General features: G+C 37.0%; 10 protein-coding genes and 4 non-coding genes across 21 annotated transcripts in view; 12 read left to right on the top strand and 2 right to left on the bottom strand.

The window, feature by feature from the left end:
* Positions 1-10,711, top strand: part of LOC103036410 (F-BAR and double SH3 domains protein 2) — a 153,044-nt gene extending 142,333 nt beyond the window's left edge. For all 3 annotated transcript variants that reach the window (XM_049483325.1, XM_049483324.1, XM_049483326.1), the window contains 6 exons: positions 999-1,082; positions 2,302-2,479; positions 3,263-3,480; positions 5,724-5,910; positions 6,029-6,120; positions 8,507-10,711. In XM_049483325.1, the coding sequence (XP_049339282.1) occupies positions 999-1,082; positions 2,302-2,479; positions 3,263-3,480; positions 5,724-5,910; positions 6,029-6,120; positions 8,507-8,590 (843 nt within the window). In that variant the 3' untranslated portion in view covers positions 8,591-10,711. The remainder of the gene's footprint in view (positions 1-998; positions 1,083-2,301; positions 2,480-3,262; positions 3,481-5,723; positions 5,911-6,028; positions 6,121-8,506) is intronic.
* Positions 10,712-17,679: 6,968 nt separating this feature from the next.
* Positions 17,680-29,492, top strand: LOC103036707 (NACHT and WD repeat domain-containing protein 2). The gene is made up of 7 exons (XM_022665982.2): positions 17,680-17,958; positions 18,582-18,670; positions 20,974-21,081; positions 21,873-22,046; positions 22,154-22,280; positions 23,020-23,543; positions 25,430-29,492. Exons 1-7 carry the CDS (start codon positions 17,901-17,903, stop codon positions 29,150-29,152), a joined length of 4,803 nt encoding a protein of 1,600 aa, XP_022521703.2. The 5' UTR covers positions 17,680-17,900; the 3' UTR covers positions 29,153-29,492.
* Positions 29,493-30,252: 760 nt separating this feature from the next.
* On the top strand, positions 30,253-38,421 carry rps3 (ribosomal protein S3). The gene is made up of 7 exons (XM_007257759.4): positions 30,253-30,365; positions 32,450-32,580; positions 32,705-32,798; positions 34,624-34,718; positions 35,699-35,886; positions 36,762-36,965; positions 38,356-38,421. Exons 1-6 carry the CDS (start codon positions 30,336-30,338, stop codon positions 36,959-36,961), a joined length of 738 nt encoding a protein of 245 aa, XP_007257821.1. The 5' UTR covers positions 30,253-30,335; the 3' UTR covers positions 36,962-36,965; positions 38,356-38,421.
* On the top strand, positions 33,807-33,958 carry LOC125804672 (small nucleolar RNA SNORD15). The gene has a single exon (XR_007440827.1). It is a non-coding gene; the product is annotated as a small nucleolar RNA SNORD15 (small nucleolar RNA).
* LOC125804674 (small nucleolar RNA SNORD15) lies at positions 35,470-35,619 on the top strand. Its single transcript, XR_007440829.1, has one exon. It is a non-coding gene; the product is annotated as a small nucleolar RNA SNORD15 (small nucleolar RNA).
* LOC125804673 (small nucleolar RNA SNORD15) lies at positions 36,411-36,562 on the top strand. The gene has a single exon (XR_007440828.1). It is a non-coding gene; the product is annotated as a small nucleolar RNA SNORD15 (small nucleolar RNA).
* LOC125804671 (small nucleolar RNA SNORD15) lies at positions 38,137-38,283 on the top strand. The gene has a single exon (XR_007440826.1). It is a non-coding gene; the product is annotated as a small nucleolar RNA SNORD15 (small nucleolar RNA).
* Positions 38,422-40,167: 1,746 nt separating the features above from the next.
* On the top strand, positions 40,168-42,872 carry kctd14 (potassium channel tetramerization domain containing 14). The gene is made up of 2 exons (XM_007257761.4): positions 40,168-40,339; positions 41,855-42,872. Exons 1-2 carry the CDS (start codon positions 40,286-40,288, stop codon positions 42,524-42,526), a joined length of 726 nt encoding a protein of 241 aa, XP_007257823.2. The 5' UTR covers positions 40,168-40,285; the 3' UTR covers positions 42,527-42,872.
* A 9,292-nt stretch (positions 42,873-52,164) lies between these two features.
* On the top strand, positions 52,165-74,581 carry ints4 (integrator complex subunit 4). Of its 2 annotated transcripts, none has more exons than XM_022665983.2 (23): positions 52,165-52,298; positions 53,782-53,979; positions 54,602-54,719; positions 55,607-55,713; positions 56,262-56,459; positions 57,900-57,950; positions 58,102-58,190; positions 58,302-58,422; positions 58,518-58,589; positions 60,519-60,693; positions 62,175-62,380; positions 63,208-63,350; positions 64,653-64,768; positions 65,014-65,147; positions 66,283-66,449; positions 66,540-66,633; positions 67,537-67,617; positions 67,789-67,919; positions 68,019-68,078; positions 69,242-69,401; positions 69,498-69,641; positions 70,965-71,085; positions 72,226-74,581. In XM_022665983.2, the coding sequence occupies exons 1-23, from the start codon at positions 52,245-52,247 to the stop codon at positions 72,411-72,413; spliced, it is 2,928 nt and encodes a 975-aa protein (XP_022521704.2). In that variant the 5' UTR covers positions 52,165-52,244; the 3' UTR covers positions 72,414-74,581. The 2 variants fall into 2 exon arrangements, with proteins under 2 accessions (XP_022521704.2, XP_022521705.2); XM_022665984.2 differs by having other exon boundaries at positions 52,169-52,298; positions 53,788-53,979.
* aamdc (adipogenesis associated, Mth938 domain containing) lies at positions 71,171-85,903 on the bottom strand. Of its 3 annotated transcripts, none has more exons than XM_022665986.2 (4): positions 85,843-85,903; positions 79,069-79,210; positions 76,434-76,529; positions 71,171-74,793 (listed from the first exon to the last, which is right to left on the bottom strand). In XM_022665986.2, exons 2-4 carry the CDS (start codon positions 79,198-79,200, stop codon positions 74,653-74,655), a joined length of 369 nt encoding a protein of 122 aa, XP_022521707.1. In that variant the 5' UTR covers positions 79,201-79,210; positions 85,843-85,903; the 3' UTR covers positions 71,171-74,652. The 3 variants fall into 3 exon arrangements, with proteins under 3 accessions (XP_022521707.1, XP_022521708.1, XP_022521706.1); XM_022665987.2 differs by lacking the exon at positions 85,843-85,903 and adding an exon at positions 83,906-84,048; XM_022665985.2 differs by lacking the exon at positions 85,843-85,903 and adding an exon at positions 80,962-81,065.
* A 3,002-nt stretch (positions 85,904-88,905) lies between these two features.
* rsf1a (remodeling and spacing factor 1a) lies at positions 88,906-109,888 on the top strand. The gene is made up of 16 exons (XM_022665967.2): positions 88,906-89,077; positions 91,021-91,112; positions 91,314-91,406; positions 92,313-92,518; positions 93,391-93,533; positions 94,776-96,469; positions 98,332-98,538; positions 99,691-99,795; positions 100,597-100,676; positions 100,944-100,998; positions 102,054-102,157; positions 102,240-102,307; positions 102,717-102,912; positions 103,592-103,836; positions 104,582-104,755; positions 105,349-109,888. The coding sequence occupies exons 1-16, from the start codon at positions 88,924-88,926 to the stop codon at positions 105,873-105,875; spliced, it is 4,143 nt and encodes a 1,380-aa protein (XP_022521688.2). The 5' UTR covers positions 88,906-88,923; the 3' UTR covers positions 105,876-109,888.
* Positions 109,889-113,000: 3,112 nt separating this feature from the next.
* On the top strand, positions 113,001-122,106 carry clns1a (chloride channel, nucleotide-sensitive, 1A). 2 transcript variants are annotated; one of them, XM_007257762.4, is made up of 7 exons: positions 113,003-113,510; positions 114,480-114,616; positions 114,827-114,952; positions 118,284-118,394; positions 118,487-118,660; positions 121,324-121,390; positions 121,872-122,106. In XM_007257762.4, coding segments are annotated over exons 1-7 (735 nt in total). In that variant the 5' UTR covers positions 113,003-113,391; the 3' UTR covers positions 121,873-122,106. The 2 variants fall into 2 exon arrangements, with proteins under 2 accessions (XP_015463483.2, XP_007257824.2); XM_015607997.3 differs by lacking the exon at positions 121,872-122,106 and having other exon boundaries at positions 113,001-113,510; positions 121,324-121,394.
* A 5,604-nt stretch (positions 122,107-127,710) lies between these two features.
* Positions 127,711-132,173, bottom strand: aqp11 (aquaporin 11). Its single transcript, XM_007257788.4, has 3 exons — positions 131,340-132,173; positions 129,855-129,971; positions 127,711-128,254 (listed from the first exon to the last, which is right to left on the bottom strand). The coding sequence occupies exons 1-3, from the start codon at positions 131,968-131,970 to the stop codon at positions 128,139-128,141; spliced, it is 864 nt and encodes a 287-aa protein (XP_007257850.3). The 5' UTR covers positions 131,971-132,173; the 3' UTR covers positions 127,711-128,138.
* A 3,575-nt stretch (positions 132,174-135,748) lies between these two features.
* pak1 (p21 protein (Cdc42/Rac)-activated kinase 1) overlaps positions 135,749-143,889 on the top strand; it is an 88,261-nt gene continuing 80,120 nt past the window's right edge. For both annotated transcript variants that reach the window (XM_049483725.1, XM_049483726.1), the window contains exon 1: positions 135,749-135,972. The gene's annotated coding sequence lies outside the window, so the exon portion shown is untranslated. The remainder of the gene's footprint in view (positions 135,973-143,889) is intronic.

Below are 143,889 nucleotides of genomic sequence, written 5' to 3'. Positions count from 1 at the left end.
GTGAGAGTGTGAGTTAACGCTTAAAGTGGTATGAAAAAGTTTGGGCAACCCTGAGCATTTTCATGATTTTCTTTTATAAATGATTGGTTGTTTGGATCAGCAATTTCAGTTAAATACTGTACATCATAACGCAGATGAACACAGTGATATCTGAGAAGTGAAATGACGTTTATAGGATTTACAGAAAGTGTGCAATAATTCTTTAAACTAAAATTAGGCAACTTTTCCTATAGCTTCCAATGAGAGTCTGTTTTTGCTTCTGGTTGAAGGTATTTCAGATCATTCTTCTTTACTGATCATCTCCAGTTCAGTCAGGTTTGATTCAGGTTTCTGATCATAAACAGCTTCTTTAAATCACACCACAGATTATATTTCAGTCATATTCAGGTCTGGGGACTGAGATGATCATCATTCCAGAACGGTGTACTTGCTCCTCTGCATGAATGCTTTAGTGCTTTTACTAGATTTAGAGCAGAGTTTAGTGTTTTGGGTCGTTGTCTTGTTGAAGGATCCAACTTGCAATTGGCCACATTAACCCTTTCTCATAATTGGAGTTATCTGTGTGAATGTAGGTCAAGGGTCAATGAGCTTACCAAACAAATTCTGTGTTTTAATAATTAGTGATAAAGGTATTCAAATCAATAAAACAATAAGGGTGCCCAAATTTATGCACCTGACTAATTTAGTTTAAAGAATTATTGCACACTTTCTGTAAATCCTATAAACTATATAATATCACTGTGTTTCGTCTGCTATATGATATTTAACTGAAATTGCTGATCTGAACAATTTATGATTTATAAGGGGAAATCATAAAAATTATCAGGGGTGCACAAACTTTTTTCACACCACTGTACAGACAAGGTTATGAGTGTTTGCACTCAAACACACCTACACACACCCAGATCTGTGTACACAGGGCTGCCAGATCCAGAACATTCCCACCCTAATCTCTCTCTCCCTCTCTGTCTCTGTCTCTCTCTCTCTCTTTTTCTCAGGCGTCTCAGCCTGATGAGCTGACAATTGATGAACATGAGATGCTGGAGGTCATTGAGGATGGAGACATGGAGGACTGGGTCAAGGTAAACTCACGTTTTGTTATTGTCACACAAAAAACTGTATATTTTTTTCCCTTTAGAAATTTTATTCTGGCTCTTTTTCTTTATATTGCATGAGAAGAAAACAATTAAAATCTTTCCACAACGACTTCCATAAAAATGTCCTGTAAAGTTGCCATTTTGGAGTTTCAATGTTTAATATCAATTAGAGTTTACCCTTTTTTGCTCCTCTATCTTATCTTTGGCCTCCTTTGGTCTCCTTTAGGCCCTGCCTAAAAAGTTTTTGCCTTTAGACTTAGACTGGGAATTCATGTTTTTACTTTACCAGTAAATTAACCCTTACTTATACACAGAAATAAAAGAAATCAGAGGAGAATCTCCCATTTTTAATGTAACAAAGGTCCAGATTTTTAGGTGTAAAAATGGCCTTAGTCAGTGACATTGATCATAAAAATATGTATGTTTACTTAAGAAAATATTCTAAAATGGCAAAATGATACATAAAGTCATTCGGACAAACTAAGGCCACGTTCACATTAAAAGCCACATTGCTCAAATCAAATTTTTTGCTCAAATCTGATTTTTTGCTCAGACCTGATTTGTCTATCTTGACGGTTCACAATCACAAATGTAAGTGATTTGTATCTGTGTGTAATGTGAACAAATCTGTTCCTGAAACGACTCACATGCTGCACATTGATACCTGTATAAACGTCTCCTTCTTCACCAACAACAAAAACCCTCATATTAGAGAGACGAGAGACTCGTAGCTTTATAAAGGGTTATAAATGGATGAGTTAGCAGCTCAGATGTGGAGCATCTTTTGCTGAAGTGCAGAAACAGTAAACAGCTGCTCTGAAGTTCATGCTGAGTTCGAGGAGGTGAAAAAAAAGGACAAGTGGTTTGCTTTTGCTGTTTTTTCAGCTATAGCTGCACAGCTGCACCAAGAGATGCAATGTGGGTACGAGAGAGAAGCACGTAGCGCTAATGCTAATGCGTAAAAGCAAAAACGATCTGTGAATTCTGTTTTGATTTGACCATTCACATTCATGTCAAATATCCATGGATCGGATACGTATCCTGTTTAGGACCACATATGAAAGTGACTCAAATTAAATTTGGCATGTTCACACAGCCATGAAAAAATCAGATCTAAGCGACATAGGGCAAAAAATCAGATTTGAGTCACTTCAGCCTGGTAATGTGAACATAGCCTAAAGTTGTGTGTGATTCCTGTTGACAGGCACGGAATAAAACAGGCCATGTTGGCTATGTGCCAGAGAAGTACCTGCAGTTCCCCACCTCCAACAGCCTGCTGAGCATGCTCCAGTCCCTGGCCGCTCTGGACACTCGCTCGCACACTTCCAGCAACTCCACGGAGCCTGAGCTGGCCTCAGGCAGCATCAACGGAGACGCCAGCAGTGAGTATCACTAAAATACAGAAACTGTCAAATGCATTTATTTGTTTTTCCTACATAGTAAATGAATAGTGAAGTGATCTATCAGACTATGAAGGAACACATAATTAATCATGTAGTAACTTAAAAGTGTTAAACAAACCAAAATACTCTGTGAAGAAGCATTTAGATGCTCTTATCTGGGGAGCTGTTAACTTGTGGTTTCTGAGGCTGGAAACTCTGATTAACTTATCCTGTACAACAGAGGGAACTCTTGCTCCTCCTTTTCTGGGGCGGTCCTGATGAGAGCCAGTTTCATCATAACATTTTTGATGGTCTTTGTGAAGACACTTGAGGATATTTCAAAGTATTTATTTCTTTACTTAGTTGAGTAGTTGTTGCTTCTCATAATCTGGATTCGAACATTACTCAAATATTCACTATTCACTGTATACCTGTAACTCTACCTCTTCACTACTTTACTTTAACTGATGCTCTCAAACACTTTATTAAGAGACAAGAAATTCAAGTAATTAACTCTTGATGAGTTCAGCACAGCTGTTAACTGAAAGCCTTAAATTCCAGGTGACTCTACCTCATAAACCTGACTGAGAAAATCCAGCAGAGATGTGCAAAACTGATCATTTAAACAAGAAGTGCTTCTTTGAAGAATGTAAAATATAGTCTGGGTTTATTTAACACTTTTTTATTTACTAAATAGTTCCATGTTTTTCCTTCATAGTTTGGATGAAGTTATTTTAATGTCACACACTGACTCCTCTCTCTCTCACATTTTCTCTCTCTCAGTGAACTTTGTGAAGGCGATATATGACTATGAGGGACAAACGGATGATGAGTTATCTTTCCCGGAGGGCGCGGTCATCCGGATCCTCAATAAGGACAATCAGGAGGACGATGGATTCTGGGAGGGGGAGTTCAATGGTCGTGTGGGCGTCTTTCCATCTGTACTGGTGGAGGATCTGACTGCAGAGAATGGTGACATACACTGGGTCCCCGATGCTCAGGTAGGAATGAGGGGGTTCCAGAACATTGTTATTCCCCATTGTTTAGAGTCCAAAGGTTGGTGGACACCATCTTCTTCATCTCATCTTCTAAAATTAAAGTTTTTACAAAGAAATTTGACACTGTTTGGTTGAACAAAGGACCTACATTTGGTACAACCAATTTCGTTATAGGGAGTTGTCAGTTCACTTGAGACCGGGTGCTCATTTCCAGTAATGAAAGACTAACTTTCTGTCTTTTTTAAACAGAAAGAGAGCAAAATACTGAAAAGCAAAGATTAGTTTACCATTTCAGAAACATTTTCTGATCAAATCTGATTAAAATCTAATTAAAACCTCTTAAACAGTTGATGGTGTTCGACTCTAAAATGCAAAAAAATATTTTTCAGCTTGTTATGGCTGCTGCGCCTGCGCAGATCTCCACAGCAAGGGTGCTTCCCCAGTAGTACACTGACACGCCTTCACTCTCTGCACTACCAGCATTTATTTAAACAGGTTTTGATTAGGGCTATTTTTAAGAGTAGTAGACACCTATCAAGCAGTGTAATAGTGTGTAATTTCTTAAATATTTACCTTGTTCCTGTTGGATCTTGGATCTCATGGGTGATATGGCCAAGAACTCATCAGGGAAGGCGTTGCTGCTTCCTTCCTGTAATTAACCTCAATACTGAGACTGTTTTTAACAAGCCTCTTCTAAACGAGAGAAGTCTGTCTGCTCTGTCCTCAGCACGGCTCTGATTAGCTCGGTTAGCCTGCAGATCTGAGTAAAAACAGCAGAGAAAAAGATGCTGCTGATAAAGAGCCTGAAATAAAAGGTGGCAAAGCTAGTAAAGCTATAAAAGGCTGTAAAAGCAAGTCTGTAAATACTCTGACAGCTACATCTGTAACTGTAGCTCTCCACTCCAGTGCTGAAGCACTTTCAGGATTTTATAATCGCCAGCTTAGTCTGATTAATTGACGCTTTAATGACAGCAAGGCGTTTTTCCAACAAGACCATTTGACGAGACGGCCAAGTATAATAAACTCTGAATGAGCATCTGTCACGGTGTAAATCTCAGATCTTACAAAGAGCCAATTATGATTCTTTATGAGTCAATTTCAGTGCAGTCTTAGTCAAGATTCAATTACTGCTGTAATAAAAGAAACAACACACACATTATACACTTTTAACCAGTGGTGTTAAACTCAATATTAAAAAAAAATCCAACAGAGCCAAGGGCCTGATTACGTCTATATTTTTGAATAATTTTAGAATAAAATATTGCTATATAAAAATTGTACATTGTATATTCACAATATGCCAAAAACTGTAACAGCTAAATACAGCCACTTGAAGCAAACCCTTAAATTATTCTACATAATTAAAAATGTCTATATTTGAGTTCTTACTGGATGATATGGAAAAATATTTGAGTTTGTTATTCTAATGTTATATAGAGTTAATTACAGGTAGACACTCTTACTGACCAATTCGTTTATGTTTATATGGGTTTATTCTAATATTATATAGAGTTAATTACAGGTAGACACTCTCTGTGTCCACTGACTATGTTTATTTGTGTTTATTCTAGTGTTATATAGAGTTAGTTACAGGTAGACACTCTCACTGACCACTGACTTTATGTATATTTGAGTGTATCCTAATGTTATATAAAGTTAATTAATTTATTTTCTAATATTATAAAGAGTTAATTACAGGTAGACACTCTCACTGATCACTCACTTTATATTTATTTGGGTTTAGAATTCTAATGTTATATAGAGTTAATTATAGGTAGATACTCTCACTGACCACTGACTTTATGTTAATTTGGGTTTATTCTAATGTTATATAAAGTTAATTAATTTATTCTTTAATGTTATATAGAGTTAATTATAGGTAGACACTATCTGTGTCCACTGACTATGTTTATTTGGGTTTATTTTAATGCTATATAGAGTTGATTACAGGTAAAGACTCTCACTGATCAGTGACTTTATATTTGTTTGGGTTTAGTATTTTAATCTTACATAGAGTTAATTATAGATACATACTCTCACTGTCCACTGACTTTATGTATATTTGGGTTTATTCTAATGTTATATAAAATTAATTAATTTATTAATTCTCTAATGTTATATAGAGTTAATTACAGGTAGATAATCTCTGTGTCCGCTGACTATGTTTATTCGGGATTATTCTAATGTTATATAGAGTTAATTACAGGTAGATACACTCTCTGATCACTGTGTCCATTGCTCTACAGGTATCATCGTGTCCCAGGTTAACATCATCTTTGCCCCCGTTACCCCTGTATGAACAGCCCCCCTGCAGCCCCTATACCAGCCCAGATGCCGTCTCCGCCCCCGCACTGCCCCGCTCGCCCTCCGCCCTCAACGGAGATCACAAACTGCCCGGCCTGCAGAAAGCACCTCCCCACAGTAAGAAACCAGGTAAAAATTAGCTCTATTCAAGCCTCACATCACTATGCGGATTTGTTTTGCAGTACATTGAATGTTTCGGTGCTTTGTATCAGTGACACTGCGTATCCTTGTTTGTCTTTTTGTAAAGATCACAGCTCCAGTCTGAGTCCAGAGAGTCCAGGCTTCTCCCAGCCGCCCAGATTCACTCCGGACGCATCCGGCCCAGGCAAACTACGACCTGTAAGCAACCTTATCTACAGCTACAGGGGTCGGACAATGAAACTGAAACACCTGTCATTTTAGTGTGGGAGGTTTCATGGCTAAACTGGAGCAGCCTGGTGGCCAATCTTCATTAATTGCACATTGCAATTAAGAGCAGAGTGTGAAGGTTCAATTAGCAGGGTAAGAGCACAGTTCTGCTCAAAATATTGCAACGCACACAACATTATGGGAGACATACCAGAGTTCAAAAGAGGACAAATTGTTGGTGCACATCTTGCTGGAGCATCTGTGACCAAGACAGCAAGTCTTTGTGATGCATCAAGAGCCTCGGTATCCAGGGTAATGTCAGTATACCGCCAAGAAGGACCAACCACATCCAACAGGATTAACTGTGGATGCTGTAAGAGGAAGCTGTCTGAAAGGGATGTTCGGGTGCTAACCCGGATTGTATCCAAAAAACATAAAACCACGGCTGATCAAATCATGGCAGAATTCAATGTGCACCTCAACTCTCCTGTTTCAACTAGAACTGTCCGTCACCACAATAAATTACTGTGCTCTAAAACCAGGTGTTTCAGTTTCATTGTCCAACCCCTTTATATTCATGTGTTGGACTCTGTGTGTGAAGATAAACTGCAACAGTTATTTGCTACAGAGTCGAAACAGTGATGAACGATGTTAGAGTCAGACATTACATCTTACAGATAAGTCTGTTGGAGAAAATTTAAGCTTTTTCTCAATTTAATATGCATTTACTAAAGCCTGGCTTACAGCCAAGCGATAACAAAGAAGGTTATTCTTACAGTTTGGGAACAGAAGGAAGCACCTGCAGCAAGAATTTGGATCAGTTCAAATGATAAGAGTAGGATTTAGAGAGGAGGACAAAAATGGATTTGAGAAACACTCACTTTATCATTTTGTTTCTTATCTTAAGGCACAATATTGAAAAAAACTTGACAGTACGACATTCTCTTGTTCTGCAATATTAAAAAAAAAAAAATCACTGCCCTTACATGTCATTACGTTGTTGCATGTTGTAGAGTGATTTGTAAGACAATTTACCTTAATTAACATTACTTAATGTTGCACATCCTGAAAAGGTCAGGAGATCGCTTGTTCGAATCCCAGACATGCAGCTTGCCATCAGCTGCCGGAGCCCTAAGAGTGCACAATTGGCCTTGCTCTCTCTGGGTGGGTACAGTATATGGCGCTTTTTCCCCTCATCACTCCTAGGGTGATGTGGATCAGCACAAGGCTGCATCTGTGAGCTGATGTATCAGAACCGAGTTGCTGCGCTTTCCTCCGGGCGCACATGTGTCGGAGGAGGCATGTGCTAGTCTACCCCTCTTCTTGTTTTGTGGCATCACCAGTAATGGTGGATATACAGCTGAGTAGCAGCTGAATGGGTGGGACAATTGGCCAGATAATTTGGAAGAAAATTAAGAAAAGTAGAAATAAAATTTAAAGAAAAGTTGAATTGCCATAGGTTTTTATTTTAAAGCTGCTATTTAAAGTAATAAAAATGTGTCAAGGGTAATATTGCGAGAAATTTACTAACTGATAACTGAACACACCTCATAACTGAACACACCACCAAACAAATCAGTGTAGATATAGCAGATTATAAGGAGCACTATCAATGAACATCTATTTTCTGATCTATTTTCATACATAAGGTGCACCGGATTTTAAGGCGCATTAATGTCTACATCGAAGTGAGCAAGGGTGTCGCCATGTTTTCCTTCTAATGGGGAAGCTGGGGGGAGCGCATATATAATCAAAACTGCAATTCTTAAAAAAACATTTGTGAGCGCTGGATGTTAGCTGCTAACCGCAGAGCTAGCGGGATGCGAGTACCACCCGTTAGCACTAGACAGGGGACGCTATCAGGGCACTATCAGCTAGCAGCTTAGCCCATGCAGACTACTCGCCCCTGAATAGGGAAAAAGAGCTTGCGCTGCGGTTAGTGGCTAATGCTAATGCTGCTGCACCCAGCCTTAGAGCTGGAGAAACTTCACTGAAAACTCACCCTCATAGTGGTGTACTTCAGCGGAGTGGCTTTACTGCTCCTTAATACCTGACTTTTAGAGTTCATACATAAAGCACACCAGATTATAACATGCACTGTCGATTTTTGAAAAAAATAACAGATTTTAAGTGCACCTTATAGTTCAAAAAATAGGGTATTCACAAGCACTGTTGCTTAATGTTGGGTGTAAGCTAGCAATGAGCATCGTGACATGCCTTGTGCAGGGTGTTAGATAGGGTCCTATGTCGGTTATTTGATGATTCTTTGGTGATATTTGTTGGACTACAAATTACGCTGTTCCATTAGTCTCTTAGCTTCAGTGGAAAAACTACAAAAATAATAGAAAATAAAACCTGGTTTGTCTTCCTCCATCAGGTTCGAGCAGCTCCGCCTCCCCCAAAGCAGCACCCTCGCCGGCAGGTGGAGAAGACGGAGGAAGTGGAGATCACGCTGGTGTAACGGCGCCGCCCTGCAGTCTGGAGGACTCATTTGCACCTGACCTCAAACTCCTCCCACTGGTATCAGAGGGTCGGGGTTATTGTAAACCACACCCCTGTTCACTCTGATAGGAGGAGGATTGCATCTCAAAGCCCTGCCCCTTACCTTCTTTTTTTTTCTTGTCTGGGGAAACACCTCTTCTGGCGTCATGGATTACTTGGTGCCTTTAACCCTTTTCATGCCAAATCCAACCCAGTCCTTGTATTTGTAACTGTTCGCTGCTTCAGACGCAGGTTTCGGTCTTGGTCATGAACCGTTACTGGGGTTACTGGGACGAGTCGAGTCTGCGCCCACAGAACGACCACAAGCAGCCAATCCCGAGGCTTCGACCTGTTACTGGAGGTTACCAGAGTGTTTCCTGTACAAATGCAAGACGGCGGACAAGGATGTGTAAAGCATTGTAAGGCTACGTTTACACAGCAGGAGAAAATGGCCTAAATCAGTTTATCTCTTCAAAATTAGGCTGTCCACACTATGTTTTAAATGCTCCTAAACTTCACATGAAGTTTCAGTTTCATCCTTACCAGAATCAGAGTAGCTATTAAGGAGACCTAGTGGCTGCAGCTCAGCTTATCACAAAGAATAATTGAAGCTCACTGTAAAAAAGGCATATAATTCAGCCACACCCACTTTTTATTTGTTGATTTAAAGTTTGTTAAGCTATGCATTTTATTTTCCTTTGTCGCTTGCTACAGCAGCGCCCCCTGTGGCCACATTTGACCATTACTTTAGGAACACAGTGGTTGTGACACACTGCTGTTATCCATTTTTACATCTCATACCTGCCTAGTGACGTACTTCCGATTTGGCTGTTCAAATTAGGGCTATATATTTGCAAGAACCTGGTGATACCATATATAGTGCGACACAGCAGTCAAAATTCAGTATTATTAATAAGTTAATAATTATAAATATGTCAATACTGTTAGCAAGGCAATATATTGACTTTTTTGCAGGGAGGCAAAAGTATAAAATATTAAAAAACACCCCATCATATACCTATAATGTGTGCTGAGTAAAAAAAAAAACCTTTTTATCAGAACAATCAGATTGAAAAAAAAAGAGAAAGTAATACAATACTGCCCTCTAGTGGTCAAGGTTTAAACACAACACAAAAGGAGCCACTGTCTACCACCAATCTTTGCATTTAATATAATAATTAAAAAATAGTAGATTAAAATAGTAGTAGCAATTGAAGTAGCCCACGTTCTAATTATAAAAACCTATTTAAATCAGTTTTATTGTGTTTTCGCTGTTCACACTGCCTTACGAATGACAAATTTCCGTCACATATGATGAAAAATATTGAATTTTGTCCACTTTTACCCGCTGTGTGAATGCAGCCTCAATGTAAAAGAGGCTTTACTTGCACATATACATATCAAGCAGGCTATACAATAGCAGAAATGCAATAGCAGGAGGTGTCAGGGGGCACGTTTTGTGTTTTGGGGTATTTGAATGGGGTATTGAGTGTACAGGGGGCTGATTGTAGTGGGTGTGGGTGAGCGAGATCGCCCTGGCTTCAGCCACGATGTAGTCCTACCGTACGTATTTAATGTGTATTAGTACAGTACATTACTGTTGTCATAGGAATGTTCAGAAATATGTGCAGCATTTCCTCATATAACGTGACTGAGTGGAGGCTTTTTTGGAATGTCATAGGATGCCACAGTGTTGACATGTTAAAGCAGCAGTCCCTAGATTTTCTCTTTTAAATTGAAAGCAGTAGTATTGCTGAGTTGGGAGGGGACAGAATATTATAACTAGTGGTATCAGTGTCCTGATCCGAAAAAAACACCCCTGGAAAGTCTAATATAATCATTCTAAAACAGTGGTCTGGTACCGGTGGTCTGGTAGGTTGGTTGGATATAATTGCTAAATAATTGATCTACATTTTGGACAGTATTTAATAATATAAAACCGATTAATAAACAATATAAACGGGAAAAAGGGAAATACAGAATTTCACACAGCAATTAATTTAACTCTTCCACTTGTGCAATTGCACATTCTCACCAGAGAGGTCTCTAAATCCACAACTGCCTCAAACTTACGGACTGTGGCTTTAATGAGAAAGGAAACCGGATCTATATGGTGAGCACTGGATTCTATGTGGTGAGTACAATACTGTATCTAGATACTGTACAGATATGTTCTAGTGAGCACCAGGTACTATTAAGTGAGAACCAGATATTATCAGATGAGCGCCAGATACTATCAGGTGGGCTCCACATATTTTTAGGTGAGCACCAGATACTGTGTGGTAGGCACTGGATTCTATGTGGTGATCACTAGATACTTTGTGGTGAGCACCAGATACTATTAAGTAAGAACCACATATTATCAGTTAACACCAGATATTATTAGATGAGCATCAAAAGGTGGGCTCCAGATTTTTGGGGTGAGCACTGGATTCTGTGTGGTGAGCATAATATTGTATCTAGATACTATCCAGATACTGTTAAGTGAGCACCAGATACTATGAAGTGAGCATTAGATACTGTGTGGTAAACATCGGATACTAAATGTTGAGCACCAGATACTATATGGTAAGCTCCAGATAGTATGTGGTGATCACCAGATACTATCAAGTGAGCACAGACATTACATAGTATCTGGTAGTAATGGGTGCCTACCACATAGTATTTGATTAGCATCAGACAGTAACTGATGAGCACCATATACTTTCAAGTGAGCACCAGATTTTGTCAGATAAGCATCAGATAGTCAGATATTACGTGATACTATATGATAATATCTACTATCTGGTATGGTGCTCCCCTTATAGAAATGGGTGCTCATTTCATAGTATCTGGTGCTTACCATATAGTATCTGGTGCTTACCATATAGTATAGTTTTACCAAAAATAAATACACCATGTCTCTTCAGAGGTTCAGTGAGAAGGAGAGAGGGAGGGAGTAGGAAAAGTATGTAAAGGGAATAAAGGCTGGATCCTTTATTTGCTTTTCTTATAAATTCCTACGGCCACGCCCTCTCTCGTACCTCCAGCCACGCCCTCTCTCGTACCTCTAGCCACGCCCTCTCTCGTACCTCTAGCCACGCCCTTTCTCGTACCTGCAGCCACGGCAGTTATTCCTCCGTATCGTGTTGACAGTACTAACTTACATAGATATTATCCTTTTCTCTGCTTTTCATTATGAAGACTGGCATTTGTACGTATTACTAATATTTAGTCCTTGAAAGGAAGCGTGAGTGGAGGATTTTTCAGTGTGTGTGTGTGTGTGTGTGTGTGTGAGAGAGTGTGCTGGCAGGCTAACGCTAGGCCTCAGCGCTGATATTTTGACTGAACCTGTTTGCATTATGCCAATCGAAACTCAAGCATCAGTTAAAGTGCTTTATTTTTATTCCTGTTTTAATTCATATCTTGCTCTCTCATCATTTGCTTGGGCTTAAACTGAAAGGATGTGCCACTTCCTGGTACTGTTCATCTGGAAATATAGTATATTTATGCAGCTCTGGGAAAAATGAAGAGATAACTTCAGTTTCTGAATCAGTTTCTCTGATTTTGCTATTTATAGGTTTATGTTTGAGTACAATGAACATTGTTGTTTTATTCTATAAACTACAGACAACATTACTCCCAAATTCCAAATAAAAATATTGTCATTTAGAGCATTTAAATAACTGAAATAACAAAAAAGATAACAAGTGCAAAGAAAACAAGTTCATATTCATAAAGTTTTAAGAGTTCAGAAATCAATATTTGGTGGAATAACTCTGGTTTTTAATCACAGTTTTTTCCATGCATCTTGGCATCATGTTCTCCTCCGCCAGTCTTACACACTGCTTTTGGATAACTTTATGCTGCTTTACTCCTGGTGTAAAAATTTAAGCAGTTCAGTTTGGTGGTTTGATGGCTTGTGATCATCCATCTTCCTCTTGATTATATTACAGAGGTTTTATATTTGGTATAATCAAAGAAACTCATCATTTTTAAGTGGTCTCTTCATTTGTTCCAGAGCGGTATATATGGTGCTGTTTGATTGTAATTAGTAGGAATGGGTATTTTGAACGATTTTCGCTATTCAGATATTAAACGCCATTTAAAATTTTCAAATTAAAATATATTATCACTGTACACTCAGTAACATGCATCTCTAATGTAAAATGTAAAATAACGGTTTATCCCTTGCCATTTTAGAGCAGTTCTATTGGTCTATTGATTCTATTGGTACAAATTATGGTAAAATAAAAATAACAAAATTTGAGATTAGTATTTAAAAAATATTTATAAAAAATTTATGTTGCCGATAACAAAATGTATAATCCATGCTTGAATAATATATATATATATACGTATATATATATACGTATATATATATATATATATATATAGTTTAGAATTGCAAAAAATGTAAAGCATATATATATATATATATATATATATATATATATATATATATGCTTTACATTTTTTGCAGTTCTAAACTATACATGCCTATTTAAAATAACGTCTATTTATTTATCTCATCCATTATTATGTTAATTTATGTTATATTAGGGCTGGTAAAATAATTAAAAGAACAAATTCATAAATATGTCACTTAATATGACTAATTGTCTATTTTTGTGTGTTTAAATGCCCTAAAGTAAAAAAAAACATTTTAAACACATGGCTAAAATGAACATAATCACTGTCATTCGTGTTTTCCTCATTGACTCTGGTGGTATATACTGTATAGATCATATATATGTATCTTCTATACAGCCAGTGGTTCAGCACCTCACAACCAATTGGCTGTATAGATATATAGATATATATTGACTGTATAGATATATGTTCTCTGTAGCCTCTCACACTCATTCATACAGTTCGTGGATTCTTGTTACAGTGGAGGATCAAAGCTCCACTCTGCTGCTGCTTTGGTTTGTTTGATGCTGATTGGTTCATCCACAGGGTCCTTAAGGTCTTTAAAGTATCACTTTAAAGTATCAGCAATTAAAAAAAAAGAATAAACCAGTGCATTAGCTTCAATATTTCATATTCACCACTAATTTTATAGCTATTTGGGTTTATTCTTATTTTTATATAAAGTTAAAAAGATAACATAATCACAGCTCAATCAAACTCCAAATGACCCCAAATACAAATGAAAAATGAATAAATAAATATGTATAAATACAATATATAATATATATCCCAATGCCCGTTCCTAGTAATTACAGCAGATGATGCGATGAGAGAGCAGACCCACTCTAGCCTTCTAAGTGCTTTTTTTCCTTTTTACAAGGGGCAGCTACTGTATTTTATATCATTAGTTTGAGTGTGAATCGAGTGTCATAGTTTATCGGTCAGTGTTTTTATAAAGTGTGAAAGTCTATAAAAACTCACAAATAGCAAATAAACCCACATGAAAACCACACGGTCCATTTTCCATTTCATTTTGACTGAGAAAATACTGAATACCTGATATTTATATTATATCTCAACCTGTATCTGCTTTTTTACCATTATTTTCACCAGTATATCATGTATCTGCACCTTTCAGATGTTTTACTGCTTTTATTTCTAATCAGTTTATTTTTTTATTTTTTATAGCCCCATCAGTTGCCCCTTGTCAGTAGCATAGCTGCCCAACTTCATTGCGTTTGCTTGTGTTTGTTGGATTTATTATTTTTTTTATTTTGTGCGTGTATGACTGATCATATTTCACTTTTTTGGAATTAAAATCACAGATTATTGCATTTATTCATCACGACAGAAAGAAAAATGACCTGTTTATCTGGAGTTTAGCATAGTGTTTGGTAAAGAAAGCAGGGTTGTATAGAGGATATCTCCTTAAAAATGGAGTTTTGTGTACAACTGGTCAGAATTTGGAGAAAAAAGAGCTGTTTTGAATTGTGTTTTTCGTGGGTTTCGTTTGTTTTTTTTTGTCGCAACCTATTTTGTTGTTGATCTCGTTGAGATCTTTTGAATGTTATCGAACTTGTTTTGAAGTTTACTATGCTTTACTGCACGGCCCATCCCGTCAGCAAGCTGTTCTCACCCACTTAACTCTGGCTTTTTTATTATTGTAATTATTGTTATAATTATTATTATTACCAGTATAACTCTCCCACGTTCCTTTGAACAGAGGAAACTGCAGCTTTTTCAAAAACTTCATCCACATTCATTTATATTTTATTTCGTTTTATTATCGTATTTGAAGACGACTCAAAGCTGCTAGATAAAGATGATGTAATAAGACGGGACTGTTGCTGCAGTGACGGTGTCGGAGAACAGGTGAAAACATTTCTTTCTGCATATTATTAGCTGTAAAATAATTTGTATTTATTGTGTACAAATGTTAAATAAAAAATGAGAAAAGTGAACCTGTGGTTTGTGTGTTTTTGTATGTTTTACTTATATACACAGGAGGGTGAGGAACACATGGGGAAGGGAACAAGGGGCGGAGTTACAAACAAGACACAAGGTAACAACACTAATGGCTAGAGCAGAGACAGTACAATAACACAGAGCCATGTGCTTGAAGAGCACATGGGGAGGAAAACAAAACAAGCTAAAAGGCAGGACAGAAACAGAAAGAACAAAAAAGAACACGCACAAGACATACAAAAGATAAAGTTGATCCCAAGAACTCCATCCCCACTGTCAAACATAGAGGTGGAAACACAATTCTTTGATAAGGGTACTGGAAGACTTCTCTGCATTGAGGCCATGAACCATAGCCAGCACACTAAAGATGGGTCGTTGATGGGTCTTCCAGCATGACAATGACCCAAAACATACAGTCAAGGCAACAAAGGATTGGCTTAAAAGAAGTACTTTACGATGCTACGATAAGAGGCCTAACCAGTCTTCAGACCTTAATCCTAAAAATATCTGTGGAGGAAGCTCGATTTTTGTGTTGCCAAGTGACATCTAGATTTTGTAGATTTTCTGTAAAGAGGACTGAAGCCATAATCCCCCTTGAGATGTGCACAAACCTGGTGACCAACTTCAAGAAACGTATGACGTTTTTCTTGAGGATCAAATACTTATTTTAACAAATCAAATACAAATTATATTATAACCTTTATTTAAAGTCTTTTTCAGATTTTTTTTGTTTCTGTGTTAAAATAAACGTACGCTAAAGATTATAAGGATCAAACACTAATGTCACCAATTATTTAATCACCTATATTAAATTTTTCCGTTTTTTTTTTTTTTTGCTGTTGATATTCTATCCCTCTCTGTTGAAATAAATGTGTTAATATTTATTGAGTGTATGGAGTGTAGAATGATTATTAACAGCGCATGGCTGCAGCATAACAAAATGTGAATAAAGTGAAAACTGTCTGTAAACATTACAATTCATTATGTGTACAATTCAACAGTGATGTACAGCAGGTCAGTGGAACAACTCTAAAAAGACTTTACCACTCTATAATGGTCCCTATGTACCGTAGACTCTTGAATGAGAACTTCCTGGCCAATTCCCAGCCAGAATGCTGAAGGTGGGTCGAGGACGGGTCTTCCAGCATGACAATGACCCTAATGTACAGCCAAGGCAACAAAGGAGTGGCTTTAAAAGAAGTACATTAGATCCTGAAATAGCTGATACTCTGTCTCTCTCTGTTAAAATACATGTACCTTGAAGATTATAGGTCTTTGTTAATGTCTTTGTATTTTCCCTACTGTATATATATTTAATTGTTTAAAATAATGTGAATTTATTTTTACATTTCTTTAAATATTAATGTTGTTTACTACTTGCCAAGTTAACATTTATTGAGTATATGGCATTTAGAATGATTATAAACAGCACATGGCTGCAATATAAAAAAGTGAAAACTGTCTGTAAACATTACAAATCATTATGTGTACAATTCAACAGTGATGTACAGCAGGTCAGTGGAACAACTCTATAAAGACTTTACCACATTGAGGTGAAGCTGAATAACAAGGTGATGTACCCAAGACTCTTGAATCAGAACCTCCTAACCTCAGCCAGAATGCTGAAGGTGGGTCATGGATGGGTCTTCCAGCATGACAATGACCCAAAACATACAGCCAAGGCAACAAAGGAAGTCCAAGAAACATCTAGATTTGGAGATTTTCTGTAAAGAGGACTGAAGCCATAATCCACCTTGAGATGTGCACAAACCTGGTGACCAAGTAAAGAAACATTTGACCTCTGTGTTTGCCAACAAGGGTTTCTCCACCAAGTAAGACCAAGAACTGGTAAGTCATGTTTTTCTTGAGGATTAGATACTTTTTTTAACAAATCAAATACACATTATATTATAACCTTTATTTTATTTTATTTTTTTTTTCAGATTTTTTGTTGATATTCTGTCTCTGTGTGTTAAAATAAACGTACCTTAAAGATTATATAGATCAAATACTTATGTCACCAATTATTTTATAACCTATATTATTTTTTTTTCTTTTCTTTTTCTTTCTCTCTGTTAAAATACATGTACCTTAAAGATTACAGGCATTTGTTTATGTCGTATATATATTTTTGTAGATATATTTTTGAAATGATGTGAATCTCGTTCATTTTTACATTCATTTTTACATTCCTTTAAATGTTAATGTTTTTTACTACTTATGTCAAGCTAATATTTATTGAGTGTATGGTGTTTAGAATGATTATTAACAGCGCATGGCTGCAGCATAACAAAATGTGAATAAAGTGAAAACTGTCTGTAAACATTACAATTCATTATGTGTACAATTCAACAGGGATGTACAGCAGGTCAGTGGAACAACTCTAAAAAGACTTTACCGCTCTATAATGTTCCCTATGTACTGTAGACTCTTGAATGAGAACTTCCTGGCTTCAGGAAAATGGTGGTTAATGGATGGGTCTTCCAGCACGACAATGACCCAAAACATACAGCTAAGGCAACAAAAGAGTGGCTTTAAAATAAGTACTTTATGATTCTGGAGTGGCCTAACCAGTCTCCAGATAATCCCATAGATAATCTGTGGAGGAAGCTCAGAACGCTTGTTTTTAGGTGGATCAAATTTCACACATTATTAATTAAAAGTGATCTACCCTCTGCTCTGTCAGGCTGGGTGGGTGGTACTGTTCACATTCCATGTAATGTAGCAGAAGAATAGACCTCTGCAGGAAGTAAAATACAATCAACAGTGAATGAGGAGTGGCAGTGTGTGTTTTCACCACAATAATACCCCTCCCCACACACACACCCTTTACCCAGACTTCCTGTTCAACACACAGCACTCACCATCAGGACGTGAACCCTCAGCCTGCTGGACCTGCTGCCCTGAGCTCCTGATGTGGACTGCTGGACGTGATGGTGGGTGAAGTTAGGATGGCGGGTGTGAAAGTTTACCTGTGTTCTAATCCAGAAGGTAGGTAGGACTGTTTCTGATTTATTACAGTTTAACAATGTAATGTGTAAAATATACAGCTCTAAAAAAAGAGACCACTTACAAATGACGAGTTTCTTTGATTTTACCAAACTGAAAACCTCTGGAATATAATCAAGAGGAAGATGGATGATCACAAGCAATCAAACCACCAAACTGAACTGCTTGATTTTTTACACCAGGAGTAAAGCAGCATAAAGTTATCCAAAAGCAGTGTGTAAGACTGGTGGAGGAGAACATGATGCCAAGATGTATAAAACTGTGATTAAAAATCAGGGTTATTCCACCAAATATTGATTTCTGAACTTTATGAATATGAACTTGTTTTCTTTGCATTAGTTGAGGTCTGAAAGCTCTGCATCTTTTTTTTTGTTATTTCAGCCATTTCTCATTTTCTGCTAATAAATGCTATAAATGACAATATTTTTATTTGTAATTTGGGAGAAATGTCCGTAGTTTACGCATACTGTTTATACATACTGTTATTTAGTGATGATCACAGATATGTATATGTTTTATATTGATTGTATTGTACAGGTATTGTTACTGATAACTCAGTATCATGATAATGATATTGATTGTTTTATACTGGTGGTGTGTTGTAGACTCTGTGGTGGAGAGGAAGTATCTGAGAGAGAATATATTCCCTAAACTGAGGGATCACTGCAGGAGGACGTATGGAGTCGATTTCAGGGTGATCAGAATTTTCCTTTATTTCTTTTTATTTCCGTCTTTTATTAACTCTCCCACTTTGCCAGCACCTTAAATTCTGTGGGTTTTTTTCATTATTGAAAAATGTGTTTCAATGTAAATTATACTAAAGCCACTCAAACTATGATGTGTTTGAGAGCATCAGTTGTAAAGTAGTGAAGAGGTAGAGTTACAGGTATACAGTGAATAGTGAATATTTGAGTAATGTTCTAATCCAGATTATGAGAAGCAAGAAATAGTCAACTAATAAAATAAAAACAATAGTTTAAGAAATGAAGGTCAGTCAATCCGAAACATTTCCAGATCTTTGAAAGTATCCTCAAGTGCAGTCTCAAAGACAATCAAAAAAATGTTATGATGGAACTGGCACTCATATGGACTGCTCCAGGAAAAGAAGAGCAAAAATTCATCAGAGTTACCAGCCTCAGAAACCGCAAGTTAACAGCTCCCCAGATAAGAGTATTTTGGTTTGTTTAATACTTTTAAGTTACTACATGATTCCTTATGTGTTCATTTACAATCTAGGAAAAAATGGCAAAAAATAAAAACATTAAATAAGAAGGTGTTTCCAAACTTTTGACTGTTACTGTATGATTCATGGTAAGCTCATGGTAAATTACAAAGAACTTTGTCTGTTTACTTTATTTTATTATTTATGAGTTGTTTATTTAGTTATGAATATGTGTTATGAAGCTGAGCTTATTTCTCTGGATCTCTTTGTGAGGATCTCTCTGTTCAAACACGAGTCCGCTTTAATTATTAAAGAAAAACAGGTTCTGAATGACACTACAATGAGCCCTTTAGGCATTATATGTTGTTGAATGTAAATAAATAAGGCTATACAGTACCAGTCAAAAGTTTGGACACACCTTCTCATTCAATGTTTTTCCATATATCTTTTTATTTGTGTTATTTTCTACATTGTATGTTAATATTAAAGACATAAAACAATTAAGGCACACATATGGAATTACATAGTAAACATAGTAAAAGTGTTATTTCTCCACATTAATCCCCTGATCTAAACCTATTGAACTGAGATGGTGATTTGAGGTGATTTAATTGGGATGAGCTGGAGCTTCACAGCGTGAAGGAAAAGCAGCAACTAGTGCTGGGCGATATGGGAGAAATCATACATCACGATATGGATTTTTTTATGTCACGATAACGATATATATCATGATATACCACATTTATATAAATAAATTATAAATAAATTAACAAACAAGAAAATGAGGGTATTCAATTTGTAATTTCAGTTCGTTTTAGTTTTTTATTAGTTTCAGTTAAGGAGAACTTTCACTTTCAGTTTTCTATATTTTGTTTTCGTTTTCCTTAACAATAATACTTGGTTACTTAGCTATATGGTGATTATCATACCATAGCTTTATATAAAATAAAAATAGTATTAAAAAACAGATGACTACTTCACAGACTATTTCCTGGAGCCTGACCCGGCATTTAAAGCTCCGCAGGTGGATAATGGGTGTGCTGCTCGCGGGGATCTGGCGCTTCTTCTACTGCTTACGGGCTGCCTGAAATGCAGTCTCTCAGCCTGCCAGTCAGACTAGAGTGTCAGCATATAAAACACATGCGTTCTCCTACAGGACAAACCATTCAAACATCAGATGTGCTCTCTGCACCCGAATAAAATAGGAAAATAACCATCTAAACTGAGCTCAAAATGCTAAAAGAAATATAATCTAACGAATCGAAAAGATCAAAACGAAATATTTAACACTCAAAGCAGTAGCTTAACGACAGAATATTAAGCTTTACCAGCGCTATGAGACGCAACACCTATAGAACGAAGGAGCAGGGGCAGCGTGACGGTTCTAGTGAAATAATTAAAATGTAAAAATACACAACAGAGCGCCATATACCACATAAAATCAGTTCAAGATCCTTACCAAAATAAAAAACCATGATCGAAACCCAACCCTAACGCCAATACATTTTATTGTAGCCTACTTTATATATTTGCATGAATAATTAATGAAATTACTGTAGAAACGATATTTATCGTCATATCGCAAAGCACTAGCAGCAACTATTGTTCAGCACCTCCAGAAACTCCTTCCTTCAAGACGCTGAGAAAACTATTCCACGTGACTCTCCCTCATAAAGATACCAGATAGAGTGTGCAGATCTGTCCTCAAAGATACATGTGATACTAAAAGAAGTATCTAAAGCAACATTTATGCCTTTTTTCAGCCCCAATGTTTTAATACTGTATGTCACGTATATGTCACTGTATATTTAATATGTGTGATCTACTCTCTGCAGGTTATTGACCCCTATGAAAGGGTGGACTCAGCCAACTGGCCTACACAGGAGGAGCGACGGCTGTTTATTGAAGAGTGCAGGGAGAATTCACTCGGGCCTTTCTTTGTGGTAATAATGTATTTACGGTTACATTTTATTAATATGTTCGTAATCTGTCTATATAATATGCATTCTGAATTTGTGTATATAATAACTCAATATGAAGCTAAAGTTTCATTCTCTTAATGGCTTAATAATAGTAACTACATTATCTTCATTATTATTATTATTATTATTAATAATATTCCTTAACATTTTAATTATTCTTCTTATGCATAAAATAAAACTAACTGCACAAAACAAATAGCATCTCTGAAATCATAGGTTTCTATGATCCGGATCAGTTGATGAGTTTATTTGGAGCGTTTCTCCCTCTGTTTGGTTTGGTTTCACACAGGCATAACCTAAACGCACCAAAATGCAAACCAATAAACCACGCGAGCACATCGTCTCCTCTGATATATCAGAGTAAACTGTGCCTTGTCAGCACTTTAGCTCAATTTAAAATAAGTATATTTGATCGCTGGGTCAGATTAAGACCAGATAATGTGGTCACCATAAGTGATGTGCTCCAGAAAAAATCTGTGCATTACTAATTCCAAAGGAATCGCATGCAATAAAGCTTTAACAGCCTTAGTACAAAAAAATACATTTACACCAAAATTTAATTAATTTTTTGTAATTTTATAAGTTTTTGCATGTAAATATGAGTAAATTATGATTTGTAAAAAAAAATGCAACATTTGATTACATAAAATATTTTTAATAATTAAAATTAAAATGTTAATGGATACAATATGGCTGCTCCTCACAGCTGTTTAAAGTGCTACTGTGTGTGTTTGTGTGTGTGTGTTTGCCAGGCTCTGGTGGGTGAGCAGTATGGGACGGTGGGTTTACCTGAGCAGGTGGATCTCTGTGAGTTCATGCTGTTACTGCAGATGTGCCAGAACCTGGGCTTCAGCTGTGTCACTCTGGAGAAATTATACCGCAGAGACGAGAACACCATACCTCCCAAATACTGTCTCATCAGACTGGTGAATACCATAAATTTGAAGAATTATACTGTATTTAACTGCATTTATCTGTAAATTATATAAATCCTTCTTTTAACCTGTGTTTTTCTTCTTCACTGTCACGAGAGGAAGTGGAAGACAGTGGCAGGCATGCTGATTTAGAAAAGGCGAGGATGATGATGCAGTACGCTGTGACTGAGTGTGTTCAGCAGGGAGATATTAAACCAGAAGAAGCTCAGAAATATTGCACATCGGGTAAGTTTGTTTACTAATTATCATTATGAACTGCCATTATGAACTATCAATCAATAGAAAATGTATTAATAGATCATATATCCATGGAAAAAAATCTACGTCTGCCAAAAATAAAATTCCTGAATACAATTTAATCTGGACATCCATCACTACCTACCTCCAACAGTAATCATCCCACAAAATCAACCAATCCTCCATGAAAACCGCTAAACTGAGGTCTAATACCCAACCCAACACTACTTTCTACCTAACAAATTATCTCCCTCCATTTGTGCACACAAACTTACACACACACACTTACCATCACCTACACATATACATAACAAAGCAACACTTGGGATTATTTTCGAATTTATTCATTTTTTCCATTCATTATTTATTTTTCCTTTTTTTCCCTTCTTTCCTATTAAATTTTAAATCACTCTCTACTGACATTTGATCTTCTTTTCTATCCCTACCTATTTCTGTTTGATTTTGGGTTTTTTTCCCTTACCATTCTCTTCCTCCTTTTTTGTCTCCTTCTTTTTTTTTTTGGTAAGTTCCTTGTTTGCTTATGTCCCTATCCTTCCTTAAAAAATAACCAAAAAAAGTAAGTTTGTTTATGATATTAATTTTCAATATTGGCTTTTTTGAAAAAATAAAAATTTAAATAAAAACAGTAATTGTCTGAATATTGTGCTTAAACCTTTAGTGATTGTTTAAAAATTTCCAGCTAAAACCTAAATTAACCCTCTTTCAGATCTTGAGAAGGACCTCTGCTTTGCACTGAAAGGCCGCTCTAGGGCAGATATTAAAAGATGTCTTTGTTACGTCAACAAGCCCTTTAAAACACCTGACCGGAGGAAGACAGACGATAAACCACCCACAGATTACCAGACAACATCAGTCGCTCTAAAGGAGCTACGGGAAGACTTCCTGCCAAACCTGGTCCAATCACACAAGGCCCTGGTGTACACCACCATTTCAACCACCACCATGGAGCTCAGCGGAGAACAGAGCTACGCTGAGGAGTTAAGCCATCAGCTCTATTCAGATCTGAAGCAGCTTATCGACCAATCTGTTGAGAAGAATGAAGATCAAACCCAGGGATTCTTCTCTCAGCAGAGAGAACTGTGTGATATCTTTTCTCGGCTCTATAAAATCGAACGAGACGAGGTCACGCATGTCAGAGCTTATCTGGAGCAGGACACTAATCGGCCTTTAGTTCTGGTTGGTGGGCCGTGCACAGGCAAAAGTGTGTTTCTGGCCCACTGTGCAAATCAGGTATAGTATGCGTTCAATCAATCTATTTATGCTCCACCTACTAATGTACTGTTGTAATATTTGTCTATACAATAATCGTTGCCAAGTTGGGCAAATCATGGGTATCAAAATGTACCCTCAGATTTGGTTAATTTACTTGGGTTTGTGAGAGAATAGCTTTTCTATTTCAACACTTTACAAAGACATTTTTTATTCATTTCTGATTTTACCTAATTTCCCACCTAGTTTGGATAGCCCCCATCACATGAAATCCCATTATCCCTTGTAATGTCCCCAACACTAGGAGGACTCTCTTTAAACTGCCGCCAACACTCTCGAAGTAGAGCGCTAGGAGATACGATAGGAGAGACATGGGGAAAAAGTGCCATCTAACAATCCAGAGAGAGCATGGCCAATTGAGCTCTCTCAGACTCCGGCTGCTGATGTCGGCACAAGATTTAAACCCGCTATCCTTGCACGATCCTTACATAACCAACCACATGACCAAGCTGGCTGTCAAGCTTACCATTGTGTTTGATTTATTTGGTTCATTGGAGCAAATTTGGAGGACTTTTGTGGTCACACTGATTAAAGACCACTGCAGTCGTGCACCATTCTGTAGTCCTCGTATGCCCATATATGGGGTTTAGTGTCTAAGACTATGGCAAAAGGAATGGGCTTTTCCAAAACATGCCTATATTACATTCTGTGTAATAAATATGTTCAGAACCCTTTACATTTTATTTTATGTACATTTTTCTCCTGAACAACCCTGGATCTTCTGAAGTATGAGCTCATTAATATAAGTAATGATAATAGTGCTAGCTTTAAGCTAATGCTACATTGCACTAAAATGCCATCACAGCACAGTGGCAGAGAATGCAAGTGGACTCAATTCGGCATAACACCAAGGAAAACTGCTTATATGTTTACAGCATAGTACACCCAGCTTATCCAACTAATAAACTAACTGCCCTCGCTGAGGTGAGCTGGGAGTATTACTGCAGGAAAACTCTAAATAGTAATGCTGACCAATCAGCATGGTTATGATAGTTATGCTGTCAATTACTGTAACTTGTACACACTGGATGGATTGCTTGTTGGTCTAGATCATCCTTAAAGTCCAGCTAAACCAGGATGCCAAACATAACAGCCCCTAGGCCAGAACCAGGAATGAGTTCAGCTGCTAAGTTAAAGAACTGCACTTTTTTAAACTGCAATGACACTAATGTGCAGGAAAATAGTGTCAATTGCAGAGTAGGAAGGAGAAGGACACCCATAGAGTTTTTCTACCAAAAGATCTCTGGTTCTTGAACCAATTCTGTTCGGGCTTATTAAAACCATGGTGCTTTTCACAGCAGTGGTGAACACAGTTTGTGCTGAAGAACTTATTATTCTTCACTTCCTGGTGCAAACGAATGTTCCTGGAATCTACTTTTAGGTTTGAGAACCAGAACTAATATTAATACACTCGGTCACAGTTTGTGATGTTCTCCAAAAATGTTAGCTAGCACCATAAAAGCACTGTGTCTAGTTTTCCAATAAAATTGGTCTGCCCCCCTTGACACTGGACTGCAAATGAGTTTGAAACCCCTGAGCTAAACCATTAAAACTCAAATTAAATCATACCCTAAGCTCAATTGTTGATGTGTCAAGTGTTTGTGTTTTCATATCCAGTGATGGGCATAAATTATGACATAAGACAAGAGAGATGAAAACTGTAAGAGAGATAAAATCTAAGAATACCTGAAACCTAGTACCTGTCAGAATAGACCAATCATTTTTTTCTAATACATTCTGTAAAGCTTGTTCAACATGGCAGCAGATGCTCTGAAATAATATACTGTTCTTGTGAGCTGACTCCATTAAAACATGTTATAAGTTATATGATATCTTTTCTTTTTCAGATCAAAACATGGATGAAGGATCAGGACCCTGTGGTCATCGTGCAGTTTACAGATTCGAACACCTCTTTGAAACAAAGTCTTCTCAGCATGTGCCATCAAATCGCTTCAAGCTACAATCTTCAATACAACACCCATCCCAAAAACATTTTCAAATTAAAAGAAACTTTTAGCGAACTCCTGTCTATAATTGCTGAGTCCTCAAAGCCTCTGATCCTGATTATAGATGGATTTGACCAAATGCCAAATGGACCAGTAGACATGACCTGGCTTCCCAAGACTTTACCTTCTAACGTAAAGCTAATAATGTCGTCCACACCTATGAAGTCTGGGTTTCTCTCTGCAATCAAGAGTCATTACTCAGAATCAACCTTGTTCTTTGACCTAGAGCCGTTAGATAGTAAGAGTTGTAACCAGATGCTGACAACTCTGCTCTTGGCAGCCAATAGGAGGATAACATCAGGTCAGCAAATGTATGTAAATCAAGCCTTTAAGGAATGTTCTCTCCCCTTGTATGTGGAGCTCTTGTTCAGACAAGTGAGGTGCTGGGGCTCAGAGTTGGAGATTACCCCTGATACATTGGTCCCAGGGGTCCATGCCAACATTGAGCTGTTCTTAGATCACCTTGAGGAAAAACATGGAAAAGTGTTGATCAGTAGAGCTCTGCAGTATCTCTCCTTGTCAAGGCATGGCTTGACCGAAGCTGAGCTGACTGATATACTCTCTTGTGATGATGAGGTTCTGTCTGATTTCCTCCCACTCGACAATGATGTTCCTTATAAATCAAGAGTTCCAGAAATTGCTGTGGAAGCAGTACTCCTAGACCTGAAGGGATTCATGATTCCTAGGAACACTTTAGGAACCTTGTTCTGGGCCAGCAGACACTTCAACTTGGTAATCAATAAAAGGTACTTGTCTTCAAATGAGCAACAGAGCATGTATTCATTGTTGGCAAACTACTTTAGTGGCCGATGGGCTGGCGGCACAGCTAAGCCATTAACCTTCACTGCAAGCCATGGCTCAAAAATGTCAGACTCCATCACTGTGCAAAAAGCCATGCCAAAGAAGATGTATAGCAATAGGCAAGTTCCTGGCCAACCCTGGATGTTTCAACCCTTGGCCGCCGCTCTGTGCAATTCAGGTTTGTCTAAAAGTGCTCATCCCAACTTAAGAAAATTGCAGGAGTTGCCTTTTCACCTGATGCAGAGTGGCAGTTTTGAGGAGCTTGGACGCATGATGCTCTCACAAGAGTTCCTTGATGCAATGTTCCAAGCAGGGTTGGAAGAGGAATTGGTGTTTTGGATTGAGGAGGCATCTCGGAACAGATTTCCTAGGGCACTTAGACTTCTTGCTACCTTCCTGAAAACCTCAGACTGTTGGATGAAAGACTGCACTGCAGACTTGGTATTGGTAATGCAGGCTCACCTATTCCCCTTTGTGAATGTGTTCCCTAAGCTAGGGCAGTTTGTCAACCAGACAATAAATGATGGTAAAACGAGACGCTCTGGGGTGTCTACGATATTATCCCCATCACCCTCTGTTCCTGCCACTCATTGGGAACTACCATCAGCCAAGGTCTCTCCATTTGTGAAGGTAGATCTAGCTCAGTCTGAGTCTGCTGTAGTGATTCAAGACAATGGTTCAGCTTGGGTATGGAATGGAAGCGATTCTGAAGGCTTCAATCTCTCGCAGTCATCCGAATTAAAGTTTGCAGATGTTAGATGTGCTGCAAATGTTTTCATGCTCTTGACGCAAAGTGGCAAACTCCTTTTGTGGGATGTTAATGCTCCAAGCTCATACTTTCAAGAAGTTCAGACCCATCAGGAGGAACAAGGCCAAGAGAGCACTCTTCAGAGCATTGACGGCATCTTAGTGTCCAATCGCAGGATCTTTGCATTTTCTAGGGGAAGAAGTTTTGTCCAGGTTTTTGAAGAGAGAAGGGAAGTTGCTCCACTCCAGTGTTCTTCTTTTGTAACATGCATGTCCTGTTCTGTGGATGGATACATGATTTGCTGTGGTCAGAATGATGGTACTCTAAGTATATTTGACTCCCAGAGTGGACTTCCATTGACCTCTTTCATTTGCTCTAAAGGAATGCCTTTGTTTGACCTTATCCTCAACGAGAACGAAGAGGCAATATCAGGTGTTGACTGTACAGGAAGTGTGTTCGTGTGGGACATTAGGATTCCAACCATTCCAGAACTCATTAAAGAGAGTCTCAGCTCTAGCAAAGAAGACATCTTAAATACAGATCACTCTGAGGAAGGTCTTCTTCTCATCTGTAAAAGACAACGGATCCAAATAGTTGACATACTTCTGTTGGACATTGAAGACCAATTCAATGCTCCAAGGGGCAAAACTTTCATTCAAGCCATTTTAGATCCAGAGACACACTTCATCATAGCTTTGGTGAAGGACTGCTCATTTCTTTTGGTCTGGAACTTGTTTTCAGGTCAGTGTGTGTTAAGCCTAGACTTTGGAAGCACTGAAGCTTTTAAACTGATGAAGCCCAAGGAATGTCCTAACCTTACGGTCGTCACAAGCACAGGCATTACTAATTGGGACATGGACCTAGTTTCAGTGGCAGCTTCCACACCAAAATCAGGCAGGGAAGTTTTAAAGGTCATTGTTGGACCAAAAGGAGGACTCTTCTATACATCAGATGGTTCTGAGCTGGTGTGGAGGTGGACAGTTTTTGATTGGGAAGTGAAGAGCCACTTGCTTCATCATGGTCCTGTTGAAGACATGGCTCTTTCAGTGGATGGAAATCTCCTTTTGACCATTGCCTCAGGTAACATCTACGTCTGGAACACCAGTACAAATGCAAACATTCACAGAATCCAAGATAGCCAAGCAGCTCGGCTCTTGTTACCCCCAAAAGGCAACTCTGCAGTGTCTCTTTCAGAAACTGGTCTATCAAGAGTATGGAACTTGTGCACTGGATTAGTCGTCTGCAGCATCCATCATCATCTCAGAGATGCCGTCATCTCACCAGAGAGGACCTTTCTCATGGGCATCAACAAAGGGGATCTTCTTGCTGTCAGTCTTTGGTCTGGTTACATCAGCAAGCAATTCTCCAGTTCTGAATGGTCTGAAGTTGTCGCCTTCTTCCCACTGATAGACCATCCAGACTGTGTGATGGTAATTACGAGTTCAGGAGCTTTGTACTCTTGGAGACTAACGGAAGACACTGTTTGCCAACGGTTCCAGTTCCCAGACTCTTTCCAGTATCCTCCACAGTTCTTTAATGTCTTGTCTGGTGAAAGTTATGGCATGATATCTGTAGATGATTCCAAAATAAGCATCTTAGATGTGAAGAACTGTAAACTATGCTCCTTGAAAGCTGAAGGACCGGTCTGCCAAAAGTTTGTAGGCATCAGTGGTAAATATGCAGTCTATATCTGTAGCCCTTCCATGATGTGTCGTAGTTACACTTGTGACCTTCATGCCAGGCATATCTTGGTTGCCATACGTGTAACTGATGGTAAGAAAGTGGGCAAGGTCTACCTATCTAAAACCCCCTCTGCTCTAACTCTTTCTGAGGAGTTGTGCGTGTATGTTGGGTTTGAGGATGGTTCTGTTGGGGTGTATGCCATCAATGACGGAGATGGGAATGCCGTTTCCACGCCTAAATGTGGGAGCACAGGACGGATGTGTCCATTTGATGAACCTGAGGTTTGGTCGCCTTTAGCAAGCCCTAACATTTCTTGGGAGGACTTCAAATAATAGTGAAAAGTGTAGATGTCTTTCAGTAACATTCTTTAAATTATGTATTTCAATTGCATGAACATTGCATATTTTTATTAGGGTTGTCCTAATCTGATCTATCAATTTTTTATTTTATTTGGATTTTTAATTTTTAATGTGCTCCATCTGCATTGAGTTTTTAGAAGATAAATAAAGAGTTGGGTTTAATTTTACAGTGGAGCATGAAAACATCCCATAATATCTAAAAATATATAAAACCTGAATATTATGTGTTAGCCTAAACATTTTCTTGCTTATGTTAATTTTATAACACTTTAAGTGGTGTATAGGTTTTAATTTATTGTTTATTGTACAAATGACTGTGACAAATGACAAATGAATTGTGATATTAATTTATACTAGTTTATTTGTTTTGATAATTTCTCTTTACTGGTTTTATTTTTATTTTGTCTCATTGTTTCTCTTGTTTGATTTTTGTGTTTTATAACCATCAATGTACATCACTTTTTTAAAAGTGCTCTATTAATAAAGCTGAGTTGAGTCCAACATTCCACATCTCATTTCATTACAGTAATCTCAGTCATTTAAAACTGCATGTGTTTATATATATTTTTCAGCTACTGACAACACACCACTGATTAATTTGATACATTACATAAAAAAATTAATCTCCAAAAACATAAACATTAAAGAATAAAAATTCCAGAAAACATGTAAAAATACAAAACTCAGTACACAGAACTAAAAATCTACAGTTAAAAGCTACAATAAGATAAATATAAAATAAATACATAATCAAAAACATAAAGACAAAAAATATATAGATCCCAAAACAAACAAGTGGAAATAGAAAACTACGTACACACAACTAAACATTTGCAATTAAAATAACATGCAAGAAATATATAAAATAAAATAAAATAAAAATAATCAAAAACACAAATAAATATAAAATGACATAAATAAATAAATCATAGTCAAAAACAAAGGTAAAAATACATGTATAAATTCCAAAAAAACAAGTAGACACAAAAAAAACTAAAATCTAATCTAAAGCATTAAAAGACAATCAAAAATCTAAAATAAAATCCAAAAACTACAATTACCATCAGCGCAAGGATGCCGTCCGGAAGTGCTAGGCCGGCTTAAATGGATTTCCGGCTTCCTGCGCGTTCCTTTCCTGTCTGCGGCCTACTGCAAGATGGCGGTGCAGATTTCTAAGAAGAGAAAGGTGAGTAAGTTTTATAACATTTTACACTTAAATCAGCGCGAATTAACGACAAATAAAGATCAGATAGTGTAGAGCTGGGGTTTAGCGGTGTGCCTGTGTCTTTCTGCGGGCGCTGCGCTGTAGATTTTAGGGCGGATTGGGGTGGATGGGTCTGGCGGGCGCTCCGCGGCGGATCTGAGCTCATGCTGCGGGGCAGAGTTAGGAGCTGGAACCGCCCGTGAAGACCGGCGCTCTTGCGTTACAGAGAGTTTAATTATAGTTTTTTTTATATATAACTTGAAGTGAGGAGTGAGTAGAGCTGCAGAACCAGCTCTTAACATGTTTCAGAGAAGCAAAAGAATCAGCCAGACTGAGGGAAATACATTATACACTGAAATGGGTACGTGATGGCTTTATGCCTGTAGCTGTAACTTAATTTAATTAGTTAAAGACCGTAATTGTGGTGTTTTTAGCTTGACCGGTTGATCTGCCACTAATGGGCTCTTAGTATAAACTGACGTTTATCCTGTGTAAAGCTGGTAACTAACTAGCTAGCACACTTGTAGTCTGTAGTCTTAAAATATTCTATTTAACAATATAAATAACTATAGCATTACACTAAGTTAGTGTATTGTGATAAATATAGTTATGGTAACTTACATGTGTTAAAGTATAAGTTAAATAACCTTCAGCAATTATGTATTTACTGGTTACAGTGTATTTAAATTGTATTAAAGAGACGTTTTTTGCAGTAAAACAGTAGCAGTATGTTTAGGCTGTTTAAAGTTAAATACAGAAGTACGATCACTTAATGGCAATAAATAAGTTAAACTATCTGAAACTTTATGTAACTGCATTTTAATAGTCCTACAATATCACTGTTTAAAATACTTTTATATATCAATGCTTTTGAGTAATAATTATTTTTACGACCATTTACAATCACCGATTTAAGAAATATGGTAATATTAAATTTGATATGTCATTGTCCAGTAAAAAATATCCATGTCCAAAACAGCAACTTAACAGAAGTGATAATATTGTAACTTACAGGGGTAACTAGTTTAATTTAAGAGTTTGTTTCAGGTAATTTTGCAACATTTTATATTGGCTCATTCGTCAATACATTTACTAAACTGAAGATTTGTTTGTTTGTTTTTTTTATTGGGCAGCATGTATTTAGTGGTGGGCAGTGTAGTAATTTTTATCATGTTGCAATAAATTAATTATGCACAAACTTCAGTGTTTGAGGGAACAGTAAACTACATGAAGTGTCAAATTTGTCATTTATTGGCATGAAGTGCATTAATTTACTGTACTGTAAGTTTTTAACATTGATTTAAATTAGGGGTGCACTGTCGAAATTATATTGGTATTGACAGAAAAGCTGTTATTTACTGATATAATTTGGATATCATTGCATCTGTGTGATTTTCAAACTGAAATTTCAAACTGGTTCTGTTATAATGTTAGGATGGTGTGTAGGCGCTCTCTGTAAGTTATAAATATGTATATCTGCATCAGCAAATGCTTACATGTGTATCGGCATCGGCCCAGAATTCCCACAATTTTTTACTGGTTTTCAAAATACTGTGTATAGGTAAACTTTGAATGTGAATCTACTGGCCTCCCCTGCTTATGATGGTTATTTATATTTAATATTTAGAGGTGTTGGGGGTGGTTTGCTGCACTCATGAGTGTAACAGATAGTTGTACAAAAACTAAAGTATCTTATGAAGTGCCTCAATTAGATAAGCATGATGAGGTGTAACTTAGCATACTGAGTTTATTTTTATTGTTATTATTATATTTTTTTTAGAACTAGTGCACCAACAACTATCTGCATAGGTGCATAATGTATGTTATTTTCTTTTATCTTTTTGGTCTAAATTAACATGCTAACCTCCAGTTGCAAGATCGTACCGAATTGGTCACAGATAATGTTCTTAAAAAATAATTGGTGATGACTAAGGGAGGTTTGTGTAATTTTTGATGTGGAAATATTTATTAAGTTTTTAAGTTATTAAGTTTGTCAAGTATGCTAGTCAATGTTATGTATATGAACCATGCAAGATTCACTAACCTTGTGGTGATTTTGTCTGCAGTTTGTCTCTGATGGCATCTTCAAAGCCGAGCTGAACGAGTTCCTGACTCGTGAGCTGGCTGAGGATGGATACTCCGGTGTGGAGGTCCGCGTCACACCAACCAGAACAGAAATCATCATCCTTGCCACCAGGTGGGCTTAAAATGGGAATTATCCATGATTTACTCACTTAAAAGCTGCAGGTGTGAAACATGTTAAAAGGCTGAATGAGACTTTTTAAACATGCAGGTGATGAGCAGTTGTGCTGTCTTTGCAGGACCCAGAACGTCCTGGGAGAGAAGGGCCGTCGCATTAGGGAACTGACTGCTGTCGTCCAGAAGAGGTTTGGGTTCCCAGAGGGCAGCGTGGAGGTAAGCCTGTGAGACAAAATACAGCTTTTATTCAATGCAACAGGCTCACAATGCTAGTCAGAGGGGCATAGAGTTGCCCATGCAAAGAAATGGCTATTTTTACACCGTTAACAAACTAAAAGTAGCTCCACAATTTTCTTGTTAGAATTCTGACGACCCTGATATTTAAAATAAGGCTCTAAGTGCACAGGTAGTATATTAAAATTTGATTCAATTGTTTAAGCACAAATGAATAAGTAGGAAAGGGAAACATATTGCAATATTAATTCCATGAAAATGTATGAATTCCAGTTGCCGCTAAAAATATATCTATAATCATGCATTTCCACAAAATTTATTTTCCAATCACCTGTTCTACCTATTGATTTGTGCTTTTCAGTAGGGCTGCAACCAGTGAGTATTTTAGTAGTTGGCTAATCTGCTGATTTGTTTAATTAGTCGTGATTTTTTTTTTTTTTTTTTGTGTGTTGGTACTGGTGAGGACAGCTGGTTTAACTCAAAATTACAAAGTATGTTATAGGAAACATTCACACAGGCTGGGTGTAATTTTCTGGAGTCCAGGATACTTGTTTTTTTTTTTTTTTTTTCTTCTACCCAAGGAGATTCCTCCCTGAAATTATTTTGTTAAAAAAAAATAAAGCTGTCAGTGGACTGCCTTGCACTATCAACCACCAGAAATAACTTACATGGTTAGAAATAAAAGGACTATTTGAAAAGATTCCACCAGCTCAAATACTGGAAGTCCTTCATTTGAAGAAACTGATCTAAGTCTGTGATGCTCAAGTTATGAACATTTGTTGATGCCATAAAATAGCCAACATGTTGCTGATATGGCACAAAACAAACTATAAAATGTAACTTAATTTTAATGGAGTGGACCGAGTACAGTATCTCCAACACTTAGCCTAACTTGAGGGGATGGAAGAAATACGTCAACTATGACTACATTGTAAGATTAGTCGACTACCAAAATGTATTCATTGTAGCCATTTTCTGTGATCCTGCTCCCTTCAGTGATGATACGATGACGAGTCGGAACGGGACAGTGTCTTGTCTCTGAGGGTTCTGGGTCATGGAACACGTTCTGTGCTTCTGGCTTTAGGTCCTCAGAGCAGATTGTTCTTTTCGGTTGAAGACATCGAGGCATTTGTCTGAGAAGGAAGAGCAATGTGCATTTTATAAAAAAATAAACTACATTTTGATAATAGAGTGAATGGTTCAGAAAGTTTAATTCGAAGCTGCATTAGCAATTGTCCTGATATTTTTTGTAAATATTTTATTATAATTTTTTATGAGACAGCCCTAAAGATATGACACATTGATACAGTGTAAAGTAGTCAGTGTCCAGCATTAATATAACAGTGTAAATTTACTGTGCCCTGAAAATAACACACAGCCATTAAGGTCTAAACCACTGGCAACAAAAGTGAGAATACAGCTAAGTGAAAATGGCCAAATTGTCTCAAAGTTGCCATTTTCCCTTCCTGGATTCATGTTCCAAGTTTTTATGTGTGAATGGGGAGCAGAGCTGTTAAACTTGGTATTTTGGCTTCAATTCTCTTATACTAGTCGCTGGAAGTTCAGTTTATTTTAAGGGCACAATAAGTTTATGCCCCATGAAAAGGTATAATCAGATATTTACAAAAATGTGAGTGGTGTACTCAGTTCTGTGATACTGTATGTGTCTCCTTTTTAAGTGAGCTTTATTTATTTATTTATTTTTTATTTTTTTGCATCATCTGCCTGGTTATTTAGCACATTTACATCAGATTTCTTGAGTCTAATTATGCTAATACTGACCTGCCTGTTCCTCCTATGATTTCAGCTCTATGCTGAGAAGGTTGCCACCAGAGGACTGTGCGCCATCGCCCAGGCAGAGTCTCTGCGCTACAAGCTGCTCGGAGGCTTGGCTGTCCGTAGGTGAGTCGCATTAAATGTTTTACTTATCTTTTTTTATTATTAAGTGTAGTTAAGCTTTATTGTGGACTTAATGCTGGAAAATGAAATCCGCACCTCCATAAAAGTTGTCAGCAGAAGGACGTATGAAGTGCTGTTTTACGGGAAAATGCTGCACCAGTACATTTTATTTTAGTGTAAAAGTCACTGAAATAAATTTCTGTCTGCTACAAATTTGCACGTGTATGTTGGGGGTGGGCAATATAGCCTTAACCACTGCAACAGAATTATAAGCAATGATACAAAAACGTATTATAAGAACATTATACATTTATTCACTTTAAATAAAAAACGTCAAGAATATATTACTGGTGCTATATAAATAAATCAACTTGGTGGTATTATTGCATAAGATATGACATTGTGCACCACTAATTGAGATTTTCATCAGATTGTAACAAAAGTCAATTATCTAACATATTAACAATGTACTCTATATATCCAGGACTGAAGTAGAATAAATTATACTGAACATATGTAATCAGTCTTTAGTAGATAGTATTTAATAGAAAATTAAATGTGAATGTTTTCTTTTTTGCTACAAACAGCAAAAGTTATGCTAGATGTCTCATATGGCATTAAAAAATCCGAGTATAATAAGGCATGTATGTGACGACAATTACATTTTTGGCGATATATTCTACAGTATGATACAATATGACACCCTTAGTGCTGACCAATAAGCCACCCACTCAGTTTAGGCTTAGATCTTATTCTTCAGTGATGATACGATGACGAGTCGGAACGGGACACCCTTTGTCTCTGAGGATTCTGGGTCGTGGATCACGTTCTGTGATTCTGATTCAGGTCCTCAGAGCAGATTGTTCCTTTCGGTTGAAGACATCGAGGCATTTGTCTGAGAAGAGTGAAAATGATTAGCATTATGACTGGGTCTTGAAAGCAGATGATTCACACAGGTTTCTGATTGTCTTGTCTTTTCTCAGGGCCTGCTATGGTGTCCTGCGCTTCATCATGGAGAGCGGGGCCAAGGGCTGTGAGGTGGTTGTCTCTGGTAAGCTGAGGGGTCAGAGGGCCAAGTCCATGAAGTTTGTGGATGGTCTGATGATCCACAGTGGAGACCCAGTCAACTACTACGTCGACACCGCTGTCCGTCACGTCCTGCTCCGACAGGGTGAGTGAGGGCTCTGTATGAGGCACTGTAAATAGTGTACGTCTTCCATGGGCACAATCGCTGACTTTTATTTGTTATTATTTAAAAATGTCTTGCATACTGTATTTTTTGCCCTATAAGACGCACTTAAAATAATGTATTTTTCCCAAAAATGGTCACTAACTTATAATCTGTTGCTTCTTATGTATGAATTCTACCAGTCAGGTATTGAGGAACAGTAAAGCCACTCCACTGAAGTACAGTCTTATACAGGAGTTTCAGCTTAGTTCTCCAGCACCGCAGCTGGCGCAGCATTAGCATTAGCCACTAACCGCTAGTTCCCCATTCAGAACGGAGTATTATCGGCCTGTAGCCTGTTGCTAACCCTGGCTAGCACTGCTGGAGCAGCATTAGCATTACACACTGTGTATTAAAATAGACCAGAAAACAGGCGTTCATTGATGGTGTGCCTTTATAATGCGTAAAAAAAAAAGTATAATTAAAATGATTGCTCCTATACGTGCCGTTGGCTGTGATCCTGCTCCCTTCAGTGATGATACGATGACGAGTCGGAACGGGACAGTGTCTTGTCTCTGAGGATTCTGGGTCGTGGATCACGTTCTGTGCTTCTGGCTTTAGGTCCTCAGAGCAGAATGTTCCTTTCGGTTGAAGACATCGAGGCATTTGTCTGAGAAGGAAGAACAATATGGAGCGCGTAATGAGTTTAATGTTAAAGATTGAATGATGTTCAGAGTGTGCAATTACATGGAACTTTTAACTTTTTAAAATAGCACCTAGAACTGAAGACCTAAGATTATTGCACAAGTCTGTTTTGTCTTTTATGATTCTGAGAGACTTGGCAGTGTTTCTAATATATTCTCATGGCATTTGTGCAGGTGTGCTTGGCATCAAGGTTAAGATCATGCTTCCCTGGGACCCCAGCGGCAAGATTGGCCCCAAGAAGCCTCTGCCTGACCACGTCAGCATCGTGGAACCCAAGGAGGAGATCCTCCCCACCACCCCAGTCTCTGAGCAGAAAGGAGCCAAGCCTGAAGTTCCAGTCATGCCACAAGGAACTCCTGTACCCACTGCATAAGAGGGTAAGACTAGGGCTGATTTAGTCACAACACCACAGATCACAATGTTTAAACATAAAAGTAAAATCTAGCAAAGATGTACAGCTTTGGAAAAAATTGAGACCACTTCAGTTTCTGAATCATTTTCTGATTTTGGTATTTATATGCATGTTTGAGTAAAATGAACATTGTTGTTTTATTCTATAAACTACGGACAACATTTCTCCCAAATTCCAAAAAGTCATTTAGAGCATTTATTTGCAGAAAATGAGAAATGGCTGAAATATCAAAGATGCAGAGCTTTCAGACCTCAAATAATGCAAAGAAAACAAGTTCATATTCATTTTTTTAAGAGTTCAGAAATCAATATTTGGTGGAATAAATCTGGTTTTTAATCACATTTTTCTTTATCCATCTTGGCATGTTCTCCACAAGTCTTACACACTGCTTTTTGGTAACTTTATGCCTTTACTTCTGGTGCAAAAAATCAAGCAGTTCAGCTTGGTTTAAATCAAAAACTCATTAAGTTGTTCCTTTTTCCCCCAGAGCTGTATATTTAAAATGCAATGAAATTAAGTACAAATAACTGTTTACTGGATATACAGTATTAACCCAGTGGTATTAGATATGTAAGGGTAGACAATATATCAGTATTTTATTGTTGATAAAAACTTATTAGCTGTAACCATATTGAGAATCAGTGCTTTTAGAGCACTGAGCCAAGTGTACATTACATTAGAGTTTAGAGTCCTGTTTAATTGCCCAATGTGAAGCACAAATTAAAGAATCACTCTACTATGCATAAAAGAGCATTTAAATAACAAAATCTGCCACTGATGCTGTATTTTCTTTGTGGGAAAAAAGAGTTTTTTCATAGATTTTTGCCATGTCACCTATTTCAATTAGTGCATGATTATATGCACTAAGGGTGTTGGCTTTTTATACTGTTTATATCTATCAGAATTGTATCGTATCTACTGCATTCCAATAAATTACATCAGGTAGAGTCACTTACATATAGCACAAACAAATCTATTGCAATATAGGAATGTGTAAAATTTTATTCCTGGTCATTTCTGACCCTTTTATTTATCAGTTTAACATGAAGCCTTCACTCCATTGAAATTAGCATCTTAATAATTTTAAAGTATGAGTATTTATACAGTATTCTGTAGAGTACTGTACTCTATCACCCCTTCAGTGATGATACGATGACGAGTCGGAACGGGATGCTCTCTCTCCGAGATCTCTGGGTCAGAGTCACGTTCTGTGATTCTGATTTCAGTCCTCGGAGCAGAACGTCCCTTTAACCTGAAGATTTTGAGGCATTTGTCTGAGAAGGGTGTTGTACTGATGAAAGGCTTTTGAAAATGGTAGGTTATTCTGGTGTTAATTATTTTCCTCTCTCTTCCAGGTGTTCGCTATTGGATGATGGAAGTCCAGTCATTTTCTGTACAAAAATAAAAGGACAAATACCATACCTGTTTGCTGTCTGGTCTCATTTATTCATCAGTATAATCTGATCGCCTGGACCTGAAACTAGCCTACACATTTTAGTAGACTTCCTGCTGATTTAACACTCCTTAAACTTATAAGTTGGATCAGGTGTGTTAAGGAAAGGAAAAGCAGATGCTGGGTTAATGAAAGGAGAAAGTAAGTCACTTGTGTCTTGAGGTTAATCCTCTATGGGCGACTGTAATATTGTGTGTAATCAGATGTATTCAGTTTTCCACCCAAGACCAACTATATATAAAAATAAACAGGTCATCACATCCAGAATTTTTCTTTAACTGACTAACACAAAGGAAAAAAGCACATAAGAGAACTACTTCATATCAGTATTGTAGATTTTAATTTAAATTATTTGTTCCAGTTTGACCAATTAAGAGTTAAACTAAATGTTCTACTCATTACAAAACATTAATAAAGCAAAGTTACTCAATTGGGTAGTGAAAAATACTTTATTTAAATTTTCCTGACCTGTGCTTCAGTATAACATTTTGGGTAATATTCTAGTATAATTTCAGTCCATTAAATACCTGATCATTCAATGGTAGTAAATGTGTTTTTTTTTTTTTTTTTTTTTTTTTTTTTTTTTTTTTTTTGTTAAAAAAGTTTGAATAATTAGATTGTAAACAAAAAACAATAAGCAATTCCATCAAAAATGGAAAGGGGCAATAGTGTCCTGTCATTTGCCAAATCGTGACCCTGCATTCATTTATACTGTTAAATCCTTAAGATCTTAAATAAGTAACTAACTAAAATGACTAACTGTAAATGAATGTGCAATCTTATTTAGAAATATTTTTAGAAGCAGCCTTATTTTAAAGTGGTACCACAATTTTCAATTTGTCCTTGAAATAATTTGAGAACTCTTTTTTTTTTTTTTTTTTTTTAAGACCATTAAATGTTATTGGTGTAATATTATAGCATAGTAGTTCAGTTATTCCCTTTTAAAGAGCAATAATCTCTTAATTGTGAAAGTGTACTTACACTTTTCGTTAGAGTATATTTTTTGAATAGGTAAAACAAAAAAAACTTCTTTTTGGTTAAAATGGAGCTTGTATTTTGTTTTATTAAATAAAAAAAATAGTATATTAAATAAGACCAATTGATACTTTTTGCAGTGTGCCAAGTCCTGCTAATAAATGAAATCTGCATCTCCATAATGTCAGCAGACGGAAGCATGAAGTGCTGTAAGATTTTTTGGGAAAACGAAACTGCACTGACTTTAGACTTGATAATAAAACACAGTGGATCAACACCAGCAGATGACCTGACCCTCTAAACCATCACTGATGGGTGGAAACTTCACACTAGACCTCGAGCAGTTTGGACTGTGTGTCTCTCCACTCTTCCTCCAAACTCTGCTCCCTTGATTTACAAATGAAATGTAAAATTTACTGATGATCAGTGATGGTTTGGAGAGACATGTCATCTGCTGGTGTTGATCCACTGTGTTAATGGAGAAGCAGATTTGACTTTGACTTTGACTTTGAGATTTAATTTTCCAGCAGGACTTGGCACACTGCCAAAAATATTAATCATTTAATATTCAAATTTTCTGAAAAACTGATTTTTGGCTTTTCATTATTTCATAATCATCATCAATAAAATAAATAAGTTATTTAAATAGATCACTCTGTAATTTTTAACTGAATTTTTAACTTTATAGTGGGTTAAAGTTTTAAAGAGCCTGGTTCAAAGCAGCGAAAGCCACGCCCCTTTTTCTTACGGCCCAGCCTACCTGCTGAAGCGTGTAGGCCACGCCCCCTCCAGCTCACCTGCCTCCTGCTGCTGCTTTGCTCGTGTATGAACGGAGTTGACAGTGGAACTCGGAGAAAATGAGTCTCCCGGACAGCAAATCCCCCCGGAAACAGTCCGCCGAGCCTCTGACTGTGAGTGTACTCAGTTTTTAAGTTATTTAAATGGTTTGTTTAGAAGTTTTAGGAGGTTTATAATAAAGTATCTGTCTCTTATTCTGGAGTAGCAGCTGTTGTGTAGAGTGAGCACCTGTCTGATAACCTGCATACCGATACTCAGCTACAGTTACTGTTAAGTTTCTGAGCTAAAACTGAAAATTATGGAAAAAAGAAGATAGAAAAACTACTTTTATTACTCAGGAACTATTTTAGTTGCAGTGGAATGTTGATTTCTGGACACTTTTGATGGCTAATTTAAAGGTTTGAGTAAATAGAAAACTGTTCAGAAGCTAAATCAACATACATTATCCCCCAAAAATAGAATTAGGAGCTAATTAGTTACTGATAAAGTGGTGTTGTGCTGTAAAACTGCTGCTATAAAACATACAGAAACGAACAAATTCAGCAAAAAAATGTGTAAATCTAGATAGTAGACAAATAAAAGATAAAAAGAGCCAAATAAAAAAAAATGAGACATATTTGAGAAATATTAGACTTTGTCATTAATTATTGTCATAAATAGTATTAAAGTAACCTTTGTTTCATTTTTATAACAGGATTAATAAACAGTCATTGTTCAAAAAGCCTTTAGTGTTGTATATTTTTTCCTTTCAAAATAGATCAAATCAAACAAAATGATGCAAAATATTACACTTGGTGATTATTTATTGACATAAACGCATATTAACTGTGCTCCATTTTAAATGTTGTTTTTCGATTGTCAAGATGTAATGCAACCAAAGAAAATACATTTAAACAAAAAATTATGTTATAATTAAATACATTAGTTCTCTGAGTTTTAAAACACTATGCCTAGGTCACACTACTTGATTTTAGCCCTTTTTTAATGGGCTAAAACAACAAATACCTCGCTTTTGCACAGTCACAGACATCCAGCAAATATCTAGCAGGTTTAATATCTAGACCAGTCTGCAGCTGGAAGTCAGGAGCAGTGGCTACCTACAGCCAGTAGGACTGCATAGAAAGAGAACCACAAGTCCAAAATTGATCTTTTTTGCATGGCCAGAGCTGTCCATGAAGAGTCTACACACTTTCGATTGCCCCTTTATAACAGAAAATGAAAGTTAAAAAGAGGGCTTTCGGAATACGTCCTCTATGAATGGGGTGAATGGAGCTTAATGGCTTAAAAATCTAATTAAAAATAGTAATTATCTACTTGTTCCTTTACTATTCCTTTAGTTTTAGAAGGGAAAATAATGTATTTTACTAAAAAAAAAAAAAAAAAAAAAAAGGTAAAGAAAACGTACATTTATATTTCGGTATTATTACACTGTAAATACACTAGCATTACTGCTACTGTGAGCTGATTGGTTGGTTGGTGAGCTGATGGTAAATACCTTTTCTGGCTAAAATAACTCATGAAAAGACAAACTTAAATGGTCCTTTTTCCACTAATGTGTGAACAGGTATTGTTTTAATATTTGTGTATTTTGTTTATTTTAATTTAGTCCATTTTAACTCTCTCCTCAGCACTTTTCCGTTGTGCAGCTGAACATCGGTGGGCAGTTATACTCCACCACTCTGGGCACTCTGTGCAAATACCCCAACTCCAAGCTGGCAGACATGTTCTCCGGGCCTCTGAAGCTTCATAAGGACAGAGAGGGACGTTATTTTATAGACCGAGACGGGACACATTTTGGGCTGATCCTGCAGTACCTCCGTACTGAAGAGCTCCCCAGCAAGAACCTGCTGGAGCTCCACAGGGAGGCATTGTTTTATGACCTGAAGCCCCTGGTGAAACTCCTGGAGGAAACCCCGCAGATGTTCGGAGAGATGGTGGGACGCCAGCAGTTTCTGTCTCGGGTGCGAAACTACCACGAGAACCTGGAGGTGATCGTCCGGGTCGCCAGGGCCGAGGCCATGGCCTCCAGGTCCTCCACCATAATCATATGCGTCCTGAGGACCGAGGAAGACCTGGCGAAGTACAACGATGCCCTGGACAGTCTGGACTCTAAGAAAGAGTCTGTAGTCAGCTTCGGGCCCTGGAACGCTCCGGCCACTGTGGAGGATCTGCTGGATTGTATAAAGATGGACATTGAGGCTAAAGGCTATAGAGTGAGCCTGAAACCACACAGCTCAGATAAAGGGTTTCTCTTTAAGAGCTACGGATTCTTCTATAAGCTCACCTTCACCTGGTGGTGACCAGTGACATATAGTATTGTATGTTGGCATGGTGAATGTACAGGGGTTGGACAATGAAACTGAAACACCTGTCATTTTAGTGTGGGAGGATTCATGGCTAAATTGGAGCAGCCTGGTGTTCAATCTTCATTAATTGCACATTGCACCAGTAAGAGCAGAGTGTGAAGGTTTAATTAGCAGGTTAAGAGCACAGTTCTGCTCAAAATATTGCCATGCACACAACATTATGGGTGACATACCAGAGTTCAAAAGTGTCTGTAAGCAAGACAGCAAGTCTTTGTGATGCATCAAGAGCCACGGTATCCAGGGTAATGTTAGCATATCACCAAGAAGGACCGACCACATCCAACAGTGGACGCTGTAAGAGGAAGCTGTCTGAAAGGGATGTTCGGGTGCTAACCCGGATTGTATCCAAAAAACATAAAACCACGGCTGCTCAAATCACGACAGAATTCAATGTGCACCTCAACTCTCCTGTTTCCACCAGAAATAATAGATTATTGTGGTCTAAAACCAGGTGTTTCAGTTTCATTCATTATCCAACCCCTGTACTTACCTTGTAGTTACTTACACTCAATGGTCACCCACACCCCCCCTACGCTTGATGCAAGTTTTAACAGCGGGCTGCAGCAGCAGCTGATGTTAAAACACACATGGACATACAGGGATTTTTCTAAAAGAAAGGTAACGGTAGGCTTACCATGTAAACTGTGATGACACTGTTTCTGATAGCTGGTTAAAAATATACACCTGAATCAAAACACACAGATCAAACCCACTGTGTGATTAATAAACTGCAGCTTGTGTCTAGTCAGTTAGCTTAACTTTGGAATTAGATAGATAAGTAGTCAAGGTTTGAAAAAACATATACAAATATATAAATGTAATGTTTAACTTGCCCTGATGTGCCTGATCAGCCAATAACTATTTCATTGTCATATTGTGTTCATTAATTTAGGATTGCAGGACTTACTGTAAGTTGTAACTAGTTTGCTAGAAGCTGGATGTTGAGGACAGCTAGAATTTATTACTGGGTAATGCTGGTAGTTTAAAGCAGTTTCTTAACCCTGGTCACTGCCCTAAAATTGTGTATTTTCCACCTGATCAAACTGATCAGCTAATAAACAGTCCTTTACTGAGTTTACCTGTTAAAATCCCTAATCATAAATCAATCATTATGTATATCCAGCTGTGTATTAGACACATCATACCACAACTTACTTTATTAAGTGCCTTTAAAGCAGAGAAAGCTCTAAAAATGTGGAACAGTGGGAATATGCAGGAACAGGGTTGAGAAACACTGATCTAACCTGACTTCTGTTCATTTGTAGTTTACAGTAACACCACAGTAAGACCATTAAACAACGAGTTATATTGTAAGGTATGTTTCTGTATAGTGCCCCCTTTTGACTTTGAGCACATGCCCCTCCAAAGGTCTCTGCACGGCCCTAAGTAACACCTACCATATAGGTGCACTTTGCTATTGACCCTACCTGAAATATGAATAGGAGTTCACATAAAGATCTACCAAGTAAAAAAACAGAGCCAATCATCTTGCTGGTTGTGCTGAGAGCAGAGTGGGGCAGTGTGCTAATGGGGAAGCTTCCCCTTGATGTGGAGATCGGTGCAAGCGCAGCAGCCAGAACATGCCTAAAAAAATCTTTTTTTTTTTGTGCATTTTTGAGTCAAACGCTACAAACTGTTCAGAATGTTTTTTTTTTTTAGATTTTTATCAGTGATGTAAATTATGTTTCAGAAACAGTAATCTGACCTTCAGTTTCCAGTATTTTGGTCGCTCCCCATCCAAAGAGACGTCTATATGGACTTTGATAACACTCCAACAGTGGAACCACAGCAACTAATGTAAAGAAACATACAGTATTTTAACACTAGGGATGATTGTTGGACAGATTGTTCTTGTGCTAGTTATCCGTTAGCCATTATAGCTATTTCGCCATTTTTGACTTCATAATAAAAGGGCACGCCAGGGCACATAATATATCAATTAAACTGTATTGACTAAAATAATATTTTTAAAGTTTGGGCTTCACTGAGTAAACTTTAGATCAAAATATGGTGTTCTACAGCAGTTTTTTTATGTTTAGGTGAATAAAGGTGCAGCTATAATAAATTGGTCTACTGTTGTAAGAGATATACAGTATTTACAGCATCTGTTACTGAATGATGTTCATTACAGGGAACGTTTAAGTATATTCCAGTTATTCATTCATTATTAAATTTATTTGCTCATCAGATAAAGTTCTATTGAATTCTACAGTTTAAAATTCTTTGATGAAGAATGCAATTAAATAAATATAACATAGTCTGTAAAAGGTCTCTAAATCCCCAAAACATACAGAGAGTGACTTTAATTAGGCAAACAAAAATGGTTCTTCTTTGGGTTTGGTTTAGTTATTTAGGTGTTTATGATAAAATGGCCAGTGAGTACCTGTACAGTATACAGTAGGAGTGTGTAATAAACGGCCAGTCTGGTGAATGTTCAGAGTGTACTGTGTTTAAATAAAATTTAAAATTTAAAATTTAAATTCGACCGTTTCTGTCTCAGGATGCCACTCAGGTGCTTGTGCAGTCTCTTGTCATCTCAAGACTTGACTACTGCAACTCTCTACTGGCTGGTCTTCCACTGCGAGCCACCAAACCACTACAGTTAGTTCAGAACGCGGCAGCACGACTCGTCTTCAATCTTCCGAAGTTCAGTCATGTGACTCCTTTGCTGCGTTCCCTCCTCTGGCTTCCTGTTGCCGCCCGCATCCGATTCAAAACCCTGACGCTGGCCTACAAGGCAAAAAACGGACCAGCACCTTCATACCTGATGCCGATGGTCAAAGCCAGATCTGCACCAAGAGCTCTTAGAGCTTCCAGTACGGCTCGGCTCGAACCTCCATCACTCAAAACACACAGAAAACAGACATCCAGACTCTTCTCTGTGCTGGCACCAAGGCGGTGGAATGAACTTCCACTGGATGTCAGAACAGCAGAGTCACTCACGGTCTTCAAACGTCGACTGAAGACACATCTTTTCAAAGAGTTCCTAAACTAATAATAATAAAAAAAAAATAAAAAAAAGGTTCCTAGGGTTCTTAACATGATTAAGCTCTATGTATCTCTTGATCCTAGTCTACAAACTAGCTTTGGATATCTTAAGTAACTTTGAAGCACTGTTGTAAGTCGCTCTGGATAAGGGCGTCTGCTAAATACCATAAATGTAAATGTAAATGTAAATACAGCTGCACTACAGGAATTTTTATAAGATAAATAATGAGCAGCTGAGTTAGGAGCGGTGTGTGTGTTATCCACTGTGTTATCTGTGAGTGTTCTGGACCCGCCTCTCTGTTCAGGATAGTTAGGTGGAAGCCGTGGCCTCCCTTGTTTAATATTGACTCTAGTTCACACCTCACCATTACATTCCCTCACTCACTAATCCTCACAGGATACGACCAGCTCATACCAGTCACTGTCATATCAGACTCATCGTTTATTATTCTACTACATCAATTAATACATGAACCTACTGTGTGAACAATTTCTAACGAATGATCGGCCAATAGAATATTTACACTGATATTTAAAAAATATTTCTTTTCTGTCTTTGTCATCTGTTATAGCAGACTAATAATTTCTGAATGTATCACACAACATTTATATCAGTTACGACATGTGTAATAAATAATATTATTTTATTTTGATCATAAATTAGTTTTTTGATAAACAACCGTCTGTTGCTCCATTATTGTTATATTTATTATATTTTAGGAGAGCTTAGATACATTTGTTTTCTATCTATCTATCTATCTATCTATCTATCTATCTATCTATCTATCTATCTATCTATCTATCTATCTATCTATCTATCATCTTTTTTCTCTGTCTGTCTGTCTGTCTGTCTGTCCAGCTAAAGATTTATCAATTCTTTTTATCAATGTATCTTTTGTCTGACTTCTGAACCTGGCCATGTGTTCAGTTCTGAAGTTTATAAATGTGGTATAAGTTTATATCATATATTTAAGAAGTAATTCATTAAATGTTTGAATGACTCTATCGTAAAATACAATGCAGTTGTAATTAATTATATTATTTGTATATAAATTTCACAGTTCATTTCCGCATATGTTAGTGCAAATGTGCATTCATAGTCAATTTCTTTATTATTATTGTTTTTTATTGTTTGTGGCTGTAGTTAACCCTGTAAGTGTCTCTGTGAAATTTATGTGAAGTTTATGATTTTATAATTTAAAAAAAAAAATCTAAGATTATATTATTTTAGAATAAAAAGAAACAGAAGAAACAATTTACACTTATTATTTCTTATAATACCTCTATATTATACTGTATTGCTATTATAAAAATTGCAAAAAGTTACAGTTTTAGTAGAGGTGGGTAACCCAGGTCCAGAAAGTGAAAATCCATCCCAGGGTTTTGTACCAACTGCCTTAGCCGCCCAGCCAGTTGGTACAAAACCCTGGGATGGATTTTTACTTTGTGGACCCGGGTTACCCACGTCTACTAATATTAGTGAAATATAGAATTTCTTGTTTCGTTTTTCAGCCACTAGGCAGCAGCACTACAAAGAGATAGGCGCTACGGAGCGCGAGCTGGGGGCGTCGGTGGGCGGACGCGGACACCATGGATTGGTCAGAGGTGCCGGAGGATGGTGCGGTGTTTGAGTCAGGAAGTGAACCTGAAAGTTTGAGTGGGAAAGCTGCGGCTGATTCTGAGTGGAAGAAAGTTGAAAATAGGACTGCTAAACGGAAGAAAAGTTGGGGATCAGCCTCAGATGGGAATAATGACCAGGAACTTAATCAGAGAGGTGACAAAGAGTTCAAAGTGGTGATCAAGGTTTTGTCTGAGAGTTGTACAAGTTTGAACCCTATTAAACTGACAAAGGATCTGAAGAAAGCACTAGGAGATGTAATCTGGGCAAAGCCGTTAAGGGATGGGAGGGTCCTGCTAATGTGTAAAGACAAAAGACAACAAGATTTAGCTTTAAAGATTAGGATGTTGGCGGGGCAGAAGGTAATGTGCTCTCTTTTTTCCACTAGAACATGGATTAGAGGAGTTATCAGTGGGGTTTCTACTGACCTGACAGAAGGCATGATTAAATCTGGAGTGCAAGGGGCCAAGGTGAGAGAGGTGAAACGTCTCAAGATAGGTAAAGCTGGGGAAAAGGTTGACAGTTTGTCTGTGATGATATTGTTTGATGAAGCTCAATTTCCTGCTCGTGTTTATTTGGGTTGTTTGAGTTATGCAGTGAGGGCGTATATTCCTCCACCCCTTAGATGTTATAAATGTCAAGCATATGGTCATGTTGCTGCAGTTTGCAAAGGGAAATTGAGATGTGCTAGATGTGGGGGAGAACACGAGTATGGGAACTGTGGAAAAGGAGTAAAACCCAAATGCTGTAACTGTGGAGGTGAGCATAGTGCAGGATTTGGAGGATGTGAGGTTTATCAATCTGCCCAAACCATCCAACGTGTAAGGATTACTAAGGGTTTGTCATATGCTGAGGCTGCAAAGGAGGTCAAGTTAGGTGAAGAGCACAAGTCATCACAGGAACAGTTGAAGAGGAGGGAACCTCAGGATGGGCAGAGCTTGGTCCGTAGGGATGTACTAGTCCTGGACAAAGTTAAATTTCTCGCGTTTATGGTGGAAGTAGTTAACTGTTCAGCGCAAACAGATAGCAGAACTGAAAGGATTAGGATTATTCTTAGGGCAGCCGAGAAACATCTGGCTATGGAAGGTGTAACAGTTGACCAACTAAATGAGTCCTTAATGTCGCAGTTTGCTACTTCACAGTCTGTAAGTGGCATGTGATGGTGGCCCTTACTCTCCTGCAATGGAATGCGAGAAGTTTGATTGCAAATGGTTTGGATTTTAAGCAATATATTAATAGTAGCAATGAACGACCTAGTGTTATATGTGTTCAGGAAACGTGGTTAAACCCACGTCTGGATTATAGGATACAAGGATATGAGGTTGTCAGATGGGACAGGGTGACGGGCTCTGGAGGGGGGGTTGCAATGTTTATTAAACAAGATTTGAGTTATAAAATAGTAGAGGTGAATGCAGACTTTGAAAGTGTGATGGTGGATGTATGGGTCGGTTCCTGTTTTGTGCGGATTGTTAATTTTTATAATCCTTGTGACAAACTGAGTTTGGATATTCTTGAAAAAGTGAGTGGCCAAGGGTATCATAGATTTATATGGTGTGGTGATTTTAATGCACACAGTACTTTGTGGGGTTGCAAGGAGTCTGATCATAATGGTAGGGTGGTGGAAGAAATGTTAGAATGTACTGGCCTGGTGTGTCTTAATACAGGTGAAGGGACGAGGTTTGATGTGGCACGGGGGCAATTTTCTGCATTAGATTTGACCTTGACGTCTGGTGATTTGGCTGGGATAGCTGATTGGATGGTTAGGCAGGATGTCCTGGTGGGTAGTGACCATTCTCCAATTTGGTGTAGAATAGGTCTGGACCTAGTCCATGATATAGAGAAGGTAAAACGTTGGAATTTTAGGAAAGCAAATTGGGGTATGTTTTTGGATTTATGTGAGGCTGGGGTTAATGAGATTTCTTTTGAGGATGATGTGGAGACTTTTAATAATAAGATTCAGAATCTTTTGTGTAAGTCTGCAGTCAAGGCTATTGGGAAAACGAACAGTGGGAAGGGAAAGAAAGTTGTTCCGTGGTGGACGTCTGAGTGCTCAGCGAGTGTTAAAAGTCGGCGTAAAGCGTTTCGAGCTCTGAAGTCCCTTCATACCTTTCAATTGTTAATTGAGTTTCAAAAGGCAAGAGCAGTAGCTCGGAATGTTATTCGGAAGGCTAAAAGAAAGTATTGGAGGGATTTTTGTTCTTCTTTAGGACGACAAACATCTGTTGCTGATGTGTGGAGTATGATTAAGAAAATGGGGGGTAAACGGGTTGACTGTAGTATCCCTGTTCTGAAGCATGGGGCTGAGATAGCAGTGTCGGACCGAGAAAAAGCTGAGATTTTAGCAAAGACTTTTATTGCGATTCATAGTAATAATAATTTAACTGAAGACGCAAGGTTGTACAGGGAACAGCAGAATAGGCTAAATCAGTGTATTATTACGAGATGTGAGGATGGTGGACACCCTTTGGACGTCGAATTTAGTCTACTGGAACTGAAACAGGCATTAGAGTCAGCTAGGCAGACTGCACCTGGGAAAGATGAGGTCTGCTACATTATGTTGAGGAATGTATCAGATAGAGTTCTTCAGTGTGTTTTAGCTTTATTTAACAAAGTATGGAAGGAAGGAAGCCTACCCAATTCTTGGAAGCATGGTGTGGTAGTTCCTATAGTAAAACCAGGGAAAGACAAATCACATGCATCTAGTTATAGGCCTATTGCTCTGACTTCAAATCTGTGCAAACTTATGGAGAAAATGATTGTTAGACGTTTGTTGTATGAACTAGAGAGGAGGGGATTATTGTCTCCTTACCAGAGTGGATTTCGGAAAGGTCGTAGCACTATAGATGCTGTATTATACCTGGAATCAGACATAAGGAAGGCTCAGGTATCCAAAGAGTTTGTCATGGCAGTATTCTTTGACATTGAAAAAGCGTATGACATGATTTGGAAAGAAGGTCTTTTAGTTAAGCTGTATAACATGGGAATTGGTGGTAGACTATTCAATTGGATTCGGGATTTTCTTTTTGGGAGGTCTATCCAAGTTAGAGTAGGTGCTAGTTACTCTGCAATTTATTCTGTGGACAATGGTACACCGCAAGGTAGTGTCTGTAGTCCTGTATTATTTAATATAATGATTAACGATATTTTTTCTATGGTTGATTCAGGAATTGGAAAGTCATTATATGCAGATGACGGGGCTTTGTGGAAAAGAGGCCGTAATGTAGGGCAGGTCCAGAAGAAAATGCAATTGGCCATCAATGCGGTAGAAAACTGGGCATTTAAATGGAGTTTCAAATTTTCAGTGAATAAAACTCAGGCAATTTGTTTCACTAAAATGAGAAATGTTCCGAATGTTCAGCTACAGATGTATGGTCAGACTTTGACACAGGTCTCAGAAGTTAAGTATTTGGGGGTATGGATGGATGGTAAACTAACTTTTCAGTCTCACATTAATAGATTGGTATCAAGATGTAAACATAGTATTAATGTAATGAGATGTCTAGCTGGACTGGACTGGGGTGCAAGTAGGAAGGCGCTACTGCAGATATATTTCTCTCTCATTCGTGCAGCAATAGACTATGGTAGTGTTGTTTATGGGTCTGCCTCAAAAACTGTGTTGCAGAAGGTAGATAAAGTTCAGTTACAAGCATTGAGGGTATGCTGTGGGGCTTTTAGATCTTCCTCAAACCCAGCGATTTTAGTGGAAACGGGTGAACCACCGCTGGACCTTAGACGTCAGCAGTTAGCCATGTCCTACTGGGTGGGAATAAAAGGGCATGATATAGATCATCCTGCTAATATAGTTTTAAGGGATTGCTGGGAACATGGTGATAGCAGAGGTAAAAGTTTTGGGTGGATAGCGGGTGAATTGGCTCGGCAAATGAATCTGGAAAGTCTCTGTTTATGTAAAACTGTGATTGCGGCACCAATTTCTCCTTGGCTATTTCCAATGCCGGAAGTTGACTTAAAATTGCAAAATGAGTTTAAGAAACATGGGAAGCAGGTGATGAAAGATCAGGTAACACTATCATATTTAGATCTCTATTATAAATATGACCTCAAAATTTATACAGACGCATCTGTGGATCCAGATTCAGGAAGAGCTGGAGTATCAGTGTATGTTCCAACCTTTAAGACGGAACTTATTAGGAGAGTGTCAGATTATGTGGCAGTGTATACAGCTGAATTGGTGGCCATTATGATGGCCTTGCTCTGGGTCGAGGATGTACGGCCCTTGAGAACAGTAATATGTTCTGACTCTCAGACTGTTTTGAAAAGCCTAACGAACGGTCAAAAGTCATCAAGGATAGACATTATTTATGACGTCCTCATGATCCTTCTCAGGTTACAGCATTTGGGTTTATCAGTTGGCTTTCTGTGGGTACCAGCTCATGTGGGGGTGGAGGGCAATGAATGTGCTGATATGTTGGCAAAGCGAGCCCTTACGCTGGACTTTATTAATGTTTCAGTGCCCTTAAGCAGGCAGGAGGCTAAGCTGCTCATTAAAAAATATGTAACTAGGACTTGGCAAGGTATGTGGGATGGGGAACAAAAAGGAAGGCATCTTTATAAGTTTCAAAGGTTAGTAGGACAGAGAATAATTAGAGGTAAAAATAGACAGGAAGAGTTGGTACTTACTAGGGTACGTATAGGACATTGTGGACTGAATCAGAGTCTGTTCAGAATTGGTAAACATCCGGATGGCAATTGTCTGTATTGCTCTCAACCAGAGACTATAGAACATGTCTTAATACAGTGTGTGGCATATGATATACAAAGGGAAGAGGTGTTTGGAGGAGTTCGGGCAGTAGGGAATCTATCTATACATAGTATGATTCACGACACATATAAGTTGATTAAATTTCTTAAATTATCTGGGCTGTTTAATAGGATTTAGAATTCAGCATTTCATGTTCTATCCAGTAAGTGGCAGTAATGCACCAATGACAGGAGTGCTGGCTGCCATTAATTCGACAAAGAAGAAGAAGCGCGAGCTGGGACAGACAGAGCGCGCTGAGGCGAACCCGGCGGTGGCTGTTTGTTAAAATGGCTGCTCACCTGAAGAAGAGGGTTTATGAGGAATTTTCTAAAGTAGTTCAGGTAAATAAAACTCAGTTTATCAGAAATACACTGTATTACTCAGAGTTACACCGAGATAAGCGCTGCTGCAGGCCGGCTGGAGCGATTAGCTAACGGGCTAATGCTGCTCCGCGCGCCGGTGTTTTTAATCAGCAGCTCATTAACTACAGTCTCCACTACTCTTTATTTTCTCTTTATTTAAGAGTTTTTACGCGTTTTTTAGTGTTTTTTACTCAGTAATGTATTGATATGTAACTAATATAACACGCCAGGAGTGCTTATAAACTTATACATTTATTAAAAAGACCAAACCAAGCTAATAATTACTCAAACACTGTGTTTGAGACTGTTTACATAACGTTAGACAGTTTATATTAAGTAGTTCAGCCATTAGTATAAATAAGTCTATGCAGCTACCAGGTATACCTTCAAATAAAGAAATAATATTTCTGTTTAAGGTTACAAAAAGAAGGAAATTACTTTTAAATAATGTCCTACATCTCTAATGAAAAAGACTTAACGTTACCTTGTAAAAGAAGTATATATTTTAAAATTATGCCTGCTAAGTTAAGTACATACTTTTAGCATTAAAATAAATACGTTCACGTATATAAAACGTTTATTTTAATTGTAATTAAGCTATATTTGAATATAACAAAAAGCATTAGGCTGTGCTTTAAGTGCCTTTTTTAATAACGTCTGCAAACTTAATTAGATTTAAGTATATTTGTGTCTCTAAAGCATACTTTTTGATACACTTAAAGTATGTTGTAAATGTTCTACTTTCTCGTATTGCTGCACATATGCTTTTGGGGGGGAAAAACTACACTAAAGTGCACTTTAAGCAGCATTTAATGCCACTACATATATTTGATTATATATACTTGTATAACGTATAATTTAATGCATGTTGCTTTAAACTAAATCTTATAGAAATACAGAAAGTATATTAAATAGAAAATGCACTTTTAACCTTATTTACCTAATCTGAACATACTTTTAATGCTCCTAAGTATACTTCTTTTTTTTTTTTTTTTTTACAAGGGATAATATGGGTCTGCCCTTTTGTACCTTTTGTGTGTTTATATGTATACATGAATTAGGGATGGGCAATACTGTAAAAAATAATAATCACTTTAGTTTTTACATAATTTCAGTTTTTATTTGGAAACAGACAGCAGCATTTCTTTTTCATTTAATAAAACAAATCTGAATAGTAAGCAGCCCTCTTCAACCTTTCATGCGGCTTTTATATTAAAAAAGTGTAAACACAATCTTATATTTTAGTGAAAGAAAAGTGTAAAATATGAAAATCGCTGACACATAAGAGTTACTTAAAGGTTTCTAACAGAGTCAAATGTCTCTCTTCCGCTTCTATATCTAAATATATATTATAATCATTATCTCATTTCGAAAATCATTGTATTAAAACAATAATTTTATTCCTAGGGTTAATATAACTTATGTCATTAAATTATTTGTATTATTATCAATTTTCCTTAAGCAACAGCTTCTTGAAGAAGTACCGGCGAAGAAGCTCCGGCTGACCAAACCCAGTAAATCTGCAGCTCTTCATATTGACCTGTGCAAAGCCACCAACCCCACAGATGCCCTGCAGTATCTCCTCAGCTTCGCCCGTAAGCCAGTGGAGGCAGAAAGTGTTGAGGGTGTAGTTCGTATCCTTCTGGAGCATTATTACAAAGTAAGTGTGTGTTGTGAGTCGGGTAGAATTGTGTAACAATAGAATTATAACGTGCAATGCTTAAATTGCAGATTTTTAAATAAAACTTTATCAAATTCAATTTTCCCAGCATCAGTATTGACTTCTTTTAAAAGTAAGACATTTTTGCATGGCCATGTTAAAATGCACAGCTGATTATAGAGAAATAAAGTGGAAACTGATCAGATTTAGGATTATGACATTGCGTATTATGGATGTGACAATTCATCGATGCATTATAAATACGCAACATACAATTTATTTTTTTATTGAAACAAAGGCGCTCTTTGTGCTGTAAACTTAGACTCGCTCCCTATTACTATTTTAGGAATATTCTAGCCTCTTCAGTGACACAGATGCTGTGAAGTATTGTAGAGAATTGTCTTGTGATATATTGAATATCACAGAATCACAGTATCGTGATACCATCTTTATTGTGTGCAGCTTATCGTAATATCATATCATGCAATCCCTTGTGATTCACATCCTATTATATATATACAACAGAGATGTTATGTACATATACATTGTGATGTTTTTTGGTTTTGATTTCTGGATTCTTGCTAATGTGATACTTTTATTTTATAAATATGTTTTTGAACAGGAAATAGATAACTCGGTCAGGCTGAAGATTGCTTCATTGCTTGGACTGCTCTCCAAAACACCTGGATTCTCCCCCGACTGCATTGTGGATGATGTTATAAGCACCCTTAATAATGACAGTAAGTTATTTCCGTAGATGGACTGATAATTATTCATGAAGGAAATGGACTGCTAGTCTCTTATGCAACATATTAAAAGGAACAAATGCAAAACTCAGCCCCTATAAACACTCCAAGCACCAAAAAAATCCATCCATCCATTTTCTGTGAATCAGCTGAGTTTGGTCTCAGGAATCATAAACGTCTATGAGCTATTTGGTTGCTTCTCCTATATTGTAACGTCACCTTAAGGAAACCACCTTTCACCCGTTGACCCCCACCAGAGCCCCACCCACTAGATCAGTTGAAGAAATGCCATTTCACCTCAGACAGTACACTGCAGAATTAGCCAGCAGACTTCGTCTGAGGGAGGGATCTGTATCTACTGTCCTTGGCAGTTCAGCAGATGAGGAAGCTGTAAGGACTTTAAAATAATGAGTTTGAAAGTATTTACATCTACCTCATAAACTAGCTTAAACAAGCTAACACTAACGTGGTAAACGCTTAGCATAAACGTGGTGTGACCAGCAACAGCTTATTTGCATAAAAGTGTCAGAGCCCTTAAACGGCTCATTCTGAAAGGGCTTGAAACTGGTATGTGTAGAACTGGTGAGATTTTCTTTTATGTGAGTGATTTTGTAGAAAAAAAAACTTGTAGAACATGTCTTGTATAGAACACAGGCCTATTGTAACTCATGTAAAAAGAGGTATAATATGTCCCCTTTAAGAATTTTTTTAAAGGATTATGAACAGTTTGCTGAATGCTTATTTCATGTCTGAAGCAAATGTTCCATAATCCATTTATTTAAACTATATATTTAATCACTTTGAGTATTCCCATTCTGATGCTTCTGTAACCATGTACCACTGATATTGTGTGAAATGAATGTGTGTGTTTTTCTGTATAGAGTCTAACCAGGTGCTGGCACAGCTGTTGGACACTCTGCTGGTTATTGGAACACATCTCCCAGAGAACGCAGCGGTCACTCAGAGGCTCATTGAGGTGGCATGCAAGGTATTCCTATCAGTTTTCTGGTGTAAAGTTGTTTTACTTTTTTACAGGTTTCTTAGGTCAGCACTACATTGTTAATGAGAACAGTAAAAAATATTTTTATCTAAAAAAAATTATCAGTAAGAATAATCATAGTACCATATTAAAATATGTTCAAAATGTTTTTTTTATTAAAACAGTCAAGCTCATATCTAAGAGAGCTTTTTGCAGTTTAATTTAAGAATGCACTTATGTACTTATGCACTGATGGTGCTGAAATGGAACAAAATAAAATAAATAAAACGTATACAACAGTTTTTTTTTCAGGTTTTCAATTATGTTGAGTAACCTAAATGTATTTTAGTCATTGTCACACATGTATGTAAGCAGCAGAATTTCATGCAGCTTCAAAGTTCATCACTACACACCTCCAAACTTCATGTAGCTTTACATTAGATCAGCAACAGTAGAGTGTAGAGAGACTCATAGGATGTGGAGAGTTTCCATTTGCCGTTTTTGGATAAATGTTTGGTGCATCCCTGGTCTAATAATCTGTTTCTATTTCTCACCAGCACCTCAGTAGCCCGTATTTTGGAGTGCGGAACAAATGCCTGCAGCTCCTGGGTTATTTAGGGACGGTTGATAAACCTCTAACCAAAGAGAGTGAAGCCAGCACCTCCACTGCACCCCTTCAGGACGTCCAGAGCCTGATCAGTGATTACTTCAGTGACCAGGACCCTCGCGTTCGCACGGCCTCCATTAAAGCTATGGTGTGGCCCATTATCCACTGCTACTGTATATCTCAAATACAGCTCTTGGAAAAAAAATAAGAGACCACTTAAGTTTCTTAATCAGTTTCTCTGATTTTGCTATGTATAGGTTTATGTTTGAGTAAAATGAACATTGTTGTTTTATTCTATAAACTACAGACAACATTTCTCCCAAATTCCAAATAAAAATATTGTCATTCAGAGCATTTATTTGCAAAAAATGAGAAATGGCTGAAATATCAAAAAAGTTGCAGAGCTTTCAGACCTCAAATAATGCAAAGAAAACAAGTTCATAGAGTTTTTTTTTAATGTATAATTTTTAAGTGGTCTCATATTTTTTATTTTTTTTACAGAGCTGTATATGCTTTATGAAGGCTTTTGGGCGTTCCATGATTCTTAATAGCCTCTCTTAGCCCTTTCAGACCTATAAATGTAAAAATTGTTTTTTTTTTTGTCGGTAATGCACAGAAAAAAAAGAATAAAATATTCTACTATAAAATCTATGTAGCAAATAAATTCCAGTTTACTAAAATATAAGATTTTTTTTATTTATTTCACAAACCGTACCTAAACAGTATAAAAACAAACAAACAAACAAAAAACATCATTAAAAACTGTTTTAAATCACATTAAATTAGTAAATTTAAATTAATAAACTTTTCCTCAATGGCTATGGTACTGTTACTGTTTTTCCGTTGTTTTTGCAGTAGATGGGGCGAAGCTAACTGTACTGTTTTATTGGTTTATAAACTTGTTTATTGGCTGGTTCATGGTCTATTCTGATGGACAACAGCTCTCCAATAGTGTTATGTCCAACAAAACATTTAAAAATAAAGAAAATACGGGCGCTGAGTGGTCCAGCGGTCTAAAGCGCTGCCACTATGAGCAGGAGGTCGCCGGTTCGAACCCCAGCTCATGCAGCTTTGCCATCAAGCTGCCGGCGCTCAGAGGGAGCACAATTGGCCCTGCTCCCTCTGGGTGGGTAGATGGCGCTCTTTCCCCACATCACTCCTGCGGTGATGTCTGCAGCTCAGGGCGTCTGTGAGCTGATGTACCAGAGCCGAGACGCTGTGCTTTCCTCCAAGCGCGCTGGCTGCTCGGCAATGCTGCATCGGCAGCGGCATTTCGAAAAGAAGCGGTGGCTGACTTCACATGTATCGGAGGAAGCATGTGTTAGTCTTCACCCTCCTGGTGTGTTGAGGTATCACTAGTGATAGGGGGAGTCCTAATGAATGGGTTGGGTAATTGGCCGTGTAAATTGGGGAGAAAATGGGAAAAATTATAAATAAAATAAAAATAAATAAATAAAATAAAATAAAGAAAAACATGATATCCATTGTAATGGACGCAGGTTCTGAAAGGGTTAAATCAGTACATTTTATTAAGCATGCAATTTAGCTGTTAATGATTGAACTCATCATGTGCTGTATCTGTCCTCAGCTGCAGCTCCATGAAAGAGGAATGAAACTCCAGCAGACTGCATACAGCCAGGTAATGTCTGTTATATTGATATAAAACTGTGATGATGCATATTAAAGGGATTATGTTGGGATTTTTACATTTATGCAGTTGTTCCTAAATCATTTTAGTTAAAAGAACAATTTATTTTATTTATTTAATTTGTTTATTATCTTCTGTCCAGGCCTGCAAACTCTTAAATGATGATTATGAACAAGTTCGCTCAGCAGCTGTGCAGATGGTGTGGGTCCTGAGCCAGCTTTATCCTGAAAGGTAGCATCATTTACAGTTGATTTAAGCTTAGTTATAGTGATTTTAGGGTCTGGACAGTGTTTAATATGTTTTAAATGGTCTTACATCCTTTTTATTCCCACTTCCACACAGTATTGTCCCCATCCCCTCATCCAACGAGGAGATCCGTCTGATAGACGACTCCTTTGGGAAGATCTGTCACATGGTCAGCGATGGCTCCTGGGTGGTCAGAGTGCAAGCCGCTAAGCTGCTGGTGAGTTTATTGGTTCTTCACTGTTTGATTTAAATGCAGTTCTCTGATTTCCTTACTGATCTTACACTCTCTTCTATCACATCTTACTGCTCTAGGGCTCCATGCAGCAGGTCAGTCCACACTTCCTGGAGCAGACGCTGGACAAGAAGCTGATGTCAGATCTCAGGGTATGATCTTCTCACAGCTCATTTTATTGCTCTTTTCAGAGGGTGTCTGCTGATTCTAAAATAAAATAATTTATTTATTTATAGAGCACATTTAACACAACAGTGCTGCGCAGATAAAACATTAAACTTAACAGTAATAGGACTAAAACATATCAGCATTTAAAGCCGTGGAGTAATGACCTTTGAAACTACATTTAATACTCAACAGAAGTACTAATCGATCCTGCAGCTGTAGTTCATTCCGAAGTTTCTGGGCAGCCACAGCAAATGCTCGGTTCTCTCATTCCTCTACTTCAGCCTCGATTTGGGAACAACCAACCAAAGCTGATCAGCAGATCTTAGGGACCTCACTGGAACATAAGGCACAAGCAGTTTAGCTAGATAAACTAGGAGCTAAACCATTTAGAGGCTTATGTAGGGCTGGGTATTGTTTAAAAATTGTACCAGGTACCAGAACAGCTTCTTTCCCACAGCTGTCATACTCCTGAACTCTGCCTTCTGGTATCTGAACAATAAAGAGGGACTGCATTCCAACACACACCAATAACGCACAACTTACAGCTCTTTCACCTGTATATTCTATATTATATATACTGTATAAATAATTTACTAATTTGTTCATAGTACATACTTATATTATTTATCTACTCTGTTTATGCCCCTTCATTTTTATAACCTTTTATAGGCTGTACATTCATAACCTGTATATACTTATACGTAGCTACAACATATTGAACAATTTACTGTACATTTGTAACATACATATTTATATTTTTACTAAGCAAAATGGATGGATGCAAACTGCATTTCGTTGCCCTGTACTTGTGACATGTGCAATGACAATAAACGATACTTTGAATTCGCTCAATACCTTTTTCTTAAATTCTAACCAAAAAAATACAAAAAGCTATAATTATTCTCACAAAACTTCATAATTTAACAGCTGTCATGAGTAATCTCATTCTCATACTGTCATCATGAGACATTACCATACTTTTGGATCTTGTTGGAACAAAAACAATGAGCATGTTTATTAAGAACAAAAACAACAACATTAATTTTTTACTTTTTATGTGTCTAAGAATTTCCTTTTTTTTCTTTTTGGCTATATATATATATATTTAACATCTGTATTAAATGTCAGTTTAAATTTGTATTTCTTTTATTTATTTTTTTACTATTTTGTTCCTTATTCTTTCTAATTTCTTATTAAATGTTTTCAATCCCTTTTAAACTGTAAATCCTCGGCAGAATTGTAAATGAGGTTCCCGAGAAAAAATAAAGGTTGATTGTTTGAAGAATATCAGCATAAAATAAATTATATGTATATTGTTGGTAGTGGTGTCAGTCACATACAAATTCAGAATTTTTGTAAGGGGAGAGTAATAATGGGGTATTGTGGGTTAGGTCTGGCGGACTAGATGCTTTTTACTGTATTATTTTATATATATATATATATATATATATATATATATATATATAGAGATAGAGATAGAGAGAGAGAGATACACAGCGCAAGTGTGCGAGAGAGAGACAGAGCAAGCGCCTATGAGGTTTTAGCAAAACGACGGTGTGTCAACCATGTGTCTGTGCGCTCCCTGTTTCTGTGTGTCAGGGCGCCGTCACGGTTGTTTTTACTGCGCTGCCTGCACTCTCTGCATTTATGTGCATTTCATGCAAAGTATTGAAAACAGCCGATACTGAAACATTTATTTATATATATATATATATATATATATATATATATATATATATATATATATATATATATATATTTTTTTTTTTTTTTGCTATTTCAAAACGTGGTCTTAATTTTGTTGTATTAAAATGTCTTCAATTGATTTTTAGTTAAATCCCCATACCTGCATATACTGTTTTTATCTAACTCTGCTAGCTTTGTTATCATTTTACTCTTTATTTGCCCTGTAGAGGAAACGCACGGCTCACGAGCGAGCTAAAGAGCTCTACGCTTCGGGAGAATTCTCCTCAGGCCGGAAGTGGGCAGACGATGCTCCTAAAGAGAAAGTGGACACGTCAGGTGTGAATCTGATTGATTCTGGAGCCTGTGGAGCTTTTGTTCACGGCCTCGAGGACGAGATGTATGGTGCGTATTTTAGGCTTAAAACAATACTTGCTTCAATTACATTTTGTACGATACATGGAGACTACATACCTCGATATTGCCCTTAATTTTTTTTTATAGTAAGGAGAACCCTTTATCATACATTTATTAAAAGTTCATTGCTTTTTAAAAAGGTGTACTTGCATAAGTATAAGTTGTGTTATGCTATTATATTATCATTGTTAGGCTGTACATTTTTTATATACTTACATTTATTAATTTATAATTTTCTTTTATTTTGACCAGGTAACAAATGTGCAAATTGAGGAAATTATTCTGATAACTATTGTTTAGATGATATATTGTCCCATAATTAATTAAGCAATAGAACACGGCTGTGATTCGGTCGGCTCGTGCCGTAGATCAACACAGCCGTGATGTTATTCGTGATGTTCGATTTGAGTGTTCTATTGCTTTTATACAACAGTTTCTTTTTTTACAAAATGAATAAAGAAAATAAATAAAAGAACTTTAAGAAATTCAGAATGAATATGCTTTAATATGGACTGTGCCTCCCGCCAAAAAGTAGTACGACCACAACTGTAACAGAACTGAAACTTCACTACAAAACAATGTATGGTTTACACAGACTAACACCACGAAAGTTAGCTTGAAAGCAAAATTGGGAATAAGTGAAGATGGTAATGTTAGGAGCGTGAAATAACGCTAATACTCTCCTCTCCTGCTCCGTGGAGTCGTCTTCAGGTGAACGCTGCGCATTTTTTTGAGCATTTCTGCTTGTTTTGCTGGGTGGTGTTGGTTTTAGCTAGCCGGCTGGACTGTGGTTAGGTTAGCGTAGCTTGCTTTAGCTCAGCATTAACTTAGCTTAGCCTAGCCTGGCTGTTTAGCGTTCTGGCTGTCAGACGGAATTAGCCGAGCGATTTTCTTTCCCTTTTTTCCACAAAAAACAGCCAGCGCTGCGGGCGAGCGTGCCGTGGTTGAGCGCTAGCCTGTGCTAAGCTAACGCTGCCGCTGATGCCGTTGATGATTCTAAGCTGTCCTGTGTATATACGTCGTTCCTCGGCAACACGTTGGCGGAGTGATAAAGGTTTAGTGTGAGAAGTGCGTGCTGTTATCACAAATATCATCACGGCTAGAACACTTCTCAACCAATCAGATTGTGAGGTCGGAACTAACTGTTGTATAAATTGCAATAACCAATATAATAATTGATCATAATTTTTTCCACTATAAAAATGAATGCAGTCGCATAATAAAGCAAATACAAGTTTTTAGACTTACTCATTCCTTTTTTACTCAGTACAGAGATTGATAATATTCGTGTCAGTACGTCCTTATGTGTAATTGTCAGGTCTACCGAACAAAGCCCTATTGTAGCTCTTCTAATTCCATATACAGAAGTCTACACCTTAAGTAGAAATACTAGTAGCAGCTTTGTGTTTGTTAAATAAGGTTTAAGTATGAGTTTTTGCTGATGTTTCTCTGTGGTTGCTTTCCTGCAGAAGTGAGGATAGCTGCTGTAGAGGCACTGTGCTGTCTGGCTCAGGCATCTCCCAGCTTTGCGGAGAAGTGTCTGGACTTCTTGGTCGACATGTTTAATGATGAAATCGAGGAGGTGAGGCTGCAGTCGATTCACGCACTGCGTCAGATCTCCACACACATCACCCTGAGAGAAGACCAGCTGGACACTGTGCTCGCTGTGCTGGAGGTACTGCTCCAGATTTTTCTGTTGTATTGGCTGTGTTTTGTATGAATATTATAGAAGCTGTGCACAAGTTAAAAACCTGTATCTGCATTAGGGCTATATATCAGCTCATTATACATTTAAACATACTGTAATTTTTGGACTATGCTTTATTTTTCAAAAAAATTATGTATGAATTCTATCAGTCAGGTATTAAGGAGAAGTAAAGACACTCTGCTGAAGTACAGAGTTATAAGGGTGGGTTTTCAGTGAAGTTTCTCCAGCACTGTAAGGCTGGGTGCAGCAGCATTAGCATTAGCCGCTAACCGCAGTGCTAGCTCATTTGCCATTCAGAGGGGAGTATATCAAACTGTAGTCTTCATGTTTACTGTGTTAAAACGAACTGTGTGAGATGAACCACTAACTGATAGCGCCCTGGGTTATCGGAACACTTAGGGTTCCTCAGTCTTGTGCTATCAGGCGACATTTGGGTGTCGCTAGCTCTGTAGTAAGTGGCTAATGCTGATGCTGCTGCACCCAGCCTTAGTGCTGGAGAAACTTCACTGAAAACTCACCCTTAGACAAAATATTGGAAATCTGAGCTCACTGTAACTAAACGGAAGCACTTTACTTACCCAAATAAACAGTTTTCAGGAGAGAAATCTGTGAAGATTAACATCCAGTTCGTTTGACTTTACATGGTCCAAATAATTGAGAAATCTAAAACATAATGGAGATAAATGGATATACTATGTCATTGCTGTCCAATTAAAATTATATATGTGTTCATTGTGCATCGTTTGATAATTTATATAACTTCAGTAATATCAGTTTCTTATTTTTGACCTTAGGATTCTTCGAGAGACATTCGAGAGGCTCTGCATGAGCTGCTGTGTTACACTAACGTGTCGACTAAAGACTGTATCCAGCTGGCCCTGCTGGAGCTCCTGAAGAACCTCACCAAGTACCCCACCGACCGCAACTCTGTGTGGAAGTGAGTGAAGAAACACTCATAACACTGTGCTATTATGATCTGTTCAGAAATTATGCAGTAAATCATGCCATTTCAGATTCAGTAGGATTTGATCAAATTTTTCTAATGCATTTGGAAATGACTGTGGAAAATAAATACAGAAATGTGTCTGGTGGGGGAACCTAGTCTACCTAGACTGTATTTTATATTAAAAGAATTAGGCTTAATTCCTGTCATGTTGAAACGTTAACATGCGTGATGCATTTGTAATCAGTAACGCTTTATTCTTTATTAAACACAAGTTAATTACGCCACCAAGTTTGACCCCAACTTTCGTTGTAATCTGCAATTAGTCATTTTTTTATTGTGTCTGAATGCCTGAAAAGCTCCAACACAGACAACACTAATCCAGAGAAAACCTCCCCTGGTGTGCGGTATTCAGTAGTAATGCTCCAGACTTTCAGCTCCGAACCAGATAGTGAGCTTTAGGGCAGAAGAAACACTAAGCACGTGGAGCGGATAGCACAGTCAGACTTGCCCTGGTGCTATTCCACTTACTTATTTCTTAGTTCATACATGAACTAATGCAGCACCAAAGCTCATTCATGGCATTGCTTACAGAAATCAAATAAATAAAAGGAAGGATCTTGGGCCAGCCGTCTTCATGATGCAGCACTGCACACACTCTGGTTCTCTACGCTCTCACTGTAGCTACACACCTGCCAGTGCACTTACCGTAAGGAGCTCTTAAAGGGACAGTGTATACATTACTGTATACTGGCTGTTGCATATTTCCCCCAGGCCATTTAAATGATCATCCCCACCATTGTGAGCATGTGAGCAATACCAAACACTTCCTGAGATTTTTATACTCAGCAAATTAAGTTCTAATTCAGAAGTCCTTTTAACCAAGCTGAAATGTTCACAATAAAATAAAATATCCAATTTATCTTGCATTCTTTATTCCAGTGCCCCATGTTGGCCTAATCTCCCCTCAAACATACAAGTATATACTAGTATTTTAATTGGCACAGTTCATATAAATGTAATTGAATTTTACATTTTTTACATTCATTATTTTATTTACATTTAAATATCCATTAAAAAACGTATGAAGTGAGTTTTGAATATTGTTGTGATTAATTTAATTATATTTTTTAATCGATTGACACCACCAATATAAATATGTATGTAAAAAAACATATGAATACTAAAAAAACAACAAGCTTTTTCAGTATAAAAAATGGACAAAAATGAGTAATAATCATATCATATAAGAATTTAATTAAAATTAATATTTTTTTTCTTCCTGTCTCTCTGTAGGTGTTTAAAGTTTCTTGGTCTTCGTCACCCCACTCTAGTCCTGCCCATTGTCCCAGAACTTCTCAGTACACATCCATATTTCGACACACCAGAGCCAGACATGGACGACCCAGCCTGTATCCTGCTTATTCTACCTCTGATTTTCTTTTTACCATTAGGACCATCCTGGAAATACAATTTTTTTGTATGTAAAGAAAGTATTAATGAGCCTTAATACCTGAAAAGATTAACGTTAATTAACCACAGAAAAGTAGTAATTATGATTATTGTTTATAATGACTACTAATGAGATGTTGAATATGGTCCTGATGTTCTTTCATAGTGCTTTAAAGAGTTCTTGTCCTGATCTGAGCATTTTTAGACATTGCTGTGTTAGTGCTGGTGTTTAATGCAGCAAAGTCTTGTCCCACCATGCCAGCTCTGTTCTCTGACCACACCTTCCATCACTACGCCTACCTGCGGGACAGCCTCTCACACCTGGTGCCACATCTCAGGGTAAAAACTGCATCACACACTCTTAAGACAAGATAGGACCATCATATTTACCATACACATACACATTAGTGTGCACACGTGCCCAGAGTGGTGGGAAGCTACTGCTACAGTGTCTGAGGCAAAGTGAGGGTTAAGGGTCAGGGTCAGGTTTATCAGTTAAATGTTCTGACCTTTTAGGCTAAATTTGAAAATAGAAAATTAAACTAAAACTTGAGTATTCACTCATTTCACTTTTCCATTTTCAAGTTTTAATTTTCTGCAAAAAAAAAAAAAAAAGAATATATGCAATGTTGACATTACTTACAACAAACGTAGATTAGATTATATCATCCTAGATGCAAAAATGTAAAACTGAATTTTTCAGAAATTCTGATTGTGAGGGACAGAAATGAAAGACTAAAAAAAAAAAAAAAAAATTATGAAATTGTTGTTGTTTTTTTCTTCCCTATAATAAATGGGGTGAGAAAATTAAATAAAATATTTGCATGGTTTATAATAGTGGTAATATTTTAGACGTTATGTCAGTATAATGTGGATATCCCTCTTTCTCTTTCCCTCTGTCTCTCTCCCTCACTCCCTTTCTCTCCCCCCCTCCCTTTGAGTATCTCTCCCTCCCTCTGAGTATCCCTCCCTCCATTTTTCTTCCTCTGATCATCTCTCCCTCCATTTCTCTCTCTTCCGCTCCCTTTGAGTATCTCTCCCTCCATCTCTCTCTCCCTCCCTGAGTATTCCTCCCTCCATCTCTTTTCCTCTGAGTATCTCTCTTCCTCTGACTCTCTTCCTCCATCTCTCTCCCTCTCTCTGAGTATCTCTCCCCCTTTCTCCCACCCTTTCTCTCTCTTTCTCAATCCCTTTCTCCCCCTTCCTCTTCAAATATTTCTTTCCTTCTCTCTTCCTCTTCATATCTTTCTTTCCCTCTCTCTCTCTTTTGATAACTCAGTATTTATCATTGTTTCATGAGCAAGAAGAGTCTAGTAGTGCAGTTATATTTAATTAAACAGCATTGTTGTTTTAATTCTGCTTTTTATTATAGGATATTTAAACATTTTTTATATTACAATTAAATATCTGATTACCGCTGATAATCAGATGTATTTTCCTAATAATAATACTAGTGTGTCTTTTCTAAATGTAGTTACCAGGCCGGAAGCAGGCAGCGGTCCTGGGCTCGGAGTTATCCGGAGTCGGGTCCGGTAGTTTAGAATCTGCACAGCAGTTCCTGCAGGACAGCCTCGCTCGGGTCAGCACCTTACAGAACCTGGACTCACCTGGAGCTCAGGATCTGCTGGACTTCACTATCAGGTCTTTTACAGATTTATTACTGATGTAATCATGGTGCTGCAGCTTCATAATACCTATATTCAGTAAATCTGTCCATCCTCTCTCACACAGAGACCTGCAGAGGCTGGGGGAGCTGCAGAAGGAGCTGGCTGGATCCGCAGACTTCTGTGCCACGTACCTGCGCTGCCAACTTCTGCTTATGAAGGTACATGAGGGTACTTCCACTGACTGATCACTTTCTGAGCTCCATCTACCTTATAGCTCCAATATAGGTATAGAAATACACACCAAAGTCTAGTTAGAGAGATCTTTCTCAATCCAAGGTCCAGAACATCATAAGATCTAATAACTTTCATTATAAATTAGTACCATATTTGGTATATTGAAGTGCCATAGTATTTACAGTACCAGTTAAAAGTTTGGATCTCAGGGTGAAGGAGAAGCAGTAACTGTTGTTCAGCACCTCCAGGAACTCCTTCCTTTAAGACGCTGAGAAAACTATTCCAGGTGATTCTCCCTCATGAAGACACTGAGATTAAAATACCAAGAGTGTTCAGATCTGTCCTCAAAAATAAATGTGTTACTTAGAAGAATCTAAAGTATAAAACTGATTCTGGATTCTTTAACACTTTTTGTTTACAAAAAATATGCATGTGTTGCTGTAGAGCTTTAATAAAGTCTTTAATATTAAAATTACAATGTAAAAATAAAAAAAAGTAAAAAGAAAGAAAGCTTGTCCATACTTTTGACTGGTACTGTATATCAGTTTTTCCTGTTGTCAGCCATTGAATTCAGTATATTTCAACAAGATGTATTACTAAACTTACCTGGATTATGTTATACATACAAAATGATAGTTAGTTTGCATTTTATTAGATTTTATTTTCATTTTTACTTAATTTACACTATCATTTTGTATTTGTGTTGCTTATTTTTTGTTTTCTTTTTAATATTTTAGCTTGCTTATTTAAGTATTTTCCTGTTTATAATTTATCTTTTTCAATCCATGTAAATGCTCAGCTTTATTAAAAATAAGGGTCACCCTCAATGTACCTTAGAGCAAAATAAAGATTGATTAACTGATTGATTAGATTTTCCTTTTCTTAAGGCTCTACAGGAAAAGCTGTGGAACATGGCTGTGCCCCTGTGTCTGAAACAGAATGCCATGGCATCCACTGCTGCACAGCAGGTACACACACACACACACACACACACACAAAATATGACTCATGCAGGCAGGTAAATGTGGCCCTTCTCTTTCCAGCTCTATTTAATTCATTCTGACCTTAAATAATCTGTATTTGTTCATCATTGCATACAGATAAATATTGTGTGCCTGTGTGTCTGGTATGTGTTTTAGATCCTGGAGGAGACGTATAAGTTGGAGTACCTGTACAGCGGGCTGGAGACTCGGCAGGTGGCCACTGTTCATAACGTGCGACTGCAGGCCAAAGCACTGCAGCTCATCCTGACCGCCCGCACCAAACGCGGGTCAGTACCAGCAACACACACACACACACACACACCTTTACAGCACAGGTCACAGGTATCTGTTGTGGTATATAACTGATCTGTTTTTTTTCTTTACAGGGTAGAGTCTGTTCTTGCACTGTGTGAGAAATTCCTACAAGAAGTGGAATCTTTTCAGAGGTATTTATATATCACATCATTACACAAGCATTCTTATAGGCCTGTCACAATAATTACATCATAGTGAACAGTATTTAAGCCAGTCGTGCTTCAATAACTGTGTCTCCATACAAACAATGTGGACTGCAGCAGGTGAAGGAAAAAAAATATATATATTTTTCAAACTATGATTTTTTTTTTAAATGTTGTTGAATTTAAGAGTATAATTGCTTTGTTATGCTAAAATATTATCATTTTGTCATTGGAATTTAAATGGCTTTAAAATGACGATTAATATCGTTTATCACAATTTCTGGGATGAAAATATCGTCTGCAAAAAAATGTATTATAACAGGCCAACATTATAATATTTCTTATCTCAATGAATATAGTTGCGTAATTGCACTTTTCTGTTAAATTAAAATCCTGCCATATACATTTAGTTACAAATTGAAATTGTAGCAAATTTTTCTTTTATGTGTTAGGACATTTTAATATTATTTAAAGCTTTTAACCAAATATATGTGCTTTAATGCAGAATTGGTCTTTTTATTACTGTTACGGTTATCTTTTTCATGAAAATCTTTTATAAATATACATAATAATATAATAATAAATAATATATATTTACATAACAGATGCAGATGAAACTGCTATAGGGTAAAACAAAGAACATAGATGCACAAAAACATAGAAAGAAAAACGAACTAATAAAAATCCAACTATAAAAAGCATATATATATATATATATATAAAAAAAAGGATATATGAAAGGATATATGAAAATATATATAACAGTAACAGACCATGCCATCTATGGGGGACAGGAAAGTCATGGACAAAAATATTTTTTAATTATCAAGTCATTATTTAAATAAATGAACATGAAATAATACAAAGATGAAATAAGTAAAACAACAAATTAAAAGATATATTGTTAATTATGTGTTTGTTTGAAGAGGAATGTTTTAAGTTGTTTTAGTGGGAATTAATATTACACAGCTACAAATGCTTTTGGATAATATACCTATTTTCACAGGAACTGCAGGATGTGTGCAGAATATTAAGAACAATATAAAAACATATTATGGGTTAGAATTAAAAATTAATAGATTATTATGTGTTTGAACATTAATAAGAATACACAGTATAGTACTCGTACCATGCCTTTTTTATGCCCACAGGCTCTTCATGACGGAGCTGCCTCACTTTCAGGACAGTTTTGTAGAGAAGCTTCTGGAGCTGATGCCCAGACTGGTGTCCTGTAAACCGCTGGACCTGGTGAAGATCCTGCTGACCACCCTGAGGCAGAGCAGGTTTATCCACCTCAGACTACCTGAGCAGGTATTTTTACACACCAGCGTCAGAAGAGCTGAGCTGCATATCCAGGTTAGACCTTCAGTTCTTCTTTAACTTACTGGGTTGTTTTTGGGTTGCCAGATCCACCGAGCTTTAGCCACCATCATTGAGCCGACGGGGGAGTCAGATAACCCTCTCAGATTTACCACCGGCCTGGTGGTGGCGCTAGATATTGATGCAACTCTGGAACATGTGCAGGACCCTCAAACAACAGTAAAAGTGCAGGTAGGATTTCTGTACCGGACAAATAATCATATTATAGTCTGTTCCAAATATAATATTTTAGATGGACTTATCTATATACATCATTTCAGCCTGTTAAGAAAAATATATATATGGTTCAGTAGCTCTTATAAATTATGCAGCAACTGCTGTAATGATTCACTATCTAATATAAATGATTTAATAACATATAAACAATTTACTACTATAAATTATTTAGTGGCTGTAATGACCAATTCAATTATTATATGATATGAATTAATTAATGATCATCTAGAAGCATTTCAGTAAATGTTTTTTTTTTTTAATGATTTAGCTATAAATCATTTAGTATTTGCTAAAAATGAACTGCTATAAATTATTAAATAGTTGCTACAAATGATTCTGTATTAAATATAAATGATTAACATGTTTAATTGATTTATCAACGGCTATAAGTGATGGTAAAGACTAGCATTTACTGTAAATGATTCAGTACCTGCTATAAATGGTCAAAGGCTTCTATAAATAATCATGATTAGTGATTGATATTAAATTATATTCAATGAGCCACTAGAAATTATTCTGCCTCTATTATTCATTAACTGCTATAAATTATTCAGTTACTGCTTTAAATTATTCAGTATCTGTTATAATTAATTCTATATCTACTGTAAACGAGTAGTTATCTTATGAAAATAATTCAACATATAAATGATTCATTAACTATGCTATATGCTACATATATCAATATTTACTATGTATATTTTAATATTAACTATAGATTAATCAGTTTCTGTTATAAATAATTTAATATCTACTAGTAATTATTTTAAAATTTATTTTATATTTAATTTATTTTAATTTATATTATTTATTTATTAAATAATTTATAGCAGGTACAGAATAATTTCATTACTATAAATTATTCTGTATATATATATTATAAATATATAAATTACTATAATTTAATATCTACTAAAAATGATTCAGTCTGTTAAATAATTCTATATCTACTATAAGTAATTCTGTATCTACTGTAAACAGATTATCTGATCTAAATAAGTAAGTATTTACTATAAATTACTGAGTAGCTGCTATAAATTATTCAGTATCTGTAAAGTATCTAGTATCTACCTGTATCTAGTATAAATGATTCAGTATGTACTATAGATTTACTGTTTCTATTATAAATGTATGTATGTATATATGTGGTTTAAAGTAAAGGATAGGAGTGTCCATATGCAGGCATTTAGGGTTTTAAAAAAATAAATTAATAGTGGCGAAAAGGCATTTTCCTCTGCTCAAAATTATATTTTTTCCCCCCTTTTTTTTTTTTTTAAATAGGTCCTCTATCCGGATGGACAGTCTCATATAATCCACCCTAAACCTGGAGATTTTAGGACCCCGGGGCCAGGACGGGTGAGACTCATCACTCAGGTGTATCTGTCCCATTCTGCCTGGACAGGTAAGAAACTTTCTGAACCTTCTTACTTTTAAAATAGCTTGTTTTAGGTTTTTTATTCAGTTTTGTTCTGAAAGAAAGAGATGAATTAGTTTCTTGTGGGAGTTTATTAGGGTGTACAGAATGAAATTCTAGATATAATATCGCAGATATAAATAGACTTGCATCCAGGCTGAACTGCCTGCTTCTTGCCAGAAGTTTAATGTGTCTGTGATGATCTGAGGAACTAGTTCTCTGCTGTTCCTCTCTCTCTCTTAAACAGTGCACTTAGATGTTTGTAACTTGTTGAGATTACTAATAGTTTACCGATATAGCATGGGTGACCTGTAAAATTAAACACTGCTTACCTGCATGTGTAAAAAAAAAAAAAATAGAGATAAAGAGACCAATAATAGTCTGTAAACAGCAAATCATGTATATTTCAGATATTGTCAAATTAGTGCAAAAAAAGTATTAAACAAATATAGAATAGATTATAATGCATAACTATAAACAGCATCTGCTTTAATTAAACGTTTATTATTTACATACGGTGCACAAATGTACATTTTATTTTAAACATTAGTTAGGGCTGCATCATATTATGGTGAAAAGAAAAACGGACTTTGCAATATATTTTTGCACTATACATCTTGCTGTATAAAAAAAATACAATAATTATATGCCAATGTCACAATATTAATAATAATAATGACTATAATGTATGTGTATCCAAGATTGGTGGGGAAAATCTATAGTAATTTGCTATATACACAACATTGCATATACATTTTTATTGTATGTATATGCGCAATGTCATGTGTATAACCCTTAATATTCTGTTATTAAACATTAGTTTCACATTGTTCACAAAAACACTGAGAAGTAACTCTTATCAGAAGGTTATGATGGCTTATAATTATATAATGTTATGTCATATCTATTATAGTATAAGCTATTGAGGAGTGCCAATATTGCAACCTCCTTTGGTTCACTTTTATTAGGGAGTTTTTGACATTTGGGAGTACCAGTAAAATATTTAAGTTAAATCATTTTCATGGATTTTTACATTATGGTTATGTATAAAACTACGTATTAAAGAACCGTATAATTTAAGAGGTTAATTTACAGTTCTGCTTGCTCAGTACAGTATTTCTGTTTCAGAGCCGTGTCAGATAGAGGTGAGGTTGCTCCTGGCCTACAGCTCCAGCAGCAGCAAACTCGCCACGCCCAAACCAGCCTGGAACGAGAGCACAGAGGGTCTGCCCACGAGCGAGAGCTGCATCGAGGGCACCATCAACCTCAGCAAGCCTGTCAAAGTCTTCATCATGCCCAAACCAGCCCGACGATAACCTGAGACGCAGACATGCAACTTAAAGGAGAATTCCGGTGTGAAATGGACTTTGTGTGTATTAAAACGCCCCTGCCTTCTCATCTTTGCAGTTTAAACTGAAGAAGGAACCCACAGCTGCTGCATAGGGCGCTCGCACAGGCTATAATGTAGGCACCGCGTTAACTTAGCCTTTAAAGGAGAACTCGACTGGTGTGAAATGGACTTTGGGTGTATTGCAACGTGATAAAAGGTAAGTACCATTTCCATTTTCATTTTGTGCACTCTGCCCAAACAGGCTTCAGAATGGATGATATGGAGCATGCCTTGCACCTGCAGATAAATCTCTTTTTCCACTGTTATTCAGGCTCCAAGTAGCTCCACACCTCATTGGTATAATCCGGAGAGCCCTGATATTTAAAATGAGGTACTTTAGTACTTTAAAACTGCACAAGAAGTTGATTAAAAAACATCGTTTACATCCCATAGTGTAGATAAATCTCTGTGCGCTGCCACAATAAGTCAACCGTCAAGCATGAAAGAATGGGTGGAATAGTTGAGCAGATTGCAAAATTAAATATTTTTGTTAATGCATATATTCCAGCTGTTGCTGAAAATATCTGGTTACTGTCGATATTAGAATTCAAAGAACCAACAACAAATTACATAAATGTTGCCCAAAATGTTTTACTATTCATGCTCGACGGCTGACTTAAATTTAAGATGGCCATGCCCAGAGATTTATCTACACTATGCGATGTAAACAGTGGCTTTTAATAAACTTCTTGTGCAGTTTTAAAATGTTAAAAGCCTCATTGTAACTGTCAGGGCTTACCGGATTCTACCAACGATGTGTGGAGCTACTTTGAGCCTGAATAACGGTGTAAAAAGAGATGTATCTGCAGAGATAAGACATGCCAAAGCCTGTTTGGGCAAAGTGCACAAAAAAATGGATCTTAGAAGAGGAGGGCTATTCAACAAAGGAAAGTAATTTTTTTTTAATCAGGTTTTAATACAACTAAAGTTCATTTCACACCATTAAAAGGAGTTCTCCTTTAAAGGCTGGCTTAAACATCTGTTATCTGTGTCGAGTTAACACGTTGCCTACACCGTAGTCTGTGCGAGCTCCCTATGCTCTCTTTAGTTAAACTGTAAAGGTGAGAAGGTGTGGTCTACAATGTAGGCTTTGACAAGGAAGTATAAATTGGCCTTTAAAGGAGAAATCCAACGTGAAATGGACTTGGGTTGTAGTGAGACATGGTAACAAGTACAAACTTAGCTCGAATAGCCCACCTCCATTCTCCTCCAGCATTCCTAAATACAGAGCTTTTAGCTGATGCTCCCAACAGGCTTACAATGCTAGTGATGGGGGCATAGAGTAACCCATGCAAAGAAATCACTATTTTTACATTATTAACAAACTCAAAGTAGCTCCACACTTTATTGCTAATTCTGTGAAGGCCCTGACATTTAAAATGAGGCTCTGAGAACTATGTAAGTGGACAGATAGTTTAATAAAATCACTGTTTATACACACAGTATCTTCAGTTAGTTAGTAAGTCAGCTGACTAGCAAGAATGAATGTGTGAATTCCAGTTGTTGCTGTAAATATATATCTATACCATTTAATGCATTTCAATGAAGAACTACCTAAAGGTACTGTGTGTATAATAAACAGTGTATTAAATAAACCATCTGTGCACTTTTAAAGCTCTCAGCGCCTTGTTTTAAGTGTCAGGACCCTCAGATTTCTACCAATGAAGTGTGGAGCTACTTTGAGCTTATTAATGGTGTAAAAATAGCCATTCTTTGCATGGGTAATCTATTCCCCAATCACTAGGATTATAAGCTTTTTGGGAGCATCGACTTAAAGTGCTGTATTTGGGAATGCTGTGGGAAGGACAGAAAATTTGGTATTCAAAAAAAGTTCATACTCGTTATGTTTCACTATAGCCTAAGTCCATTTCACACCGGATTTCTCCTTTAAGTGATTATGCACTGAGCAAATGAGCTTGAGGCTAAGACTGTAAATAATTAACTAATAAATAAATCAACAGCTTTTCTTTTGCTAATAGGACTTTGCTTAAATGTTTTAATTTAAATAAACTTATTTTTTCTGCATCTTTAGTAAATTCATGTATGTGTAAATATCTAAACAGTGTTTAACAAATAAACTCTTTCTTTAAAGCACCCTCTCGTTCCTAAAGTGTTCTGTTTCTGATTTAAGGCTTGATACTTATGGGTGTTCAGGCAGGTTGTGTTCAGCAGGTAGAGTGGAAGACTCCTCCTACTTTAGCCCCCTGTCCAGCCAGGATGTTGTATTCCTTTACAGCCTTTTCAGTCTGCAGCACTTTTACATCCACACCCTGCTTCTTCACATAATCCACAGTGGAGGGAGGAACCTGGAACAGCAAGACACAAGCACTGTTCAACCTTCAGCGTCTTTTAGCGTCAATTTTAAAGGAGAAATCTGGTGTAAAATTGATTTTTGGTGTAGTAAAACATGATAAAGAGTACTACACTTTGTTGAATAGCACACCCTTTGCTCTCCCACAGCTTTCTGAGATGCAGTAATTGTATTATATTTGTCCAAATATGCTTTAAAATGGATCATACGGGGCACACCTCATTGGTAGAACTGGTAGAACACCGCCATCTTTACATTTACCTTAAGACAGGTTGTAAACAGAGGTTTTTAATAAGCTTCTTGTGCACTTAATGCCACATTTTAAATGTCTTTTCAGATTCTACCTATAAAGTGTGGAGCTACTTTGAGCCTGGATAACGGTGGGGGACAAAATATACAAAGTGCAAAAAAATCAAAAAGTTGAGGGAGAGTGGAGGTGGGCTACACAAGGTTTAAAGGTCTTTATCATGCTTTACTACACCAAAAGTCAATTTTACACCTAAAAGTCTGGACCAAAGGTTCATGTGTTTGTTGCACTGTATAAGCTAGATTTTGGTTTAACACAGCAGTTAGTATAGTGAGTGTATGATGTCAATTTTACAAGTTTTTGTTGCAAATTTTGTGCCAATTTTTTCCATGCCATCAATTTCAGACTCACTTCAAGTTAGGCAATATGATCAAAATGATACTGTAATATTCATAGCTAATATAAAATTTAGGTGTATATTTTCTGTTCTACCTGCTGATACATACACATTATTAAGATATATTAAATAGAAAAATTAGGAGAGAACCTAGGTATGCACCACAGAGAAGTGTAGCGTAGGCTTGATACACACAGCAGGTAAATGTGACCCAAATCTGATCTTTTACATCATATGTGAAACAGGTGTGTGGTTTGTGAGGCTGTGTAAACAGCAAAACCACACTGAATGTGACATTTTCAATTTCCTATTTTTACATCACTTCAATATGTAGTATTAAAAACCGCTACATATTCAATTTGTGACAATGCAACTCTCTGTCTAAACAGCAGGGTCAGAATTTACGTGACGGAAAAAAGATAAAAAAAGAAGACAGCAGCAGCGATTTTAGAGATTCAGTGAAGGAAAAAACAAGGTAGCGGAGCTCTGAACTGACTGTTCCAATGATATTTAGGTTTGTGTTGCAACCATGCAGTATTTCTAATGAACTGGTTCCTCACAACTGCAGAATCTAACCAAAAAAAATAAGGAATAAAATCTGTCCACTGGGTGTAGTAATACTGGGTATAGAATACTTTTATAGGGTAAAGAATGAGAAAAAGATTCACTTTCACTTTAATACCTTGCCTCTTAAGCGGACAGCTGTTCTTCAGCGGTGGCTAGAGAATCCTCCGGTTAGCTGCAATGCTAGGGGTTAGTGGCGAGCACTTTCATCAATTCACTGCTGCTGTCCTTCTTCCATCTGCTTGAAGTCACTTCCCCTTCTCATCACATATTAAAGTGACCCAAATTCGAATTGAACGTGTGTTTTTTGCTGTTCACACATGATGTAAAAGATCAGATTTGGGCCACATTTACCTGCTGTGTGAACATATCCTTATACAAGCTACATGTGTGTTTTTATAAGGGATAGTAAATTAGTGTAATTCACCTGCAGCGCTTCACTCATTCCCCTCCCTATGACCAGCAGCTCCACACCTTTCTTTAGGATCTCCTCCAGGTCAGCTGGCTGCACACCTGGGTGATGCTGGGAGATAAATAGCAGTGAAAGTATTAAAATTTAATTTCTATTTCTATAAAAGTCTCGATGACAACTATCTATTTTTTTAAATAATTATATAACTTGAATATTCACAGCAGTTACTGAATTATTCAGAGCACATATTGCCTATGTCCAATGTAGTGCTGGGCGATATGGGAAAAATCATATATCGCGATATGGAATTTTTTATATCACGATAACGATATATATCATGATATATCACATTTAAGTATGTTTTCAGTTATTCTTCGATAAAAATTATAAAATAATATCATTGCTTACTTTTTTTCTAACTTTATTTCAAAGTGACAGTAAACCCAAACTTTCACAAATGAGAATTACTACCTTTTAGTGCAGCAATGTATATGTATCAAATGAAAACAGATGAGGTAGATGCAGTAGCTCATTTTTTTCAAAATTATACAGGTATTTAAATTAACATTTTTTAAAGTGTCCATCCAAATAACGTAAAGCAGTGTCATGTCGCAAAACCACATTATAAAGCTTTTTTTGCGACGATTACTTTATTATCACTTATATAAACCGAGTTGCAAAGTGCAAAGTGACCACAGCAATACATTAATCGTACCCTACTTTATATATTGCATGAATAATTGATGAAATTACTGTAGAAACGACTGGGACAATAAAAGGTAAGCAGCACAATAGACACTTTTCTATCATCCCCACAATATTTATCGTCATATCGCACAACACTAATCCAATGTAGAAATCTCTAAAATGGCAAAAATGTTAATAAAAATGTAATGTATTCACAAATCATTTTAGAGCATTTATATTGGCCTATTCAATATGAGTTTTTGACATAGTGTGATGGAGAGAACTAAACAGCTTCAATATACGATTTGTATGTTAGGGTTCATACATGTTTTAACCAATACATTTCTATGATTTGTTTATGTTTTTTTTCATGCCTTCAAGGCAAATTTTCATGACCATATTTGATTTTTAAAACATCAGTGCGGACATGGACAATAAAACCAAAAAAAATCAACTAAAACTATAATTAAAATTGATTATAGTAGGCCTGAAATGAATCTCATAAAAATGCTGACACACAATATTTAATAATAAAATGTGTGTCAGATACTGAGAGCTCCATTGTTTAGGGGGCTTAATTATTGAATTAACTCTGAGCTGATGTATTTTGTAGCTCAAAATATTTTTTCCCATAGATAAACTGAAACACAAAGATTTGTAGACCAAACTTTCATGACTTTTCCAAAACTTTCTGTGTATTTTTATTTTTCCAAACCTTATCCAGGTCTAAAAATTGCTATCGTCAAATGCCAGGACTTTTCTAGATTTTTCATGGCTGTATGAACACTGATACATTATTCAAGATATTTATAATCATGTGTACAGTAAGTTTGCAATTATACTATACAATGAAATTCTTACTTTGATAATCCTCCACTGACACACAAGTTAATTAAATTAATTAAAAAATAGAAAGAGTAGAAGAACTAAAAAAAAATATAGACTATAAACACAATAATTAAATATTTAAGTTAAATGTACACTAACAACTATGGACGAATAAAAATAGACAATAGTAAGTAGAGTAAGAGCTTAAAACTGGTAATATGTGCAAAATAACATGGCAGTAAAGCACTGTGTGTATTTGTGAATATTATTAAAAAAATAATAAATAAAGTGCACTGTGCATTACTGTAAAGCAAGTAAGTGTATTTATATATACACATGCTAATTACTTTAGTCACTGAACAAGTACAAATTATAGCAGATATCTAATACTTATTAGTAGACACAGAATGTTTCACATTTTTTCACACACTTTTACACTTTTTTAGTTTTTTTATACTATTCATCTCATAGTAAATACTTAATTTAGATCAGTTACAGATCACACAAATTACACAGGTACAAGACCCACTCCAGAGTCTGCCTGTGTACTGTCTGTTATAATTACATAACATTATCAATATTTACTTTTTATTCTAATACCCAAACGGGTCATGCAAGTTTTATTTGTGGCATTTATCAGCTCTTACTATAAGATTAGTGGAGAGTCCTGCTTTGAATTTGTTGTTCTGTAATAAAAGTCTTTTTTCCAGAGTTAAATTATTACCGTATTTTTCACACTGGATTATAGGATGCATTATGTGACACTAGTAATGAACAGGGGTGTTGATATTTTTTCATCTAATACAGCAGATATGTAAACTGTAACTACTAAAATATATATAGTCAAATATATTTATATATATAAGTCAAACAAGCACTGGATATTAATCTACACAGTAAGTTTAGATTTCTAGATTACCACTAAGGCTAGGTGCAGCAGCATTAGCATTAGCAGCTAACTGCTAGTGCTAGCTGACTTTACTGCCCTTAACAAACTAACAGGTAGAAATCTTACATAAGGCTACCGAATTATAAGGTGCACTGATGATTTTTGGGAAAATCAAAGGATTTTAACAGTGCCTTCAGTATTTCTAGTCTCTTTCTTTATTCAGTATAGGGGTGAAACAGTACTCACATCAGTACCAGTCTCTCTCCAGTTCCATTCCCGGCTCCCACCAGGCCACACCTTACAGTCTTTATATGCGGAGGAGCATCCTTTCACCTTCATGTGGCCCCAGGACAGCGAGGCGATCTCGGGAGAGGTCATGGCTCTTTACCTAAAGAGAGGAAACATAATGAGCTTCATTAAAGCAGGGGTTCTCAACTGGTCTCAGCCCAGGACCCACAATTTCTCATGGTCTTTAGGTCACGACTCACTTTTAAAGAATACAAACCATACAAACTGATAAAAAAATAGCCTTCAAAAAACCATTTAAACATACATATAAATGCAAAGTGATTTTTAAATGCAATTATTTTAAGAAACTGAAGAAGAGCACGACAACTACATGCTACTACAATAAAATTCAATAAAAAACTGAACAAAATACATAATATTTCACTTCTATGCATATCTCTGCATTTAGAGTACATTAGTAAGAAATGCGCTTTCTTTTATTTATTTTAATGTACTTTTTTTTTTCTTTTTTTTCAAGCTGTCTGAGACCCACCCAACGTGTCCGTGACCCATTTTGGGTCCCGACCCACCAGTTGAGAATCTCTGCTTTAAAACATTGTATCACAAAATTTATAGAACTGCAATTTACTAAAATGGAAATAAAAAATATTTTTGTGTGCAAAATCAGAGCTTCATCTCAGATCAAAAATCTTAAATCACAAATAACACAAATAAATAATGATAAAAGTGGCAACGTGTGAATGTGTGAGATTAAAACACCAAGAGTGTGCAGATCTGTTCTCAAAGCTAAATGTGCTACTTAGAAGAATCTAAAGTATGAAACATATTCTGGTTTATTTTTAACACTTTTTATTTACTAAATAATTCAGCATGTGTTCCTGTAAAGCTTTAATATAGTCTTTAATATTAAATTTACAATGTAAAAAATCATAAAAAGAAAGAAAACACAGAAAACACACTACACATAGAGCCTAGATAGGACCTTTCTAAACTTAAGGTGGGCTGTAATAATGAGGTCCAGAATACGGCTATGACTTTTATTATATAACCACAGATATAATGCATTAACCTTTCAAAAGCTTTATTATTATTTTTTTTTTAGAATTTAATTTTTAAAAACGTTAAAAATACAATAGAAATATATTTCCAGAGTCATGCTTACTACACACTAGAATACCTTTAAAAAAGTATCTGAAGACACTTTTAAAAGACACTTAATTTGTAGTTTCAAAAGCCCTAATTACATGTCTCAATTAAACCTTTAATTAATTTTGATTAATTTGCCATGTAATCTTTTATGGTATTCTTGTGATTAATGCCAATTTAAAATACTCGGAAAAATACATTAAAGACTCTTAATCTGTAGTTCCAAAATAAAAGTTGTATGCCTTGAATAAATTTATGAGAAATATTTCTGCTCCATGTGTAATTTAAAAAACATTAATTAATAATTACAAACCGTAGAATATAAACGTCTTAAAATTTTTATTTACAGTCTTGTGCTAACTACTTTTTTATACATTTAAAAAAAATAAAAAAATATTTTTAAAAAAGACTCTTAATCTGTAGTTCCAAAATAAAAGCCCCAAGGCGTATGACTCAAATAAACTTATGAGACGCATTTCTGCAGCGTATCTTACTTTAGAAGTATGCATTTAACGGCAAAACAGCCTAAATCACCTAAAAACATTCAAATTGAGGAATAAACAGGTTCTGTATTAAAATATTTGGTTTAGTTAGTAGTTTAAGTTGCTGAGTTATCGATTTTGAGGGGTCTAAAGTTTGCGGTCTCCCACGAACAATTCCACGCAAATAAACTCTATTATTAACTTTATAATGCTTTATTTCAGTTTAAAACACAAGAACATAAGGTTAATAAGGTTAACTAACCTCTGTCTGCTTCTTCTAAGAGCTGCAGCTCGGTCCTGCTGCTCTGCGACTGTGATATAATAATAAAAACCAACGCGGTGTCTGATGGACACGCCCACTTTTGCGTCAAACTCCAGCAACCAATCAGGAGACGCCTAGCGACCGGTCACAAAATCAAAGAGCCTCTACAGAGGAGAAGACCCACTTATGAAAATATCTTGCAGGTTCACCACACCAATAGAGGGCGCACATTAGTGAGACCAAAATGAATGAATTCATATGGAGCATTTTATCCAAATTATAGTTTTTAAAGACTTCATACTTTTTAGACTGGATTTGTTTACTCATTTCCTCAACACAGAATCATATCAAATGTTGATGTGGCCGAACATGATTTTTAAAGCTTTTAAACTCCAGTTATAAGTCTTTTAAAGAGCTGAAAAACACGATGTACTTTATTCTGCATCCAGAAGACACCATTTTCAATTTGAGTTTTTAATTGAGAGTAATGTACAGACATCACATAATAGATATATAATATCAAACATCAGAACTCACCATATCTAACCAGCACAGTAACATAAGCCATTAATTCATCTCAGAATAGATTTAGCTTCACAGTTGATAAACATTATTGCTAATTTGCCATTTTGTATTTCATAATAAAAAGCCAAGGGCAGATAATATAAATGTATACAAAATATGTATACTAAAATACAAAACATTATTATTATTAGAATGACAATTTATTTTAATTATTTTAATATGATTCAACATCTAAATTCTGTATATATTTGCATCTAATTATTACGCATTTTAAGAGTAGCAGGGTATATTTTATTAATACAAAACAACATATTTGAGCACCTATAGTATGAGATGCTGTAAATACTGTATATCTTATATCTGTATATCTTATAACTGCATTTTATTCACTTAAACATTACAAAACTATTAAAGATGATGTTCACAGATACCAGAAATTATTTTCAGGAGATTCTTCACTACTCAGATATGTCTCAAAAGAGTAACAACACTTTAATACATTTTTACTGACTGATGTTAATTACAGGGAGCTTTTAAGCATGTACCATTCGATCAAAATTATAGTTTTTAAATGCTTGATCATGCTTGATTTTACTTATTTGCCCAAACACAGAACCATATCAAATGTTGCAGTGCTGCAAACATAAGTTTTAAAGCTTTTAAACTCCAGTTATAGCATTTTAAACAAGTCAGTCATCTCACATCAGCAGTAATGACAAATGGAAACAAACGTCCGTTTTCCTTGCCTTTTTTAGTGACATGCCTTAATTTACTTTTTTAAATAAAAGGAATATTTTACAAAAGTAGTTAGTCTCTATTTTTAATTTACGATTTTAGCGGTCACCCCTTATTCACCGTGGCTCCCTCTAGCGGTAATATTCTGATATAACAGGAGAATTAGAAAGTGGGAGAGGCCCTCAGAATAAATACTGCACTTAAATCATTTAAAGAATAAAACCACACTTATTTGGCTAAAATGGCTAAACTATTGATCTATTTTTATATATTTTTAAATCACTTTCTGTCCATATGCCACCATACATCACATAAATGCTTATTAATAATAACTTACCAGACTCGCTCCAGTGATGGGATTACCTTTCCTGCAGAGCACCAGCGAGCTGTAATTCACTACAAGAAACCCTTTACATCTCAGCTCGCTGGTATCACTAAATCACTTTATAATTTTTGCTATGTTTTTGAGTTGTTATTTGGTCTTTTTTAAATATTGGTTTGTTTTTAGATGTGTTTTAACCCTTCTTTTATAGTTTTTAAAATTTATTTGTTTATTTTTTTTCTTTTATTGTTTTTAGTTATTGCTTATATATTTTTTTCCTTTACTCATCTGTAGTTGCATTCTCATTGTATTACCTTTGATTTTCTTACCTATGATTTTATGATTCTTATTAAATTCTTATTTGTTTCATACCTTATTTTAAAATATCTTATGTCTTAATAAAATGCTGGGTCTTTTTATTTATTTATTCTTTTTCTGTGACAATCCCTTCTCTGTGTATTGGCTCAGCCACATTGTAAATGAGGGCCACCTTAATAAGTTTAAATAAAGGTTTATTGATTAATTGACTGATTGACTGATTAAAATATGGTCAAATATCTATATTCTGTTAATATTTGCATTTCCTTTTTAAGGCATTTTAAGCAGGGCTGGTATATTTTTTGTTATAATTATTATTACAGAGCAATATATTTCAGATATTAATGTAAAAATAGTGTAGTTAATCCTCGGGTAGTTTTATTTTAAAAGTCTTTAAAAATATTTATATAATACACAGTTTTGTACTAACCATGCACAGGAGAATATATCTAAAATACTTTTAATAAACTTCTAATCTGTAGTTCCACAATAAAACTCCTAGTCGTACCTCATGTAAACCAAGAGATGTATTTCTGCTCCATATCTTATATTAGAAACATTAATAAGTCCATGGCAAAACAACTTAAGTTACACCACATAAATCGTTAAGTTGTATAATATAAATGTCTTAAAAAGAAACTTGCAGAGTCCTGTGCTAAATGTTTTTTATAATACCCAAAATACTCTGAATTTGTAGTTTAAAATAAAAGTCCTAGTCCAATGGCTTAAATAAACTTACGAGAACAATTTCCTCAGCATATCTAGATATAGAAGTCTGCATTTACGGAAAAATAGCCTAAATTACCTAAAAATATATTTAAATTGTGGAATAAACAGGTTTTGTATTAAATCAGTTGGTTTAGTTAGTAGTTTCGTAGCTGGATTATGAGCTGTGAAGGGTGTAAAGTTAATTTTGGAGCTCCAAAAGTCTAAAGAAGGCAGTCTATGGTCTCCCAAGAACAATTATACGCAATTAAACTCTATTATTAATTTTATAATGTCTTATTTCAGTTTAAAACACAAGAAAAATGGTTGTTAACTGACCTCCGTCTGCTTCTTCTGTGATATAAAAATAATGACCAACACCTGTGAGTGGGGCCGAGTCTGATGAACACGCCCACGTTTGCGTCAAACTCCAGCAACCAATCAGGGGCTGCTCACAGGTCGGTCACAAAATCAAAGAACCTCTACAGAGGAGAAAACACACTTATCAAAATATCTTGCGGGTTTGCCGAACCACTAGAGGGCGTTCCTCAGTGAGACCAAAATGAATGAGTTCCCATGGAGTATTTTATAAAAATTATAGTTTTTTAAATACTTAATAATTTTTATATTATACATTTACTTATATCCTTGACACAGAACCATTTTAAATGTTGCAGTGCAGCAAACATCATTTTTAAACCTTTTAAACCAGTCAAAGAGCACACAGTAACAGTAACGCTAATGTCTTTACTGCCTAAAACATGTTTACTGTAAAAAAAAAAAAAAGGGGAAAAAGAAAAGAAACAAGGCCGTTTTCTTTGCCTTTTTAGCGACTTGCTTCACTGTACTTTCTGAAATTAAAGGAATTAATTTTTTAACACATTTATTTTCCACAATTTTATTAATTTTGGTTAACTTGGGATGTTTTGCAATGGAAATAATTATTTATGTTTCTAAAGTAAGATGTGAAGAAGAACAATTCAAATAAACAGGTCAGTTTTCTTTGCTTTTTTAGTGACAATTTTAATTAAAATTCCAAAATTAAATAAATATTCTGGAAAAGTGTTAATTTTTTGTTTGTACTACAGGGAAATTACTTAGAAAGTGGGCAGTCTCTCCATAATCCGGATCTCTGGCAGCATAACAGAATAAATACTGCACTTTACAATATATAAAATAACAATTACATAAAGGCACTTTTATAAAATGAAATGGTACACTGAAATGCCTCTAGATAAAAAATTACATTGTTTTGCATTCAATTCACATGTTTTATTAGCATGACACTTTTACTTAAAGTTTATAAAAGCTACATGCAGTAGTTTAGAAGTTATAGGCATGGTTTAGATGTGAAACAAACAAATGTGCCGATTAAATATGATGAGCATATTACTAGAGACTGGAAGGAGGGCCCTATTACAAAAATAACCAAAATTACCTAAAAAACTAACCCTTATAAAAAGTTTCATTATATAGAACTACAGATGTAATGAAGTATCCTCCGGTGGTTTCATATTAAAAAGTCTTGTGCTAAACATACACTGGAAGACATAACAAATATTCTCTGAAAATACTTTTAAAATAAAAACATTTTCAAATAAACATATGATTCTGCAGCATATCTTACTTTAGAAGAATGCATTTAACAGCAAAACTGCCTAAATCACCAAAAATTACTAATAATTCAAATTGTGGAATAAACACAGTTAGTAGTTTATACTGGAAAAAAATATCAAAAACAATTTTAAAGACTCTTAATCTGTAGTTCAAAAATAAAAGCCTTAGTCGTATGGCTCAAATAAACCTATGATAAGTAGTTTACAACATAAGTTACCCAATAAAATCGTTAAATTGTGTAATATAAACGTCTTTAAAATTTATTTTGGGCCAAACTATTTTACATACTTTTAAAAACTCTCTGAAAATACTTTGAAACGTCTCTTAATGTAGTTCCAAAATAAAAGTCCTAGTCGTGTTCATAAATAAATATATGAGAAGTATTTCTGCAATATATCTTATTTAAGAAGACTGCATTTATCGGCAAAACAGCCTAAATCACCTAAAAAACGTTTTTTTATTACAACAGTTGGTTTAGTTAGTAGTTTAAGTAGCTGGGATATCAGCTTAGAGGGGTGTAAAGTTCATTTGAAGCTCCAAAAGTCTAAAGAGGGCAGTCTATGGTCTCCCACGAACAAATCCACGCAAATAAACTCTACTATTAATTTTATAATGCCTTATTTCAGCTTAAAACACAAGAAATAAGGTTACTAACTAACCTCTTGTCTGCTTTTTCTGATAGCTGCAGCTCGCGCCTGTTCACGACCGAGTAGACACGCCCACCTTTGCGTCCAGCAACCAATCAGCGGACGCCTACAGGGTCGGTGTTCTGTCGAGTTTTGCTACCTGTCGATATGTGCTTCTTTACGACACTGCGCATGCTCCAAACAACATTTAATATGTTTTCATGTTTTTCATGATAATTTCTCAAGTTTTTATTGGGAGCATTAAACAACCTTCTTGCATGTTAAAAAACACTGTTTATTCTGAGAGTATTTTCTAATAATGTTTCTAATATGGTGCTTTTCTGTATTTTTAACTTTTTAAAAATGAAATATTACTAGGGTAGCACGGGTGGACAAGGTAACGCAATTCGACAGAACACCGACCACAGTATCGAATAACCTTTACAGAGGAGAATATCCACCTAAGAATGCGTCCAAAATGAATGGGTTTATATGGAGCATTTGCTCAAAATCATAGTGTTTGTTTATTTTTAAACCGATGTTTGACTCATTTTCTCAACACAGAACCATATAAAGTGTTTCAGTACAGAAAACATAATTTACTGCACACAGTAGCCGTACTGCTAGCGCCTTTACTGCCTAAATCACGTTTACTGTAAAAATATGAAAACACACAGGTTCGATTTCTTTGCGATTTTAGCCACATACTATATTCTACTTCTTACCATTAAAGGAACATTTTGAAAACGTAGTTAGAAACCATTTTTAATTTGTGTTTTTAGCCGTTTAGCTTCATTCACCCCCATTCATTGAGGACTTACTCGCGGGCTCCCTCTAGTGGAGAACTATGGAAGCCCATTCCCGCCACCTAAAATTAACAAAAACATTTCAGCACATTTTTAATTATTATTAGATAAACTGCTGTGTCATTATTTTGAGATAGCAAGTGTGTTTCCTTTTGAAATTTTTTTTTTCTTTTTCAGTAATGAAATACCATCTCAAAATAATGATTTAATCTCTCATAATAATGACGTACTATCTCAAAATAATAACTTAATATCTCAAACTAATGACCTACTTTCTCATAATAATAACTTAATATCTTAAACTAATGACCTAGTATCTCAAAATAATAACTTAATATCTTAAAATAATTGCTTATTATCTAAAAATAATGTAGTATCTCAAAATAATTACTTACTATCTCAAAATAATGAGAGTATCTCAAAAAAGACTTACTATCTCGAAATAATGATTTACCATCTCAAAATAATAAATTAGTATCTCAAAATAATTACTTACTATCTCGAAATAATAAATTAGTATTTTAGAACATTCCTAAAAGCTGTTTTTATATACTAGGGCCTTATAATTTCTGCAATGCAGAAAACAGGGACAGAATCACAGAATTGAGGAATAAAAGCATAATTCTGATATAAAAATACACAGAAATAGTAAATCTAAAACAGCAGTGACCAGCACTTGATCCTGGTGCTGGTGTTCTAACCTTCATAACTGAAGAGCAGAGTAATGTACAGACATCATACACATATTGTATCAAACAGCAGAACTTACCATATCTAACCATATCTAGCACAGTAACATCATTCTGATATCTAACATCAGCTAATAATTCAGGTCAGAATACAGTTAACATTGAAAGTTAGCTGTTAGTCATCATGACCAAGCTGCCATTTTGGGTTCTAATAATAAATGTCCCTGGGCAGTTAAAATAAATAAAATATTAATACTAAAATGTAACACATTTCAGCTATTAATGTAAAAATGTATTTTTACAGATTTCATAGGACCCTAGAATGCTCTCCAGTATTTATAAGTTAGTACAATTATACATATTCAAAATCTGGTGTACATCATGAAATGAAATGACTTATTACACACTGAAATAAATGTGCAGTGGGTCACATTGATCAATGTTCTTTAAGCATTTATTATATCCATCACATTCTCGAAAAAATACACTGTGTTTCACGAAAACACAATGTATAATTATACAACAGAATATTGTACCTATTGAAAAGCATATATATTTTTACATTGAGAAGATATTGTGAAATGTCTAATTCATTTGTTAATTCATTTATTTTTAGAACTTTTACTTGACAACACAAATCATGCCAAATATTTCCCAATGTTTCCTGAGCTGAGGGTTAGGGGCTGCAGCAACATCAAAATGATTATGTATGTGAGGTGTTTATACATAGTGTGTATATATTTTGTGTGTATATGTATGTGTGTGTATATATAATGTGTGTATATATGGTGTATATGTGTAGTGTGTTTGTATATCTAGCATATGTTATGTAGATGTATGTGTATATATACAGTGTGTATATGTATGTGTGTATAATGTATATAGTGTGTGTATAGTGTATATATTGTGTGTAGTGTGTATATATAGTGTGTGTATATGTGCATGTATGTGTAGTGTGTATATGTGTAGTGTGTATATACAGTGTGTGTATATATACTGTGTATAGTGTATATATTGTATGTAGTGTGTGTACAGTATGTGCATATGTGAGTATATGTATGTGTAGTGTGTTTACACAGTGTATATGTATGTGTAGTGTGTATATATAGTGTGTGTATATGTGTGTGCATGTATGTGAAGTGTATATATATAGTGTGTATAGTGTATATATTGTGTGTAGTGTGTGTATATAGTGTGTGCATGTGTGAGTATATGTATGTGTAGTGTGTATATATAGTGTGTGTATATGTGCATGTATGTGCAGTGTGTATATGTGTAGTGTGTTTATACAGTGTGTGTTTATGTGCAGTGTGTATATACAGTGTGTGTATGTGTAGTGTGTATATATACAGTGTGTGTGTGTATGTGTAGTGTGTATATATAGTGTGTAGTGTGTATGTGTAGTGTGTATATATAGTGTGTAGTGTGTATATATAGTGTGTAGTGTGTATATACAGTGTGTGTGTGTATGTGTAGTGTGTATATATATTGTGTAGTGTGTATATACAGTGTGTGTGTATGTGTAGTGTGTATATATAGTGTGTATATACAGTGTGTGTTTATGTGTAGTGTGTATATATACAGTGTGTGTGTGTGGGTAAAAACCCCCGCTGGAAAACATGGCTGCTCCGGCCGCTGCGCCGGCTCTTGCGCCGGCTCTGTGCCCGAGCTTCGCCGTGGTGTGCTCGTTCCTGGAGCGCTACGGAGCCGCGCTGGACCTGCCCGAGCTCTCCTTCCCGGAGATGGAGCGGTTCCTGCGGGACAGATCTGCAGGTGAGGGGGAGAAACAAACATGGCAGAGTGGGGTCTCTCTCTCCATCACCACCACCTCCATCCTCATCCTCATCCTCACGGTGCTGCTGCCTGAGCAGGCCTACCCGGCCGGTTCTGGTCTGGATAAAGACCCATAAGCCCCGCTGTCACCAGTTTACACCCTGTTTTACTGTATTTTCACTGTATCTCTGTGTATTTACTGTTTATTCCGCTGCTGTCAGCCCAGCTCCGCTAGTGCAGCTAAGCTAGCGTTAGCCTGTGGTAGTCAGGTGTTATTTTCCATTGGGCAGCTAAACTACAGCCTGCTGCTGCTCTCTGTACCATTTTGTAGCGCATTTACACCCAAATTACACCCTTTTCCACACACTGACAGCAGTGGATTAGGTGCTCACCACCCGCACACTGTGAATATGTGCCCGTGTTTGTGGTTTTTGAACGCAGGCTGTATTTTTTTAGCCTCATATTTACATTCTGTTTAGCAACAGGGCGAATAGAGGGAGGCTGCGCATGCGCACAACTTTCTGTGAAACTTCCTCTTTGTGTGTGGGAGAGGGCGTGTTTGTATTTAGCGCTTTGTGGGGACCGAGTGTGAAATTGTGATACTGAAACAAAGGTGAATACACGTGGCTTCTCGATGTTGTGAGAAACCATTAAGAATAGTTAATGGTTAACAGTACATTTATTGTAGCCTAATTTAATTGAGAAATAAAATAAAATAAATTATCCCTGTTTGTGCAACAAACCACATTTTAGGTTATTACACTATACCATATTTTTTATAACATTTTATCTCCCAAACGTTTCCCCCAATTTACAACGTCAATTACCCAAGCCACTCATTAGGACTAGTGATGCACCTATCCTTAGATATGCTTCTTCGGCACATGTGAAGTCAGCTACCGCGTCTTTTTGGGAACTGCTGCTGATGCACCATTGCCGAGTAGCATAGCAGCACACTTGGAGGGAAGCGCAATGACGGTTCCGATACATCAGCTCACAGACGCCTCATGCTGATCCACATCACCCTAGGAGTGATGTGAGGAGAAAGCACCACCTACTGTACCCAACAAACGAGAGCAAGGCTAAAACTGTGATTCGAGCATCAAAATAGACAAATGTATATTTCATATATCCTCAGGGACTCCCAAAAAACATAAATCATATAATATATAATATAAATGTTCCTATATTATTTATTATAATGGAACAGATAAGAGAGTTAGATATATTAGTAGATGGATAAATAGATGAGTAGAAACATTAATGAATAGATACATACATAGCTAGATAGAAGGATGGATGAATATGTTTTAAATATATTTAAAAAAGAATGGTTAATTTGCATAAATATGTATGCAATTTAACTGTATACTTATTAATAATACTTAAATTATATATAATAAAATATTTGTTGTTAATTACATATCAATTGGAAACAAATAATATGTGTAGGTTACTAATTATTGATTTGATTTATGGATGTTTAGATGGATGTATTGACAGGTAGATGGACAGACAGACAGAGAGATTTAAACAGTAATAAATATATAACTAAGGAAAATTCAAATATTGAATACAGATATACAAAATCTGACATATGACTGAAAATATCACACATCTACTTACTATAAATAAGCAATTAGTAATAAATGTGTAATATATGATAATATATAGAAGCTGAGAAATATTTCACTGATGATGTCGGTCATTTACTGAATAGCAGTGGCCCTATAAACAAGCAATCAGTTTAGGTTGTATACATATTTAATTGCTGTTGGAATGTAAACATGCAGTGCAGTGCTCCTAAGTGTTCAGAGTTCTTGTATGTCCATGAAGCTGTGCATATTAAAGACATATATATCGAACAAAATCAATATATCAAAAAGGAATTATAATTTACAATATAAGTGAATTTAAACTAATATGTTTTCTGTGATTTAAAGTTCCACAACCTCTTGTCGAGCTCCATGTCAAACTGCTACGCAAACTGGGCAAGACAGTGTCTTCAGAGAGATGGGAAAAGTATCTGGTCAAGGTAAATTCTGATTTAATCGTATTCTGATATCAAAATAATGTTTTTATATTATATATATATATATATATAAACAAGAAGTGTATCTACAGTGTACAGTCTGCTATTTATTTATCAGATATGCATATTACCCCATTATAATAACGCTACTTCTGAACGCAGTGTTTCCTGACAGCTGTATAATCTAGATTTTTTTTAATCCAGGTGTGTCAGGAGTTTAACAGTACCTGGGCCTGGGAGCTAGAGAGTAAAGGCTACCCTGAGATGCCCATGGAGTGCAAAGCTGATATCCTTAAGGTGCTCACAATATTTTTTATTTTCTCCATTCACTTTCATGTTACTGTACTGCATTACTGTAATGCATCATTAGGAAAGTTTCAAAGTAACAAAGTTATGTTACTATATTATGAGGTAATATTATGATACTATAATACTAGCACATACTAATACTCATTTATTACAAGTTAATTTAATATTAATACATATTATGTACTGTTTATTTAAAGTAAATGTTTAAATTAAATAAAATATTCATTTACATAAACAATATAATCGTGTATTGTTTTGTTTATTGTAATTATACATTTATTACATATAATTAAGGGCCATATACATGCATTTGTAGACTACTAAGCATTGGTGTATGCCCCAAACTGTACATACAGCATACAGTGCATACAAAAGACTTTGATTTTACTAAATTGAAAACCTCTGGAATATAATCAAGAGGAAGATGGATGATCACAAGCCATCAAACCAAACTCAACTGCTTGAATTTTTGCACCAGGAGTAAAGCAGCATAAAGTTATCCAACAGCAGTGTGTAAGACTGGTGGAGGAGGACATGATGCCAAGATGCATGAAAACTATGATTAAAAAACAGGGTTATTCCACTAAATATTGATTTCTGAACTCTTAACAGTGTATAAATATAAACTTGTTTTCTTTGCATTATTTGAGGTCTGAAAGCTCTGCATCTTTTTTGTTATTTCAGCCATTTCTCATTTTCTGCAAATAAGTGCTCTAAATGACAATATTTGTATTTGGAATTTGGGAGAAATGTTTTCCGTAGTTTATAAAATAAAACAACAAACATGTACCTATAAATAGTAAAATCAGAGAAACTGATTCAGAAACTGAAGTGGTCTCTTATATATTTCCAGAGCTGTATATTATATTTGGTTTGTCTTTCTTGTTTTTACAGTATTTATGTGAATGCCAGTTTGATGACAACGTCAAGTTTAAGACAGCAGTCAACGAGGAAGATCCAGACCAGATGCGCTTGCAGCCTATTGGTAGAGATAAGGAAGGGCTGTTGTACTGGTTCCAGTTGGATCAAGATCAGAACGTGCGGGTTTATGTGGAGGAGCAGGATGATTTGGATGGTTCTTCTTGGAAGTGCATTGTCAGGTAAGCAGTGAAGTAATATCAAGCCTTTGATAAGAAAGCCTTTCAAGAAATATGAAGTATTTATGTAGGGCCTGTAATATAGATTCCAAAATGTGTATATTAAGGATGCACCAAAATAAAATGTTTTGGTCAAAACTGAACAAAATAAAAAATTTTTATGAAGGCTGAATATTAAAGGAGAACTCCGGTGTAAAATGGACTTTTGTTGTAGTAAAACATGATAAAAAGTTTGTCCAAACACCCTTCAGACTGGGTGATACGGGGCAAACCTTCTTGCTAGAATCCGGAGAGCCCTGACATTTAAAACAAGCCATTAATAACTTAAAAAGTGCACAAGAAGCTTATTAAAAACCACTCTTTACATCCTGTGCGCCGCCATCTTTTTACTGATAATGACAGACATATATACATAGATTCCACATAGCATAGCAGACGGCCCAGGGGGAGTCTATGTATATATGTCTGAGACACGTAGAGTGTACATTTCCTGTCGTTAAAATAGCAAAGACAAACTGACATGCCCTTAATCAAGCAGTTGACAGCTTACTTAAAAATCCTTAAAATAGGGCCCTAGACGTCTTAATTTGTTCACTTGTTTTGTTCAGAGTCAAAAAGTGTTTTTTTTTGTTGTTTTTGCCATTTTTAGTCAAATAATGTGTTGATATGTAGGTGCATCCTTAGTACAAATTAGTCTATTAATGTTGTACTGATTGTTATAGCTATAATTAGTATAACTATAGCATTTTTGAATAAACTGATTAATTGCAGACATCTCTATATGCCTGTTCTCTGTACTATGGGCATTCAACTTTATATCTGCACAGTTCTAAAAAGCTGCTTTTGGTAAAATAGTATCATTTGTCTTTATGTAGGAATAGGAATGACCTGGCAGATATTTTGGAGGCACTTAAAGGCAAGATGGACCCACCAATGACAGACCAGGAGCAACAAGATGGTTCTTCTGGTAATCCAACAGAACAGGAGAAGGAGACGACAGAGAAGATCTGTTCCAGTGGTAAAACCCCCTTCTAACTACCAGCAGTATTTGGTGATATATACTAAATGTTAATATCCAATGTTGAGTGCAGTCTTAGGCAACAATTAGTCAGTGTTTTTACCAGTTCATGTGTATATGACATTATAATAATGGTCATTTGAGTGTATACCTGTAATTAATTTTATGTAACATTTTGGATTAAACCCTAATGAACATAAACTCAGTGGTAAATGTGAGTGTCTACCTGTATTTAATTCTATATAACATTAATAATAATCATAGTAAAGTTAAAAATGAATCTGAATCTAATACACATGAGGTCAGTGGTCTGCAAGAGTGTCTACCTGTAATTAACTCTATTTAGCATTACAATACTAAACCCAAATAAACATAAAGTCAGTGTTCAGTGAGAGTGTCTACCTGTAATTAACTCTATATAACATTTAGAATATTAAGCCCTAATAAGCATAAAGCCAGTAATCAGGGAGAGTGTCTACCTATAATTAACTCTATATAACATTAGAATACCAAACCCAAATTAACATAAAGTCAGTGGTCAGTGAGAGTGTCTACATGTAATTAACTCTATATAACATTATAATACTAAATCCAAATAAATATAAAGTCAGTGGTCAGTGGGAGTGTCTACCTATAATTAACTCTATATAACATTAGAATACACAACCCAAATAAATATAAAGTCAGTGGTCAGTGAGATTGACTACCTGTAATTAACTCTATATAACATTATAATACTAAACCCAAATAAATATAAAGTCAGTGGTCAGTGAGATTGACTACCTATAATTAACTCTATATAACATTATAATACTAAACCCAAATAAATATAAAGTCAGTGGTCATTGAGAGTCTCTACCTGTAATTAACTCTATATAACATTAGAATAAGCCTAAGTAAACACAAAGTCAGTAATCAGTAAGAGTGTCTACCTATAATTAACTCTATATGACATTAGAATACCAAACCCAAATTAACATAAAGTCAGTGGTCAGTGAAAGTGTCTACCTGTAATTAACTCTATATAACATTAGAATACTAAACCCAAATAAGTGGTCAGTGGTCAGGATGTGCTCTTGGTCATTGAAGCTAAAACATCAATTAGTTAAGCTTAAGCAAATAATCAATATTGCCCAGATAAATAGTTTCACAGGCAATTTTGCAGTTGTCTTTGCATTTGAATATGACCAATTATCTGTTTGTTAATTTACTTGTTTAATGTGTATATATGTTTCCCCAAAGATAACATCAAAGACAAGAAGAGAGCTGGCCAAGCAGACTGTTCAGATTCTGAAGAGGACAGCAAACAGATAACCATGAAGAAAGAAGAAGAAAGCCTGTCAATAAATGAAAATATTAAAAAGGCGACTGTTCCTCTTATTAAACTAAAAGAAGAGCGAAAGGATGAGCTTAAAGTGAAGCCTGTTGTAACCGAAAAGCCACCTACATTAGAGCATCCTCTTGTTATAGATAATAGAGTTAGCACCATTAAGAGCCTGGTGAAGGATGAGCCCAGGGACTCTCCGAGACACTGGAACGCTATCTCCGTTGTGAAGTCTCCGGGCTCTCTGAAGCAGGAACTTCCAACAAAGACTGAGGCTTTCAGGGACAAGAAAGCTGAGGACGTGGAGAGGGCTATAAAAAATGACCAGCAGGCGAAGATACCTCTGAAAAAGAGGGAGCTGAAGAGGAGCGACAGTTACGACAGCAACCATTACAGCAACATAAACCACAATAATAATAACGTTAGCAACAACGGGAGCGTTAGCCTTGGGGGTATAATCGTTCGTAATCCAGCGGTTTTGGCACTAAGTGATCAGCAGGCTGGGCGTAACATGGAACTTGGTGGCGAAAATAAGACTTTAATGCCTATGGCTCCTTGTATAGGTACGGGAAACCTGCTTAAACCAAGTTCTGAACCAGCTACGAGAGAGCATTACGTAGGTATTGGAGTAATTATGGGCCCGGTTGAGAGAAATAGAGCGTTTGACCAGCCTGAGAATTTGACCACTCCTACAAAGGACCGAAACGGCCTTCACGGAGATGGTAAGATCAAGTTTAAAGCTGAGATGACACCGGCTGAGAATATAAGACAGTCTGTTCTAGTAAGAAAACCTAGTCTTACACCTGAAAATTCCAGTATTCATCATTCCAGCATCAGTGAATCTAAAATTCATAAAATAGAGCAAGCCGATTGTGAGGATTCAGCTCCCGGAAAGGTTTCTGTAGGTGATTCGGATGAACCTTTGAATTTTGCAATGCCAAAAGTTAGCGAAACAGCCGTTAATGAGGTGAAATCTGTGATAAAAGTTATTCCAATTGAGCAAAGCTCACCTAAAGCAGTGGCCACACTTGAAGAAGCGGTCACGTCATCCACATGTGGAAATATAGAAGAAGAAGAAGAAGAAGAAGAAGAGGAGGAGGAGCTAACGGAAAAGAAAAAGCCTAAAATGACAGAGCAAACGCCGCAAAGTGGACAAGTGGAAGCTATGCAAGAAAACAAAGGCAAAGGATACAAAAGCTCAAGGAAACGAAGATCAGAGAAGACAAAGGTCAAAATGCAACCAGGAGAAGCTCCGAATAAGCTTCGCTGTGAAGGTACGACAAATAACGACGATGAAGAAGTGTCGTCAGAGTTACAAAAAGAGGGAATTCGCCTAAAAATCAAGATCCCGCTGCACAGACGCACGCCCAAGCTCCAGCTGGAAAGAGCCAGGGACGACCTGCAGGCCTCAGACCGGCGTTCACTCCGGAGGTCAGCGAGAATCTGCAGGCCCAGTCCAAAACTGGCCGAAATTCAGGTCAGGAAGCGCGGGAAGAAGCAGGCGACGCCCCCTGCAGCACGCGAGGTCGAAGAGCACAAAGATGATGAAGCAGAGAAAACGCTTCCTAAGAGGGACGTTGCAACCAACCAGGGTCCGATCAAGTCTGCAAGGGTAAGACTAAACGAACAACTCATTCTAAGGCCATAATAAATTAAATTATATATATGGATCTGAAAACTATTGCAATCTAAGAATATGGTGCATATTTTTATATTGACACTGTCGCACAAAAACTGGTAATTTTGGACCAATCATCTTGACAAAAATTAACCAATGTGAAGAACAGTTTCTAAATTCAGCTTATTTCAAATAGACACACAAGATTTGTGTGACAGCAACAATATACCTACCATACAACATACCTCTTGTAATGCTAGACAAATTCAGTTAATAAATCAAAATAATATTCATTTACATTTTCTGACAAAAATTCCACAAATTGGCTATGAATGTAATCAGGATGTTTGTTCCAAACTAATTAATGAATAAATAAATAAATACACGCATAAATAATAAACATACCTTCATTAATTAATAAATACAATTTTTTAAATGATTTATATATTTGTTGATTGATGTATTTTTTACATTTATTTAATTGTATTTCCACATCTCTACATTGATTTATTCCCACATTTCTTCTTCTTCATTTATTTATAAATTTCCTTCAGGATTCTACATTTATTTATAAATTTCCTTCGGGATCAATAAAGGATCTATCTATCTATCTATCTATCTGTCTGTCTGTCTGTCTGTCTGTCTGTCTGTCTGTCTATCTATCTATGTCTGCATTTGTATGTTAATTAGGTAGGCGGTCCTATTCCCACTGTAAAGCAGGATTAGTGAACTGGTGAATCACACAGAACAGAACAACCTACTCTAACATTAGGCGCCAACTACCAGGGCCTGGAGGGGGTTTCAATGTAGCCCCCTATTTAGTTATTTTATATCAAATTTTGTCCCGTTCACCTTTTTTTAATAATGTGAAATGTCACTTTGGATCATTAATTGACAGATAATATCATACATTATGTGATATAAGTAATAGAAACTACTGTAAATATTTAAGTGGGTTTTTATGTTAATTTAGCTTTAAGCTGTGTGAGCACAGTGTTAAAAATACATGTACAAAATTAAGCCAATGTGGCAGCAACAAAGTAGTCATAAAAAATTTATAATTCGTGCACAAACTAATAATAATAATGATAATTTTATTTGGATATATATTGTGATAAGAGCTATTTTACACAGGTAAAAAAAAGCAAGTTCATCATCTTTTAATAAAGGATAATAAAGTTGAGTAATTACAATAAATTGGGACAGCAACAGCTCGAAACTAAAACATATGAGTAACCTATAATGACAATTAATTGCTGGATTGAATCCTGTGGCCAAGTGAGGCAGTGGTAAACTGGGCAACCTGAGCAACATTTTTAAAATGCTTTGTGCATTGTCTATGTTAAACAAGATTATAATTTTTAATTATACACTATATAGTTTTCTCCTGGATCATAACTAAAATAAATTATGTTGAGTGGTTCAAATCCTGTTCATGTAGCTTGCCATCAGCTGCCGGAGCCCAAAGAGAGCACAATTGGTCTTGCTCTCTCTGGGTGGGTACAGTAGATGGTGCTTTTTTCCCCTCATCACTCCTAGGGTGATGTCGATCAGCGCAAGGCTGCATCTGTGAGCTGATGTATTAGAACCGAGTCACTGCGCTTTTCTCCGAGTGTGCTGTGATGATACTCAGCAATGCTGCATCAGCAGCAGTTCAAAAAGCGGCAGAGGCTGACTTCACATGTATCGGTGGAGGCATGTGCTAGTCTTCGCCCTCCTGGAGTTGGGGCATCACTACTGAAAGGGGGAGTTCTAATGAGTGGTTTGGGTAATTGGCCATGTAAATTGGGAGAAAATGGGATTTTAAAAAAATCATGTTAAGGTCAGACATTTCTATCTGTAATACGTTTATGCAGGGTAAGCGGCGGCACCGGCGAGCTCGCTGGTCAAAAACCAAACTGAAAAAGCCATGCAGAGTGGAAGTGGCTCCACAGGAAGATGTGGTGCCGGAGAATAAACCGGAGGGAGCGGAGGAGAAAAGCGAGTCAGAGTCCGAGCCCTCGGAAGAAGCTCCGCCCGAAGACGCCTGTAAACACTGCAGCCTCCCGAACCATCCTGAACTGGTGAGATAGGAAGCTCTTTTACTGCTCACTGCAGGTTTACAGGAGGCGCAACGCTGCATAAGCTTGTTTTTACAACATATATTCAATAATTCAAAAGCAAATGCAATTTTTAAGGTTTACTCTCCTCTTATAATAACGTGATGCTGCTCGATACTTCTGTTGTATTTATTTCATTACATAAAGACCACAAATCAAACAAAGCCAATTGTTACTCGGACAAAACAAATCAATAGAAATTGTGTTTACACTCTCTTAAATAATAAAGGTGCTTTAATGGCTTTTTGAGTGATGCTATATGAGACACTTTTGTTTTCTATAAAGAAATATACAGCCTGGGAAAAAAAGGCTTAAAAAAAAAACACTTAAAAATGATGAATATAATCTGGAATATAATCAAGAGAAGGATGGATGACCACAAGCCATCAAACCAAGCTGAACTACTTGAATTTTTATCATAAAGTTTTCCAAAAGCAGTGTGTAAGACTGGTGGAGGAGAACATGCCACGATGCATGAAAACTGTGTTTAAAGACCAGGGTTATTGCACCAAATATTGATTTTTAACTCTGAAATCTTTATAAATATGAACTTTGCATTATTTGAGGTCTGAAAGCTCTGCATCTTTTTTGTTATTTTAGCCATTTCTCATTTTCTGGAAATAAATGCTTTAAATGACAATATTTTTATATGGAATTTGAGAGAATACTGAGAGAATGTTGTTTTATAGAATAAAACAACAATGTATAAAATAAATAAATAAATAGCAAAATCAGCAAAACTGAAGTGGTCTCTTAATTTTTTTCCAGAGCTGTATTTGCAATAGAGATGAAGGAGTTGGAAAATTAATCCCATCATTGTATGTTAATGAGACATATGTTGACTTTACTTAAAAACAGTAGTTTTATGGTATTTAAACTTTTTTACATTAGATTTTGTTAATTGTTTTTTTTTAAAGGGAGTAAATGCTTTATTGTGCTGTTGCATTATCCTGAATGCAGTGGCATAAAATGCTCTTAAAAGTACAATAATATAATTTATCACAGTTATTTCTGGCACTATATATATTACACAAAAAACCTTATTGGTGCAGGCCTTTTTATTTAAGAGTGTGGGAATGTGGATTGTATTGTAAGGTTTTATTCTATCTTGTACAGATTTTGCTGTGTGACCTGTGTGACAGTGGATACCACACGGCCTGTCTGAGGCCTCCTCTTATGATCATCCCTGATGGAGAATGGTTCTGTCCTCCCTGTCAGCATGTAAGACTTTCCTTCCTTATATTACACTTGCAACTCAAAAAATTTAAGTGTCATTGAAAAGGCACTTTATTTCAATAATTCAGATCAATGTGAAACTCATATATCATATGTAGATGTATTAAACACAGAGTGATCGATTTTAAGCGTTTATGTCTTTTATTGCTGATGATTATGGCTTACAGCTAATAAAACAGCAAAAATCTGTGTCTCAGAAAATTAGAATATTATATAAGACCAATTGGTACTTTTGTCAGTGTGGGCAGTGTGCCAAGTCCTGCTGGAAATAGAAATCCACATCTCCATTAAAGTTATAAAAGCATACATTTCAACAATTATTCAATTTAATTTAAACATGCAGAAAAAAAGATAATTAAAATATCATTTAAAGAAGTAAGTTTTAATCTCCTTAATCTTTCCTTAATCTTATTTTTTTTTATCTTGATGTAAGCTATATATGAACTGGTGTGTGAGGATGATTCCTGCATTTAACTGCAATTCTTTACATAAAGCAAAATATTGCTTATATGTATATTATTATTATATTATATATGTGATTTGTAAGAGTATACATGGCTCAATCCTTGCCTAAATGTACACTGGGTTTTTTTATAAATCCCGGTTTCCCGGTGTTAAATGTTGCATTTTTGTACGCACCCTTTAAAAATTTGGCACCTGGGCAATTTGGAGGAAAAATTTAAGATTAATTTAGAGATTTTTGACTGTGGGCTGTAGAGTTTAAACTGGTTTCTGGAGGTGGGTGGGAGAACAGTCTGATAACTGGCTGTATTTTACTGTGTTTAGAAGCTGCTGTGTGAGAAGCTGGAAGAGCAGCTGCTGAATCTGGATACAGCGCTGAAGAAACGTGAACGAGCTGAGAGGAGGTACGCATTAACCACTTTATATTAATAATTTTATTGCAAGCCAATAAAAGTCAAATGGAAAACATTTTTGTTAAATTTGATGTTTATTATGCTGAGTAAAATAAAATTCCTTAGGTTATATTGTTTATTGTATTGTTATCAGGTCCAGTGTTTTGCACTGTCTTTGCGCTGATACTAAAAGCTACTAAAACACTATAAAGTATTTATCAAATGTGTTTATTTTGATATTGGACTTAAAATGTTATATGTGTGTAAATTCTTCTGTAGGCGAGAGCGTCTGGTGTATGTGGGCATCAGTGTGGAGAATATTATACCCAATCCTGTAAGTCCTTTTAAATAGTGTACAGAATATTGTCTCTGTTACACAAATCCTTATATTTGTGTAACAGAGAAGTTGGTCTTTACATTGTATTAAAATTTCGATACCACTTTAAAATAAGACTACCTTTATAAAGGGTTTATAAATGATTTACAATTAGTTTATTAATGGTTACTAATTAGGTTGTAAATGCCTTAAAAATCATTAATAATCAGTTATAACACATACATAGAAAGGGCAACAATGACCTGCTGTTTTCCTAAATTGTGAACCCACAGCCATCTATATTGTTTTCCTTTCTATGTGCGTGTTATAACTGATTATTAATGATTTTTAATACATTTACAACCTAATTAGTAACGATTAATAAACTAATTGTAAACCATTTATAAACCCTTTATAAAGGTAGTCTTATTTTAAAGTGGTACCAAAATGTCTTGATGAAAGAATAGAAGATAGAAACTGTCACACGGGTTTAGGCTTACAGATGTAGTTAGGGATAGGCAGGGTCAGTATCAAAAAGGCAGCAATAGTAAACAGAGTAAAGAAGGCCAACAGGGGTCAAACACGGGTAAACCAGAAGGTAAAAGGGCAACAAAAAAAAGAGTCGTCTAAATACACAAAATTAGGTCTGCAACTGTAAAAAATCGATACAGAGGGCAAGGCAAGAGAAGTCAAAAAACATAAAAACGGGTTGGTAACAAAAGAAAAACATTAAAAGAAATGCATCATAGAAGAGCTAGAAAACTAGACTTAGGACTCACCGAGAAGCAAATGAAACAAAGAGGTATTTATACAAACACAGACCAGGTGTTTGCAATCAGAAGCTTGGAGAGCGTGAACGGTCCGAATGGTCCAGTGTGAGTGCATGCTGGGAGTTGGAGTCTTTAATTGTGTAAATCAAAATTCAGAGCAGAAACACTCCAAAATTACTTGGAATTAAACTAAAAAAAAAAAAAAAAAGATTTAGTTTATTTCCCTGAAAAGTTCCTATTTTGGAAATACAAGGTTTATGCCTGACAGTGACCCTTTTTTCTGTTGACATTGTGTTCTGGCAGGATGCTGAAGTTGAGGATAAAAAGCAGGAGAAGAAGAAAGATGCAAAGAAGAGTAAAAACCTGGAGAGGAGATCCACACGGCAGAGAAAGTCTATTAGCTACAGGTACTTTCTTTATATATCCACATATCATAAGCATTCATATATTTTCTATAGTCAGTGTGCTCATATTGACTATCACCTGCAGGTTTGATGACTTTGACGAAGCCATTGATGAAGCAATAGAGGAGGACATACAGAACTCAGAGGAAGGAGGTGGGAACACATGTGTTAACATTAAAATTTGCTGGATCCTGTATCAGACAATTAGGCAATTAGCCAGTGCAGTGCCCTCGGCCTGTCCTCAACTATCAGTGAGTTATCCAGCTCAGAAAAAACAGCTAAAAAGTAATGTTCAAGTTAATCCTGGGGCTTTATATCTTTAGAGATATATGGTTTATTAGTTCAACAATGGTATCAGATTGCTATTGGGTATCGGCTAATGCACAAAATGTGTGTATCGTGTCTGTATTGGAACTGAAAAGGTGGATGTAGTATGTTTTCTAATATGTGTGCGTATGTGTGAATGCCTTTAAAATATTTTTGAATGTAAGAATGCCATATTGTGTGTTTAACATTTGCGTTTTTGTAATAATAATATTAATATTTTCCGCATGATGATCAGGTCCTGTGGGGGGTCGTGGTAAAGATATGGCCAACATCACGGGCCAGAAGGAGAAGGAAGTGGATAAAGAGAACCGGAGGCCTGTGAAACCTGCTGCCCCTCGCAGGAGGAAACGCCGCCGGCGACTCAACGACCTGGACAGCGACAGCACTCTGGAGGACGAGGAGAGCGAGGATGAGTTTCACCTGAGTGACAGGTCAGTGTCCCTGGAGGACTTACTTCAAAGCAGGGAGATGAGAGGTTTGGTTCTGTTGCTTTGATGAATGAAATAGAAAGATTTGATGTTCTGTGTAAACACTGTAAACAGTGTACATTGAAATCAAACAGCATAAACAGCCTGTTTTGGAATGACTACAGGTGTGATGTCACAACTATTAACAAATTTACATATGAGCACTTGGTTTAGCCTCATGCAAGAATAGACAAATAGGGCACCGAGTGGTCTAGCGGTCTAAAGCGCTGCCACAGTGATTGGGAGATCGCTGGTTTGAATCCCGGTCATGCAGCTTGCCATTAGATGAGAGATATCAGCTTTAAAATAACAAATTTGAAAGAACAGTTGGAAAAAAAGACTATGATCTGACAAAAACCCCACAAAAATGGACCTCAAAAAAAGAAAATTCAGAAAAGCAATGCTGGGGTTTAGCCCTTTAATTGGAACAGGATAGAATAATATGTATATTATATGTATTTTATTTGTGAAGGTTCTGCACACTCACATCTAATTCATATAAATATATGATACATATATATATGTTTGTATATATATGTATCATAAGAATATATATACATATTCTTTATTTCAGTTAGCAATGCAAAAAGGAAATTATTACACAAATCTGTTTTATTTGTTCTGTTGTGGTGAATGTGTTCAGTATGGAGGAGGAAGATTTTGTGGTGTCGGGTGACGATGCAGCGAGTGATGGGGACGCTGCCTCTTGGGACGGGAGCGACTGGGGCAGCGTCACGAGCAGACCTGGCCGTCTACCCCTCCCCAAAAAAACAGCCCGAAACATTCGAAACCAGCAAGTCAAGAAAACCACACGGAAATCCACCAGACGACAGAAAGGATCTTCAGAGGAGGAGGAGCTTTTAGAAACGGAGGAGGAGGAGGAGATGGGTTTGTACCAATGTTTTCAGGTGCCTTTTAAATGGATGGATATAAATTGATAGAAAGTTACAGATCTTTGGTGCATAAAAAACAGATGGCAGCACCCAATGATCTCGAGACTTGATTTGGAACATGTATGATATATATATAGATGCTAATCCATTAAGAGATTTTTACACTAATAAAACAATATTAATTTCCATTCTAAATAATGTGCTCTCTTTTTTGTGTGTGAGTTGGAACTCTAATTGCAGCATTCTGAGCAAGCTGTAATCCAGTCTTGTGATCCAGTGATTTTTTTTTCTAATACATTTTAAAGGTCTCATTCCATCGTTTTTTCATTCATTGTAAAATGTCTGGTTGTGGTCTCAAGTAGGAAAGAATGCCATGTGAGCCGTTTTTTTTTTTGTGTGTTTCTGTATAATTCTGGTTTTAGTCAAAGATACAGCCGGTTGTAATGATATAGCACTGAGTGCTAAGTAAACTTAGCCCTTTAACTTCGCTCAGTGTCGCTCAACTCTCTCCCACCCTGTGGCCAAATGACTTAACACCCACCCCAGAAGTCCGCTCTATATCATAAAAAAGACGGGAATACCACCCGCTTTGACCTATGTTCTGTCAAGTTGTGCTAACTTGTCAATCCATGCTCCCAGTGTACATTAAAGGTCTCTGTGAAACACAGAATCCACCTACAGTTAGTTACACAAGATAGCTAATGTTAACTAGTTAACTCACTTGTCTGTTTCTCCTGCAGAAACCGAGGGCTCCAGCGACTTCGACGACAGTGATGTGGACATGAGGAGACGGAGGTCACGGCGACAGAACGCACAGGTTAACTACTGCGAAACCTCCGAGTCTGAGGGGTCACACAAAATCTCCAAACAGAAAACTGCCCAACCACGCCGCAGACGACTGTCCAGCTCCAATAGTGAGGGTCACTCTTCTCTATAAACTTCCAATTCTATACCATCCAATTATCATAGCTATTCTGTCGTTATATATTACGTTTTTTTATTATATTTCATTCTTCTTCAGTCTTCATATTTTCAGGAAATTGAAACCTATCATTTTATATGTTGTAAAACAGGCACACGCACCATAACTGATGCAAAGTAGCAACATTTAATCTTGTAATAGCAGCTAATAGTGGTGTGCCTAGACTTTGGCTGTTTTCTCATACCATATTTAGGGTCACATTTTATATTTTTACACTGCCTTGCCAAAAAAAGGTCCTGATGAGAGCCAGTTTCATCATAACTTTTTTGATGGTCTTTGCGAATAGACTTGAGGATACTTTCAAAATTCAAGTAATTTCAGAAAATGTACCTCCTGACAAGGCACAGCTGTTAACTGAAAGCCATTCCAGGATCTCATGAAGCTGACTGAATGTGCAAAACTGTCCTCTAAGCAAGAGGGGCTACTATACTAGTTTGAATGACTTTAGAATTAATCTACAATGCAGAACATTTTAACATAATGAGAATCCACTGATTAATATATATTTATTGTGTTTTATTTCAGCGTCGGCTGTTTCCAAGGACTCTGAACCAGAGGAGGAGTCTGAGAGGAGGCCGAGGGGGAGGAAACGGGAGTCGACCAGAGAAGACTCCAAACAGAGGCACAAACCGCTAACCCTGAAACGACCCCGGAGTTCAAGCGAGGAACAGGAGGGGGAGGAAACGGGCGAGGAAGGAGAGAGCGAATCGGACGAGGAAGAGCGGCCGGTACGAAAGAGGCTGAACCGCATCGAGACAGACGAGGAAGAGGAGGAGGAAGAGGTGGAGCGAAGGCCGATGAGAAACGCACACGGAAAACGAAGGAGTGGAGCTAAAGACTTCAGCCAGCTGCCTGCTAGGGCGCCCCCTAGAGGATCGGAGGGTTTATTGCCAAAGCACACGGGCCGACACGGCGGGACTCCTCACGGAAGGCACAACGGCCTGGTTCCTCCGAGGCCTACAGCTCAGGATGAAGACGAGGAGGAGGAGGATGACCTCACGGCCGTTACGGACCTTGTTAACTTTGTTTTTGACAGTGAACAGTTGTCGTGATTGTGCTGAATAGATTTAATATATAATTTTTTTTTCTCATGGCCTTTCACCAGTGTCCACCGCCCAGGTGGGTTTCCCAGTGTCGGTCACCATAAACCTCCTGTTTTATTTTTATTTTTATTGGGTGTACTGGACCAATACATACGACAGCGCTTTAGGGCCTCTGTTATAAAGAAAACTAAACAGTAGACTTTGAGAGTAGAGCCATAATATTTTAAGAATAAAGTTTTAAAATAATATTTAGAGAAAAAAATGATAAAGTGCTATTGCTACGAGGAAACTCGTAATTCTTTTGAGCAAACAAGTCACAATATTCCAATAATAAGGTTGCAAAATTTGATGATAATGTGGTATTGCTACAAGAAATAAAATTATATTTCAAGCTTTAAAAATAAATGAATTAAATGACAACGCTAAAATGGTATTGCTAGCAGGAAAAGTTACAATATTATATCCAGAGAGTTACACAAGTAACATAGTGTTAAAATGTGCAATGCTGAGAATTTGGTAGTTTTAGCATCGGTTTTACCGATCTCCTGGACCAGCAGAAGATTATACTAAGAAAAATCTGGTGCTGGTGGTTTAGGAGTATTTCTTTACTGGTTTATTGCTTTAATGATCTGAAAGTATTACTACCTAAATCCTCAACATCTTAAAAGTGACTTACCTGTTAGTATTCCTCTTTATTTTTAAAATATTACAATTTTATTCTCAATAAAATTTCAAATCTATTCTCAAAATATTGACTTTATTTTCAAAATGTTACGTCTTTATCCTCGAAGTCTACTATTTTTATATATTTTAAACAGTGGCCCCAACACGCTGTAGTAAATACAAGCTTCCAGAGGAATGCCATTGTGTCTTTTCACGTGATGTCCGAATGCACTCTAGTTTCTTCCTACCATCCCAGCATCACAGCATGCACACACACTTACACACACACTTACACACACACATCCATATATACAGATATACCCAGGTTTAGTACAGGGTCCCAGTAAAACACATTTACAGATAGCTGTTCTTCTGAGAGATAAGCACTATGTAATTTAAGGCCAGTAAAACGTCATCTGTATTACAGAGGCTTCTATATTGTCCTATAGAGACACTTTACACTGTACATTTTCAGGCTTGTATGTTACTGCATTTCAGATTGGTGTTTTAGAGATGTTTTTAGTTTTATTCTCTGTAAAAAAGAAGAAAACAAAAAGAAAAAAGTTTTTATATGAAAGAGAGGGTCTATGGGAATCTGCTCAGCAGTTTGAAATTTGACTTTTGTTCTGTTGAATTGTTTTAAAATTCTCAGAAATTATCAGTAATTTTGTTTATTCAGAATCTTGTTCATTCAAAGCTAACTTTAGTGACATTTACTGACACGTTCTGCCATTGGAAAGGTATGAAAATGATTTAAAATAGTGCCCCGGGATCCGTAAAGGCGCACAGTTTAGTCGAAGCTAATTTATCAAAACAGCTTTACTGACATAGATAGATTTTATAACCACTTTATTGTAACATGCTATGCTTAACGTTAAGTCTTACTGCTGTCTTTTTACAGATTACATTATTTCATTAAGTCCTAAAAGGACTGTACTGAAGATATTTAAATATATATAATTTTTATTATTTGCCCAAAATTATAGTAAGTCTACGAGGGCGGTCCATTTGATACACTCTGTGTTCTCTGTGGCACACATTTTCTGATTTGTGGGTCAATTTCAGTTTTCCAGAAGGTTCCCGGACAGGGATTAAGCCTAGCCTTGGATTACACAGCATTCTGATTTAAAGATTTTTAATTAGAAGAAAAATGTAATTTAAAACTAAGGTTAATCTCTGTCTGAAAACTAACCCTAAATTTTTATTTTAATAGAAAATCACCATGTTATATGCTGTGTAGTTCAAGACTAGGCTTAATCCCTGTTTGGGAAACTGCCTCATATGGTCAATAAGGCTTAATCTCATTTGGTCAGTTTGCCAGACAGGGATTAATCATAGTCCTGAACTACACAGCATAATAAATGGAAAATTTTACACTGTATGGAAGGTATAGTTCAAGACTAAGCTTAATCCCTGTCTTGGAAACTGACCTTAAATTTTCCTTTCAATTGTAAAATCTCCTTTTAAATTTCGGCGTAGTCCAAGATTAGGTTTAATCTCTAGAGTTGATCCTTTAATCCCATAGGGGCAGTCTCCAAGACAGGAATTAGGCCTATCTTTGGACTATACATCATTTTAAATTGAGATTTTCCATTAAAAGAAAAATATAGTCTACAAATAGGCTTAATCCCTGTCTGTAAAACTGACCCATAATGACAACTAGGCCTAATCCTTTAGGGTCAGTTTCCCCAGACAGGGGTTAAGCCTAGTCTTAGACTATGCAACATTCTGAATGGGGAAAGTATCGTTTAAGACTAGGCTCAATCCCTGCCCATTTCAAATGAAAATCTCCATTCAGAATGCTGTATATTCAAAAACTAGGCTTAATCGTTAGGGTTGATCCTTACGGGCAAAAACTTAGCTTAATCCCAGTTTAATAAACTGGCCCTAAATTTTCCTTTTAATGGAAAATCACCATTTAATAGTGGTCCCAGACTAGGCTTAATCTCTAGGGTTGATTTTTAGGATTCCTATTAATCCCGTATGGTAACTTTCCAAGACAGGGATTAAGCCTAGTCCTGGGTTACATGGCATCCTGAATAAAGATTTTCCATTGAAAGGAAAATATAGTTCTTAATCCCTGTCTGGGAATCTGACCCTATATTTAACTTTCCATTGAAAATCTCCATTCAAAATGCTATGTAGTCCAAGACTTTGTTTAATGCTTAGGGTTGATCCCTAATCTCGAAATCTCTAAAAAGCCAAGTCTTGGACTACACAATATGAACTAAATAGAGATTTTTCACAGAAAGGAAAGTATAGTTCAAAATTTAGCTTATTCCCAGTCTGGGAAACTGACCCTAAATTTTCATTTTAATGGAAAATCACAGTTTAATAGTGGTCCCAGACTAGGCTTAATCTCTAGGGTTGATCTTTAGGATTTACCTTAATTCCATATGAGTAATTTCCAAGACAGGGATTAAGCCTAATTCTGGGCTACACAACATCCTGAATGGAGATTTTCCATTGAAAGAAAAAATATAGTTCTTAATTCCTGTCTGGGAAACTGACTGTATATTTTCCATTCAATTGAAAATCTCCATTCAGAATGCTGTATAGTCCAAGACTAGGCTTAATCCTTAGGGTTGATCCCTAGGCTCCCCTTAATCTCAAGGTTTGTCTTGGACTACACAATATGAACTAAATAGAGATTTTCCACTGAAAGGAAAGTACAGTATTTTTTTTTCTAACCAGTAATCCCAGTTTGGGAAACTGACCCTAAATTTTTTTAAATTGGAAAATCACAGTTTAATAGTGGGCCCAGACTAGTCTTAATCTTTAGGGTTGATCTTTAGAATTACACTTAATCCCATATGGTCATTTTCCAAAACAGAGATTAAGCCTAGTCCTGGGCTACACAACATCCTGAATTGTTTTCTCTTTATTTCTTTTTTTAAATATATAAAGTATATAAAGTATATATAACGTGCCTGTACACTTGCCCATGGGCTGACCTAAAAAATAATAATAATAATTTCAAATTTTCTAGAATTGAATGCACTTGTCCAAGCACCTTTGGCGGTGCCAGGTGTTCCGGCACTGTCCGCAGCTGTTCATTCTGCACTGAAGGTTTTGAGTCTCTTTCAGAAGCACTTTAAAAGAGTGAAGTGTTGTTCAGCCCCGTTCATTTTATCTGATGTCGGAAAACAGAACACTACTAAACCATTCCAGCTCACACCACGTGAATACGGCCCGTGTAAAGCCCCTCCCCCGTGTCCCAGTGAAAGTGTAAGGGAGGAAAGAATGTCTGTGGGAGGGTATTTGGACTGGAATGAGTGTTGCCTATGTTTTACTGTTCATGTTCGGTCTCCGTACTTAAAGAAAACAAAACAAAACATAAATAAAACTTGACGAACATATCTCTGCCACTCTGTCTCTATATTTCTATTATTCTTATACAGTACTACTCATGCTGCTGTTTAAATTGTTGAAGGATTGTCTGTGTTCTTGTTGATTCACACCCTATTAAACAAACATTATCAGTGTAAATCCATCTATATATTGAGTGTACAGGTCTGTTTGTATTAGTCTGGTAGCCGATTTAGGCAATGCAGATGACAGTATTCCCTATGCTGGTATTCCATCTGATTACCCAGCATAGTGTATAGTGTTCCAGTAATTCCTTTTCCAGTGTAAAATACATCAGCAAGTATCAGTTTGAAATTATTAAAAAATATTTAAAAATTAAAAAGTAAACATTGTCTGCTGATACAATATAATTCCGACATCATCTGTGTTCTATAATGCCCAGCTCTTGTGCACCTGTGTTCTATAACACCAAGTTTTTGTTCACTTGTCTTGAAAATGCCCAGCTCTTGCAAAAAATTCTTAAAGCTCACCTTCCGCGAAAATCCGATTTTTCTTGTTTTTTGTGGAATACAGTAGGTCTCTCCGAGTTGAATGTGTACACCTGCACATTAAACTGTTTTGCAGCCCCCATTGTCTGCAGGAGCTAAGCAAAGAAATCCCCCCTCCCCCCCTCCGAAAAACGGGTGAATTTTGAATTATCTTTCTGCCTACGTAGGCAGAAACTCACAGACCAGCCCACCTTGGCTCGAGAAACTCCCAGAGGCGGAGCTGAAGCGACGCAACATCACCGCTCATCAGTTAGGAGGTGGGAGGCAGTGAGCAGCAGAGCGGTGGAGGGGCGTCGCAGTGCTCCTAGCCAATCAGAGGAGAGATATTTGCATGCTGTTTGCATGTATGAATATTCATGAGCAAAGCTGGAATCCGGTCATTTTGGACACACCCCTAAAACAGTCCATTAAAAAAGAGCTATACAGAGACACCTGAGCACTTTTTTTTTACAAAAACGGCTCACATGTCATTCATTCATACTAGAGACCACAACTAGACATTTTAAAATGAAAGAAAAAACGACGGAAGGTGACCTTTAAAGATAGAAAATCATTTAATTTAATAATAATTTTGAATAAAACAAATGTTTCCTCAATGCATTAAATCATCTTTTCCCCTCAATATAATAAACTGTTCCCCCAGTATAAGGATGCACAGTTTATTAAATATAGTGAATCTAGTGAAGAGGGTGTTATACTGTCAACAGGAGAAAGTTCACCAGGATTTAGTTGACCTAGGACACAAGCCTGTCCTTATATCTCCTAACTCCTTTTTGCACTTGTGTTATAGAATGCCCAGTTCTTGTGCACCTGTGTTCTATAACTCTCAGCTCGTGTGCAATTGTGTTCTAGAATATCCAGTTCTTGGGCACTTGTGTTCTACTCCTCAATTTAATAATAATTTCCAATGTTCCCACAGTTTAAAGGATGCACAGTTTATTAAATATAGTGAATCTAGTGAAGTGTGTGTTATATTGTCAGCAATAGAAAGTTCACCAGGATTTACAGGTCCTTCTTAAAAAATTAGCATATTGTGATAAAGTTCATTCTTTTCCATAATGAAATGATAAAAATTAAACTTTCATATATTTTAGATTCATTGCACACCAACTGAAATATCTCACAAAATTAGCATATCATGAAAAGGTTCTCTAAATGAGCTATTAACCTAATCATCTGAATCAACGAATTAACTCTAAACACCTGCAAAAGATTCCTGAGGCTTTTAAAAACTACCAGCCTGGTTCATTACTCAAAACCGCAATCATGGGTAAGACTGCCGACCTGACTGCTGTCCAGAAGGCCATCATTGACACCCTCAAGCAAGAGGGTAAGACACAGAAAGAAATTTCTGAACGAATAGGCTGTTCCCAGAGTGCTGTATCAAGGCACCTCAGTGGGAAGGAAAAAGTGTGGCAGAAAACACTGCACAACGAGAAGAGGTGAACGGACCCTGAGGAAGATTGTGGAGAAGGGCCGATTCCAGACCTTGGGGGATCTGCGGAAGCAGTGGACTAAGTCTGGAGTAGAAACATCCAGAGCCACCGTGCACAGGCATGTGCAGGAAATGGGCTACAGGTGCCGCATTCCCCAGGTCAAGCCACTTTTGAACCAGAAACAGCGGCAGAAGCGCCTGACCTGGGCTACAGAGAAGCAGCACTGGACTGTTGCTCAATTTTTGCATGTCATCCAGGGTCTGGAGGAAGACTGGGGAGAAGGAAATGCCAAAATGCCTGAAGTCCAGTGTCAAGTACCCACAGTCAGTGATGGTCTGGGGTTCCATGTCAGCTGCTGGTGTTGGTCCACTGTGTTTTATCAAGGGCAGCTATCAAGAGATTTTGGAGCACTTCATGCCTCCATCTGCTGAAAAGCTTTATGGAGATGAAGATTTAATTTTTCAGCACGACCTGGCACCTGCTCACAGTGCCAAAACCACTGGTAAATGGTTTACTGACCATGTATTACTGTGCTTAACTGGCCTGCCAACTCTCCTGACCTGAACCCCATATAGAATCTGTGGGATATTGTGAATAGAAAATTGAGAGACGCGAGACCCAACACTCTGGATGAGCTTAAGGCCGCTATCGAAGCATCCTGGGCCTCCATAACACCTCAGCAGTGCCACAGGCTGATTGCCTCCATGCCACGCCGCATTGAAGCAGTCTTTTCTGCAAAAGGATTCCCGACCAAGTATTGAGTGCATAACTGAACATAATTATTCGAAGGCTGACTTTTTTTGTATTAAAAACACTTTTCTTTTATTGGCCGGATGAAATATGTTAATGTTTTTTCTTTACTTTTTTGCCAAACTCAATATTACAACAATAAAAGGCTTGTAATGAATGTAAAATATATGAAAGTCTAATGTTTATCAGTACATTACAGAAAATAATGAACTTTATCACAATATGCTATTTTTTTGAGAAGGACCTGTAGTTGATTTAGCACACAAGCCTGTCATTACATCTCCTAGCCTGAAAGGGGCAATAGCGCACCACGCCCTTCACTTACTGGCGGAAGAGAATTCTTTCAACCCATCGCGTCCAAAACGGGGAGTGTTCCAATATACGCGTTTGGTTTTACCTAGGGCGCCTAATCAGAATCAGAACGCTTGTGGAGCCAGTATTCTAAATAGTGCACGAGTGCACATATTGGAACATATGTGGCCTGGCTCTCGTGTGGCGCGCATGGAAAGAAACAACACTACGTTACCACACGGGAGAGGAAAGCGAGACTGGGGGATATTTAAGATTTAAAAATAAGCCATTAAAAATAAGCTAGAGCTTATCTGAGCTCCGAGAGCCCGGTGGCCGCTGTGTGAATAGCAGCACTGCGCGATTTATAGCTTTTCTGCATTTTTCGTAGCTATTTTTACCAGCTTAAGAAGCAAAAACAGGTCAGATAGCTAATAAACTAGCTCTCAATAGTGTGAGTAAACGGCTGGCTGAGTGGGCACACAGCCCAGGCAGAGGTGTTTTAGTGTTTTTAGGGGGTAAATATTAAGTATGGTTCTGTTAAAAGGCTTGGTACCTCCTGGTGACGGTGTTCGGCACCAACAGGCCGAGACTTCGGCAGTTTTGGACGGGAAAAGACTCGGAACAGGAACCCTCTACGTAGCAGAATCGTAAGTGCTGGTTTGTTCATCACCTACTGCGGGGCTGCGCTCCAATCCGCACGGTAGTGCACACTACTCTGCTTGAGGCTGCGTCAAGCTCGCCCACTTGTGTTCTACAATGCCCAGCTGTTGTGCACTTATCTTAATGAACACCAGCTCTTGTGCACTTGTGTTCTAGAGCGCCCAGGATTGTGCACTTGTGTCTTACAATGCCCACTTGTTTTCTAGAACATCCACTTGTTCTAGAATGCCCAGCTCTTGTGCACTTGTGTTCTAGAATGTTTGCGCACTTGTGTTTTAGAACGCCCAGCTCTTGTGCACTTGCGTTTCAGAACATGTGGCTCTTGTGCACTTGTGTTCTAGAACGCCCAGGATTGTGCACTTGTGTCCTACAATGCCCACTTGTGTTCTAGAACGTCCAGCTCTTGTGCAATTGTGTTCTAGAAGATCCACATGTGTTCTAGAATGCCCAGCTCTTGTCCACTTGTATTCTACAGTTCTTGTGCACTTGTGTTTTAAAATTTTAAGCACTTGTGTTCTAGAACTCCCAGCTCTTGTGCACCTATGTTCTAGAACGCCCAGCTCTTGTGTAATTGTGTTCTAGAACGTCCAGCTCTTGTGCAATTGTGTTCTAGAACATCCACATGTTTTCTAGAATGCCCAGCACTTGTGCACTTGTTCTAGGATGCCCAGCTCTTGTGCACTTGTGTTCTAGAACATCCACATGTGTTCTAGAATGCTTGGTCACTTGTGTTCTAGAACGTGCCACTCTTGTGCACCTGTCTAATAGAACGTCCAGCTCTTTTGCACTTGTTTTCTAGAACGCCCAGCTCTTGTGCACTTTTCGTATAGAACGCCTAGCTCTATACGAAAAAGCTATGGTAAAACACTGTTGGGCCTCACAACATGAGTTCTTAACCAATTGGTTGATGTAATAACTTCTATAAACTATAACTGAACAGTATTTTGCTCTCTCAGGCGTCTGTCGTGGCTGGATGGATCAGGGATGGGTTTTTCACTGGAGTATCCCACCATCAGCCTCCACGCAATCTCCCGAGACGTCAGCGCTTACCCACAGGAGCACCTGTATGTGATGGTTAACAAAAAACTTGGTGGTAAGAAAATTTCTTTCATCCGCCTTAAAAAACACCCAAAAAACACATGGAAAGGTCTACACCACCTTAATAAAGACTTTTAGTATGTGCAATATTAGCTTTGTAGCTATACTGTACTAAAGAAGTGAACTCGGTTATGATTTTATCTCGGTCAGAGAGGATTTTTATTTATTTTTTGCTGAACTGTTCCTTTAATTCCTGTGTCTGCAGATGAAAATGAAGCAGAGATGCAGGTACGAGCTCCAGATGATGAAGGTGAAGAAGAGAGTGATAATGATGACGATGACGAGGGAGTCATCACAGAAATCAGATTTGTTCCCAGTGATAAAGCTGCATGTGAGTGTGGGGTTTTGTAATTCATTCATGTTTAGAGAATGTAACCTGATGATATTTATTTTAACGAAACATTTAAGGTCTCCAAATAGGGGTGCGCTGAAATGTAAACTTTTGGCTAAAACCGAACAAAATGCAAGATTTGGCTGAAGACCAAATTTCAATTAACAAACATGTTTTTCGCTAGTTAATCTGTTAATTTTGACGTTTTTTTTATCATTTCATTAAATAGCCTTAAAATATTTGTCTCTTGTTTTCAAATAGAACAGAGAGACAGAAGGAGAGAGAGTGAGTGAGCAAGAGAGGGAGAGACTGTGTAAACGAGTGAGTAGAGGACAGTGCAAATAAGCGTGAGACAGAGTGAGCAAGCGAGGGAGAGACGGAGAGAGAGGGCGGGACAAGAGCGAGAGAGGGAGAGGAGTGAGTGAAACAGAGCGAGCAAGTGAATGAGAAACTGAGCAAGAGAGGGAGAGAAGTGAGTGAAACACAGAGTGAGCAAGCGAGGGAGAGACGGAGAGAGAGGGCGGGACAAGAGCGAGAGACAGAGCGAGAGAGGGAGAGGAGTGAGTGAAACACAGAACGAGCAAGTGAATGAGAAACTGAGCAAGAGAGGGAGAGAAGTGAGTGAAACACAGAGCGAGCAAGTGAATGAGAAACTGAGCGAGAGAGGGAAAGAAGTGAGTGAAACAGAGCGAGCGAGAGAGGGAGAGAAGTGAGTGAAACAGAGCGAGCAAGTGAATGAGAGACTGAGGGAGAGAAGTGAGTGAAACACAGAGCGAGCAAGTGAATGAGAGACTGAGCGAGAGAGACAGAGCGAGAGAAGTGAGTGAAACACAGAGCGAGCAAGTGAATGAGAAACTGAGCGAGAGAGGGAAAGAAGTGAGTGAAACAGAGCGAGCAAGTGAATGAGAAACTGAGCAAGAGAGGGAGAGAAGTGAGTGAAACACAGAGTGAGCAAGCGAGGGAGAGACGGAGAGAGAGGGCGGGACAAGAGCGAGAGACAGAGCGAGAGAGGGAGAGGAGTGAGTGAAACACAGAACGAGCAAGTGAATGAGAAACTGAGCAAGAGAGGGAGAGAAGTGAGTGAAACACAGAGCGAGCAAGTGAATGAGAAACTGAGCGAGAGAGGGAAAGAAGTGAGTGAAACAGAGCGAGCGAGAGAGGGAGAGAAGTGAGTGAAACAGAGCGAGCAAGTGAATGAGAGACTGAGGGAGAGAAGTGAGTGAAACACAGAGCGAGCAAGTGAATGAGAAACTGAGCGAGAGAGGGAAAGAAGTGAGTGAAACAGAGCGAGCGAGAGAGGGAGAGAAGTGAGTGAAACAGAGCGAGCAAGTGAATGAGAGACTGAGGGAGAGAAGTGAGTGAAACACAGAGCGAGCAAGTGAATGAGAAACTGAGCGAGAGAGGGAAAGAAGTGAGTGAAACAGAGCGAGCAAGTGAATGAGAAACTGAGCGAGAGGGTGAAAGAAGTGAGTGAAACAGAGCGAGCAAGTGAATGAGAAACTGAGCGAGAGAGGGAGAGAAGAGAGTGAAACACAGAGCGAGCAAGTGAATGAGAAACTGAGCAAGAGAGGGAGAGAAGTGAGTGAAACACAGAGCGAGCAAGTGAATGAGAAACTGAGCGAGAGGGGGAAAGAAGTGAGTGAAACACAGAGCGAGCAAGTGAATGAGAAACTGAGCGAGAGAGGGAAAGAAGTGAGTGAAACACAGAGCGAGCAAGTGAATGAGAAACTGAGCGAGAGAGGGAAAGAAGTGAGTGAAACACAGAGCGAGCAAGTGAATGAGAGACTGAGCGAGAGAGGGAGAGAAGAGAGTGAAACAGAGCGAGCAAGTGAATGAGAGACTGAGCGAGAGAGGGAGAGAAGTGAGTGAAACACAGAGCGAGCAAGTGAATGAGAAACTGAGCGAGAGAGGGAAAGAAGTGAGTGAAACACAGAGCGAGCAAGTGAATGAGAAACTGAGCGAGAGGGTGAAAGAAGTGAGTGAAACAGAGCGAGCAAGTGAATGAGAAACTGAGCGAGAGAGGGAGAGAAGTGAGTGAAACAAAGAGCGAGCAAGTGAATGAGAAACTGAGCGAGAGGGTGAAAGAAGTGAGTGAAACAGAGCGAGCAAGTGAATGAGAAACTGAGCGAGAGAGGGAGAGAAGTGAGTGAAACACAGAGCGAGCAAGTGAATGAGAAACTGAGCGAGAGAGGGAAAGAAGTGAGTGAAACACAGAGCGAGCAAGTGAATGAGAGACTGAGCGAGAGAGGGAAAGAAGTGAGTGAAACACAGAGCGAGCAAGTGAATAAGAAACTGAGCGAGAGGGGGAAAGAAGTGAGTGAAACAGAGCGAGCAAGTGAATGAGAAACTGAGCGAGAGAGGGAAAGAAGTGAGTGAAACACAGAGCGAGCAAGTGAATGAGAGACTGAGCGAGAGAGGGAGAGAAGTGAGTGAAACACAGAGCGAGCAAGTGAATGAGAGACTGAGCGAGAGAGGGAGAGAAGTGAGTGAAACACAGAGCAAGCAAGTGAATGAGAAACTGAGCGAGAGAGGGAGAGAAGTGAGTGAAACACAGAGCGAGCAAGTGAATGAGAGACTGAGCAAGAGAGGGAGAGAAGTGAGTGAAAAACAGAGCGAGCAAGTGAATGAGAGACTGAGCGAGAGAGACAGAGCGAGAGAAGTGAGTGAAAAACAGAGCAAGCAAGTGAATGAGAGACTGAGCGAGAGAGGGAGAGAAGTGAGTGAAAAACAGAGCGAGCAAGTGAATGAGAGACTGAGCGAGAGAGGGAGAGAAGTGAGTGAAAAACAGAGCGAGCAAGTGAATGAGAGACTGAGTGAGAGACAGAGCGAGAGAGGGAGAGGAGTGAGTGAGATACACAGTGAGCAAGTGAGAGAGAATGAGCGAGTGCGCATTACGGTACTCGGTATTACAGAGAAATTTTGTTCGATACCTTTTTGGTATCAAATTTTGATATTTAGTGGTACATGTATTTTTTACAGACTTTCACGGTACAGAGAATATGCGGTACAGTCTATAGGAACTTGGGAACACTAATCAATGTAATGTGGAACCAGAGTTCACAGGCAAATTGCTCCCAGGAACTTATTAGCAACTTGCTAACCCTGGCCTGCTAAGTAGCTAAAGTTACGTGTTATTCAGTCTTTCCACTTAGTTTGAAATTGTTTTGGTTGCCAAATATTCCAAATATATCCGTATTACCAAATATATTATATCTGATTTATAATTTTATTAATGTTGTGGCCACTCCCACTCACACACCAGGCTGTTAAACTGCCTGTTCCCTAACAATACAGTGAAAATTATAAAGTTAACATGTTTTGTGTGTTGCAGTGGAGGCCATGTTTTCTGCGATGTGCGAGTGCCAGGCGCTGCACCCCGACCCGGAGGACGAAGATTCGGACGATGATTTTGAAGGGGAGGAGTATGACGTGGAGGAGGCAGGTGAGGAACAGCTATGATTAAGTGGAATGTTACTGTACACACACACTTTCAGGTTTATTTACTGCTGTCCTCCCTCTTCTATTCTCCTCCAGAACAAGCTCAGGGGGATATACCCACATTTTACACCTATGAGGAGGGTCTGTCCCAGCTGACGGTGGAGGGTCAGGCCACTCTGGAGAGGCTGGAGGGGATGCTGGCCCAGTCCGTAGCTGAGCAGTTCCACATGGCTGGAGTCAGAACTGACGAGCCCTCAACTGGGTTTGAAGGTGAGTGCTGATTTAAATCCTATACAGCATCTATATTTTCTCTTTTTATATGAGAATAATAATTTTATTCAGTGTTTTTCAGTCCTGGTCCTGTATATTGTAGTGGTTTCCCTGGTCCTGCAAACCTGAAAGGATTTTGTAATTAAATGATTATTTGAATAACACTTGTGCAATCAAAATTATACTCTTAGGTAGGACTGTTGCAGTTTAATAGTTTTTGTGGTCATATTGTCCCAGAAATGATTGCACTAAACTGTTATTAAAATTTTATGACCTATATGATACTATAATTATAAGTATATTAATGCAGTCACTCCTTTTTAAAGAGCAATTAATCTTTTAATTATTAATGTTTTGGAAAATATATGCTCTTTTATATGCCTTTATAACAGATGCAAGACTTTTTACATACAGTACCATTTGGGCAGTGTGCCAAGTCCTGCTGAAAAATGAAATCTCCATAAAATTAGTCAGCAGAGGGAAGTATTAAGTGCAGTAAGACCAACACCAGCAGTTGATATGGTCACCATCACTTTTATGGAGATGCAGATTTCATTTTCCAGCAGGACTTGGCACACTGCTCACACTGCCAAAAGTACCAGTTGGTCTTATATAATATTCTAATTTTCTGAGACACTGATTTTTGGGTTTTCATTGGCTGTAAGCCAAAATCATCAACAATGAAAGAAATAAAAGACTTAAAATACATCAATCCGTGTGTAATACACCTATATAATATGAGTTACACATTTTGAACTGAATTACTGAAATAAAGTAACTTTCCAATGATATTACATTTTTGAGATGTACATGTAACCTCAAACACCTAATTTAATACATATGTAGCAGGCTATATTTCCCTTATCATGCTAGAACCTTTGAAATCTTTTGCTCTGTCTGCATAAATAAAATCAAGTATTTTATGATTTTCTTTTATCATATAAATATAGTATTGAAGACATGATGATATAATTATTTTAACAGGTTATCCCTTGTGTAAAAAGACACTTGAAGCCACTAGGTGTCAGTAGCGGCCCTTATAGCAGGGACCTTTATATCTGAACAGCCATATCCATCTCTAGCAATGGCAGTATGTTTAGACATTAATAATGAGTGTATAAATGCCTTAAAATCAGTGGCTCTGGTTGTTGCACATGCTCGTTTTTCTCCTTCCTCTGACATTACTGCATTAGTGGGATGACTGTTCCCTCATTGCCTGATGTGTGCTCCCATTTGCCTGTGTCCAACTGGGGAAAATTGATTATTTCACAATTATGTAATACACAGGGTTTGTACGGTCATGAAAAACCTGGAAAAGTAATGGAATGTGAAAATAGCAATTTCCAGGCCTGGATAAACTTTGAAAAATTAAAAATACCCATAATGTTGGAAAAGTCAGGGAAAATTTGCAATCTACAAAACTTGTTTTTTAGGGTGTACTCACACTAGGCAATCCGAAAAACCTCCCTAAGCACGGTTCGATTGGCTAGTGTGATCACTGCGTACCGTGCCCGGGCCCGCTTGGAGAGGTGTGCCCGAGCACGGTTCACACTAGGCCCACACTAGGCCCGGTTTGGTTGAATCGTGCCGGAGCACGGTTCGGCCCCCTCCCCACTCCCCCGCAGGCCTGCAGTAGCGTCGCATCACTGACGTCATCTTGATCCGTGCCCGGGCACGGTTTGCGCTCACACTGCATCTGTACCGTGCCCGGGCACGGATCAAGATGACGTCAGTGATGCGACGCTACTGTAAACGGAGGACGTGTTATACACAATTCTGCATATAATATTTTTGAAAAGGGTTCTAAAGAGCACCACAATGGTTAGTGTTACCCATAATAAATTAGGACTACTATCTACAAGTCCTAAACAACAAACACATTTTATTATTACTTGAGTTTCGCTCCTTTGGTCACTATTTATGTATATAGCAAGTACGTCTTTTACCTTACTGATGAACGTGAATTGTAGTCCGCGAGTAAAGCTGCAAATCTCTCCCTGAACGTCTGCTGCTTGTGTAAAAACCTTCTTACACGTGCAGCACGATTAGCAGTAAATCGCTGTGTTGCACAATCAATGAATCTCTGGTTCAGTTGTGTATTTGCACGCCCAAAACGACTCCAGAGAAACAAAAACAACAGTACAATCCTGAACTCCATTGTTTTGCGCGTGCATACTGTTCTTCAAAACAAAAGTCGCCTGTTGATGACGAAAGCGTGCTCGGGCACGGATCGTTTAGCGCAGTGTGAGTGCAGGCCTGCGGGGGAGTGGGGAGGGGGCTGAACCGTGCTCCGGCACGATTCAACCAAACCGGGCCTAGTGTGAGTACACCCTTAGTTTATCAATGGAGAAAATCTGTTTTGAGCTACAAAGAGTTAAAATCAGTAATTTAGCTCTAGACAATAGAGCTCTCAGGATCTGACGCATATTTTCTTACTAAAGATTGTGTGTCAATTTTTTTTTTCTGATTCATTTTAGACCAACTATAGTTAGTTAATTTTTGGTTTTATTGTCCATGTCCGCACTGATGCTGTAAAAATCGTATGGTCATGAAAATTTGCCTTGAAGGCCTTGAAAGGTCATAAAAAATCATGGTTAAAAATGTGTATGAACCCTGAATACAGTCCTGTGACTTCTGATTAGTGGTCTGATCTTTGTTACCAGATGGAATGGAGGTGGACTCGAACTCTGCAGAAGCTGGACAGTTTGATGATGCTGATGTGGATCACTGGTAAGTAGGAGTGGGAATCACAGGGCATCTCTCGATATGATGTTATTAAGGAACGTGTTGCCCATGATAATGATATCCATGATACAGTGATTCTGTGATACTCAGTATATCACAAGACATATAAAGGGAGAAGGGATAAAATATTTTGTTTAATGGTACCAGTGTGCTGGAACGACCATCCAAAAATTACAGACATCAAATTTTATAAAATTTTGTGGCAGATTTTGTTTCAATTAAAATATGTAAAAAAAAAATCTATTTGATGCGAAGTATCGATACAATATGGTCAAAACGATAGTATATATCAATATATTATCCCAGCCATAGTGATAATCACTCCCCCACCCAATCCCTCAAAATCGCAAGCCTTTTTTCCATTACTGAATTGAAATATTTACACCTATTACTTACTGCTGCTTTGCTTTATAATGTACTGTATCTTTATTGAATATCCCTAAATGTTCTTTTTTTGTTTCTATAGATAAACCATGTTTCCCCAGCACAAGCTGAAGCACTTCAGGTCACCACAGGTCACTTTTAAGTATATTAATGCCTTCTGTGGAACTTTCTGGGCTTTTGTACATTGAGACCTAGGTATCCCCAGAGCCAAAAACATCATTTCTGCTTCTGATGTTGTGTTTTGTACTTCTCATTTAGACCAAATTGTAAAAGCAGTGATATTTGTATCAAGTATTAAAATAAAATAGTTTTTTTGTACAAAGAACTTGTCCAGAGTTTAATTCTCCCACAGAGGAATAAATATACATTTATATGTTGCTGTTATTTATTGCATGTACATTTCTTTTTAACTAAATACTGTTGCTTCGATCACACAATTTTTATTTATTTATTTATTTATTTTTTTTTATACCACCACCTACTATTTTCTAATGGCACGCTCTAAACAGGGAGACTCGGATCTATAAAAACATATCAGCATTTTATTTTTTTAGTACTTGGTGGTTTCAAATATTTAATCTTGTAACGAATTACAATAAGGGTACATTTAATTAACAGTATTTTAACTGCATCAGTTATTTTTCACAACAGTTTAACACTGTTTATTACGGTCATGAGTAATGTTACCAATGACCTAGCTATAGACTAGTGCATCTCAAAAATATTGAATATCATAGAAAAGTTACTTTTTTCCAGTAATTCAGTTCAAAATGTAATAAATGTATTACAGCAGAGTGATCTATTTTAAGTGTTTATTTATTTTATTGTTGATGATTATGGCTTACAGCCAATAGAAACCCAAAAGTCAGTGTCTCAGAAAAATGTAATATTATATAAGACCAAATGATACTTTGGGCAGTGTGCCAAGTCCTGCTGGAAAATGAAATCTGCATCTTTATAAAAGTTGTCAGCAGAGGGAAGCATGAAGTGCTGTAAGATTTTAAGGGAAAACAAAACTGCACTGACTTTAGACTTTATAATAAAACACAGTGGATCCACACCAGCAGATGACATGTCTCTTCAAACCATCACTGATTGGTGGAAACGGCACACTAGACCTCAAGCAGCTTGGACTGTGTATCTCTCTTGATTTCCAAATGAAATGTGAAATTTACTGATGGTAAGTGAGGGTTTATGGCCATGCTTCCCTCTGCTGACAACTTTTATGGAGATGCGGATTTTATTTTCCAGCAGGTCTTGGGCACACTGCCCACGCTGCCAAAAGTACCAATTGGTCTTATATAATATTCTAATGTTTTAAGACACTGATTTTTGGCTTTTAATTAAATAGATCACGCTGTGTTTAACACATCTATATAATATATGAGTTTTACATTTTTAATTGAATTACTGAAATAAAGTAACTTTTCAATGATATGGAGTGTATCAAGTAAATGTCCACTAAAAGGCAGCGCTTTGTCTTTCATGATGTATTGTTTGCAATTTTATACTAAATGAACAAACAGAACCTTTAGACAATATTATAGATAGATATGTAGATGAAATATTAATAGTTTAGGAGGGTTTGAAGATATATGGTAAGTGGCACCTCTCCAGTCAGCCACGCTTCTAACGGTCGTTTCTGGGCACTGCAGAGTTTAGAGCTTATCAGCTGAATCACGTTTGCTCTGTTCACGACTCTTAATCTCCACTCTAGCTCTGTGAGCTCCACTCACAGGCTGCTCATTAGGAATGTAGGGCTCAGGCAGACATGCTTGCATAAGAAATGCTTAGTCACAGAAAGACTGGAACTCAATAGGAAGGCAGTGAGTGGACGTATGGGCCTTCAAACATGTTTCAGGCAGTGGTTCACATGTAAGCTAAAAATAAATCTGTTTAACATAAACATACCATCACACTGGAAATGCCCTCAGAAAATAATGCCACTAATGACTATTTTAGTAGTTGATAAATATTTTTCTCAATTATTTTTTTTCATGCCCTCCATTTATTGCTAAGGCTCCTGAGTAAATGCATGTTTTACTTTTTTTTTTATTTAAACACCTTTATAGAAAATATTCACAAATACAAAATATTCAACACAAGATTCATAGCACAAAATTCACATAAGACAAATCATCCAAAACTACAAGTTAAAGGAGGGATTGAGTCCATTTATATATTTAAGGTAGACCATATTTCAGAGTCTTTAAAAAGAGTATTTAAAGTCTGTTGTCATTTCAGTTCTTTTAAAAACAATTTTACTCGATACAAAAACATTAACAATAGTCAATCTACTTCTTGTTTTTCATAATTTTGCTTTTACCAAACATATTATATACCACATAAAAACATTTTATTTCTTAGTTATATTCTCTTTAAAAATTCCATAGAAGAATTTCAGTTAATTTCTATTTTAAGACCTAATTTATGTTCCATTAATTCCAATACTTCTTTTGACCTATAATAATCTAATAAAAATTATCTAAAGACTGCACTCTGACATCTGAACTTACCCTAGACCAATTTTACAGGACATTTTGGTAATTTACGTACCTATATTAACGTAAACATTACAAGGAATAGCAGACATGCGCAGGACAGATGTTATATATATACTTCAATATGTCTTTAAATGACATGTCTTCAAATGAATATGTTTAAATCTGTAATAAGCTGATAAAAAGTAACTTCGGCTGTTGTCTTGTCCCTTATCTGGTGTGTTTACGCATTTTTAGAAACAGATGTGTACTGCGCTCCATCACACCTTAGCACAGCACTGACAATGAAATTCTACGCTGTTAAATGTATGTAGTCGACATTGTTGATTATGTTATGTTTATTATATGACTACGATTGTGTTCGAACTCAGTAAGTGCGTACCACGCCTAAAGTAGAGAAAGAAGAAAGGAAAAAGGGGAGGGAACTTAGGGAAATCTGGGCTGGAGTTCTGAACTGCGTGCTTGAAGAAGCGTGCAATTATATCCATGCAGGTAGAGAGAGCGTTGTTGGGGAGGAGGTGGATTGCGAACTTTGGTCACGAGAGGTAGTTAGTTAGGGCAGGTATTTATAGGGCGGTTGATTGATACGGGGTGGAATTAGAACATAGAGTTCGGGTGTGGTCCTTCTCCCAAACATTTGTTATTACATAACATCATTTACAGACTCACGGACTCACTGAGTGCCTTTTTTATTTGTTTGCCCATGCCCTTTAAACAGCCTGAGTTCACCACTGCTGATGACCCGATCTTTATAAAATTCACAAAATTATATTTTGGGGCCGAAAAGACTACAAAAGTAATCTTACAGAAAATCAGCACTCTAGTTGACAATGACTGAATCCTAATCCTGGTTTTAGACCCGTATTAAACCCTCTAGATCAGCAGACAGTGTCATTTAATTCCTCATAGAGTGTTTTGGCCTCTTCTCCCTGGTGATGTAATCCTGACAGGATTATGATGGTGACAGTGCGGCGCTGCATGCTGATGATTGAGCTCTCGCTGCAGATTCTCCAACAATCTGCCGAGGTGCTGCTGGCAGCGACTTTACACCAGTATTACAACTGAGACCAACTGTGTACCCGCTTCACAGCCAAAAGAGAGAGAGAGAGTTGATAACAGTTTTCATGCATCTTGGAATGTTCTCCTCCACCAGTCTTACACACTGCTTTTGGATAACTTTATGCCTTTACTCCTGGTGCAGAAATTCAAGCAGTTCAGTTTGGTTTGATGGCTTGTGATCATCCATTTTCCTCTTGATTATATTCCAGAGGTTTTCAATTTGGTCTCTTATTTTTTTTCCAGAGCTGTACATCCATTTCTATAATATTCCTACTTTTTTCATTTTTGCGGTTGAACCATCAGACGAAACAGTGTTGATGTAAAATATTTATTTAACGCATTTGTAGCATTGTAGCAATCAAGTAGCATTGTCAGTGTACTGAAATATCAGAGGTAAAAGAAATGTGCAATTCTTCATTTTTACTTGTATGATGCTCTAGTTCAGAATGTTAAAATATATTTATGTTGGTATAGTTAAATAATGAGAGTTCAGTACCTAAAGAGCCCATAAGAGGAAGTATTAAGCTAAAAGCTAACCTAGCAAATCTTAGAAAAGTCAACTAGGAAATAAAAGGAGAGCACATCACATTTAACAGGGTGATAAATAGGCTTGAAAAACCGAAACTGTGCATTTTTCAGCCTAAATCACATACCGGGTCTTGTATTTACTGTATTTTTCAGACTATAATGTGCACCTAAGATACATTAAATTCTACCAGCCAGGTATTAAGGAGTAGTAAAGCCACTCCGCAAAAGTACAGCATTATAAGGATGATTTCTAGTGAAGTTTCTACAGCACTAAGGCTGGGTGCAGCAGCATTAGCATTAGCCACTAATGCCATGTTAAAACAAGCTACTTGGGACAAACCGCTAGCTGATTCATTGATACTGCACCTTATAATCCGAAAAATATGGTAATATTTATACATTGGTAATGCAAATATAATGTTTCATCATCATCAGCGGCATGTGGACTTGTGCAATCGTCACATCAAAGGACATGCAAATTCATGTAATGTTAAATCAATGTAACAACTTTTTGCTCCTTGATACAGATAGAAAAATTATTTTCCATTTTTAAATATCTGTCAGAGATAGATCATATAAGCCCCATACAATGTATTTAACTACAATCTTGGATACACAGTGTGCATTATTAATATTGTGACATATTGGATCCTTCCTGACTTCAGGTGAAAATTTCTGTATTTTTTATTATTGGAATATATATTAATATATAGTTTCTCCAATATCATGCAGCCCTATTATACACCACACATTTTTTTTAAATACTTAATAAATTGATTATATGGCACCTTTTAAAATGCAACACTGACATCTCAAATGAGGCATACAGTTTAAATTTGTTTCCTGAGACACTTTCCCTCAATCCAAAGGCACCTAGTATATCAATACTATGCAAAAAGCTAATATTCAAAATTATTTACAGGGAATCTCATGCGTAGCCTTTATACATTTTTTACATATTACAGGAATGTTGTGTCGCAATGTTTGGATAATGTACCATAAATAAGCATTTTTTTTTATATGTAACGCCTTGCAAAAGGAACAATTAACCCTAAGTTGTCTCTGTTATTGCTAAGAACAGTGAAAACACAATGCAACTATATATGAATATTTTCTTACTCATAGCTCCTTGGAATGAGATTTTTTTTTCTCAAATCAAATGTAATTGTTCTTAAAAATATGTAATTACCCATAAACAGTACAGAACATAAATATAATAAGCATAGATGTCCAGTTCAAGCTTAATAGTGTTTTTGCATAAGTGCCAGAAATGCCTAGCTCTTTAATGAATATCTGCATTCATAAATAACATGCACTGTGTGTGTGTGTGTGTGTGTTTGTGTTTGTGCTTGTGCTTTTGTGTGTGTGGTAAGTAGCAGCAGTTCAGCTATTTAAAAATTAAAGAATTCCTTAACTATCAACACCATGCTTACCCTGTCAAACTGCAGGCTTACTGTTCCTGTTACTATATATTCAGTAATTACTATAAAGTATTTAGTATATACTATGCTGTATTTTGTAACTAATGTAATTGATTTAGTAATTAACATAAATTACTCAGTATTTAAAGCTACTGTATATTATTAAGTATGGATACACTTTTGGAATTATATCAGTATCAGCCAATAATTCATTTTTTTAAATCATCGGGATCTAATATTTAATCATCGATATGGCCAATATTTAAAACTGATACTTGCTGGCGTATTTACTGTATAGCATAAAAAGGGCATGCTACTTTAAGATTAGTTGCTTTAAGCAATTTATATATATATGTATATATATATATATATATATATATACATATATATATATATATATATATATATAAATAATATATATATATAAGTTTTATAGTTATACCGTTGTGTCTCTGTAAATTATAAAGGTTTATATCAGTTTCGGCAGATTAATACATATGTAATATCGGATGTCTGCAACAGCCCACAATTCCCACATCGATGCATCCCTAATTGTTAAGTAATACTATAAATTATTTAGTATCTATGTTGAAATTCACTATCCACTAAAAAACTAATATCTAAGCTCTGTAGTTTAAGAGTGAGAAACGTAAGTGTGAAACCCGCATACAGACACTTCCAGTTTAAGCGGTTAAATTGTGTTGACTATTGAAACACTGACAGTAGTGGGACAAAATAACAAGAACGTTACATTTCTGTGCTGTAGTTTCATAAAATGTGCAACCGTAACTTGTACGTATAACGTCCTGACTGTAAGAACATTTTCTCCAGTTTCTTCAGTTACTTCTTCTTTCTCTTTCTCTGGATAGTGTTGAATATCTGCTCCTCGTGAGATCTCCTCTCAGCAGAAAGACCCGGAATAAATTTATCAAACAGCAGGACTGAGCCTGCCATGCCTGCAAACACAAGAGCAACAAAAAACAACATTAAATGCATTAAATTCATGTGACTGATAGCATAATTCATGTTCAAATGATAATACCCAATATATCTGGATGTGTAAGAGATGTACAGTACTGTCCAAAAGTTTTAGGCACCAAAGCAAATTACACTAATCCATTTATCTCAGCAATATGAGTGTTTATACCTGAAAAAAGCACCACATATGATTTGAACAGATGCAAATAAACATACATACAGTGAAACGTAACAAGGAATTCTCATTTTTAACTAAGTATGTTATATCCTGGGAGCCAAGCTGAAGAATAGTGTAGTTTCTCCAGATTTCTCCTGGATGCTACTCAGCCAGCACGTGTATATTATGTTCAGTTCCGTCAGCAGCTCACCTGATTTACCACATTTACCAATTTACCAAACCAGGTGTTGATTAATATGATGAAAACTAGAAATTAAACTCTATTAAACTCAGATGAGGAGAGATTAGGAGATGTTTTCATTTAATTAGCTACATTATCTGTGTAGCTCTAGTAATAATTGTTGTACATAAGCTGCCATTGCTTTTAAGTTATACTAGACTTGTAACTTAAGTGATAATTGTTGTACATAAGTTGCCATTGATGTTTGGCTATACTTTAGCCTCGTAGTTCCAGTACTTATTGTCATATATAAGATTCTGGTTCTTGTTCGCTACATTAGCTACATTGTCTTTAGCCTCCTAAGACCTGAACTCTTGCATTGCATGCATTTTTTATTTCTTTTTGCTTTTTGGGCTAATAGGCACCTAATTAGTGTAAAAACAAAGAATAATCTTTTTACATGATGCAGTTTCTGAGGTGTCCACATATGAGGACTTTAGTTTTATATTTTGATAGAACACAATAAAGTCACAATTAGTTATGATGTGTAAAACATTTATTTTGTGCCTGAATACAGCAACATTTTTTGCCTGAGTGCAAAACAAAAGTAGAAACAACTGAGCAATATGGCTCATTTGAAGTGCTGCTTTAACACAAGGATATAACAAAGTAAAAAAAAACATAAGCATTTACTGTATTTACTGTTCATTTAAATTTCTGAACAAAATCAAAACTGTAACGTGTTAAAATTTTCTGCCACCACTAGGTGAAAGTATAATGTCCTCATTAGAGGACACCAGGCCCTTGTAGAGCAAAATTTAGTGTAGTGGTCTAGACCAGCGTTTCTCAACCTTTTTTCTATCACGACACCCTTTAAATATATGCGAGATGTCACGGCACCCCAGTTTACGGGGGGGAGGGGGGGGGGGCGCTGGCGCAGTACTTCAGGTGAGAACGGGGGGGGGGGGGGTGCTGGCGCAGTACTTCAGGTGAGAACAGGGGTGGGGGGGTGCTGGCGCAGTACCTCAGGTGAGAACAGGGGGGGGGGGGGGGGGTGCTGGCGCAGTACTTCAGGTGAGAACAGGGGGGGGGTGCTGGTTGCCGCGGCACCCTGGTTGAGAAACACTGGTCTAGACAACCAAAAATGTGATGTCCACACATGTGGACGCATGGAGATGAGAATTAGACCAAGACCAAAAAATACTCATTCTCCCATAATGCTGCTTTTTAAGTGTCTCACCTAGTACTGGCCCCATCCAGTACACAAAGCTGTACTCTGTGAATGTGCTGCCAGAGCAGGGGAACTGTGTTGAGAAGGCCAGCGCTGGGTTGGTCACTGAGCCGGTTATGCTTCCACCTAAACAGAAACAAAGAAAGTCAAAATATATTAATTCTCTCTTCTACAAGACTCAGCAGGTACCAAGATGTTGTACTCTTATATCAGACAGATGTTGAACTAATACAACAATAAAAAATACATATAAAACAGGTAAATAAATAAATACACAGACAAACAAAAAAGTTAATGAGTTGTTTCTAATTGTTTCAGGTACACTCAACATACATTTTAGATGATATTACATATTCATTTCAGTGAGCCTTTTAGCGCAACTACTTTTAAGGTCAGAGTTGGTAAAATTGCCCAATATCAAAACTTCTGGATGTATTAGAAAAGAAATGCCAAGATTTTTTCATTACTTGTGTGCTTTCATTACTTGTGTTGCTATACATATGGATATACTGAACCTGTGTAAATGCATAATGACTTAACATTCATTTAAAAGCTGTTTGACCAGTGGTAGGATGGTCCCTGCTTATATGTGAGTCTTGGTCCTCCCAAGGTTTCTTCCTCTTCCAGTATGGCTCTGTGGGAGTTTTCTTTGCCGCCGTGCTCACTGATTCATTGTTCTGTAAAGCTGCTTTGTGACATCAGTTGTAAAATCGCTATATAAATAAATTTGATTTGAATCTCAGATAATGGTATGCAAGTTCTCTGACAATGTACAGTGTAGGAAAGTACCATCAATAACACCACATCTATAACAAACGGGTGCTTTTTAATTAAAACTATGCAGCTTAGCTGGAGTATAGTAAATGTGGAGTAGGAAATTAAACTGAATCAATCTAATTTTCGAGCTTGTGGTAGAAGTGACCCCATCTCTACAAATATCTCTTCAAAATATTAGATCTACAGACAAACACAGTTATTTTTCCCATTTGATTTTAAATCTGGATTTGTGGACGGTGGAGTGGGTTGATGCCAGTGCTTTTGTGTGCCTCCATGTCCATAACCCTATCCAGATTAGTTTCACACTTCTACTCAGTGATAAAATTCTTGCATCCGGACTGCAATTGAAAAAACAGGAGGACCAGTGAGTTTTTTGGCTTTCTTGGTCACATGACATTGTGTTCAGTAGCTCCTCCATTTCCACTCACTGTTGTGTTTAAGTGGATCTGTGTGGAAATGCGTGCCCAAAGTGTGTGGCAGTGGACACATAGCTATTTTATTAAATGTGGGTGAGGAGATGGATTGTTACCTGGATTGTGTATAAACTTATTTAACAATAGGAATCCATATATTTTTTTTAAATAGCCTTACTCAATGGCTTCACATCAGTCTTTCTGAACTCGGTGTGATTTGGGACACAGGGAACTAAAGGAAGGCACTACTTAGGGTGCTAAATGTGCGATTTGGAACACAGCCAAAAGAGAGAGACTGACCAACCTGCATAGGCAGCCGCTGTGATCACGGCCGCCACCGCGTGCACCCTGAACGTCTCCCGCCAGCCGCGCGTGCACGAAGCGGTGGCGTGCACAGCAAAGGCGCATGCCATCTCTACGCCCGCGGCCGCGAGCAGGGGCGCGCTCCCCACGGGGCTCGCGCACTTGAACGCTGATGCCGAGTGCCGCGCGTGCAGCTCCGAGAGCCCGCGAGCCCACAGGCGGCGCACGGCGTCCCGAGCCGCCACTGCGGCCACGAACTGGCAGGCCACGCGCGCAACCAGAGTTCGCCATCCTTTACCGTTAGAGTCCGAGTCACCGTCCCGGCGCCGGAGGAAGCGCTCGAGCGCGCCGGACGGGTTGCACGTAGCGCCGCGCGCTGTGAACGCCTGCACCACTGCCGTGGCGTATGTGAGCGCGAGCGCCACGGGCGGGGGCTGCGAGACCCCCGCGTCTCCCAGCAACTTGAGCTCGTGCGTGCACGCGCACAGCTGCAGCGTGGAGATGAGCTCGGCCGCGTACGCGCCGGTACCTGCCCCGGCCCCGAACAGTAGCCTCGCGCTCGCGCGCCTCGCCAGCTCGCACGCGAGGACGATTCCCGCGAGCACGAGCAGAGAAACCGCGAGGTCCGCCATGGGGAGGTCCGGTGGGGCGTGCGTGGCCTGATTCACGCCTGATTCCCGTTAATCCTCCATCTCTCCTCCGGAGAACCGGCTAAACACAGGCTAACGGCTTTAGCCTATTATTTTGCGCCCGTATCCCGATAAACCACGCCCCCCCCTGTTTTGGGATTTGTCAGTCTCTATCCACACTTAAATACTGTCCGATGATTGGACATCATCACCACTAGTTTTCATCACCACAGTAACCAGAATGCAGTGCAGCATCACCTGCTAATGCTATTAATGCTGTCCATGCACTATTTGCAAGACTGCAACTAGATTCTTTTTGAGATTAATTCCTATCATGCTTCTGGTGGAGTTTACATAAAATACATATAACATATTAAATATCATAGACTTACAACGTTTGTCAGATTGTGAGGTCGGAACTAACTTGTATAATTTGTGTGGGGAAAAGAAGCTTATAGTCAGAGTTGAACACAATATAGACAGAAATAGACCTGACAAGACAAGACAACCATATATAGCTCTGTGATAAAATAAGAGATCACTTCAGTTTCTGAATCAGTTTCTCTGATTTTGCTATTTATAGGTATATGCTTCAGTAAAATGAACATTGTTGGTTTATTCTATAAACTACTTGACAACATTTCTCCCAAATTCCAAATAAAATTGGTCTATTTAGAGCATTTGTGTGCAGAAAATGAGAAATGGCTGAAATAACACAAAAAATGCAGAGCTTTCAGACCTTAAAAATGCAAAGAAAACAAGTTCATATTCATAAAGTTTTAAGTATTCAGAAATCAATATTTGGTGTAATACCCCTGGTTTACAATCACAGTTTTCATGCATTGGCATGTTCTCCTCCACCAGTCTTACACACTGCTTTTGGATAACTTTATGCATTTACCCCTGGTACAAAGATTCAAGCAGTTCAGCTTGATTTGATGGCTTGTGATTAACCATCTTTCTCTTGATTATATTCCAGAGGTTTTCAGTTTGGTAAAATCAAAGAAACTCATATTTTTAAGTGGTCCCTATTTTTTCCCTACAGCTTTATATATAATTTTAGAAATGGTGAGAAAATGATTGAAATATTCAAATACGTCTCTTCCCTAATATCATAAAATCATTCAAGGATATCAAGGAAAGGTGACATCCTTGTCTTGCAGTGTCTTTTTCTCCAACAAGACAATATCAATACTGCAGCTGGCCTGAAGGTGATGCCAGAACACTGTGTAACAGTCTAACAGCGTTATTTCCATTAACAGGCAGAAATGGCAGTCTGTGTCCAGCTCATTCAGCTTGCAGTAATTCTCAAGGGAAATCAATAATGTCAGCATCGCAGCCTTACATTTACGATCAACAATAAATCACAGACCAGTATCTACACGATAACGTTTGGACTTGCATTATTTATAACGTTTAGATGATTATAGCAAGGTAAATGTCTAGTAAGCTGACCAAAAATCACTTTTTAATTTCCTAGTGTAATATGTGATACTACATATGTAATATATATTAAAAAAATATATATATATAATTGGTTAAAGTGCTTTGACCAACAGAGAACGTTATAAGAATGTTTAGCAGCATTTTGAAGATGTTCCTTCCCGGAACATCTTCAAAATGCTGCTAAACATTCTTATACAGGTTAGCCTGTAATTTTATATAAATAATGTTCCAGGAACGTTCTGAAAAGAGTGACATAATAAATGTTTGTTATTAGAACCTTTCTCACGTAACGTTCCCAGCCAGACGAATACTAACGTTATGGAAACGTTAAACGTTAAAACAATTCCAAAGCTAAAAATTAAAACACTGATACAATTGACGTTGCAGCGACGTTACCAGAACGTTTAAAAACGTGAATTGTAACCCTTAGAAATTGTTCTACTGAGAGAACATAAATAATGTTTCAAGAACGTTTTAAAAAAGTGTGACATAATAAATGTTTGTAACACAACGTTATTAGAACGTTTCTCACGTAATATTCCGGCTAGACGAATATTAACATTATGGAAACTTTAAAAGTAACAATTTCAAAACTAAAAATTACATTGCAGCAAATGGCAGCAAAAGTGCCATTGCAGCAACGTTACCAAAACATTTTAAAACGGTAATTGTAACCCTGAGATTTTTTTCTACTGAGAGTTTTGACTACAATTAGCATTTTAAAAATATGTTTTAATATTTTGTTCATGCCATAGAACTCTAATGTTCAGTGACGATTAAATAACATATATAAAACAGTTTAAAATAATATCTTGCAAAAAATATTGACACAAAAAAAAAACAAATAAACCCATAGATTTTAATAAAATTTATTATTCCTGGACGGTGCTTATCAGCACTTCTTACAGGAAATTGAGTAGAACACGTCACCGTTGGTCAGCTCTGCCTGGCAGTAGTATTAGAATAGGGTTCATGAATATTTAAAGAGGCCCCGCCCTCGCTGTGCCCATATTCCATGAAAGCCCCGCCCACACCGGCCTAAGGGGACAGACAGGCGTCCACCTCCCACCTCTATTCCGACAAACCCCGCCCCCTCTGCTGCTATTGGCTAGTAGTTAGGTCATACTCTCTCCGCCGGGTGGACGGTGAGGAGGGTAGAACTGATGGGATTGGTTGATATATATGCAATGAATGTAGTACATTTTGTAGTTTTTAGTTAGAGGTTTTTATTTGAGCATTTTTTTTGCCTTTTGTCCCTTAAATCAGGATAGAAAATAAACGCTAAACTCCAGCTTGTCTATTTCACTGAAATTTTGTTTTACTGAACAAAACAATACATTCACAAGCAGCAGTCCCAATATTATATACAGGTGCTTCTCAAAAAAATTAATTGTATTATTGAAAAGTAATTTTATTTCAGTAATTCAGTTTAAAATGTGAAACACATATATTATATAGATGTATTACACACAGTGTGATCTATTTATTTTATTGTTGATGATTATGGATCACAGCCAATTAAAAACAAAAATCAATGTCTCAAAAAAAATAAATATAATATATAAGACCAATTGGTACCTTTGTCAGTGTGGGCAGTGTGCCAAGTCCTGCTGGAAAATGAAATCTGCATCTCCATAAAAGTTGTCAGCAGAGGGAAGCATGAAGTGGTAAGATTTTGCGGGAAAATACTGTACTGACTTTGGACCAAAACCAGCGGATGACATGACTCTGGGAAACGTTGGCATCAAAATTGTTAGAAAACGTTTTACTAACTAAAATTGTTCACTGGAAAAGTAAAGATTAGTAAAGAGTTTAGAAGAGTAAAGACTCTATTCAATAGAATATTGTATTTTTATTTGCCAATTTGCCAATTTGTCCACTTCTTTTTTATTTTATTTTTGAGATTTTTGAACTACTGATAACTTAAGGCCCTTCTGATTGAGAAAAAACAGTGAAATTTAGAAATTCTATTTTATTTTCATTTTCGTAAAATATATACTGTTTGTGTCACATCACGACCAGTTCTGTGGATTTCGTTAAACTACGTCTACTTAACAACCGGTAAAATGTGCACAGTCTTTGTTTTTTTTATTAAATACAATATAAAACGTTTACTTTTATAAAAACATTGAATAGTTGTATAATTAGAAATGTATACATTAAAAATGTATACTGCAGCGATAATATCCTAACCGTCCAATTACAATGCTCGCCTCCTGATCATGCAGACCAATCAGAGCGCAGGAAAGGCGGGGCACTTCGAATACGGGTGGGATGCGTAAAAATGGCACTGACGCTGACGGACCGAATTTGGAAGCGACCACTAGCAGAGCGCAGGGTGGGCGGGGCTCAATGCAGCAGGGTTGTGTGTGTGAGAGTGTGTGTGTATGTGTGTGTGTGCGCGTGCATGTCACACAATAGCGAGGATCCGGCAAGTTTAAGGTGAATGAGAGGGGCAGTGCACGCGGAGAGAGGAGGTAGAGAGAAGGAGAGAGGAGGTGGAGAACAAGAAGAAAACCGGATTGGGATTTATAATTCGGATCAGCTCCGGTTTCAGAGGTGAGTTTTGTTGGGGAGGGATTGGCACGCGTGGGTACGCACTCAGGCCGGGTACCCCTCTATCTGTCTAGGTATCTATCTATTTATCTGTCTGTCCATCTGTATGTCTATCTATCTGTCTACCAGTGCCCAGACTGGAGGGAGCGTGGTGTTAGGTGGTAGGCATTGGTAGACAGACTGGTAGACATACAGACAGATAGACAGACAGCAGGTCCTGCTATCTGCTGCTGGGTCTGAGCTGTAGGTGTGTGTGTGTGTGTGTGTGTGTGTGTATGGTACAAGAGTTGGCCTCATGTTCTCCAGTTCTTTTCCATTCCACCTTAAAATTCCACCTTAAAAGGTGCAGTCCATACACATACTGGAGAGTCTGAGGCTTCTACTGCTGGGTCTTAGCTGTAGGTGTGTGTGTGTGTATGGTACTAGAGTTGACCTCATGTTCTCCAGCTTCTTAGTTACTGGGATTTTCCATTCCACCTTTCCGCCCATACACATATACTGGAGTGCCTGAGGCATGATGAGACTGGAAAATCCTAATAAGATGCATAAAATTGAATCCTCTGACTTATTATAAGCCATGGGAATGAATAATTTGTATATTAATAATAATTTGATATTAATATGATATATATATATGCTGTGTGTGGACAAGCGTTGTCCTGCTGAAAAGAAATGTTTCATTACCTGAAAGATGAAACCCGCTCCATGACAGGCAAGACATGTGGCTGCTGAGCTGTTATTGTCTCTCGTATCACTACTATGGGTGAACAACTATAGTATGTGTATATGTATAATTTATTTTATTTTATTTAGAAGATGTATTAATTTTATTATAAACAAAATAAGCCTTGTATTCTTTACAATTTGTTAAATAAACTAAACCTTTTGACTAACAGGAGTATGTGTGGTTGGGGAACCAGGAGGGCATGGGGGCCTCGTTATTCTATGTTACGGGCTGACCTAGACCAGGTCGTAACAATATATATATATATATATATATATATATATATATATATATATATATAAATATAACACTTCATTCTAGATCCGGACTATTGCTGATAATTATCTGTCATTTAGAATAAAATAATCTCTGATAATCTGTGAGTACATTTAGCATGTGTTCATTTATGTCTTTTGCTAGTTGTAAAAGTAAAGTTAAAGAACTTCAGTGTATTGTTGGAAGATTTCTGAATGTTTATTTTAATAAATGTTTTATTTGAATTTCCTTTGGTACAAGTTGCTCAATTTGATCCACATTTGAATTCCCCTCCATGATGCTTTCATCTAGTAGACTGGAAGAGGTGATGAAGAAATGATCTGTTTATTTCATAGTTGATGCTGTTTTCATGAAGAACACACTTTTAAATGACCTAACCAATAGATACTGAGCTGTTTGCATTATGCATTTGAAGAAACAGTGAACTGACTAACCTACAAGACTTTAAACACTTAAATTTCATTACAGCATCACAGAAAAACATGGGTATCTGATATGATGCATGAAATGCTTCAGGTTGTTGTTGCAAAATTACAATACTACACACTACTCATGATGTGACACTCTATTGTGATACAGTACAATACATTACATTACAATACAACACAATCTGATACACTGCAGTTACACGCCTGAGTCTCAACCATGCATGAAATTGAATCTGGGTCTCTGCAGAGATGATCCAAACTGATCTTTTTACTCCCTCACTGATCTACTAGAGTGTGTGTGTGTGTGTGTGTGTTAGAGGTGTCACAATACAGTGAAAAAAAGTTTCTACAATAATATTAAATGTGACAGTAGTGGAAAACAGGCATTTGACTTAAATTGCTGATCACAGCGCACTACACCCACTAAAACACCGGTTTTGCCCTTTATGAAAATTGACCAATAAAATGCTCCTGAAAAAACTGGAATACAATCTTTTTACATTGACTTCCAGTGAAATCATAAACTGATCTACAGAAAGTATTATTATTAATTGCTTTCTGCCTCAAGATATCTGGAAAATACTGTTTCCAGAACTTCTTCTTTCTGAATATTATTATTATTATTATTATTATTATAAGAATTTCATTCTGATTTGAAACAATTCTTAAGATCTCTTTATATGAGAGTGATTTTGTGCATCAGGACATCATGAATGTGTTTTGTACAGCCCATATACCTATTCTTCTTTCTATTCTGTGTAAAAAGAGGTATGATTTATATAGTTTTTAATATTATTATTATTATTATTATTATTATTATTATTATATTTTTTCATTCCTCCACTTTCTCCCCAATTTACACAGACAATTACCCAACCCACTCATTAGGACTCCCCCTATCACTAATGATGCCCCAACACACCAGGAGGGTGAAGACTAACACACGCCTCCTCTGATACATGTGAAGTCAGACTCCACCTCTTTTTGAACTGCTGCTGATGCAGCATTGCTGAGTTGCATCACAGCGCAGGAAAGCGCAGCGACTTGGTTCTGAGCCCACAAGAGGTACAATATGTCCCCATTATCTAAATTTGTATACAAACTATTTAAAAAATATATATATATAATAATTAATAGGGGTGGGACAAAATATCAGTATCACAATATTGTTTAGCTGTAGTTTGTGATATATTATTGATACGTGGCGTCAAATATCAATATATTTATTAAAGCACAGGTGCTCTAGACTTTCTATGTCTTGCCTTGATATATCGAGTATTATAATAATGTTATTGTTATAGTGGGCAATTTAATGTGTTATATTATGTCCTGGGATGCCCTGTGATTCCCACCCCAATAATTGACACTGGCATTATTATGTCAGTTAGAGATTCTGAATGTTTCAGTTCAGTTTGAGTTAATTGCTCAGCCTCAGCTGCAGATTGTAAAATTCTAACACTGGTTGCCAGTTTGGTCTTATTGTTTTAGAGCTGTTCAGCAGTACTAGTGCATCTCAAAAAAATGTTATATCATTGAAAAGTTATTTTACTTCAGTAATTCAGTTAAAAATGTGAAACTCATATATTATATAGCATACCTGTCAAGTTTTGAATTAAAAAATAAGGGAAATTTTCCGCTGTCCACTCTGAGCCGTCCCACCAGCCCAACAGAGGTTCAGTATCCCTTCCATTTTAAGACAGGTTGACTAGAAATCTAAAATAACCACCTGTGAACGACTTACAAACTATGATTAGATGATCAGAATCTAATAGGCCTACCTTTGTTGACATTGAAATGTTGTGGACATTCCTACATATGTAATTCTTATAATACAGCCTAAATGAAAACACTTTTCTAAATGCACTCTCTTATGTTATATATTTTTTATTCAATGGATTTGAACAAAAGGGTGCACAAATTCTGCAAAATGAGCTTTTACTAAAGGATGGATTTCATGTGGCAATGTAATAATGTAAACAATTCACTTGTTTCTCATTTGTTCTTTTACCTTTTATAATACAAAGGAACAAATTATTTAAATAAATATTAATAAATATCAGTTCTAAGGGGCCTACACAATTAATAATCTTTATTTAATATTCCTCTAGCAGGCAACCAAAACAGCTCGGGAGTACTTCCGGCTAATAAAGTAAGTGGTGGTATGAGGTGTCTAATACACTGCTGGATTTACATAATCATCGAGTTATGGTCCACAGTGGGCTGTGGGATTTTAACAGGTAACTCAGTAAAGGATTGTTTATTAGCTGATCAGTATGGATCCGGCGAGGGGGGTTGGGGGTGGTGGGGGCGGGTGGGGGGCTTTCTCACACTGACCCTCCTCTGCGCTCCGCAAATCCAGCCAGCTGATTGGCTGTTTCTTTTGAAAGGCGGGACTTTCTCATTGAACTGGCACCATGATTGGCTTTAAGAGTTTTATTAATCTCTCGTTAATATGTTTTTTATTTTTTACGGGAATACGAGAAATTTACGGGAAAATACTAATACGGGAGGACGGCGGGAAAGAGAGGTAAAATACGGTAGTTTCCCGGCCAAAACGGGAGACTTGACAGGTATGTATATAGATGTATTAAGCACAGAGTGATCTATTTTATTGTTGATGATTATGGCTTACAGCCAATGAAACCCCAAAAATAAGTGTCTTAGAAAATTACAATATTGTAATTTACTCTGTGTGTAATACATCTATATAATGAGTTTTACATTTTGAAATGAATTACTGAAATAAAGTAACTTCTTAATGATGTTCTATTTTTTTGAGTTGGAGCAGTGTGTGCTCTGTAAGGATGAGTGTACAGTACAGTAGAGTTAGAGGCTAACTGATGCGTTCAGTTTCACCCAGATCTCTGGAGGCAGAGACAGTCTGTTGCTGCTGTGCAGAGTCATTAGTAGAGCCCTGCTCTCGGCCTGTGCTCACAATCACCTGCCATCTGAAGCACATTTTACCATCTGGTTGTGTGTCAGTGTGTGAGTGTGTGTCTGTGTGTGTGAGAGTGTGTGTCAGAAAGAGAGAGAGAGAGGGTGGAGAGGTTTGTGGCTGTCATTGACTCTGTTATTATCACCCTCATCCATCAGCCAAAACAGGGCCTGCTATTGTAGCTGGTTGGCAGGTAGCATTTTGAATCAGAAGCAGTATGAATTATATTTTCTTTACTAACCGATATAAAGGTTGTGGATGTGTGATCAGATGCTAAGGAATCATGCTAAGTTTAAGCTCTGGCATCTCTGACAGCAGAGTTTCAGTCATTAGGATCTATTTTTTGCGTTTTAGCCTCTGACCCCGCCAACTAACCCGCCAACTAGGTGTGGGCTATATGGCCCTAAAGTAATAATATGATATTTTATGGTATTTTTCGCGATAGCGATACTGTTGGCAATATGACAAAATATTTCAAACGAATATTTCAGGAAAATATACTGCAACAAAATTAAATTTTCATTTTATTATTGCATTCTATATAATATGGCACACCCTGAGATATTAAAAAATAAAATAATTTTATCAGATTTAATAATATATATATATATATATATATATATATATATATATATATATATATATATATATATATATATATATTGCAAAAATGAATCCACAAGGAGATAGCAGAACCATATAAACTAATCGATCTATTAAACTTTTTTTTTTTCACTCAGGAGTACATTGATGGTGATCCTCATTTTCAATGCCACCGAGCATTTACATTTTAAAAGGGATAAAAAACATTTAATAAGAAATTAGAAATAATAAGAAACAAAATAGTTACAAAAAATATATAATTTAAACCGACATTTGATATAGATGATAAAAATTATGCATGTAAAAAGAAAAAAATATATAGTAAAATCTAAAAAAGACCATAAATATATTTGACACATTAAAATAAAGACTTTATAAAATATAAAATGAAGAAAAAGATAATAATAATAGTAAAAGTAAAGTAAAAAAACAAGAATTATAAAAAAATCAATGAACATAGGAATCAAAATAAAAACATAAGAATAAAAAAAACAAATTAGATAAATAAATAAATAAAAATAAATCAAACAAATAACTTATTTAAAAACTAATTTAAAGCAATCATTTTTTGATGGTGCCCTGAAAAAAAAAAAATCATGATCAGCTATACCAGTGAGCTGAGCTTCAACGGTTTCTAGTATATATAGAACAGATAGTAGTAGTAGTGCTTGGTGTGAGTTATGGTCTGCTGCTTGGTGCTGTAGAGCTCATTGGGCTGGTTTTATGGGGCCGGGTCAGAGGGGTGTATCACTGATTGGTAAAGAAAACCCCCCAGGGCACTCGCTCCACCATATGCTTCTGGAAACACATTGTATGTCATCCTGAAACACCACGGGACCCACCCACTCACACACCCTCCAGATGTGCAGTTGGCTCAGGCTGAGATGAGTCTGGAGGCCGAAGGAGAACTGGAGAGGGGTGGGGGGGATGACCCATGACCTAAACCATCGATATGACCTCATACACATGGTTTTCTGCATCTTTTTTTGGCTCTTGTTGTGGGTGGAAAATCATTTTACTGTAGTTTAGATTTTCTCATGATCTTGTAACACTGTTTTTTATATTGTGTGGATAATTCAGGTCAGCTGGACCAGCAGACATGGTATAACGTGATGTGACGTTACGTGACATAAAGAAAAAATATGGATGGAAAATAATAAAGTCCCATGACTTTCTTATCAACCCCATGATTTGTGCTCTCATTGGCTGTAGATAAACTTTTCACACTACTAGATACAGAGTTGCAAACAGGTACATACAGGTGTTGGACAATGAAACTGAAACACCTGGTTTTAGCGCACAATAATTTATTGTGGTGACGGACAGTTCTGGTGGAAACAGGAGAGTTGAGGAGATCATTGAATTCAGCCGTGATTTGATCAGCCGTGGTTTTAAGTTTTTTTGGATACAATCCAGGTTAGCACCCGAACATCCCTTTCAGACAGCTTCCTCTTACAGCGTCCACAGTTAATCCTGTTGGATGTGGTTGGTGCTTCTTGGTGGTATGCTGACATTACCCTGGATACCGTGGCTCTTGATACATCACAAAGACTTGCTGTCTTGGTCACAGATGCGCCAGGAAGACCTCCTTTGAACTCTGGTGTGTCACCCATAATGTTGAGTGCATTGCAATATTTAGAGTAAAACTGTGCTCTTACCCTGCTAATTGAACCTTCACACTCTGCTCTTACTGGTGCAATGTGCAATTAATGAAGATTGGCCACCAGGCTGCTCCAATTTAGCCATGAAACCCAGTAAACACGAGGCAACCGCATGGCCTCCATCAACATGGTTGGGCATGTGCTTGTAAACACACGTGTGGAAAGCTGTGCACCTCAGTCCAGCACATTTTTGTAGTGCAGATATTTCCAGTTAGAGCTGAATTCACACTTTTAATCCCAGAAAAAACGCTCTTATTTACCTTTTAAATAGCCATTTAAATGCCTGATTAAAGGGCTGATTACTGTTGTTTTGCTGTTTTCCTCGGGTTTTGAGTGCTCAGCGCTGACTTAACTCTTGATTGGTCCGGTTGTGAGACAGCGTGCAGGTGGGGGCGGGGCTGGTGACATCATGGGCCCTGCATTGTTTAATATCGCAATATATATAGTCGAAAAAAGATTTACAAGGTAAAATTTTTCCAATATTGTGCAGCCCTAATTCCACCTAAGTAATTTGGTTGCAAAGAAATAGTAATCGGCCATATTTGTGATATAATCACTGCTTTGAAGTTATTGTAAATGGAAAATTAGTGGTTGGCAGAGGGAGAGTGTGGTAAAACTTGATTCTATGGATTAAAATATTATTGTTATTATTCCCTTCCTGTTGGGCATGGTGATATCATTACAGAGGACTTGGCACTCAAAAATAGGGCCTAACATGTGCAATCCATGTAAAAGCAATCCATGGATGGAATAATAGTATATATTTTTTTTATTTTAATGTTTAAAATGTTGCTTGTGGATGTAATATAAAGCTCCATACCTTTCTTTATAGGGTTTAATACGAACATGTATGATGCAATTAATTGCCAGGATATGTGCTGAAGCATCCCACGCGTATTTTTTGTGCTGTTGGCTGGTTTTGTCATTTCTCTGCACCACTGTCCTGTTTTTTGGTGGCCCTGTTTCTGCGGTCATTATGCAATACCCGTCAGTCCACATCAGCGTCTGTGCGTCCGTCCTGAGGAGCATTTCCACAAGAAAAGAACTGGAGTCGCTGTGTAGGACTTCTCAAACCTCTCTCTCTCTCTATCTTTCTCTCTCTCTATCTTTCTCTCTCCATCCCTCCTCCTCCTCCTCCTCCTCATCATCATCCTCCTCCTGCCTCATCTTGCCCTTGCTGTCGTGCTTCGTGTCCTCTTTAAATCCTGGGCTTCTGAGGAACGCGGTCATCAGTGGAAATCTGACTAGTCAAGCAATAATAATACTATCAACTATAAATATCTGTCTGTTCGC

Source organism: Astyanax mexicanus, chromosome 9, assembly GCF_023375975.1.
Source record: "Astyanax mexicanus isolate ESR-SI-001 chromosome 9, AstMex3_surface, whole genome shotgun sequence".
NCBI classification, from domain to species: domain Eukaryota; kingdom Metazoa; phylum Chordata; class Actinopteri; order Characiformes; family Acestrorhamphidae; genus Astyanax; species Astyanax mexicanus.
This window is presented reverse-complemented; position numbering and strand designations above follow the sequence as displayed.

Bases quoted from the DNA above. Each gene is read 5' to 3' on its own strand.
- rsf1a (XM_022665967.2), top strand. From the start codon at position 88,924: ATGGCTGCTCCGGCCGCTGCGCCGGCTCTTGCGCCGGCTCTGTGCCCG. The intron at 100,677-100,943 runs GTACGCATTAAC...ATTCTTCTGTAG, and splicing joins CGTGAACGAGCTGAGAGGAG to GCGAGAGCGTCTGGTGTATG. The intron at 102,158-102,239 runs GTACTTTCTTTA...TATCACCTGCAG, and splicing joins AGAAAGTCTATTAGCTACAG to GTTTGATGACTTTGACGAAG.
- clns1a (XM_015607997.3), top strand. From the start codon at position 113,392: ATGGTTCTGTTAAAAGGCTTGGTACCTCCTGGTGACGGTGTTCGGCAC. The intron at 114,617-114,826 runs GTAAGAAAATTT...CTGTGTCTGCAG, and splicing joins GGTTAACAAAAAACTTGGTG to ATGAAAATGAAGCAGAGATG. The intron at 114,953-118,283 runs GTGAGTGTGGGG...TGTGTGTTGCAG, and splicing joins TCCCAGTGATAAAGCTGCAT to TGGAGGCCATGTTTTCTGCG.
- rps3 (XM_007257759.4), top strand. From the start codon at position 30,336: ATGGCGGTGCAGATTTCTAAGAAGAGAAAG. The intron at 30,366-32,449 runs GTGAGTAAGTTT...TTTTGTCTGCAG, and splicing joins AGATTTCTAAGAAGAGAAAG to TTTGTCTCTGATGGCATCTT. The intron at 32,581-32,704 runs GTGGGCTTAAAA...CTGTCTTTGCAG, and splicing joins ATCATCATCCTTGCCACCAG to GACCCAGAACGTCCTGGGAG.
- aamdc (XM_022665986.2), bottom strand. From the start codon at position 79,200: ATGACCTCTCCCGAGATCGCCTCGCTGTCCTGGGGCCACATGAAGGTG. The intron at 76,530-79,068 runs GTGAGTACTGTT...TTTATCTCCCAG, and splicing joins GGAGAGAGACTGGTACTGAT to CATCACCCAGGTGTGCAGCC. The intron at 74,794-76,433 runs GTGAATTACACT...TTGCTGTTCCAG, and splicing joins GAATGAGTGAAGCGCTGCAG to GTTCCTCCCTCCACTGTGGA.
- ints4 (XM_022665983.2), top strand. From the start codon at position 52,245: ATGGCTGCTCACCTGAAGAAGAGGGTTTATGAGGAATTTTCTAAAGTA. The intron at 64,769-65,013 runs GTATCCTGCTTA...GAGCATTTTTAG, and splicing joins AGACATGGACGACCCAGCCT to ACATTGCTGTGTTAGTGCTG. The intron at 69,402-69,497 runs GTATTTTTACAC...TTGGGTTGCCAG, and splicing joins ACCTCAGACTACCTGAGCAG to ATCCACCGAGCTTTAGCCAC.
- kctd14 (XM_007257761.4), top strand. From the start codon at position 40,286: ATGAGTCTCCCGGACAGCAAATCCCCCCGGAAACAGTCCGCCGAGCCT. The intron at 40,340-41,854 runs GTGAGTGTACTC...CTCTCTCCTCAG, and splicing joins AGTCCGCCGAGCCTCTGACT to CACTTTTCCGTTGTGCAGCT.
- aqp11 (XM_007257788.4), bottom strand. From the start codon at position 131,970: ATGGCGGACCTCGCGGTTTCTCTGCTCGTGCTCGCGGGAATCGTCCTC. The intron at 129,972-131,339 runs GTTGGTCAGTCT...GTTTCTGTTTAG, and splicing joins CACAGCGGCTGCCTATGCAG to GTGGAAGCATAACCGGCTCA. The intron at 128,255-129,854 runs GTGAGACACTTA...TTGTGTTTGCAG, and splicing joins CTGGATGGGGCCAGTACTAG to GCATGGCAGGCTCAGTCCTG.
- LOC103036707 (XM_022665982.2), top strand. From the start codon at position 17,901: ATGGTGGGTGAAGTTAGGATGGCGGGTGTGAAAGTTTACCTGTGTTCT. The intron at 17,959-18,581 runs GTAGGTAGGACT...GGTGTGTTGTAG, and splicing joins CCTGTGTTCTAATCCAGAAG to ACTCTGTGGTGGAGAGGAAG. The intron at 21,082-21,872 runs GTAATAATGTAT...TGTGTTTGCCAG, and splicing joins CACTCGGGCCTTTCTTTGTG to GCTCTGGTGGGTGAGCAGTA.